Below are 107,500 nucleotides of genomic sequence, written 5' to 3'. Positions count from 1 at the left end.
TTGCTTAGAGTCAAATCAAGAAAACCCACATAGCTTTCTCTTGTGCTAAAACAAGGACCCTCGATTAGTATCCTTTTGGGCTCAGAATGTAAGGACCCACAAGCTTCTTAAAAATTTCTTCAGCTTCTTTTTTAGCTTTTATTAGAATGGCCCTCATGCTTCTTAAAAGGATGTGACAGGTCTTAGTCACCTTTAGTCAATCCCTATGAGAAACTTCAAATCATACAATCACAATCATTCGAATACTTAGGATTCTCTCCTAATCCCTAAGACTGAGTCAGTTCCAAAAAAATAAGAGACATGGAAAGTCTCAAACAATCAATAATTTAAATTATGTATTATAATAATTATTAGTTTAGTTTGAAGAACAAGTGGTGAAAGAAACTTAAAGTTTCATTGTTAGTTAAGTTATGAAAAATATTGAAGATAAAATTTTTCAAACACTACATCTATATTTTAATATGTATTTGATATTTAAAAAAACAACGATACACATTTTTTTTAAATTTTTTTAAAATATCAAATATTTATCTATAATATAAGAAAATTATATGTTGTGCCAAATACCAAAATACCCCTATTGCTCTTCTATTGTACCACATGGATGGTTTCTCCATCTAACTTCTCTTTCTTTCATACATTTTTTTCTTTGTTTCTAATCTACAAATAAATATATTTAATAAATTAAATTTTTGTACCAATCAAATCAATCTTCACATTGTCAATGCATATATCAACTTTTACTATACATTGTCAACTCATTCACCTATGCATATATAATATATTATTAAAATATTTTATATCAATTTTCTCTTCATAAATTTCAAATTCAAATAATATTCCTTTACTCTTAATGAATTAATATATCTTCATATCTTTTATTCTTATTTTTAAATATTATTTTCTTTTTTATATTAATATGATTTTTCTTTAATTTATCTCATACTTTTTTCATTCAATTTTTTTTAGCTTCTATTATTCACATATTTTATAACAAAATTATATTTTTTATTAAAAAATCTTATTGATATAAGTGTTTTTACGGGTACCAGACTTTTTTTATACATTTTCAATTTTTTTTACGGATATCGAAAATTTTTCTATAGATTCAATTATTATTTCTTCACGGGTACCAGATATTTTTCAATATATCTTCCTCTACTCCTAATGAATTAATAAATCTTCCTATCTTTTATTCTTATTTTCTTTTTTATATTAATAAGATTTCTCTTTAATTTTTCTCATACTTTTTTCATTCATAATTTTTTTAGGTTCTATTTTTTATTACATTTTTTTAGCTTCTATTATTCACATATTTTATAACAAAATTATATTTTGTATTAAAAAATCTTATTGATCTAAGTGTTTTTACGGGTACCAGAAACTTTTTTATACATTCAAATTCTTTTACGGGTATCGGAAATTTTTTTATACATTCAATTACTATTTTTTCATGGGTATCAGACATTTTTCAATATATCTTCCTCTACTCCTAATGAATTAATATATCTTCCTGTCTTTTATTCTTATTTTTAAATATTATTTTCTTTTTTATATTAATAAGATTTCTCTTTAACTTTTCTCATATTTTTTTCATTCATAATTTTTTTAGCTTCTATTTTTTATTACATTTTTTAAGTTCTATTATTCACATATTTTATAACAAAATTACATTTTGTATTAAAACAATCTTATTGATCTAAATGTTTTTACGGGTACCAGACATTTTTCTATACATTTAATTATTTTTTTACGGGTACCAGACATTTTTCTATATATTCAATTATTATTTTTTCACGGGTACCAGACATTTTTCTATACATTAAATTATTATTTTTTTACGGGTACCAAACATTTTTCTATATATACATATGAAACAAATGCGCGTCCCGTACCAGAACTCGTGCATAAAAATATTTTTTATCAATTATACATTAAGGTATTATTTTTTCACGAGTACTAAACATTTTTCTATTAAAAAATATACATCTAAAACAAATGCGCGTCCCGTACCAGAACCCGTGCGGGTTTGTTACTAGTTAAAATATAAACATAATCCCTCAAAATCTTTTCCTTTGGAGTAGTGGGTAATTGAGCATGCAATGCATGTGGTTTTTGTTGGAAGAAATAATTGAATTTGAGAAAGTGTAGTTGGTACGAAAAGAAGTGAGTGATTGAGATGAAAAGATGTGATTGGTGTAAGGCAATGGATGAATCGAGCACTATAATAGTTCTTTTAATACTCCCTTTGTCCCATAATGAGTGACCCATTTGGAATAAAATGATGTTCCAAAATGAATGACTCATTTCAATTTTCAATACACTTTTTCCAATTTTACCCTCTAATTAATAAAAGTTTCATCATTCCCAATACATAATAAGGGTAGTATAGTAAAAATATTATTCTCTCTCTTACTTTTAACTACTTTTCTTAATCTGTGTGAAATGGTGGGCTGGGTCACTCATTGTGGGACGGAGAGAGTAATTGTCTAGTGGTCGGGCAAAACCGTGGGCGGGTTTTGTGTCAGAAAGATTATGAACAATGGTTTATAAATTCAACATTTTTTTTATTTTTTATATTCCACACCATCTTCTTTTTCTTCCACCTAATAATTTAACACATATTCAATTTTTACTCGCTACATTGGTTTTGTTTAATAAAATTTAACACCCTACTCCACCACCATTCACAACACATTAAAAATCTAAATATTCACAAAAACCAATAAAAATTTGCAAAATATTTTATGTGGTCCCACTCCCTCCTCATTCAACATGTTGAATGTTTTCAATACCAATTAATTCACCTCACTTTCAACACTCAATTCAACACCTCATTGTAAACATTTAACTATTGAAAAAATTATTCAACACCTTTATTATACATAGCTAAGTGTTTTAAGAGAACTTATGTGGTTTGCATAGATCTAGAATTGTACAGCTTACTACTGTCTTTCAAAATAGAATTCTTATCTCTTTCAAAATAGAATTATTAGTTGAAAGAGGCTCGTACACTGTGATTTCTGTCCAAATTATGAGATGCTAGAATACACGAAAATTTTGTCCCCAAAAAGTAAACATGTGGGTTATCTCTTCTTATAGACTTGACATAATCAATTGCTAACAAAATTACTATTTCATCCTTTTTCTTTTCCCACTTAATATGACACATATTATCTATGAAGGTTAATTTTGAATTGCCTCATTATTACATTATATTAAATTATCAATAGAATATTAGTTAAATATATTATGGGTCTTGCTAAGCAATGGTTAAACATTTCAAAAAAAAATTTTATAAAAAATTTAATATTTTAATTTTTGAGGTATTAAATATGTAGATTATTTATTATTTTTAAAATTTTAATTATTGTCCCGAGGATATTGGTTAATATATATATATATATATATATATATATATATATATATATATATATATATATATATATATATATATGGGGACGACTCAAGTGAGAACACTTGGTTATTATGAGAAATGAGAACAACGAATCACGACCATTAAATTTTGATTTTGTTGATTTTAATGGACTGGATTGGTTTCTCTTTCTATGATCCTTAGTATTTATTTTAAATCAACATAGAAAGAGAAACCAATCCAATCCATTAAAATATCAACAAAATCAAAATTTAATGGTCGTGATTCATTCTTCTCATTTCTCATAATAACCAAGTGTTCTCACTTGAGTCGTCCCCTATATATATATATATAGAGGAAGGATCAAATTACACCCGAAGAGTTACATTACGAGTTACACTCGTTCAATAACCACATCTCGAATTAATATTTTTTAAATTCAACCGTTCGATTGAAACATAATATCATATAGATCATACCTATAAAGTTTGAGCTTAATCTATAATGATTTACTATATCATCAAGATATCCAAAGATTAACGTCAAAATGAACTTTCATATAACGTTAATTTTGATGTAATTCAATGACATAGTAAATCATTATAGATTAAGCTCAAACTTTATAGGTATGATCTATATGATATTATGTTTCAATCCAACGGTTAAATTTAAAAAATAATAATTCGAGATGTAGTTATTGAACGAGTGTAACTCATGGTGTAACTCTTCGGGTGTAATTTGATCCCTCCTCATATATATATATATATATATATATATATATATATATATATATATATATATATATATATATATATAAACATGTGTGGGATTAGGAAGAATGCTTATTCTGTGTATATTTTAAATATTTTATCTAAAAATTATTAAAACTAATAATAATAGTGGTACTTGCATTGCAAGTAGAAATGATTTGATTCATTCATTTAAACTTATCCATTTCATTGAGTATACTTTCCAATAACTCAAAAATCTCCTATGGCAACAATCGGTAATCTTTTATACATTCCAAACCAAATTCCTAGACCAACCTATGTTCGCATATTGGACACCACCCTCCGCGACGGCGAACAATCCCCCGGTGCCGCAATGTCTTGCAAGGAGAAACTCGACATTGCTCGATTACTAGCCAAGCTACGTGTTGATGTCATTGAGGCAGGATTCCCTTCTGCTTCAAATGACGACTTCACCGCCGTTAAAATGATAGCTGAAGATGTTGGCAATTATGTTGATAGTGATGATTATGTTCCTGTTATAGGTGCTCTGTGTAGGTGCAATGAAAAGGACGTTAACATTACATGGGAGGCTGTAAAACATGCAAAAAGACCAAGAATTTGTACTTTTCTAGCAACTAGTCCCATTCACATGGAATACAAACTTAGAAAGACCAAAAATCAGGTACTCAAGATCGCTCGTGATACGGTGAAGTTTGCACGGAGTTTAGGTTGTTGTGATGTCTCATTTACCGCCGAAGATGCTGCCAGGTTACACAACATAACTTGATTATTGTGATTGTTTTTGGGTAATTGGAAACCATAGAATTAGCATATTTTGGTATGTTTATTTTCTTATGAACTCTGTGTTTGTGAAACTGAAACTAGATCGGAGAAGGAATTCCTTTATCAAATTTTGGAAGAAGTTATTAAAGCTGGGGCACAAACATTAGTCATAGCTGACACTGTAGGCATAGCAATGCCATTTGAATATGGAAATCTCATAGCTGATATAAAAGATAATACTCCTGGAATTGAGAATGTTATCATTGCAACTCATTGTCATAATGATCTTGGACTTGCTACTGCCAACACCATTGAGGTAATTTACCATACAAATGTAACTCCTAAAGGTTGATATGTTGGGAATGTTTGGATTTCTTACTTCTTAGTGCACCTTTCAACTCTAAAGTTTGAGTCCTACTCTATAGGAGTGTTTAAATTTACCAGATGTAAATAAAATCCGGTCGTGTCCACACCTTCTAAGGCACTCAACAAAATACAAAACTTTAAAATCTTTGCACTCATTCTGATTTAATTCCCTAATCCAATTAAGCTCCCATCTTTTTTCTCCGTCCTCCCCCACTCTACACTCCGAAGCCTTCGAGTTTTTATCGCAAGATAACAGAAACAAATTGTTGAAGGTATTTTTTAGAATCCCTCTGTCACACCACCAATCAGTCAAAAAATTAGTCTTGTTTATGTATTGGTTTGTCGCTGCAGTGCCAGGTGCTGTTGTTCTTCTGCAGATGGTATCGTTCTGTATAGCGTTGCATGTATTTTTCTATATGCTGGTCAAGTCTTGAAGTTCACTTGTGGTGGATGTTATTCTGTTGTACAGGGAGCTTGCTAGTATTGGAATTTTAAGTTTTTTAAGTTGCTTTGGGGCTGCTTTGTTAGAAGGTGAGTTTTGTAAGTTTTGTGTAGCAGGTTTTTTTACTGCTGTGCAGTTTCTATTTAGCTAGCATTTTTTGTTCTAGTTTCTTTTTCAATTTAATGCACTGTGCATTTTAGCTTTTTCAAAAAAAAAAAAAAACCATAAATCATGAATCATAAAAAAAATCAAAAAACAAAGAAAGGTTGAATTGTTTTTAATGTCTTTGGATCTTCACGAAAACCACTCAATTTGAATCGGATTTATAAGTAATTTTTCAAAACCAATCTAAAAATAAAGAACCGCATTTATATATTCTAACATTTATTTATTTATTATTTGTTATAATTAATTTGTTTTAGTATTATTTATTTTTTATTATTTAAATATTATTGATAGTTTTTATTTTGTAGTAATTTTATTTGTTTAAATATAATTGGTATTTTTTATTTTTTTTAATTTTATTTGTTTAAATATAATTGGTAGTTTTTATTTTTTAATTTAAGTTATTAATATAGCATATGTGTTATATATATATATATATATATATATATATATATATATATATATATATATATATATATATATATATATATATATATATATATATATATATAATTTCAACCTATTATTTTATAGTATTTTTATAATATTAATATTAATAAAAAATTATAATTTATATTTTGAATATCCAAAATTTTATCAAAATTAAATTTGTGAAATTGAATCAAACTGGATTGAATTTTTCTATCTAATTATCCAAAACTAACTCAACAATAAATAATTTAATTTATAGATCAAATACATTTTTCAGTCAAAACCAACCTAATATGTCCAACAAATTAGGGGTGGAAGTGGATAAAAAAAACAAATTAAAGAAATAATCAAAACCAAATCAAATTGAAATAAAAAATGGATTGTTTTTTATTTGGTTCCAAAAGTGAACCCAACTATTGAAAATCAAAGTGGTTTGGTCGGTAATTGGTTTAAATTTTTAAGAACCGTCAAACTGATGAATTATATTCTAAATATTTTATTTCATTATATCATAAAGCCCAATTTTTATATTGGTCCAACTATTCTCCACTTTTGTTTATGTTTCTTTTCTTTTAGCTAAACACATAATTAAAACCAAACTCCAAACATTAAAAGTAGAAACAATAAGTCACAAACACTTTCTCTTGCTAAACTACTGCTCTCTTTGTTGCCACTATTGTTGATCGCTGAACCGTTGTTCTGATATGTTATGATCACCTTTTTCGTGTTCAAGTTCTCTGTGTTAGTTTTCATCTTCTTCTTCAACGAAATTCTTTATAGTCTTGTTACAAAATTTTATTGACATGTGTTTGATAGAGCTGTTCAAAAAAATCCAAGAACTAAACCAAACCACCAAACCAAATCGAACTGAAGTTAAAATAACTGAATCGTTTTGTTTGGATAGTGAACGAAACCATTATGCACAAACAGTTCGAGAACTAAACCGTAACTAAAACTAAATCTGAACCAAACCAAAACTGAAAATGAAAAATATTTAAAACAAGTTAAATTTTTATTAAAAAATGAAATATAGCTTAACGGTTCGGTTCTTTGATAAACGGTACGGTTTGAAAAAAATTGTCCTCTAACGCTTCTGTACAATTTCGAAACGATATACTAAACCAATAATTTTGGTTTAGTTCGGTTCTTAGTAAATTGAAATGGTTTGGTTCAGTTTCAGTAAATTTTTACTTTAGTTTGATTCGGTTCAGTTTAGTTTTTCTCACGAATCATACCATGTACAACCTTAGTATTTGAGGTGTGAAACATGTTAATTTATGTAGATTAAAATATTTTATTTTAATAATTGTGTTTTATTTGATATGCTTTCAAATTTCTTCCTAACTTTGTAATGTCAGTTGCCAACTTTTATATTTAGGATGCAAATAAAAATCATGTCACTAATTCATATGAATTAAAAACAACTTGTAATTTGTTTGAAAAAATAAAGCATTAAATATATTATATAAAAAAAATTATTTAAAAATAAAATAATATAAAATATACCAAAAACACAATAATGGAGAATACATATATAAATATAAATTATATAATGTTTAAATAAAAGCATTATAAACCGTTCAACCAAATCAAACCAAACCGAATCAAGCTATTTAATTTGGTTCGATTTCATTTTTAAAAGATATTAAAAATCAAACCAAACCAAACTGAAAAAGATATCATCAGTACGTTCAAACTTTTTTTAACCAAAAATTAATTCAAAACAATCCGATTAGACCCCTACCTCAAACACTTCTACTCCTTCTATTAGATGCTACTCCCTCCGTCTCACAATAAGTGTCCTCTTTCCTATTTTTATTTGTGTCAAATTATTTGTCCATTTAGAATACCAAAGTAATATTTATTACCACTAACTTACCCTTATTTATTGTATTTTAATTCATTTAAGTACTCCACTATCTATTATTAATAGGGTTATTTTAGTAAATAAAACTCATTTTATTATTGAAATCAACATAATTAATTATTTTCTTAAAAAGTGTGAAAATCTCAAAGACACCTATTGTGAGATTTTTTTTTTTGAAGAAGCTAAAAATTCATTACTAACAAAAGATCCTTCAAGTACAAGACGACCTTAGAAGACTACAACACGGTAAAACTCCAATCTAAAACTAACCCCGAAAAAATAACAGACAACACCGAACAACACAACACCTAAACATAGACTAGCATATATTATTCGAAATACATTGCAATGGATTAAGCATCCAAAGATGATAATCAACCGTAAAACCCATAAAATAAGATTTCAACCACCAGTACGATTGAAGCTTAACCTTTTCAACAATTGTCATCACCTACAAACGCGAAATCTGAAAGATCCGTTGATTACGTGCTTTCCAAATTTCTCACACAACTGCTATCCGAATGACATGCAAGACAATACGATACTCCTTATCCTCCCCCGCCAAAGCCACAGAATAGTCATGATGGTCCCTCCATTGGCCCTGAAAGACCGACACAAAACCAAGCCACCCTGCTAGGATCGGCCAAACAATACTTAAATGCGGACACCGGACAAAAAGATGATCCCTATCCTCAGTCTCTATACAACCATTAGAACAAGTTTGATTCTCCTCCGTTAAAATATTACGCCGCATCAAATTATCCTTTGTCGGTAATCTATTACAAATTAACCGCCAAATAAAAATATTTACCTTTAGGGGCACCACTTTCGACCACCAAACCTGAGAACCACGGAACAGCTGAACATCCCCTGTCATCGTTAACAAGTGATAAACACTGCTAACATTATAACAATGTGAAGAATGAAGCCGCCAGACCCACGAATCCTCCACCGCCTCTCGCAAAACCATTGTCCCCACCTCCCGTATGCAATCCCCCAACAACTCTTCCTCTCAAGAAAACAACCGTCTCCGCCAACTCCTTGCCTGCCCCCATCCCCCACCCTAAATTAAACATTTGAGCTACCGTTGCTTCCTTATATTCCGACAAGTCAAAAAGCCTCCTAAATCTATCCTCCAACACCCCTCCCTCTAACCAAGGATCCCTCCAGAACAAGGTATTCTCACCATTACTAACAACACGCTGAATATTCTCAGCCACCCACCCAGGAACATTCGAACCCAACCCTTGACGAGTTGTGTTTACACTCCGCCACCACACCGATCCCCCCGCTGCCCCTATATTCAACCGCCCCCCATTATCACCATATCGGAATGCTAACACACGATACCACAAAGATGTCTTCTCTACCAACATCCTCCAAATCCATTTCCCTAATAACGTCTCATTAAACTCCCTTAACTTTCTGACGCCTAACCCTCCATTCTTATTACTCGAACAAATAGTATCCCAATCAAATCACGCTATCTTCCTCCTCTCCTCCGATCCTATTGGGAGATGGAGGGAGTAATAATTAATTGTGCTGGATAATCAATTTGGTAAATAATTACCATATAATCATAACTCTCCATTCAATTTGTTCTTAGTAAACATAAAATACCAGAAACTATAATACATATTTTCTCTATTCATTTTCTTCTTTCAGGGTGCACGTGCAGGTGCTCGACAATTAGAAGTAACAATCAATGGGATTGGTGAAAGGGCCGGTAACGCTTCATTAGAAGAGGTGAGTTAAGACAATATGTTTTGGTTTTTTTTTTAATTATTTTTAGAATGTTACATATATTTTAAAATTATTTTTTAAAATAAAATATTAACTTACATAATTATTCTTAAAATTTCATTTTAAATTTTTTATCCTTTTACTATATGTATTTATTCATATTAATTTCATTTTAATTTTTTTGAAAAAAATTATGATTTCGATTGTGATTTAATTTTCAATAATCTATATTTATGTTATAAAATATTAAAATAATATTTTTAATTTATAAACCATAAATTTAATTTATTTAATATTTCAAAAATTCATTTTCTTAAAATATAATAATAATAATAATAATAATAATAATAATAATAATAATAATAATAATAATAATAATAATAATAATAATAATATCTTTACAGAAGTTGTATATATTTTAGTTTTATTTTTAGTAAATTAATTTAAAAAGACAATATTTTGATTAACATACTATAAAAAATTGTATCATGTGTTTAATACAATTTATTATAAGAGATGTTTTTGGATATTTGTTTGGCCATATTAATTTATATAAAAAGGTAACAATTCTTAAATATATTTATTTTTAAAACACCTTTTTACTCTTATTTAAAAAATTTTATTTTTTAATATTAGTGCTTCTATTTAATGTCTCACAATTTTATGTGAGTAAGAGCCTAATCAACACAGTCCAATATCAGATTTTTTGTTGCCACCCGTTGCATGATAATTCAATCCAAACATCCCTACTTTGAAAATAAGAATAAGAGTAAAATATTATTGGTGTTTATCTAGTAAGGATAAAATGAAGGAACAAAGTTGAAATATTTTATAAAAATTGAGAGCGACAGTATTAATTTTTAGAGTTATAATTAATTTTATAAAAAAAATTAATTAATTAAATAACTAACTAAATAGAATAGATTTGTTATTTATTGAATATCTTTAAATTGACATTCTACTACTATAGTTTTATTAATATCACTAATTAATAATCAAAAAGAAAAAAATACAAATATTAAAAGCCTAACCAAATAATAATAAAAAATGTCAACTAATAATATTATTTAAAATTAAACTTGAATATTTAATAGTCTTTTTTTCTTTCTTTATCTTAAATATGTGTACACATCAAAAATACTTAGGGCGATATAGGAGCTCGGAAGACTGAGATAAGTGGTTGTAGCAAGGAATCCGGCTTATAGTATTCATCCGAGTAAGTCTGAGAATCTTCCTTACTCGGTGCATTAACAAAGTCGGAGGGAGCATCAAATCACCACCTCGGTCGTCGGCTATCCCTAGTCGGATGCGACAGTTACGAATACGAATGGACACTTGAACCGTTACACAAAGCGTTATGCTTCTTAAAGAGGACGCCGAAAGTTACGATTGTTAACATTATTGGGGTCTCCAAGAGTTGCTTCATGAAGGCTTAAGTTCAATAGTACATAGGTATAAATAAGGGTTCCCACTAGATGGATAAGAAAAACATTCATTCTTGAGTTCACGCATACCATTCTCATGCAACTTGAATCCCTTAATTCATTCAATCACCCTCTTAGTTTTACTAATACTGTTGCAATCTCATTGGATTAGCTTATACGAGGTAATCCATACGTGTTTTAAAGGAACACATTGTTGTCCAAAGTTCAATTAAGTTCTCCATTTAAGTGTAACTAAAACAGCTAGAACACCTTAGCTAAATTATTATGAAATTGTATTGCAAAGAAACATGGAGGTCTAGGGCTTTAAAACCTCATCAAAATGAATGAGGCGTGTATTGCAAAGATGGTTTGGAAGATAGAAAGAGGTGCTACAGTTTTTTTGTGCGAGGTGTTAAGGATGAAGTATAGCAGGCTAACTAGACGCAAGAATAGTATGGAAAACAAAAATTCTGACGCTAGCTTATGGAAACAGATAGTTAAAACTTGGCCTATGCTTTTTTCAGGTGATAGATTGGTGATGGTAGAAGAATTGACTTTTGGGAAGATTGTTAGATGGAAAATGGCTTAAAGGTTATAAAGGCTTATTAATGTACTTCTGGAAATTCAGAGCACTCGCTTAATTAACCTTGTTTAAATTAATGGAGATTGGAAGTGGAGCTTCATCTAGAAGATGTGCCAGCAGAAGTAGTGGATCATATTCAAGCTTTAGAGCCGCCTGAGAAGGATTGCACAAGGGAAAATATGTGTATTTGGAGAGGAATCACAACTGGGAAATTCACCATTTCTAGTGCATATAGCAACATTACAGAAGAAAGAAATGAGCTGATAGAGAAAGAATGGAGAAGGATTTTGAAGATTAGAAGTCCATAAAGGATTCATGTCCCGGTGTGGATGATGCATCACAAAAACATTAAAACAAATAACTACTTAAGCAAGCTTAAGCTTAGTAATCCTTTTTGTGAAGATTGTACAAGTAAGGAGGAAACTAATCTCCATGTTATGTGAGATTGCAATACGGCAAATCAAACTTGGATTGGGTTGTTGCATCGAGACAAGAGAGCCCTTTTTTTAATGCTACTTTTGAATACTGGATGAATATTAAATGAGAAATAACTTGGGGAAGGAGAACACTCACTAGAAGGTAGTATAGGCAATAGGGTGCTATCTCCTTTGGCAATGGTGTAACATGAGAAATCACAACCAAGAGTTCGTGCTACGTGATCACTTGGCTCGGGAAGTTCTGACAAAAGCTAAGAGTTATAATCATGCCATGTTACTGCGAAATCCCGTGGTGCATCAACCTATACGCAAAGTAAGAATACGATGGAAACCCAATTAAGAAGGATGAATTACGTTAAATACAAATGGAGCCGTGCAAAAGAATGAGACAATTGGGTGTGAAGGTATTGTTCATAATGAGAAAGGTGGCTGGCTAGAAGAGTATGCCAATAATATAGGCATCTGTAATGTTTACAATGGTGAGATGTGGGGTGTTTTGGAAGGTGTCTGTATGGTCCAACAGTGTAGATATGATAAAGTAAAGATCAGAATAAGAACAATAGAAAATGGAAAGGAATAAGCATGTCGAATAAAGTGAAAGAGTGCTTGAAGAACATCTCTGAATGGCGCGTTAAATTCATCGCGAAGCTAACATGTGTGCAGACCATGTTAGGTACTTGGTTTGTGCCTAAGCCCAAAAAATGTGTCAAATAGAGGAATGAATTATATTTTTTTATGTGACTAGTTGGTTAGAGGGGAATGATAGTTATATAAAGGATAGGGATAGTAAGGGAGAGGACATTGAGAGTTATCCAATTAGGAACCGTAATGGTTTGGGAGGAGAGATAATTGTCTCTTCTTTGAGGAGCTTTGCTCTGAGATTGTAGGGGTCTATCTTCTGTAATAGTTAGTGTTTTCCATTAATAATATAATTTATTTTTCTCTTGAATTTGGGTTTCTATCATTGGTAACTCTCAATGTCCTCTCCCTTTTTATCTCTATCATTTATATAACTATCATTATCCTTTAACCAACTAGCCACATCAACAAATATAATTCATTTATCTCTTTGACACGTTTGTTAGGCTTAGGCCCAAACCAAGTACCTAACAGACCGTCTGGAAAAATTCGATGCAACCATGTCGAGTAACATAAGTTTGTTTGTAGAATGCCCAGATTTCATGAATGATGTTATTAGGAGTGACTGTAATGTTGATCAATTGCCTCCTGTAGGCTAGTTTGTTACTTATAATATAAGATCATCATAAATCTTACTAATGACATAAGTAAGCTATACTTTTATTTTTTTAGTTAAGTAGTCTAGTGACTAGAATTCACCTTTTAAAGGTGAAAAAGTGGAATGTCATGGATTTAAATATGCGTCCTTGTATCTGATATTTCTGTACAACTAACAACTAAGCTGACTTAAAAAGACATTCGACTATATTTACTATTCGATGATCTATTAGTGTATTATAGCTTTATGATTAATAAATTTATAAATTATAGACCACTCTTTATTTTTTGTTGTGGTATCCTCTATAAATTATAGTTTATAGATCACAAATAATAAATGTCTCACAAATAAAAGCTGATTAGCCCAACACCACATTAAAATAAATGAATATCAATATTTAATTACCTATCATTTTTAAGTTATTAATCAATTTACTACTTTATCACAATTTTCTTTGTTTTTCTTTGTACATTCAAGGTTGTTATGGCCCTAAAGTGCAGAGGTAATGATATCTTATATGGTCTACATACAGGAATTAATACAAGACAAATATTAAGCGCAAGCAAAAAGGTTACATATTTAAAATTCTTGCGTTTTTTTTATTTTTATTTTCTCTCAATGAATTTCATTTTTTCACTTCAAATTTCATAATAAATGTAATTAGGTGGAAGAGTACTCCGGAATGTTTTTACAGCCCCACAAGGCTCTTGTTGGTGCTAATGCTTTTCTTCATGAGAGTGGCATTCATCAGGTTTGTGATATCAATACTTATAATACTTGTGAAAAAGAACACAAAGTTACTTTTCATATTATGTTTTCAATTAACACCTAAAGACACATATGAAATTTTATGCTTTATAGGATGGGATGTTAAAACATAAAGGCACATATCAAATAATATCTCCTGAAGATATTGGTCTTGAAAGATCAACTGAAACTAGTATTGTACTAGGGAAACTTAGGTATGTCATTTGCTTTTATTTTAATTAAACATTATTTATGTTTATGTGAACTTTGTAAGAATTTAAAATAGTTTAATAGGTTTTAATCTCACAAAAATCAAGACAAAAAATGTGATTAATAAAATCCAACAAAATATATAGCTGAAAAATCAAACAAAATACACGAGCTTATAATATATTCTTTTTTCAAGTCTAAATGTAAAATCTATTATCTAACAGAATACTTGAGCTTTATATATATATATATATATATATATATATATATATATATATATATATATATATATATATATATACACACACACACACACGTGTGTGTGAGAGAGAGAGATAGAGATGAAGATTTTGCTCAAGTGTGTTATCGCGAGAGGGTATTTAAGCTAATTATATGAAAATAGTGAATTTTCTCTCCAAATCTAGGTTGGATATATTTATTGGTGCTTCGGGCCGTTTCTAGAGTAAAGGAAGGAGTTTGTTCCTATTCCAAGGATTCAGCCATAATTCAAGGATTTTGACTGGATTATGTGAGTGAGTCGTGTAGCAACCTGCCCTAAAAATTAAAGATTAGAGTCGCCACCTATTCTACCAAGGCGAATAGGAAACCTACGCAGTTAAGAGATCAGGGTAAGATACTATATTCAGGTCGAGGGAAGGTGTTAGGCACCCTCAACCCTTTCCTAAAGGCTAACATCTCAAAGATAAAGGTCTATGGCAAGGCTTATAAAGAAAGGTGACAGAGAGTAATAAGAGTTAAAGGCTAATTATTTGAACATGATTAGAGTTTGGAAGAGGGGGACTCGCCTTGTTGCCAAGTGCCTACGTACCTCGTTATGGAGGATCAGAGTCTACGTAGTTCGGGAAGGGTTGTACGCCCTTAGAGTTGTAATTTGATTTGAGATGGTTTTGGAGGTATTTTGAGTTACCTATCATAGTTTTGATAATCCGTAGTTTTGAAAAGGTGTCGGGAAGTATTTTAAGGTTTGGGCGTACAACCCTGTTTTTAATTTGTACTATTAACCGCAATGATCGGTAGGTTCGATCACCATAGTTAAAAGATTATTAATTAGATCATTACCAATTTTAATCAATTAATTTGATTATCACTAATAACGAATAATGGTATTTTTTTAGTAATTTTATGAATTAATTTGTATCATTACCCCTCGTAATCAATTGATTCGATTAAAAAGAACAACGAATTAGAATGAGAAAAAAAGAAAGGTTAATCATCGCAACTAATAAGATAGTTGAAACCGTTTAACCAAATAGAAATTAATTATATGATTTGAATTTAATCAATTTAAACAATTCGATTATTACCCACCGCGATCAATTAATTTAATCGAAGCGAATAAAATTCTAAGATTGTTTGGCTAAAAGCTAAGTTGGTTAGAAAACCCTAATCCTAATGCTTGGGCTAAGCGGCCAATGGGATTGGGCAAATCCTAATGCGTTATAAACTCTTCTAGGTTGTTGTGGTTTTTATGACTAAAGATTAAAATAAAATAAATCGAATAATCTAAATAGTCGGGAAAATAATTCTAAATCCTAATTATACTATTAATATAATTTTAAAAGTAAATTATGTATATAATAAAAATGATTAAAAACCAAATATAATTACATAAACAATATAACAAAAATAAATAAAATACCAAAAAAATAGAAAGATAGAACCTGGTGTGATTCTGTGTGATGGTTTATTGAGGGAGCATGGTATGCCTTCAATCCTCTTGCGTCAGATCTGGGCATTGGTGTGATCTGATGGTATGAAGTTGAAGGTGCACTGTGGGGTCGTGAAGGGCATGCCACGCTGGATCTTGAAGAAAACCTTTGTAAAAATTAAGTTGGCACAGCAGGGGTTCGAACCCCCTCTCTCCAATACAAAGCCTTGCTGCACTTGCCATCCGAACCAGAATGATTAGTCATAAATAAATCAACTTAAATAAAATAAATATGAAGATGTATGGATAAATGGAACAGCCAAACAAATCTGGCGCTGGGGCCCACTGCTGACTGAAGGGCGAATGAGGAGAGGAGAGAGATCTATTGAACGTTGACTGTCCAGTAACATTTGGAGAGAGAGAGACGGCTTGCGCAAACTGGCCAATGAATGCATGGTCAACAAGTCCAAAGCCTCGTCATCATCTTCTTCCTCCAGACTTACGAAAATACCTGCGGCTTCTTCCATGGATTTTCCTGCGGATTTATCCGTAGGTTCATCTCCCTCAATTTCGTGATCTTATACCTGTCATGAATGACGTTAAATGAACTTAAATCTTGCCCAGATCCACTGAAAAGGTCCCTCTGAATCCAATGGTGCCCTCGTTCTTTCCTGAAACACACTGTAGAGGCAAATACGACGTGATAGCAAACTCGTGCCCTAACAATGGCACCCTTGTATTCCCTCGCGTAAATTCTACAAAGAAAGCTCAGAATTGTCCTAAACGCTATTATGAACATGTTAGTGAACGTAAATTCGATTCATATTACTTGTATGATGAGTTTGAAAAAGATACTTTTTTACCAAAGAGAGTGTATGTTGGCACGAGCTGATCTGGTGTGCTCTGGTCTTCCTCAAGGATTGAAGATCACTCCTGGTGTCCCTGAGATGATGATGAAACCTTTGGAATTCACGAATGATCACTGCTACCACTAATATTTGTTTGCCCTAGCCACTTGAATTCTTGCATCTTTAAACCCTAGCTTTTTCCTCTAAATTTCGTCCTCCCCTTGTGGCTGCCACATGTTTACTATATATATGAGAGTTATTTAGGGCTACTAAATGGCTTGATTGGCAAGAGAGAAATTTGGAAGAGATTTGATTGATTTCTTCATAAAATATTTCCAAATATGGCCAATTCTATCTTCATGCTATTTTCTCACGTGTAGTGTGGATTCAATGATCAATTTGGGACCAATTTGGATCTAAACAATTAATCATATGATTTTCCAACTTTAAATGATGATTTTATTTATTTATTTTTGTATTTAAATGACTAAATCCAAAATTAAATTAAATTAAATCACAAAATAATTGGAAAATTTTTTATGGGCTTTCAATAAACTTTATATCACGTGGATAACTCAATTTTAGAGGCCCAATACTCAAAGGTGTGCAAATAGTCAATTAGGGTTTCAAACATTTCATGAATTTTACCCAACTTGTGCAGCTTGTATTTTGATCAATTTTTATCATTTTGAGGTGTTCTTGGACTTTTTGGAAAGCTTAAAGAGTCCTCTAAATGACCCTTTTAGTTTCATCTCAATTGGAGCTTCCATACTCAAGTTATGAGCTTTGACCCAAAAGGTGTTTTTGTTGACCTTTTTGGAGGACCTATAATCTTTTGCACCATATCTCCCAAATTAAGCATTTCTGGCCTTGGCATGTGAGAGACAAAATTGTGGAGAATCCAATTTCCTTCAGAATAGGCTTTGGTTGGGAAATTTTTGATACTCCATGTGAAAGTTATGACCAGTCAAAGTTGAGTTGACTTTTCCTATAAAAACCCTAATTTGAACCTTTTGAATTTGTTCATTTCTGAGTTTTTATTAGTGGATCATGATCAACCTTTGATCAAATGATGGATATAACCTCACGTACTTGATGTTGACCATAAATCTTGAAGTTTGACTGTATTTTGACTATAGTTGACTTTTAGATCAACATAGTCGATTATTAATCATCTGAGCCATTGAGTGAGCAATCATTGGAATAGAAGCTTGACTTTTGACATGGAGGGGCTTTTAGACATATGAGATACCTTGAGATCCATTTGAGACCTTAAAAATTCAAATTTATTTGATAAAATGCAGACCCTAGTTTTGAAGATCTTTGATTAGGAGAGAGTGACTTGAATAAGCCTTTGAACCTTGAGCCATTAAAGATGCATAGCAGAGGGTAAATTTTAGGGTATGACAAGTTGAACTAGTCTCCCTTCATCACAAGAGAAGTTGGTGACGACCTCATATAAAGGTTGACTTGTTCTACATAATTAATATAAAAAATACTGTACCTCGCAGTCATAAAGCACTAAGTCAGTCAGTTTGGATATGTTAATCAAGTGACTCCAAGCACAAGACGGGAGGGATGTTGAACTGTGATATTGAAACTTTGTGATTAATTTACAACTTTTTACTTAAAACAACATCTTGTGTTAGTAGAGTTAAAAAAAATGAGATAAAAGCAGCAAAAATGGAAGGATAAAATTTAAAGGAAAGTAATTAAAATAAAGTAGAGAGACAAAGAGAGAGTTTATAGAGATTGCACTAGGATTTATAGATGTTTATATGATCTCTTGGCACACTCCTTGATGGGCTACTTTATATACGTGCAAGTATACATGATCAACTTAGTAGCAAGTGATAAGAAAGAGTATCGATCCCATCGAGATTGTATTAAACATAATGATTTTCATACAAGAAGTTGTAAAGTAATTATGAGCAATAAGAAAAATAATAATGGTGTTGTCAAGTTCAATGTTCAAGTAAAACAGATCTTAGAATAACGCAAAATTGAGAGTGGAAATATATCAAGAGTGATTGAGTTGAACTATGATCCATTATTATTTTAGAAGTGAATATGTGTGATGATGAGCAGTGTCGTGACATGTGAGGTGAGAGTGGTCAAGTGGTGTATCTCTACAACATCAATATAAAGGGAAAGGGAACAAATCTTGAAGCCTCGCTTGTAACGCTAGTATGCGTCTATTTGTATTATAAAATCCTCAATGGTAGCAGCTCCTTATATCTAAGCAAGCTAGGCAAGTGAATATCTCTATCCTAATCATTCAACCATTTTTATTAAGGAAACCGCTTGTTGTAGGACCTCTATTCAAAAACAAGCTGTAATCTACTCCTAAGTTGGCTACACAAAGAAATAGACTTATAACAGGTTAACATATAATAAAACAAGTTACTTAACAACACACCATATCACTTAAAACAAATTAAAATTAATTTCACATTGCTCAACTATAAAAGGTTTAGCTTATAATGAGCAAAATAAGAACAACACAGAGAGATCTTAAGCTAAACATTCCTAAGCAAGAAGATAGAAATGATAAACCTAAGTGTGACACTTCAATCATTTGCAATTTGTTAATTAGCAAGTGACGTCTTCCATCACGCCTCTCCTCTACTGGAACGTTGGCTCCTCCTTAATTTCAGTTATGCAAAACTTTCTAAGTTTTAGAACCTCTTTCTTCATTGCATTGTAACTCTAATTATAAAGGATTTCCAGCTGCATAATGTCTCTCTTTTTTCTTGGGCATTTACAATGATTCATTAACTTAATCCCAAAGAATAAAGCATATTCCTTTGTGTTATTGATTTTCCCTTTTCTCTAAGTCCTTCTTTTTCCTTCAGCTTGTGCTCCTCGTTACAAACGACAATAGTCTTGTGTCAGCTAAACCGAGTTAACCTTAAAACCAGCAAAAACACATTAAAATACCAAAAGGGAGTACCTATTGTGATCAACCTATTGTGATCCAACCTAATTGATATAAAAACATCTTAAATGCAATAAAACAATAAATAAAAAGGCTATTACTACTAAATACTTCAAATGTAAAAGCATGTATTAACTCATAAAATGTGGGTTAACGCACCCCCAAACTTGAATCATTATGTGTCCTTAGGTGATGCGACAAGAAATGACATAGAGAACTTCTTTTTTACAACAACCCTTTTTCTTCAGAACCAACCTTTTCAAATTCAAAAATCTTCTCAAAGGAATTGTCTAAAAAATAGGCATAACTCAGTCCTGAGGCTCAATCTTAATTGTGTGTGTGCTCTTTGGATCACCAACACGCCCTGTCATAAAAGTTATCCAGCCTAAATTCAACTTTGATTATCTCATCCTATGTTCTAAGAGTTCGATTTTCCTGTTTCAGCAAGGGGTGTTTGACTATATGTTTTTGTTACTTTATACTTAGGAGTCACACATGCATTTATTAATAATTAGATTAATTGTAGTTGTTCTACCTTTTAACGTGACAGGATCTCACTTGTAATGAGTCCAATCTGTTACTAATGGTGAAGACAACTATTGTTCCTCCCGTTTCAGGCACAGGAAATTTTCCTCAAGACATGGGCACAAGAACTTATTATTTCTTGATGAAGTGAACTTTAGCTTTATTTCATTTACACGCATTGGTGTGTTTATTAATTAGGCATATGCAGTGTGTCCATTGTACTAAGTCTTAAAACATCAGTGCTAACCTCCCCTCATTAAACCTTTCAATTTGATCTCTTTTTTCATACTAAAAAATAACTCAAACTTGTTAAGAGGCTGCCTACTTTCCAGACTACTAGAGCTAGGACAGGGGTTAACAGTAACAAAAGATTAGTGCAATAGATCCTCCTCAAGACTTTGTTTCCAGAAACTGTTAAAGTCCCAACATAATTCCTTCTAAATCTTCTAAGGTTGTTTGTCCTAAGGGGATGTTAAATCAAGTTATTCATATATTTTATTCTTTTTATTCCATAAAAACAACTACCAAAACATAATTAAACTTAAAAGAAACATGCATGAATTTCATTAATCCAGGGTTCTAAGAAGCCAACAAAAACAAAAGCAAACAAGTTGGAAACAACCAACAGAACAACAAATAATAAACTAACAACTAAAAGCAAACTAGAAACAAGACAGTTAACCTGACGGGTTATGGCACGACAGAACAAGACAATAACTATGAATATAAAATTAAAATTAATCATGAAATGGTTTGTAGGTCAAGTGTGAAATACCTGTCAGGCTACAAGCTGCTGGTTTTCCTCATTCCATATTTTTTGGACTTTTTTCTATTCTTCAACACTTTCTCTACTTTCTTCATCCAACTTTATTCAACCTCAGGAGGCATGAAAGAGGTCACCTCATGGACACCAGCATCCTTTTATTTCAATTTCTTTTTGTTTAGTTTTGGGGAGGACACAAAGGCCTTTCCATAATTATTCCTCAAAACACAGTATACTGAAATCTTTAGAACTGACAAAAGTGGAATCTTTTGTGTAGGTGTCATGTCAGGGGTTATCTCCAGTGTTTCATACTTTTTCAACCAAATTTCATCGGGTGGCTTTGGGTGGAGGACTTCTTATGTCACCATCCTCCTCGAGTTCTTCTTTCTTCATGAACATAATCTTCTCAAACAGTTGACCTTCCATGGTTTTCCTTATCCTTTGAGAGAATGGTGGAGATGGTATTTCTCGAACAAAAATTCTTGATGCCCCATATTCTGGATCGTAAGATGTTGTCTCTACAGCTGCAGGTGACGTGACAAAATACTTCACCTTTTGCATATTTGGATTTGATAAATCAACAATTTGTGTGACAATATGGGTTGAATATTTTAGCTTCTGGAGTGTCCTCATCTGATATATCAAAGGGCTTTAGATCTTCATACTCCCATGAGCTTAGAGTAGTAAAAATTTGAACAATTTGAATCTCTAAATTTTTTATACTCTCACTTTGAGCTTGAAATTGTAACTTTGTTTCTTGCATGAAAGTTATTAAAATAGATTCTAGCTGGTAGGTTCCATTAATTACCACAATTGCATTATGAGCAGAACTAGGGTGATTTATCCATCCTCCACAAGCAAAATCAGCGCCATATGTCATGACAATCAGTGGTGCAGGAACTCTCACGACAGGCGGCATCATAAAGGAATTCAACATGTTGTGTATTTCAGCCAGTTGAACAGCCAGAATAGTGGTTTGAGTGACCTTCATTATGGAGAAATTAACATGTATATAGCACTCTTGCACACCTTTCGTGTCACTAAAAGACATAAAATGTCAAATACTCAAATTTAAATTTAACAAACTTCAATGAAAAATCAAAATCTTAATGAAACAATCCCTGGCAACTCTAATACAATTTAAGGGGTTAGTTTATGTACGTGCAAGTATACACGGTCAAATTAGTAGCAAGTGATAAGAAAGAGTATTGATCCCACAGAGATTGTATTAAGCATGATGATTTTCATACAAGAAGTTGTAAATTAAACATGAGCAAAGAGATAAATACTAATGTTGTTGTCAAGCTCAGTGTTCAAGTAAAACAGATCTTAGAATAATGCAAAGTTGAGAGTGGAAATATATTTAGAGTGATTGAGTTGAACTATGATCCATTATTATTTTAGAAGTGAATATGTGTGATGATGAGAAGTGTCGTGACATGTGAGGTGAGAGTGGTCAAGTGGTGTATCTCTACAACATCAAAACATGCATATAAAGAGCAAGGGAACAAATCTCGAAGCCTCACTTGTAACCCTAATATGGGTTTACTTGTATTCTAAAATCCTCAATGGTAGCAGCTCCTTTTATCTAAGCAAGCTAGGCAAGTGAATATATCTATCCTACCCATTCAACCATTTTTATTAAGGAAACCACATGTTGTATGACCTCTCTTCAACAACAAGATGTAATCTACTCCTACGTTGGCCAAAAAAAGAAATAGACTTGTAACAATTTAAAATATAATAAAACAAGTCACTTAACGACACACCATATCACTTAAAATAACTTAATATTAATTTCACGTTCCTCAACTATAAAAGTTTTAGCTCATAATGAGAAAAATAAGAACAACACAGAGAGATCTTAAGCTAAACATTGCTAAGCAAACAGATAGAAATGATAAATCAAAGTGTGATGCTTTAATCACTTGCAAGTTGTTAATCATCAAGTGACGTCTTCCGTCACGCCTCTCCTCGACTGGAACGCTGGCTCCTCCTTAATTACAATTCTGCTGAATTTTCCAAGTTCCAGAACCTCCTTCTTTATTGCATTGTAGCTCTATTTATAAAGGATTTCCAGCTGCATAATGTCTCTCTTTTATATTGGGCATTTACAATGATCCATTAACTTAAGCCTAGAGAATAAAGCATATTCCTTTGTGTTGTACTATGATAGTACAATGCACATAGGAGACATCATGACACCGTGGCATAATTGCAGCAGCAGTAGTAGTGTGTTAGCAACAACAATAGTGTGACAGCTTCTCATAATTTTGTCTTGTAGTGCTTCCTTCTTATGCTTTGAATATGAATGGTTTTCTCCCTCTTTTTCAGCACAACAAAATTTCTCCTTTTCTCTAAGTCTTTCCTTTTCCTTTAGCTTGTGCTCCTCGTTACAGAAGACAGAAGTCTTGTCTCAGCTCGACCGAATTAACCTTGAAACAAGCAAAAACACATTAAAACACCAAAAGTGAGCACCTATTGTGCTCCAACCTAACTCATCTAAAAACATTTAAAATTCAATAAAAAATAAATAAAAAGGCTATTACTACTAAATACTACAAATGTAAAAGCATGTATTAACTCTCAAAATGTGGGTTAACACTCCTCTCCTTAAGAAATTCTTCTTGAGAATTCTAATAAAAATAATATATTTGATCTTTTACCAGGTTATGTCTAAAAACCTTTGTACAATCAGGTGTGACATTTTAACAGGGTGATCCTTTAAACCATGAGTGTCACACTCTTGATAAAATAATTGAACACCAGTACAACAAAAACCTCATAAGTATATTTCACTCAAACAAGCATTAAGGAAACTTTTAGTGAAAGAGAATAAAATAGAGATAGGTAAGAATAAGAAATTGATGATAAGAATCCGATATCCGGTGTTACTTGAAATGATGGGAAACCCCCTATTTGTTAAAGAAAGTGTGGCTCAAAATGGAAACAATTCATGGGCTTTAAAATGTTCATAATCGATTATGCACATCATATAACCGATTATGCAATTCAAATATGGAAGGTTTTTAAATAGCGCCATAATTAATCAATTATAAGCCATAATAATCTATTATGAGTCATTAAAAAAGAAATTATCGACTAACCTAAATATGATAATTAATTATCTAGTGTAAACTACACTCATAAAGGATTCTTTAAGCTAGTAACCAACTAGATAATTGCGTAAAACATTTTCTGGTGATTTTAACAAAATAAGAGGGTACTCAAAAACATTTGGTAAATGTGTGAGATTTGTCTTAGTATCTTATGAGTTACTCTAACACATTTATAATACTCTGGTCACTTAGACAATATGCTAAGTGCACAATCGAACATGCAAGCTTTCACACTTCCACTCTTTCTCAACTTTGAAGCTTCAAGTTTCTTGGTACATTATGTTTGACTTCAGCACTTCCGTGGGACCCTAAATCTTCTCTCTAATGAGGTTTGATATAACTTCAGGATGGGCGTTATCATCAGAGATAGTGGGAAAAGCAACATGATTCCACCAAACATGAGAGCCATCATATAAACCACCATGACCAAAATATAAGATTTTTATTTGGTATTCGTGAAGGGACCACATTGATCAAGCAACATGATTCCACTAAACATCAAGGTCATCATCAAAACCACCATAATTAAAACATCATATGCAGTCTATTGAAGATGCAAACACATATTTCAGTGAAGGTATAACAATAATATGACTGATAAGGGCAAGAATCCTTGAATGAAGGTCTAACCATAATATACCTTATAAGGTGGCAAGGATCCTTCTGTAAAGGTTTACCAGTAATATGTCTGATAAGGATGCAATGTTACTTTTGTGAAGGTCCGACAATAATATGCTTGATGAGGAGAAAAGGATCATTTAGTGAAGGTCCAACAATAATATGTTTGATAAGGGAACAAGGATCCTTCAATTAAGGTCCAACAATAATATGCTTTATAATATGACAAAGATCCTTTAGTGAAGATTCAACAATAATATGTCTATAAGGCAGTAAAGATCCTTTAGTGAAGGTCCAACAATATTATGCTTGATAAGACAACAAGGGTCCTTCAATGAAGGTCCAACAACAATATTCAAATAAGATGGCAAGGTTTCCTTTGTAAGGGTCCAACAATGTTTCCTCCTAGAGAATGATGATGTTTCCAAATATTCAGGCTTGATTCTTGATGAATTAATTTGACATCTTTTGTTCTTTGTTGATGATGATAAAAGCTACATATAATTTTAATAATAACTCCTCACTAATGCCTTTGATGAGACATATGGTGCTACAATTTGAATGTGGTTCACATAGAAACTAGACTTCCAGTGGTAAAAACTTATTATACAGTTGGATTAAAAACTTTTCTATCAAAATCATTAGCTATAAAATCTATTGTGATGTGAAATACAATATTTATTTGCAAAGAGACGAGTGACGACCATGCATTAGCTGTTCTTCTTTATAAAATAAAAAAAATACTCATGAACAACACTTTTTCTAATCCTTTAATATGAGAAAGAAGCAACAATAACAATAATAAAACGGGTCATGCGGACAACCAACCCCTAAAATATCTTAAATGAGTAAGTTCTGATAATTGCTATCTCCAAATGGATAAACATAATAAAAAAAAGTTATGAGTGGAAACTATATTTTGATTTTTCAACACTTCATTCTCGCTGTGATTGTGGCCAAAATGGTGACCGCTATAACCACAACACAGCAACAAGTTCCATTAACTGTGGATTCCATTAAGCAGCACAGAGATGCGATTGTGGCAACTATAGCAACATACAGATAGAAAAATAAGAGAATCATACTCTACTTATACTCCTCAAACACAGGGCTTTATCAAAGGGTGTGAGGCTTTGGGTTGGATGAGTTAGAGCATGTACTTATACTCTACTTAAACTCGTCTTATGATCCTTTTCATGAGACTTTGGGTTGGATGAGTTAGAGCATGTACTCTTATAGTCCGATATTATTTTTTTTATTTTGCTTATAGTTAAAAAATAGTTTACTTAATTAGTAATTTCTCGCTTAATTTATGACTTATTTTCTCTATTTTATTAACTATTTTACCCTAATTATATCAGTGGACGCCAAGCTTTGAAAAAAAGACTTGAAGAGGTAATCATCATTTCATTGATAAGAAATAAAGATATATTACATATTTGTTACTTATGTTTCATGACTTATTATATGTTATTTCAGCAAGGTTATATACTAAAGGACGATGAACTTGAGATTCTGTTTGCAAAATTCAAATTATTTGCTGGGACAAAAAAGGTAAATAATTAATTATGTTTTTCTTATGAATATAATATAAATATAGTTATAAGAATAAATAATTTTGAAGGAATTTATAAATAATTTATAAAACCCAATTCATTTTAATGAGTTATTTTTAACATTGAAATATTCTTCAAAATAATTTATAAATATCTACTTAATAAAACTTTCAAAGTAACTTACTTATAAGAGTTTAATTAAACTTACCTACATAATTGATTAGTCAACAAACTTAATATAATGCTTGTTGTGTTTATATATGAGTGTAATAAAAATATATTGCATTCACTATGATTATTAGATGGCTTTCTTCTTACTATCTGACTTTATTATTTTATGTTCTTATATAGAGAGTAACAAATGCAGACCTCAAGGTCTTGATGTCAAATGAAGTATACCAAGATGAACTTGTCTACAAAGTTGTGTGATTTCTAGGTAAATTATAATATTATTTGATTAAAACTATATGTTTGGTGCAATGACTCAAGTAAAAATTCAAAACCAATTGTTCACTATATCTAAATGTAGGTGACTTGGTACTTTTGAATCCTAAATGCAAAAATGGAGCAAATACTACTTTGAAAAGAAATAATTCATATTAGTAAGTACTACATTAAAAAAAACTAAGGTATTGTACGAGTTTGATTAGAATGTATTTGAATAATTTTTTTAAGAGATGAATAATTAATTTTTGTTTGTTTAGTTTTATTCAATTTATTTATTTTTAAATAATTTTATATTGTTTGAATATGATTTTTTTTATGCGTTAAATAAGGGTTTTGACATATGTGTAATCGTAAAAGTTTATTTTATTATTTATTTGAGAATTGGAAAAATAAATATTGTCTTTTAAGAAAAATGTACATAATTTTTTACAGATTATATATTCTTTTGGTTTCTATATTCAAGGTTTTTGAATGTTGTTAAAATAAAAGAAGAAGAAATTGTTGCATACGATATCAAAAGAGAAAGTACATATGGTACCAAAAGTGATCTAGAACGCAAACAAACTAAATTATTTTAAAAATTGATTGAATTTTTTGTGGAAAAACAATAATGATTAAAATATTCCTTGTCATTGAAATTAAATTAACCAAAACAATAGAGATGAATGAGAGAAAAACGAGAGAAAGAGAAGAGAGAAAATAATCTTGTATTATCATATTCAAGTCATTTTTAACCATTTTTAACCAAATATTTACCAACTTCAAGTCCACTTTTCAACCAAATTTTCCAAGTCATTTTTAACCAAATTTTTTACCAACTTCAAGTCCACTTTTCATGATGATACAAGATGAATAAATCCAAACCATGAACATGAAAGTTCACTTCAAGTCCACTTTTCATGATGATACAAGAAGAGAGAAAAAATTTCTAAGTCATTTTTAACCAAATTTCTTACCAACTTCAAGTCCACTTTTCATGATGATACAAGATGAATAAATCCAAACCATGAACATGAAAGTTGAAGTACATCATCCAAGTTTTCCAAAAAGTCCTAGAACACTCTTTGATTTTACTTGAGCAAGAAGTTATGAATTTTTGAATAAAGCTTCATAAAATAAGTTTCAAGCATAACTAGTTTCGCATTTCACCAATTTTTCACAAGTTCTTCTTCAATTTAGCACATGTTTATGCATTATCATCAACCGAGATCAAGTAGAATATTTTCGAATCATTTCAAGGGAATACTAAATACATAGTTCACTTGCATGTGAAAAAGTAATCATTACAAAATGAGGATTTTTGTGAAAATGGTAAATCATCAACAAATATCTCCAACTGCCAATTTGATAACTCATAAAAGAATCCAACTTGCAATTGGGTGGATGAGAAGTGTAGCAACCTGCCTAAAAATTATAGCTCAGAGAGTCGCCACCTATTCTGAAGGGCGAATAGGAAACCCTACGCAGTTATGAGATTCAGGGTAAGATACTATATTCAGGTCGAGGGAAGGTGTTAGGCACCCTCAACCCTTTCCTAAACGCTAACATTGCAAAGATGAAGGTTTATGGCTAACATAAAGAAAGATGACAGACAGTTAATAGAGTTGAAAGGCTAATTATATGAACATGATTAGAGTTTGGAAGAGGGGGACTCGCCTTGTTGCCAAGTGCCTACGTATCTCCTTAGGGAGAATCAGAGTCAACGTAGTTCGGGGGCAGGATAATACGCCTTAGAGTTAGAGTTTTGAATGGTTTGAATTTGTTTTGAAATGCGAATGTTCGAAGGTATTTTGAATTACCTTATCGTAGTTGTGAACATCGCAATGTTTGCAGGGATAAAAATCCGTAGCAATGTGGTTTAGTGTATTTTGAGTGTTTTAAGGTTTTGGGCGTACAACCCTGATTTGGCACAATTAACCGCAATGATCAATAGGTTTGATCACCATAGTTAAGAGATTAGGGGTTTCGCACCATTACCAATTCAAACCGATTGATTCGATTATCACTAATAATGACTTAATGTGTTTTATTATGTTTTGTAAATTTTATTTTTGTATTGTTACCCCTCATAATCGATTAACACGATTACAAATAATAACAAATTAAATTTAGAACAAGGCAAGATTAATCATCACAATCAATAAGATGATTGCAACCATTTAATCGAATATAGTTTGGATTTTATCTTAATTAAATAGTATTTTAATTAAAATCATTGTTAACCATAGCGATCAATCGATTTAATCGGCACGAATAACAAATTGAAAATTTTTAATATAATCATTATGTATTTATTTTATTAAAGAAATAATTATAATACAAATAATATATATTAAAAATAAGTATTTTAATTAAAATAAAACAAAATAATTAAAATTTATTTAGTTTTATTAAGGTTATGATTAGGTGTGGTTGTTAGTAAGGTTCATAATATAGACATAGGATCAGGGACGCTAGATCTAAGCTGGGAGGAGATCTAAGGGCTTAGATCTGAAGACACATGATGTTCTGCTGGCATGGTAGTGCACAGGATCAAGATCAGAAATTTAGAAAAATAATAGTAAGGGCCAGGGATCGAACCCTGGACCCTTGGGTCATCCACGCGCGCACTCACCAACTCAACCAACACACAACTCTGTTTAAGGTACACACACCACACAATACATTCAGAACGCAACGACCCCACTGAAACGCGCGCCCAAATTTGAACTCACCAGTGTCGCTGTGACACGTCGTCATCTTCTCCAAACCTACCTGAATTCCTGAACACATTTGCTACGCTTTTGCTACAAAACCATTCGCAGCTAAAGAAACCTGGAAAATAGCGATTTGGACATCCCAACATATAAACATGGCGCGACCTATCATATCTCTCCGTCTCCTTTATACGAACCTAAATCAGCCTCTATTTTATTCTAATTTTACCCCTAATGGAAACCCCCAATTCAAAAACCCTAAAACTCGAAAACGGCCTCTAATGGAGAACCACGATTGAAGCACGCAAACTCAAATAGAATCAACCAGAAATGTTCATAACAATAAGATAAATCAAAATATACAATCAAAACATTATGAGAACGCATGTATTGCCCTACTCGATCCAAGTTTCAGAATGACTTACTTTGATAAACCAGAGACAATTCTGGGGTTGTTGATGCTATGCTAATATCCAGACACGTTCCAAATCACCTGAAGAAGCTTGTGAAACCTTTAATTCTTGTTGACATTCACGAATTCTTCGAAAACGATTTTGAGTTCTTTGGTGTTTTTTTTTGTTCTTGCAAGTGTGCCTCTCTCTGAATTTTCGTCCCCCTAATCCTTTGTTCTGTCTTGCATACTTATAGAGAACCAAATTAGGTCAAAGAACCAAGCCCAAAGCCTTTCAAATCCATTCTTGCAATCTTTGGAAATTTGTTTTGTTTCTTGAATCACAAGTTTCTCTTTTTGGCCAAGATTTGATTTTATTTTTCCTTAATCTAATTACCACGAAATTAATAATATATTTTGTGATTAACATTGATTGGAAATCAACAAAATATATTTTCTAACAAAATATTTAATTTTCTTACTTATTTAAATCATAAAAATCAATTTTTTTATGAAATAAATGTTTAAAAAATTAAATAATATATTTAAATTTCGTGGCACCTTATTTTGGGCATGTTAATAACCTGTGGACCAAGTTTGCATAAGAAAACCATAGGCCCATTTGCAAAATTCCTTAATTTGAACCCTCCTTTTTCACATTTGGTCCTTCAAAATCACCTAACTTTGATCAAGCATATCTCCTTCAATTTTTAAGCTATGAGGGAGTTCTAATACTTTTTAGAAACCTCAGGAGGTCCTCTACAAGCCACTTTGGAACATATTCCTCATTTGAAGCTTTTATCTTGATCATATCCTCTTTGACAAAATATTGCTTTTGGAGGATCCCAGAAAAGGACCTGTAATCTTTTGCACTGTATCTCTCAAATGAATCATTTCTAGCCCTGGCTTGTGAGAGACAAAGTTGTAGGTAATCCAATTTCCTTCAAAATAGGCTTTGAGTGGGGAATTTTTGATGTTCCATGTGAAAGTTATGCCCAGTCAAAGTTGGGTTGACTTTCTCCTAAGAAACCCTAATTTGAACCTTTTTGTATTTGTTCATCTCTGAGTTTCTATTAATGGAATCATGATCAATCTTTGATCAAATGATGGTTATGCTTTACATACTTGATGTTGACCAAAATTGGGAGGCTTTGACTATGCTCTAATTATGGTTGACTTTTAGGTCAAACCAGTTGACTGTGGATCTTGGGGATTGTTTGAGCAAAGCTTTGGCATTGAATCTTGAACCTTGAATCATTGTGAATGGAACATGAAGGGCAAATTTTGGGGTATGACAGCTGCCCCTGTTCAATCTTCTTGAACCTGAAGAGGTAGAAGATGATTGGACACTGAAATGCCCGGAAATTTGCTTGGGTAGGGAAGGAGTTCCGCAGGAGATGGGCTTATAGATGCCACCCATTCGCCTGGTAAGGTACTTGTCTAAAGCATATGCTTTTCAGCCCTGGATTATTTGATTGTATCTTGAGGAGAGAAGAAGTAACGTCTTACATAAGACTACCTGAAGAGGTTTCTGGGATGGATATGAAAATTTGTCTTCAAGAAGACCACCTGGCAAGGTTTTTTTTGGAAATGACACTATGCCAAAGAGCAGCTTTTACAGCGCTTTTTTGGGGCTTTAACAGCGCTTTAAAGCGCTGCCAAAGCCAGCGCTGGCATAGGCTACGAAAGCGCTTTTAAAAGCGCTCTGGTAGGCCCCCCTATAAGAGCGCTTTTCTGGAAAAAGCGCTCTTGTAGGCCCCCCTTTAAGAGCGCTTTTCAGGAAAAAGCGCTCTGGTAGGCCCCCCTTTAAGTGCGCTTTTTCCAGAAAAGCGCTGTGATAGGCCCCCCTGTGAGAGTAAAAAATAAAAAAAAACGCAACATACTAAAGCGCTTTTGTAAAAGCGCTCTTATAGGGTGGGCTTTAAGAGCGCTTTTTCCAGAAAAAGCGCTCTGATAGCCCCCCCTATAAGAGCGCTTTTACAAAAGCGCTTTAGTATGTTGCTTTTTTTTTTTTTTTGCTTTTTTATTAATCTTTGGCAGCGCTTTTAAAAAGAAGCGCTTTAGTATGTGGGCCTTTAAGAGCGCTTTTTAAAAAGCGCTTTAGTAGCTAAATGAGGTATTTTAATGTGCAGCCTGTAATTTAATCCTCCCAGTCGACCTGTAATATTTTCGACCTGTAATATGTTTTCAGCCTGTAATATTTTCGACCTGTAATTTATTTTCGACGATATTATTTCAGCCATCAGTAAGACAATATATATATATATACTAATATAATACCATTATAATATCCAAAATTATATATATACATCATTACAACATCAATAATATTATAGTACTTCAATTCGACACAAATCCTACATGAAAAAGCGCTTAATATAAAAATGACACAAATCCTCTTTTATTTCTTCCAACTTAAGTTTCGGGTATCCAGCGGTACGGAATTCGTCAAGGTACTACAAAACAAAAACAAAATATGAATGATACATTTAGTTAAATGTAATAAATTATATGAAATTATCTTAAGTTATAAATTCATACCGTGAGCGGAATCTCTAATTGATTTGCCTGAAGGATTTCTTTCATAAACCTCAATACAAAGTATCCGCAATCGTAACTGTTTCGCTGTTGCGGACACTACATAGAAAAACAAATAAGATTCTATAGTTGTGCATTGTTTTATCAAGTAGCATAAATATATTATAAGCAACATTGTGAAAAATAATGTACCTGCACTTGGATCCAAGTAATGTTGCTAGATTTAGTTCGGGATACCTGTGCGTCCCGTTGACTTCGGAACACTTGTATTGATCTAATTAACAAATATATAAAAGCATATGTTTAGATCAATCCCACAAATAAGTAAATATATATATAAATATACACGAATATATATTTAGAACGATCCCACTTACAAATCAACGATGTCCTTCATGGCCGGATAATTGGTCCATTCACCATTTACCGAATTCAGATAATACACGACTTCCCTTATAGGGTTGATAGCAAGCAGCAACCAGTGTGCTCTATAAATAAAAACAATAGGTTATATGAAAATTTTGCTATACACAAAAGAAACAGAGATTAGATGAATAAAGAATGAGAAACTAACCCTACTGGTCGGGTATTATACGCCCAAAGATGCAGACATTCTGTATTGCCGGTGGACATGAATCTATCGACTAATCGCTGTCTAACTGATTCCCGTTCCGAAGTAATTGTCATTCCGCTGCAGTGGGCGGAAGACACGAAACGGAATCTGTTAGACAACGGAGTCCCGCGCAACACTCTGTCATACAACAACCTTAAATAAAAACATAATAAACATTAGATTATTTTCATTGAAATGTGTAAATAAATTATATTGTGGGACTAATTAAATAATATATCGGATGAGGGAATATTACCGGATGTATGAGTGCATGTTATTGACGCCTAGTTAATCATGCTTAAAAATCTCCTCCAAGTCATCAAGTGTAATAAGTGACTTGAATTCAATACCGAAGACACTCTCATCCATAACGATTTCACGTAAAGCACCATCCTTCAAATCGGACATATCAACCATTGTTGCGAGCGTCGACCGGTACCGAGGCACAAAAGCACCGCCTTTTTTTCCCGCTGGCTTCGGAGGACCAGTGGGTGGTACGATACGAACTTGCTGCGTCACTTGTTGTGACTCTCGAGCGGATGCCTAAAAATCATATAAGTTAGGTAAAATATAAAATCATGCAGATTTAGATTCAGATTAATTATTAACACTTTAAATGTACCTCTTTTAGTGATGCAACGGACTCCTCCTCCTGTAAAATCCCTTTACCCTTAACTGTGGGTTTTATAGGAGCAGTCTAAAATTAAAATGTAAAAAATAATTAATAAACGGTTTAGAATTGACATTCGAAAACTAAATGATTCATAATCGTTTTCAATATACCTCATCACTAATGGTAATGAGCTCCGAGGGCCATGCAACAAATGATCCTATTGCATCTCGCAGCAATGTCGTCTCTGAGACCATGTCAGGTACCGGTAGCATCGCATCATGATCTACTACAACATCCACCGATACTTTCAGGTGTCCATCCGGGAGCGGTCTATGGTGAAGTAAATCTCCCAAAGTGTTGTGCACTTTTCCCTTGCCAACTAGTCGATAACTCGGTTCCGATAAGTATAGTTGGCAAGATGAAATGCCCTAAACCAATAGTAAATATAAAGTCATTATCATTAATAAAATAGAACAATTTAAAAGGAAAAAAAATTATAATTACCTCGGGAAATTTCCTTTGATAGTTGATACTAGCCTTATCACTAGTTTCTTTCACCGATGAAGTGTTGCACTTTTCTCTCATATACGCCTCTTTATCTCTTTGCAATTCAGAGACTTGTGCTTACAATTCCGCCAACTTTTGCAACACTTCTTCATTTGAAGGATTTCTTCTCCTAGGACTCTTGTAAAAAGAGGTTGGAGTCACACCATGACCCTTACCCCTCACCCGACCGGGATACTCAGGAGCATCTAGTGCTCTACTAAGTACGCTCCCCTCACCGGTGGATGCCGATTGCGACAAGGTCTCCTGTAATTCATTTACATTAAAAAATCATTTATATATTAAAAAACATTTGATTTAATTAAAGACACAGTATTATACTTACACATTCAGTAAAAACTCTCTGAACTTCGGGATCGACAGCATGATCCTTGCCCACACGAGCTTCCCTCCACAACACATGTTCAGGAAGTGAGGTTTCCTCACTTTTAGTCTCCTCTAACTATGCATTGACACAAATGATAAAATCGTCAAATAAAACACATTTAGACAATTAATTAAAACGCATTTCTATTTACTTACAATTTTATCCTCCAAGCGTGCATATCCCAAACGCCCTTTTTTGTATGGATATGCGGGTTTGGATGCACTCGCACTATTCTTGGCACTCCTTTTACGAAAATCTTCATCTCTTTGCTCTACAAACTTAGCCCAATCTTCTTCACCAATGAAGATCTCATACTTTTTTGGTCGTCCCGGTGCCTCTTCAAGAAAGTTTCCATCTTTATCCTTAAGATAAGTGTTTGTCAAAAAAGCTTTCCACCCTCTATATCTTTTGCCGGCCAAACCAAGTATGTAGCGTCTACGATCATCTGGTATCTCAAAAGTCCTCTGCAAAAAAACATACTCATAGTGTGTTAGTATAAGTAATTTAAACAATTTATCGTCAAGATAATAACAACAATTAACCATATATGATATATACCTGAAGCTCGTCCCAAATCGCTTTTTTTTTCGCATCCAAGTCTTCGCTTTTCAGATTCCATTTAGCTACGGAGACCGGAATATGCATACGAACAAGTGTATCAATATAACTTGTCAACTTTGCAGAATTAGGACCAATTGCTTGTTTATCAGAATTCCATTCCAATCGGTATACTAATCCTTGGTCTCTATGTCGAACGATTCCCTTCATGATAGTGATGCCTCGTGCAACTTCTTTTGCTTCAGTATCAGGTGGAGCATTTGTATCCGTGGCATCTCTTTCTTGAGCATCTCTTTCTTGTGAGTTTTCAGGTGGAGCATCTCTATCCGGAGCCATTTAATCTGTATCAAACAAACTAAAGCACATTAGTACACTATTAATAAGCTAACAATCTATACAAGTAAAATGGAAGTCAAACCATGCATGTACAAGTAAATCGGAAACGAAATCGGTACAAATCAAAATAAGCGTCAAAAAATAAAGTTGTCGGAATTGAACGAAATTTACATGGCTATGGTAAAACGTCCCCACGGACTCAAAAATAAAGTCGGTTTTCCGAAATTCAGACCCTAAGCCCGACTTTTGATTACGGGCAGAAGCAAAACCGATAAAAAAACAGTCCCGAAATGAACATATAAGTGCATGAGCAGCTCCGGAATCGTCAAAATAGTATAGTTACATGTAAAGAAGTCGACAAACGGATACATGGTTCAAAAGTTATGTACAAAACGAGAATATGCACCAAAATTGAATAAGTACTATACTATTGATTAAAACAATCGGTACAAATTGAATAAAACAAATTAGTCGGAATATGTATACTATTACCTTTATCACTAACGTCTCTTTCTTTTCTTGGTAGGATTGTGTTCTACGCGTCTCTTAACAACGCGGACGGTTGGATTGATCCAAATACCCTCATTATGATCATTTCTAGTACAAGATTCATTCTCATTTTGATCGTTTCTTGTACAAGATTCAATGCCAACACCAATATCACCTTGATCTTCAATGTTTTCATCTACTATTTTGTTAGATAAAAGCACTATAGACCATTTCGTACTTGTCGGATCATTGACATAGAACACTTGTTTAGCTTGAGAGGCTAAAATGAAAGGCTCATCTTTGTACCCTATCCTATTGAGATCCACTTGCAAAAATCCTGACTTATCCATTCGTATGCCACTATTATTTTCAACCCACTTGCAACCAAATACAGGAATCTGAAACTTCGCGTAATCAAACACCAAAATGCGCTCGATAACCCCAAAATATGACAAATTTGCAAATTTCGGATTTAAGTCATTCGCACTTGATATGTGCATTGCTTCAGCTACCAAGGTAACACCACTATTTTGCATAGTACTTTTATCATCCTGTTCTTTGGTATAAAATGTGTATCCATTAATAGCGTATGCGCTATAAGAAAGCACAATTACAGTTGGACCATAGGCTAAACATCTCAACCTTTCTGTTACTGAAGCAGGATCTGAACGATACTTTGAATAAATATGATCCCTAAACCACGGTATGAAACTTCGATTGTGCTCTCGTACTATCCAGTTCTCATTTCTATTTGGATTTAAATCTCGGAGAACAACCTTGTGCATTTCAACATACGGCTCAACCTCAATCTCATTGTGCAGAACATACAAGTGCGCTTGATCCCGTTCGACCATTGATACTGTCACAACTTTATTTCCAATTAGCCTTTTTCCTTCTTTTTTTTCGACAATATGAGATTTGGGGAGTCCAATTGATTGAACATTTGACAGATATTCAGTACAAAACTCAACCGCTTCTTCAACAACGTATCGTTCGGCAATACAACCCTCCGGTCGACTTCTGTTTTTCACGTACCCTTTTAATATTTTCATATAACGTTCAGCAGGGTACATCCATCTCATATAAGCTGGTCCGCACAATTGTGTCTCTTTCACAAGATGAACGACTAGATGAACCATTATGTCAAAAAACGAGGGAGGAAAATACATTTCAAGATCACATAAAGTAACAACTATCTCTTTTTGCAATGTTGGTAAGATCGCGGGATCGACCACCTTACTGCAAATTGACCTGAAGAAGAAACACAGCTTAGTTATTGCGCTTCTTACTTTTTCTGGCAGAATAGAACGTATACCTATTGGTAAAAAATGTTCCATTATAACATGACAATCATGCGTCTTCAAACTCTTTAACTTGAGGTCTTTCATGGACACAAGTCTTCTAATATCTGAAGAGTAGCCTTCTGGAACTTTAACTTCACTGAGGAACTTACACAATGTTTTCTTTTCCTTTCTAGATAGAGTGTAAACAGCAGGTGGCAGATATGTTCGTCTTCCTTTCGTCACGGGTCTCAATTCAGTTCTCATCTCCATGTTTACCATGTCATTCCTTATGTTAACGCCATCCTTAGACTTTCCTGGTATATTGAGTAACGTACCTATAACGCTGTCAAATACATTTTTTTCAATATGCATAACATCCAGGAAATGTCTTACGTACAACGACTTCCAATATGGAAGTTCAAAAAAAATGGACTTCTTCTTCCACCCACCCTTGACAAGTGAATGTGCAAAAGGCTTGCCAAACTGAGTGCTCACATCTTTCACCTTTTCAAAAATTTGATCACCTGACAAAAAAGGCGGGGCTGTACCATGTTCGGCCTTTCCGTTGAATGCTTTTCTCCACCCACGGTAGTGATGATTAGAATTTAAGAATCTACGATGACCGAGAAAGACATTCTTCTGACAAAGATCCAATCGTGTCGTATCGGTTTCATCTTCACAAACGGGACACGCCTTTTGACCTTTATTGCTGTACCCGGATAGATTTCCGTATGCTGGAAAATCATTAATTGTTCCAAACAACATCGCCCTCAAGTTGAAACTTTCCTTCCTATACCCATCGTAAACCTCCACACCGTTGTCCCACAAAAACTTTAAATCTTCGATTAACGGTGCCAAGTATACGTCTATGTCATTCCCTGGTTGTTTAGGCCCAGAAATTAGCATTGATAACATCATGTACTTACGCTTCATACATAGCCACGGAGGTAGGTGATAGATCATAAGAATCACAGGCCATGTGCTATGCGAGATACTTTGAATACCATGCGGGTTCATTCCATCAGTAGACAATGACAACCGAAGGTTTCTTGCTTCTTTTCCAAATTCAAGATAATCAGTATCAACTTTCATCCATTGTGGTGAGTCTGCCGGATGTCGCAACTTTCCATCAATAATTCTTTCATCTGCATGCCAAGTCAAGTGTCTTGAATCGGTCTCACTACGATACATGCGTCTAAATCTCAGAATTATAGGAAAATACCATAAGACTTTAGCAGGAGACAACTTTTTCTTATATCGAGGGGCACCACATTTAGGACACTCATTCAACGCTGCATACTCGTTTCGAAACAAAACGCAATCGTTTGGACATGCATGTATCTTATCATAGCTCATGCCAATAGAGGACAACATCTTTTTGGCTTCATACGTTCGATTGGGAAGAACATTATCCTCTGGTAGCATATTTTTCATAAGGGCTAATAACTCTGTGAAACTTTTATCCGACCATCCATTGTCCGCCTTTAAGTTGTACAACTTTAACACCGCAGACAATCTTGTGAATTTTGAACAACCATCATACAACGGTTTCTCTGCATCGCTTACCAACCTCTCAAACATTTTGGGACAATCCGCAAGATCTTCTTCAAGCGCTTCTGCAATCTCTTCGACTCGATCGCAATCGTATGTGTCTGTGCAATCATCGTTTGAAGCATACTTCCTATTACACCTCGACTCAGCATTCCCGTTACTTTTCTCACCATGCATTGTCCAACATGTATAACTTCTATCAATTCCAAACCGTAGTAAATGGGATCCCAACTGTTTCCCGTCAACCTTACCCCCATAACAGCAACCCAAGCAAGGACACGGCATTCGAAGCGGGTCTTCGGAGTGCTTAACCGCAAACTCAACGAATTCCCATACCCCTTTCTCGTACTGTTTCGACAATCGGTTTGAATTCATCCATGTCTTATCCATGTCTTAATTAAGCTAAACAAAAGCGGTCAAACTTTCACTCTTCACAAGTAACCCCTATGGCGAATTCAATTCACAAAGTTAGTAAGTACATCACTTAACGATTAACGAAATTGACATCATGTCGGAATAATGAGTATTACTTAATATAATCTAAAAGTTACAAAGTTAGTAAGTTCATCACTTCAAAATCAGAGAATATTCCACATGTCGGAATAATGAGTATTACACTCATGTCTTAATTAATTAAGCTAAACAAAAAAAACTAATTATTAAGGAACAGAACGGTATAATGCGTTTCTGTCAATAAAACGCAATGAATCAGAAGCAATAAAACGCAACATATTACGGAATGAATCAGAAGCAATAAAACGCAACATATTACTTTGGCGAGAGAGAACAATATATTACCTGTATAGTAGTAAGCAACTTGTAGACCCACACAATGTAAGATTCTTGAATGAGATCAAACTTTCACTCTTCACAAGTAACCCCTATGTAGCAAAGATATTCCTAAAAAATATAAAATAAAAAACTTAATTGAAGAGTATAAAAATGAGGTCATAATCCATAGCTTAAAAAAATCAGCATTGTATCATTATGTCAAATGCATTCAAAATCAAATAACATCAATACAAAATATGACTTAATTCCACTTCAAAACATGAGATTAATTCCAACCACCTTTGAATCAATTAACTTAGAAACCGGGAAGCCACTACACCAAAAAGAACCACCAATAGTTATACTCAAACCCGACATATAATACTTGCAACGGAACCACAATAATACTTGCAATGGAAAATAAGTTGCACAAAATCTAGTTTCATGTTTGGTTTATTAGCCAATATAAGTAAGAACAACCTGACAATTTAATTTGTACTTATAATGTGATATATTACAAAATATTTTACAGGGTAATCCACAACATCTAGTAACATCATATAAATGAAAAGGAAATGGCATTCCAAATCGTATGACATTCCTCCTTCTGGTCTTGTACATGAATTATAAATAAATAGGTTGGAAAACTATAATATTCAGTATCCAGTATTCACTATACAAAACAGAGTCAAAGCATCGCATTTGTTCTGCTACTAGACATCTCAAGCTTCATTAATAGATGGGAAAAGAAAGTGATCATTAATCACCATAGGAAGCAAACATTGTCATTTTATTAAAAACAATAACTCGCATGTTTTCAGATTCAAATTTCAGGACATTTGATGTCATTCATTTCTACCTGGTATAACAAGCTTCCAGTACTGACAGCTACAAGATTGTGTGCAACAGTGAACTCCAAGTCGTAGCTGAACATGAACAATGCAAGAAAAAACACTTCAAGCTCACACAGTACATAGTAAATACAGAAGTTTCAACTAATTTGCAAATAGGAACTTATCATTAACAATAACCAGAAGTTTGTACAATGAACATGAACAATAACCAAACCAGAAGTTTCATTTGCAATTCTTATCATTAATGTAAAAAAACACATGGTTTACAAGTTCTACTAAATAGTGGGAAGATTTTACCTGAACAGAAGTGTTGATTTTGACCAAGAAAACCCTAAAATCCCACAGAACGGCGGCGGCAGCGGCGGCGGCGGCGGCGGTGGCGTGACAGTAAGACGAAGACGGAGGGACGGGGAGTGGTTGAGAACGGCGGAGGGAGTGAGAGGAGGAGTAGTTGAGAACTTGCGAGGAAGAAGAAGACTGTTTCTGAAAAAATAGCGTGTTTCTGGAAAAAATTAGCGTGTCTGTGTTTTATGAAAAATTTAATCAGGGCTACAAGAGCGCTTTTCAGAAGCGCTTTCATACCCAGCCCTACAAGAGCGCTTTTCAGAAGCGCTGTCACACCCCCCCCCTATAAGAGCGCTTTTAGAAAGCGCTTTCATACCCACCCCCTATAAGAGCGCTTTTAAAAAGCGCTTTCATTCCCCCCCTATAAGAGCGCTTTTGAAAAGCGCTTTCATTACCCCCCCTATAAGAGCGCTTTTCTAGCGTGATTTTTTATTTTGTTTTTAGACAAACCTACCAAAGCGCTTTTGGCCATAAGCGCTGTCGTAGGTGTGCTGTTAAAAGCCAATTTTGGCGTAGTGTGACGATGCTTGTCTCAGAAAAGACTACCTGGAAAGGTCCTCAGAAAAAGAATGTCTTGAAGAAGACTACCTGAAGAGGTTTTTTGGAAAAAGAATGTCTTAAAGAAGACTACCTGAAGAGGTCTTTAGAGAGGATTTGAAAGCGTTTTAAACAAAACTGCCTAGAAAGGTTCCTATAGAGGATGCGAGATATTTTAAACAAAACTGCCTAGAAAGGTTCCTATAAAGGATATGAAATGTTTTAAACAAAACTACCTATAAAGATTCCTATAAAGGATACGATACGTTTTAAACAAAACTATCTAGAAAGATTCCTATAGAGGGCGTGGAATGTTTTAAACAAAACTACCTAGAAAGGCTCCTATAAAGGATATGATATGTTTTAAACAAAACTACCTAGAAAGATTCCTATAAAGGGAGCAATATGTTTTAAACAAAACTACCTATAAAGGTTTCTATAAAGGATATGGCATGTTTTGAACAAAACTACCTATAAAGGTTCCTGTAAAGGACATGTAACGTTTTAAACAAAACTAACTAGAAAATGTTCCTATAAAGGACACGAAGGGTCTCAGAGAAGACTGCTTGGAAAGGTTGATATGATTGTCTTGGACAAGACTACCTGGAGAGGTAAGGAATTCTTTGATTGCTTCTGGATTGTCTTTGAAGAAAGACTTGGAGTGAGGTATTGGAATTGTATCTGTTAAGATTGAATCGTTGATACGATCGTACTTGTACTGTAATTTGGATGATAACATCCTTTTGATTATGAAGTGACCTGAAAAGGTAGTGTTAGTTTTATGCAATGTCATGATGCATGTGTCATGTAATGAGATTCTCAATGAGAATGAGAATTATGCATGTATGCCTATCCCACACTGCGGGATGTGAATAGTACAGGCGTGAGAAGATCAAATATGCAACAATGCTCTTTATATGATGCTAGTGTGACTTCCCGAATATCAGAAATTTTGAGAGATGTGCCCCTTGACTTGAAGGAGGGACCTTTCGAGGGAACTCGAATTTCACCATGTCTTGCCTGATATGCATTGCCCCAGTGTTTGAATTCTTGAGAGATATGCCCCTAGTCAATAAGATTCTTGATTGTATGCCCCTGTTTTAGGAAAACCCTCTGAACGTGGTTTCCCCATTCAAGGGTCTTTATCAGGAATGATCGTCTTTGATTAGACCAATTTCGAGGTCTCCTTGATGCTAAGTGTTGATTTGAACGCGAAGCAGATGCTTTTCAGAATGAGTTGTGCGTGACGGACACTGATTTGCTGAGTACTCAGGATGAAATGATGTCTTTTATAAGATTACCTGAAGAGGTCCTTGGAAAGAATGGGGAATTGTCTTAAACAAGATTGTGCTTTAAATAAAGCTCAAAGGGATGTGTTTGTGCAGAGGGTCAAAAGTATTCCTATAGAGGATAAAGACTGTTTTAAGGAATGTGGGGTTTTAAACAAAACTTAAGAAAAATCATCTTGAAGAAGATCACCCTAGAAAGGATAGTGAACTGTCTTAGAGAAGACTCCGTACTTTAAACAAAGTTTGACACGGTTCTTGAAAGCGTAAGAGAAGTTTGAATATGTCTTAAAAGACTAACTGAAAAAAGTTAAGAGATGTCTTACAGAAGACTACCTAGAACAGGTTCTTGGAAAGGAATATGTCTTAGAGAAGACCGTTTGAAAGGGTTTGAAAATAGAAAGGATAAGAAGGTGGGTCTTTAAAAGACTGTCTGAAAAAGGCTCCTAGAAAGGGTAAAAAGTATTTGAAACATGTCTTAAAGAAGACTATATGGACAGATTGAGAAATATCCTATAAAGGTTCCCGGAAAGGATGTGAGAGTGGTATTGACACCATCTGATACTGAGTGACCTTTGCAATATGCCCCCAGGTAATGGACTTGCCCCGTGGGCTATTCAGCGTCCTTGAGAGATTCCAATGGATCTTGATTAGATTGCCCCATGTAAATGGGATAATGACGAGTTATGCCATGTGTACACATTAGCCATCCCAGTCATGAGTAAGGGATGTTTCTTCTTTTGACGAGTTTTTAAAGCTACTTCGTCAGTCAGTAGGATTTTTAGCCATTAGCCATGCCCCATGCAACTTCTCCCTGATGTTTAAACATCTGAATCCACATAGACAAATGTACTTTGTAATGAAATTCATAAGATGCGAATGCATATGTCTGTCTTGAAAGTTTAAAAACATTTTTTGAATAAAACGAAGTTTTTTTTTGTAAGAAAGTGATATCAACTCAAGAGTTATAGTAGACCTTAAGGAGTCGGGATACCTTTGGTAACGATATGCTTTCGAACTAACCATGCTTCAGTTAGGACTTTTAAGGGTTGTAACGTGGCCTGGTTCACAGTTTAAAGAAACAAAAGATAGAGGCTCAAAGTTTATTTGTACCCATCCCCATCTTCGTGATGTTCTCCAGTCCTATGCTCAGTTAACTATGCATTTAGTCTCCAAAAGAATTTGGGAATTATGACGTTGACATTTATGATGGTTCAAAAAACAGAAGTTTACTTTGCAAAGGCAGTCATCCTCCTTTCTTTTCGTTTGTGAGGGTATGTAGTGACCTCTTTTCAACTTTGCCTGAACTGTTCGTTTTAAAACTACAGTCAGCGGGTTGCCCCAATTTTGCCTAAGTATCCTTAATAGGTTTTGACTTAGCAGGCCCTTGTATTGCTTTCTTTTTCTTTGCGGACATTGACTGCCGAACTTAATGATGACGGGGAACCATCGGTGATTATGTTCAAAGGAACAATTTGGAATGATTAAGTTAACCGAGCAGCTACCCTACCCCAGGTTATATATGAAGGGTTTTATTTTATATGAAGGAAAACTCCTACTTCTTTAGGCTCAAAAAGGGGTTGACGAGGGATTAACATCCTTATATCTCCATTATTTAGGAATTGAACAAATGCTTGTACATCGTCAACACGGTCTGTTCGAAAGCGTAGTGTGTGAAATTGTGGTATCGTTTTCGTCATTCTCCCACAAAAGGTGTATGACTTTAATCGAGAGTTGAATATCACAAAGAAGAAAACCAAGTAAAAACACAGTTTTAAATATAGTGAGAACACTAGGAATGAATCAAGACAAACGTAAGCAATGCATTAATGATTGTTGTAAAGTACATAGCATATGTCATAAGACTAATGTTTAAACAAACGGAAAGAAATTGCGAATGAAAACAAAACTAATGATCTAAGAAATCCTCCTTCTAGCCACCTATGGCACTGGACTTGCGAGGATCTTCGAACTCAATGAGCCCTTCTTCAATCAAATCTTGGATCTTGTGCTTCAACGGCCCACAATCCTCTGTATCATGACCAGGACTATCTGAATGATAAGCGCACCTAGCATGATGCTTGTACCCGGGAGCGGGGTTAGCTGGAGCTGAGTATGGAGGCAGCAGTGTTACCAGGTTCTGACTGAGCAGATGTTGCAGAGCTTGAGACAGCGGCATGTGCAATGGGGTAAATGATCGTTTTGGCTTGGACCTCCAGGGGCGCTGGCCACCCTGTTGTTTTTGCTGATCCTTCTGTTGTAGTGTTGGTGTCTGATTAACCAGGATCGCTCCAACAGTGTTGGGTTCCTTTTTTCCGTCATATGACTTCTTTGTGTGATAGGAACCTGAAGGTGCCCCTTGTATCTTCCCATTTTTTATTCCATCTTCAATTCTCTCACCAATGACTACCAAGTCCGAGAACCCTGAAGATATGCTCCCGACCATCTTGTCGTAGTATGGTCCTTGCAAGGTGCTCATAAATATGTCCACCAGTTCTTTTTCCATCAGGGGAGGTTGGACTCGAAAAGCCATCTCCCTCCACCTTTGGGCATACTCCTTGAATGATTCATCCTTCTTCTGTGACATATTTTGTAATTGCATCCGGTTGGGTTCCATGTCCAGGTTGTACTTGTAATGCTTTAAGTAGGTGTTGGCCAGATCATTCCAGCTTCGGACAGAAGACTTCTCTAATTGCATGTACCAGTCAATAGACGCTCTGCTTAAGCTTTCTTGAAAGAAATGTATCATTAGCTTTGGATCGTGGGCGTAGGCAGCCATTTTTCGCACATACATGCGCAAGTGATTCCTCGGACATGTGAGTCCTTTGTATTTCTCGAAGTCGGGAATCTTGAATTTGCGAGGGATAGTCAAGTCTGAGACCAAGCTCATTTCGAAGGTATCCACGTCGAAGACATCGTATCCTTCTACCACTTTTAGTCTCTCTTCTAGCGCCTTGATTTGCTCACTGTCCTTGGAGTCTTCCCCAGAGTTAGGAATAGACTGTTGTGTTTGAGGTGCTTGGTCTGTATTGTCCACCTCTTGCACTCCGTACTGTAAATCCAGGTACTCTTCATCCCTAGGGACATTGCTAGCAGGAATGCGAACTGTGCGGGTTGTCCCTTTCGTTTGTGGAGTGGGGACAAATCCTTCTTGGGAGGTCTCTCCTTTCTCTTGGAACTGGATAGCTCTCCTGACAGATCGGGCCTGAGATTTGTCCTTAGCTGGGCCAAAGCCTGAAACAAACCCTAGCAGCGGGTTTTCATCATTAGGGATCTCATCCTGAACCAGGGTATCCCCAGACTAAACCTCTTTTGCTTTGTCTTGTTTGTCTAGGAGGGCCTTCATGAATTCTAGCATCTGAGCCATACCTCCTTTAACCTCTTCCACGCTAACCTTTAGTTGATCCACTTCCTCACGAAGGGCGGCTTGATTCTGTTCAAGTTGATCCATTGACTTCTGCTGCTGAAACCGTGTTTGATAATATGGGCGGGATGTTAGATTATCCTTCCCAATGGTTCCTTGCTCTGGAGATAGAAGAGAAATCTTCTCTTAATGCCATGAAAATGATGTGCATGCCATGCATGATACGTATGATATTTTTTCTTTCCCTTTTTTTTTGAATAAAATATGATGCAAGAATGCACATGATAAATGATGAATGAAAAAGAAATAATAAAAATAATGATCAACACATATATATACATATAGCACAGAATCACATAAGTTCATAGGTTCGACGTAGCGGCTCTTGGGAGCCAACCTTTTTATATGGGGTTCTAGAAGGTCTCATGGGGTCGTTCGTAGCCTCCGAGACTTTTTCGTCTCTTCGGATTTTGGAACAACTCATTTTATCCATGAGGTTCGAATTTTTGGGGTAGGTTCCCGGAGAGATCAGCCAAGTATCCAGTCCAGCCCTCCACAAAGTCAAGCTTCGTTTCGGACCTTTCCAAATACCTAACCCACTCCGAGTGGAGTTATCAGTGAGACTCGTAAGGCGATTCATGTCCCCTTTTGGTCTCAAAGTTAACCCCCACACTTAAGGTTTAACCGACATAAAAATAGAGCAAATATATAATAATAAAGGCAAATATTCTCAGGCAGATAAACAAACATAAAACAGATAAATAATTAAATGATTTAATGTTATTAAAAGATGAACCTCCCCCAAACCCTAAATGTGGCAAATTTGCCAACCCTAAAATGCGCCACAAACCCTAAACCACAAACCACAAACCACAAACCTAAACCCACTCAAGCCTTAGGAGCATAATAATTAACCTAATAGTGTTGTCCCCAGCAGAGTCGCCAGCTGTAGCAACCTGCCTAAAAATTATAGCTCAGAGAGTCGCCACCTATTCTGAAGGGCGAATAGGAAACCCTACGCAGTTATGAGATTCAGGGTAAGATACTATATTCAGGTCGAGGGAAGGTGTTAGGCACCCTCAACCCTTTCCTAAAGGCTAACATTGCAAAGATGAAGGTTTATGGCTAACATAAAGAAAGATGACAGACAGTTAATAGAGTTGAAAGGCTAATTATATGAACATGATTAGAGTTTGGAAGAGGGGGACTCGCCTTGTTGCCAAGTGCCTACGTATCTCCTTAGGGAGAATCAGAGTCAACGTAGTTCGGGGGCAGGATTGTACGCCTTAGAGTTAGAGTTTTGAATGGTTTGAATTTGTTTTGAAATGCGAATGTTCGAAGGTATTTTGAATTACCTTATCGTAGTTGTGAACATCGCAATGTTTGCAGGGATAAAAATCCGTAGCAATGTGGTTTAGTGTATTTTGAGTGTTTTAAGGTTTTGGGCGTACAACCCTGATTTGGCACAATTAACCGCAATGATCAATAGGTTTGATCACCATAGTTAAGAGATTAGGGGTTTCGCACCATTACCAATTCAAACCGATTGATTCGATTATCACTAATAATGACTTAATGTGTTTTATTATGTTTTGTAAATTTTATTTTTGTATTGTTACCCCTCATAATCGATTAACACGATTACAAATAATAACAAATTAAATTTAGAACAAGGAAAGATTAATCATCACAATCAATAAGATGATTGCAACCATTTAATCGAATATAGTTTGGATTTTATCTTAATTAAATAGTATTTTAATTAAAATCATTGTTAACCATAGCGATCAATCGATTTAATCGGCACGAATAACAAATTGAAAATTTTTAATATAATCATTATGTATTTATTTTATTAAAGAAATAATTATAATACAAATAATATATATTAAAAATAAGTATTTTAATTAAAATAAAACAAAATAATTAAAATTTATTTAGTTTTATTAAGGTTATGATTAGGTGTGGTTGTTAGTAAGGTTCATAATATAGACATAGGATCAGGGACGTTAGATCTAAGCTGGGAGGAGATCTAAGGGCTTAGATCTGAAGACACATGATGTTCTGCTGGCATGGTAGTGCACAGGATCAAGATCAGAAATTTAGAAAAATAATAGTAAGGGCCAGGGATCGAACCCTGGACCCTTGGGTCATCCACGCGCGCACTCACCAACTCAACCAACACACAACTCTGTTTAAGGTACACACACCACACAATACATTCAGAACGCAACGACCCCACTGAAACGCGCGCCCAAATTTGAACTCACCAGTGTCGCTGTGACACGTCGTCATCTTCTCCAAACCTACCTGAATTCCTGAACACATTTGCTACGCTTTTGCTACAAAACCATTCGCAGCTAAAGAAACCTGGAAAATAGCGATTTGGACATCCCAACATATAAACATGGCGCGACCTATCAGATCTCTCCGTCTCCTTTATACGAACCTAAATCAGCCTCTATTTTATTCTAATTTTACCCCTAATGGAAACCCCCAATTCAAAAACCCTAAAACTCGAAAACGGCCTCTAATGGAGAACCACGATTGAAGCACGCAAACTCAAATAGAATCAACCAGAAATGTTCATAACACTAAGATAAATCAAAATATACAATCAAAACATTATGAGAACGCATGTATTGCCCTACTCGATCCAAGTTTCAGAATGACTTACTTTGATAAATCGGAGACAATTCTGGGGTTGTTGATGCTATGCTAATATCCAGACACGTTCCAAATCACCTGAAGAAGCTTGTGAAACCTTTAATTCTTGTTGACATTCACGAATTCTTCGAAAACGATTTTGAGTTCTTTGGTGTTTTTTTTTTGTTCTTGCAAGTGTGCCTCTCTCTGAATTTTCGTCCCCCTAATCCTTTGTTCTGTCTTGCATACTTATAGAGAACCAAATTAGGTCAAAGAACCAAGCCCAAAGCCTTTCAAATCCATTCTTGCAATCTTTGGAAATTTGTTTTGTTTCTTGAATCACAAGTTTCTCTTTTTGGCCAAGATTTGATTTTATTTTTCCTTAATCTAATTACCACGAAATTAATAATATATTTTGTGATTAACATTGATTGGAAATCAACAAAATATATTTTCTAACAAAATATTTAATTTTCTTACTTATTTAAATCATAAAAATCATTTTTTTATGAAATAAATGTTTAAAAAATTAAATAATATATTTAAATTTCGTGGCACCTTATTTTGGGCATGTTAATAACCTGTGGACCAAGTTTGCATAAGAAAACCATAGGCCCATTTGCAAAATTCCTTAATTTGAACCCTCCTTTTTCACATTTGGTCCTTCAAAATCACCTAACTTTGATCAAGCATATCTCCTTCAATTTTTAAGCTATGAGGGAGTTCTAATACTTTTTAGAAACCTCAGGAGGTCCTCTACAAGCCACTTTGGAACATATTCCTCATTTGAAGCTTTTATCTTGATCATATCCTCTTTGACAAAATATTGCTTTTGGAGGATCCCTGAAAAGGACCTGTAATCTTTTGCACTGTATCTCTCAAATGAATCATTTCTAGCCCTGGCTTGTGAGAGACAAAGTTGTAGGGAATCCAATTTCCTTCAAAATAGGCTTTGAGTGGGGAATTTTTGATGTTCCATGTGAAAGTTATGCCCAGTCAAAGTTGGGTTGACTTTCTCCTAAGAAACCCTAATTTGAACCTTTTTGTATTTGTTCATCTCTGAGTTTCTATTAATGGAATCATGATCAATCTTTGATCAAATGATGGTTATGCTTTACATACTTGATGTTGACCAAAATTGGGAGGCTTTGACTATGCTCTGATTATGGTTGACTTTTAGGTCAAACCAGTTGACTGTGGATCTTGGGGATTGTTTGAGCAAAGCTTTGGCATTGAATCTTGAACCTTGAATCATTGTGAATGGAACATGAAGGGCAAATTTTGGGGTATGACAAGAAGTTAGAGGATTGAATCCTAACTAAGCCAAAAACTCATCATTGCAAAAATGGAATATTCTCCATAACTTACTCACTAAGTTATTCAATCTACAAATTCATTTGCATTCAAGAATATCTCATGAGCTTGGCCTATAAATAGAGAGCTCTCCATTATTCAGAATCACACCAAAACAACTTCAATACTTGTTTTCTCAAAATTCTCTCTTTTCTCAAAGTTTCAAAAGCTTCATGGAGTGAAGAAGTGAATTTTTCAAACATGAGCTTCTTCTTCCAAACCAGGCATCCAAACACTTCACATACAACATGTAGAAGTGGTCCAAGTCCTCTTTGTAGCTTTGTAACATCAAAATCATCATTTCCACATTTAACTTGGAGCTTATACAGTTGGGATCAGACAGAGGAATCCAGGAGGTTTCAATCCAAATTGAGCATTCAAACACCTTCTAATATCACCATAGGAGATTCCCAGATCATCATCTTGCAATTGGAACATCCATATCAAGATTTCGATTTTCAACTTTGAAGGTTAGTGTCCCTTTTTGAACTCTATGATTCATGCACCATAACTGTTCAAACAAGTTTCCATCATCTTTCTGCATGTATATAGATCATTAATCCTCAATCAATTGAACAAAATCATGCATATCTAGAATTTCATGTTGAATTTTTGTTTTAGGGTTCTTGATAGTTCATACGATAAATTTTGAATTACACTTAAAATAAATGAAATTAAAGATCACCATCAGATTCTTTGTTGAAAAACGAGCAAGATTCATGTTTGGATCACCTCATTTGGTTGAGAAACGAAGAAGTTGGAAATTCAAATTTGGGAAAGCTTGAGGTTGAAGATGGACATGGTGGCGGAGACATTTTTAAAACTTAAAACGTGTTTTAATATATTATGATTTGTTTGCGTGTTATTACTTGAAATCATCATTTGCCCTAGTGGCCAAAGCGAGCGTCCAAACTCCCCTCTTGCCCCCAAGGTCTGGGGTTCGATTCCCCCCTCAAACCTTTTGTTCATTTTATTTTTTTAAAACACACATAACACTTGTTTTAAAATATATTGAATTGAAGTCATTTGTTTAACAAGACTGGCGCGTTGGCCCAATGATAAGAGTTTTGAGTGGTGACCATAAGGGCGTGGGTTCAACTCCTTTGAGGGCCAAATCTATTTTTTTAGCACTATTTTCTTCTTTTTTCTTTTACAACTTCACTCAATTAATTAACATAGCAAAATTAATTATTTTCAAATGATTTTTCGCACACTCTTCATTTATCACACATATCTCATGATTATACAAAAAATCACAAAAAATAATATTTATTTGATATATTTTTATTAGGTTTAAAGTAATGTTTTTTATAGTATTTTTAATACTTTAAAAAATGAATTTTACTTTTGATTTTCTTAACCTAATCAACTTCAAATATTCATGTGAATAAAACACCATCTTTTAAGTCTTTATTAATGTACATAACATGTTTTATATTGACTTAATTGTTTTTGTTAATTAATTTGGTTTTGTCAAACTATCAATTAACCAAACGATTAGGGTTTTATTTCTTTAAAAACCTTCCCAAACTCAATAAAATCAAACCTTTTTTAAAAACACGTTTTGGGCCTGTGTTAGAGTGTAAGTCCCAACCCCTTTTGTACATAAATAAAATCATCTTCAATCTTTTGTTCAAATAAATTTCATGGGTTTCTCCTTGAGTTGTAAGTCCCAACATTTTCATTTGTTATTCATAAATAAATACCTTTTGGGTCTCTCCTTGAGTTATAAGACCCATCCCTTTCTTGTCTCTTTCAATTCAATTCATTGGGCCTATATCAGAGTGTAAGTCCCAACACCTTTTCTTTTCAAATACCTTTTGAACTTCTCCCTGAGTTGTAAGTCCCAACATTTTCATCAGTTTTAAATAAATTTCATGGGCCTCTATCAGAGTGTAAGACCCAACACATTTTCTTTTCAAATACCTTTTGGACTTTTTTGTGAATGCAAGGTGTGTTTTAAGTGATGACAAAACTTTCTATTAAAGGTTGGATGAGTCTCAAGTCAACCATGCAAGATGGGAAACTTCAAATAGACTCAAAGCAAGCAAATTTGAAATTTCCAGGTTCACAGGTCGACCTAAACAAGGTGTGAGTCGACTCACACAGTGAAAGAGTCAGTTTCCTAACATTTTGAGGTCCTCAGGTCGACCTCCAAAATTCACAGGTCGACGCATGAAGTTTTGGGTGAACCTCAGATTTGATCAGGTCGACCCTCAGGTCGACGCATTCTGGGTTGCATGTTGGGACAACATACTTCGACGCATAGCCCTGTTTGGGTCGACGCATGGAGAATTGAGGAAACCTCGGGTTTGAATAGGTCGACCCTTAGGTCGACGCATGCAAGTAATAGGTCGATGCATCACAAGCACAGGTCGACGCATGCATACGTTTTTGACAAACTGAAGGAACCACGTGTTTGAACAGGTCGAGTCCCCCCATTCCTCAGGTCGACCTGTCGCCCCAAAACTCAGAATTTTTGCTGTCTGTTTTGTTGTTGCTTCTCTTTGTATAAAACAAAATCATTTTGGTTTGGTAAGATTTCAAGAAAAGTGAAAGATAGACACAAGGCTCTTATCATCTTCAACCTCTCTCTCATCAAATTGACAACTACACATAACAATTTTTGTGAATCATGGTGAGGAGTGTGGGTTGATAACGTTCGACGGTAGATTTAGTTCTTGTTCGAGTTAAGAGATTATGGGTTTTTCTTGAATAAAACCTTAGGGTTTTGTCCTCCAAGATCAAGTGCGATTTGGGGTTTTTTGACGATCGCTTTGCTTCACAAGTATCTGATTGTGCTTAAGGGTTTGAGGGATTCGCAATTTGCTCTACAAGCTAGCATCAACTGGAGAATAAAGAAGAAAGGATCGGGGTCGAGATTCATCAGGATCGTCGATAATCACTTGGTTCTACTTGAATCAAGGGAAGAGAAATGTTTAGATTCAATTTTACTGTTCTATTAAAATTGGTAATCGGTAAACCTTCTCTTGTTAAGACCATTTGCATTTAATACATACTATCCTAATTCCAATTGGAGTTAGGGGCAGACGTACCCTACGCGAGGACGACAAGGGGAACTGCCTAAACAAATATCGTGTTCTCTATTGTCTTTTGCTTTATCTTTTCGTATTTGTCTGCGGTAAAATCCATATTTGATCAATAGTTGAAACTTGGTGAAAAGCGCTCACCAAGTGTTTGATAAAATTTCACATTCAACTTTTGCTTAATTTTTTGTGAAACAGTTCATTGTGAGAAATCTCTTATAGTCTGTAGATTAACAAATTGGTAATCCAGTTGAAATACGTAATTTCATTTCATTATTTTCATCCGGTTTTGTTCACACATATCTGGCATTCAATAACTAGATCGTTCTAGACGATAAGTTTGATTCTGAGGCATTACGTTTTTCAAACACTAATATTTCATAAAAATTGAAAAAAGTGGTCTATTCACCCCCCTCTAGACCATTCATATCGTCTAACATTTTCCTTGAGTTGTAAGTCCCAACATTTTCATCTATTTTAAATAAATTTCTTGGGCCTCTATCAGAGTGTAAGGTCCAACACCTTTTCATCGTCAATATTCTTGAGTTTCTCCCTGAGTTATAAATCTCAACATCTTTTCTCCTTTCACTCACAGACTTATTCAAAATCACAATTAAACATCAAAACTCATTTCTTTTCACTCATTCATATTTAAATTACTGTTCACCTGAGTTTACTGTATACTTGTTATAATCATCATATGCATGTTATATCTTTTATACTTGTTATACACCTGTCAAATATAAACTATATATATATATATATATATATATATATATATATATATATATATATATATATATATATATATATATATATATATATATATATATATATATATATATATATATATATATATATATATACACACTGATTAGATCTTCTCCCTGAGATAATCCTAAGACAAACACACACACACACACACAGATATATTATAGGAATATAACCAAATTACATTCCCGTGAAGTCTCTCCTACTTAGACAATCATAGCATTTCTTCTCTAAAAGATGAATTATTCTCGATGAAACCTCTTAAACCCCTTAGATCAACCAATGGGGCATATCCACTTAAAGATGATTATTTTCCGGTGAAACCTCTTACCATTTTGCTTAGAGCCAAATAAAAAAAAAATCACATAGCTTTCTCTTGTGGTAAGAAAAGACCCTCATTGATCATCGATTAACCTTCTCTTAAACTCAGAATGTAAAGACACACTGGCTTCTAATACTGAATCAATTCCCAAAAAATCAGAGACATGAAAATTCTCAAACAATCTATAATTGATTGAAATAATATATTATAACTATTATTATTTTAGTTTGAAAAACAAGTGGTGAAAGAAACTTAAAGTTTCATTGTTAGTAGGTTTATGAAAAATATTGAAGATAAAATTTTTCAAACATTACTTCTATATTTTAATATGTATTTGATATTTAAAAATTCAATGATATACATATTTTTTAAAATTTTTTAAAATATCAAATGTTTATTAAAATATAAACATAATCCCTCAAAATCTTTCCCTTTGGAGTGGTGGGTAATTGGGCATGCAATGCATGTGGTTTTTGTTGGAAGAAATAATTGAATTTGATAAAGTATAGTTGGTACGAAGGAGTAAAGATCTACTTCATTTTTTATACTTTATTTTTTTTCATTACTATAATTTTTGTGTATATTACACGTATTTCTAAGACATGTGACACATATTAATTATTTATTTAACTTTATACACATAAAACTATAGTAATGAAAAAGAAATAGAATGTAAGAAATGAAGTGGATCCTTATTCGAAAAGATGTGAGTGATTGAGATGAAAAGATGTGATTGGTGTAAGGCAATGGATGAATCGAGCACAGTAATAGTTCTTATAATAATTGTCTAGTGGTCTGGCAAAACCGTGGGTGGGTTTTGTGTTAGTAAGTGGTTTTAAGGGAACTTATGTGGTTTGCATAGATCTAGAATTGTACAGTTTACTACTGTCTTTCAAAATAGAATTCTTATCTCTTTCAAAATAACATTTTTAGTTGAAAGAGGCTCGTACACTGTGATTTCTGTCCAAACTAGATGCTAGAATACACGAAAATTTTGTCCCCAAAAAGTAAACATGTGAGTTATCTCTTCTTATAGACTTGACATAATCAATCGCTATCAAAATTACTATTTCATCCTTTTTCTTTTCCCACTTGATATGACACATATTATCTATGAAGGTTAATTTTGAATTGTCTCACTATTACATTATATTATATTAAATTATCAATAGAATATATTTCACTATGTCAAATTAATTAAATATATTATGGATCTTGTTAATCAATGTCCTCGGGGCAATAAGTTAAGCATTCAAAAAATAATAATTTTATAAAAAAAATTAATATTTCAATTTTTCGATATATTAAATACGTAGATTATCGAGATTATTTACTATTTTTAAAATCTTAACCATTATCATGAGAACACTGGTTAATATTTCATATATATATATATATATATATATATATATATATATATATATATATATATATATATATATATGACATAATGTTTTTTTTATATAAGAATATGAGAATGAATTTGAACTATTGAATTTTAAAATAAATGGTGAAGATTATGTGTGATTCTTTTTTTCTCTCTCCTTCATTATTAAAATAAATGAGGTAGGAGAGGAAAAAAAATCCCACATAATCTCCACTATTTATTTTAAAATCTAATGATTTAGATTCGTTTTCACATTCTCATATAAATATAGCATTCTCATATGATATATGATATATATATATATATATATATGAACATGTGTGGGAATAGGAAGAATACTTATTCTGTGTATATTTTAAATATTTTATCTAAAAATTATTAAAACTAATAATAATAATAAAAAAAATGTACTGACAGTATAAAGTATTTTTACATTGTCAACCAATGAGAGACATGTGTCAGAATAAATCTTATTTTTAATTTTAAAAACTGAAATTACATGATAAATTAAAGTATTTTGATTGGTCGTATGTATAAATCATTTCTATTTGCAAGTAGAAATGATTTGATTCATTCATTTAAACTTGTCCATTTCATTGAGTATACTTTTTGATAACTCAAAAATCTCCTATGGCAACAATCGGTAATCTTTTATACATTCCAAACCAAATTCCCAGACCAACCTATGTTCGCATATTGGACACCACCCTCCGCGACGGTGAACAATCCCCTGGTGCCGCAATGTCTTGTAAGGAGAAACTAGATATCGCGCGCCTACTAGTAAAGTTACGGGTTGACATCATTGAAGCAGGGTTTCCTTCTGCTTCCAATGATGACTTCACCGCGGTTAAAATGATTGCAGAAGATGTTAGCAATGATGTTGATAGTGATGGTTATGTTCCGGTTATAGGTGGTGTGTGTAGATGCAATGAGAAGGAAGTTGCCATTACATGGGAGGCTGTAAAACATGCAAAGAGGCCAAGAATTTGTACTTTTATAGCCACTAGTCCCATTCACATGGAATACAAACTTAGAAAGACCAAAGATCAGGTACTCAAGATCGCTCGTGATACGGTGAAGTTTGCACGGAGTTTAGGTTGTTGTGATATCTCATTTGCCGCTGAAGATGCTGCCAGGTTACAACTTACACGACATAACTTAATTATTTTCTTATGAATTTTGTGTTTAAGCTTATATGCAATGTGAAACTAGATCGGAGAAGGAATTCCTTTATCAAATATTGGGAGAAGTTATCAAAGCTGGGGCAACAACAGTAGTCATACCTGACACTGTAGGCATAGCAATGCCATTTGAATATGGAAATCTCATTGCTGATATAAAAGAGAATACTCCTGGAATTGAGAATGTTATCATTGCAACTCATTGCCATAATGATCTTGGACTTGCTACTGCCAACACCATTGAGGTAATTACCATAAAACCATAGTTCTACCATTCAATTTGTTCTTAATAAACATAAAATATCAGACATTAAAATAGAGACTTTATCTATTCTATTTTTTTTCTCCGTCCTCCCCCACTCTACACTCCGAAGCCTTTGAGTTTTTATTACAAGATAACAGAAACAAATTGTGGTGGATGTTATTCTGTTGTACAGGGAGCTTGCTAGTATTGGTATTTTAAGTTTTTTGAGTTGCTTTGGGGCTGCTTTGTTAGAAGGTGAGTTCTGTAAGTTTTGTTTAGGTGACTCTTTTCAATAAGTGCCTCTAGTTTGGGTGAATGAGTAGCAGATTTTTTTTTTCTGCTATGTACTTTCTATTTAGCTAGCATTTCCTGTTTTAGTTTCTTTTTCAATTTAATGCATTGTGCTTTGCTTTGTAAAAAAAAAAAAAAAACATAAATCATCAAAAAAAAAAAAAAAAAAAACAACGAAAAGTTGAATTGCTTTTAATGTCTTTAGATCTTGATGAAAACCACTCAAATTGGATCGGATTTAGAAGTGATCTTTCAAAACCAATATAAAATTAAAGAACCGCATTTATATATTTTAACATTTATCTATTAATTATTTGTTATATTTAATTTGTTTTAGTATTATTTATTTAATTTTAATATTTTATTTATTTAAATATTACTGATAGTTTTTAATTTGTAATTTTATTTGTTTAAATATAATTGGTAGTTTTTATTTTTTAATTTAAGTTTTCAATCTATTATTTCATTTATAATATTAATATTAATAAAAAATTATAATTTATATTTTGAATATTCAAAATTTTATCAAAATTAAATTGTGTGAAATTGGATCGAAATAGATTAAATTTTTCTATCTAATTATCCAAAACTAACTAATAATTTAATTTTTATATCACATAAATTTTTCAGTCAAAACCAACCTAATCTGTCCAACAAATTATGGGTGGAAGTGGATAAAAAAAAAGAACAAATTAAAGAGATAATCAAAACCAAACCAAACCAAATTGAAAAAAAAGTTGATTGTTTTTTATTTGGTTCCAAAACTGAACCCAACAAATGAAAATTGAAGTAGTTTCGTTCGGTAATCGGTTTAAGTGTTAGAATCACCAACTGATGAATTAAATTTTAAATTTTTTTATTTTATTATATCATTAAGTCTATATTGGTCCAACTATTTTCCACTTTTGTTTATGCTTCTTTTATTTTAGCTAAACACACAGTTAAAATCAAACTCCAAACATTGAAAGTAGAAATAATAAGTCAAAAAAACTTGCTCTTGCTGAACTAGTGTTCTCTTTGCTTGTCACTGTTGTTGATCGCTCTACCGTTATTCTAATATGTTATGGTCGTTTTCTTCGTTCTCAAGTTCTCTTAGTTAATTTTCATTTTCTTCTTCAACAAAATTCCTTATAGTCTTGTTACAAAATATTCTTGACATGTGTTTGATAGGGTTATTAAAAAAAATCCAAGAACTGAATCGAACCGCCAAACCGAACCAAACTGAAGTTAAAATAACCGAATCGTTATGTTTGGATTGTGAACCAAACCATTATGCTCAAACATTTCGAGAACTGAACCGTAACTGAAATCGAACCGGACTGAAACTAAATTCGAACCAAATCTAAACTAAAAAAGGCTTAAAACAAGTTAAAAAAAAATTTAAAATTTGAAAAATAGGTACACTTCGGAAAAAAAAAATTGTCCCTAATGATTCGGTTTGAAATTTCAAAACGGTATACTAAACCAATAATTTTGGTTCCGTTCGGTTCTTAGTAAATTGAAATGGTTAGGTTCAGTTTGAGTGAATTTTTACTATAGTTTGATTCGGTTCGATTCAAATTTTCTCACGAATTGTACCATGAACATCCCTAATGTTTGAGATGTGAAACATGTTAATTTATGGAGATTAATACATTTTGTTTTTATAGTTGTGTTTTATTTGTTATGCTTTCAAATTCCTTCTCAACCTTGTAATGTCAACTGTCAACTTTTATGTTTGATAGTAAACTTTATTTTAGGATGCGAATAAAAATCATGTAACTATTTTGTACGAATTAAGAACAACTTGTAACTTATTTGAAAAAATAAAACATTAAATATAACATATAAAATAAATTATTTGAGAAAACAATAGTATAAAATACACCAAACACACAATAGTATATAAATATAAATTATATAATTTTTAAATAAAAGCATTACAAAACATTCAACCAAATCAAACCAAATCGAATCAACTAAACTAAATTAAACCGAATCAAACGGTTTAGTTTGATTCAGTTTCATTTTAAAAAAATATTAAAAATCAAACCAAACCAAATCGATTTGAAAAATTTTTTAACTAAAAATTAATTCAAAACAATCCGACTACACCCCTATCTCAAACACTTCTACTCCTTCTATTAGATGCTAATAATTAATTGTGCTAGATAATCACTTTGCTAAATAATTACTATATAACCATAACTCTGCATTCAATTTGTTCTTAGTAAACATAAAATATCAGAAACTATATATAATACATATTTTCTCTATTCATTTTCTTCTTTCAGGGTGCACGTGCAGGTGCTCGACAATTAGAAGTAACAATCAACGGGATTGGTGAAAGGGCCGGTAACGCTTCATTAGAAGAGGTGAGTTACGACCTTAGGTTTTGGGTTATTTTTCTTTTAAAAATTATTTTTAGACTGTTATCGATTTTTAAAATAAAACATTAATTTAAATAGTTATTCTTAAAATTGTATTTTAAATGAGCAATTCTTGCATGGACACGACCCTAAATCCACATTTTTAAGCACAGCCAATAAGAAAGAGTCTTTTTTTTAATTTATGTTAATTTTAATTTTGTTTTTAATTGGATTCATGGGATGGTTGAGATTATGAAGGAGAGAGAAAAATCAGTATTTATTTTTTAGTTAATTAAAATTATGTGATTGGTTGTGTGTAAAACAATTTCTTAGGTATGTGTCCACCTAAGAATTTTCCATTTTAAATATGTTATCCTTTGACAATAACTTTTCATAAATTATTTTGAGATAAGTTTAAGGAAATAATTGTGATTTTGATTGTAATTTAGGGTGTGTTTGGTTCGAGGTAAACGGAGGGGAGGGGAGGGGAGGGGAGGGAATGTTTATAATAAAATGTGTTTGGTTCAATTTTTAGGAGGGGAGAGGAGGGGAGGGGAGGGGAGCAAAATCCCTCCAAATCATACATTTTGCGTTCCCCCGAATCGGGGGGATTCGGAGGGGAGGGGAGGGAATGTGACTGTTGACATTTAATAAATTAATATATTTACTAAAATACCCTCAATTTTATTTTATTATTTCAAAAATAATTATTTTCTTTCGTCTGCTTTTTTTCTTTCTCTATTGCTTATATCAATTTATTATAATTATTTTTTACTTTTAAATTTTTATTTTTATTTAATAAAATTTATAATAACTATAATTTTTAATTTTTTATTATAATTTTTATGTTTATTTATATTAATTTTTTTTCTAATTTCGTTATATATTCTATTTTATATATATATATATATATATATATATATATATATATATATATATATATATATATATATATATATATAAAATAATAAAAATAATAATATTTTAAACCATTCAATTATTTTGTTTATTTTATATATTATATATATCGATAAATTATTTTATGTATTCAAAAGTTGTTATCAATATATAGATAATTTTGCGCCGAAAGTTATAATACATATAAAGTGTATTCAATTTTTTTAATATTATGTGGTAAGTTATAAATTTTTAATCATTAAATATTACGAATATTATTTTCAAAAAATTATTTATGAAATTTTCAACTTTGAATACCATATCAGTTATATAAAATCATAAGGATAAAAACGTAAACTATTAATAAAACCCCTCCCCTCCCCTCGTGAACCAAACGTATTTTTAACCAAATTCCCTCCCCTCCCCTCCCCTCCCCTTGTTTGAACCAAACATATATATAATTAATAAAATTCCCTCCCCTTCCCTCCCCTCCCCTTCCCTTCATTAAAATTCCTCCCCTCCCCTCCCCCTCATTTGAACCAAACAGACCCTTAATTTTAATAATATATATTTAAATTATAAAATGTTAAAATTAGTCTTTTAATTGTTATAAAATTAAATTAAAATTTTTTAATGTTTCAAAAACTATTTTTATAAAATTCATTTTTGTTAATATAAAAAAATTTATTTTTTTAAATGTAAAACATACCGACCCTCTTCTTCTTTGATGATGATGATGATCATCATCATTATCATCTCGACAGAAGTTATAACAAATTTATTTTTATTTTTAAAAAATTAATTTAAAAAGACAGTATTTTGATTAACATACTATAAAAATTTGTATCATGTGTTTAATACAATTTATTATAAGAGATGTTTTTGGATATTTGTTTGGCCATATTAATTTATATAAAAAGGTAACAATTCTTAAATATATTTATTTTTAGAACACCTTTTTACTCTTATTTAAAACATTTTAATTTTTAATATTAGTGCTTCTATTTAATGTCTCACAATTTTATGTGAGTAAGAGCCTAATAACAGAGTCCAATATCAGAATTTTTTTTGCCACCCGTTGCATCTTGTGTGATTGGATAATTCAATCCAAACATCCCTACTTTGAAAATAAGAATAAGAGTAAAATGTTATTGGTGTTTATCTAGTAAGGATAAAATGAGGGAACAAAGTTGAAGTATTTTATAAAAATTGAGAGCTAGAGTATTAATTTATAGAGAGTTATAATTAATTTTATAAAAATAAAGAAATAAGTTAAATAAGTAACTAAATAAAATAGATTTGTTATTCATTGAATATCTTTAAATTGACATTCTACTAATATAGTAATATTAAAAGCCTAACCAAATAATAATAAAAAATGTCAACTAATAATATTATTTAAAATTAAACTTGAATATTTGAATAGTTTTTTTTATTTCTTTATCATAAATATGCATTGTGTACACACCAAAAATACTTAGGGTGATATAGGAGCTCAGAAGACTGAGATAAGTGGTTGTAACAAGGAAGTAGGCTTGTAGTATTCATCCGAGTAAGTCTGAGCATCTTCCTTACTCGGTGCATTAACCAAGTCGGAGGGAGCATCAAATCACCACCTCGGTCGTCAACTATCCCTAATCGAATGCGACAGTTACGAATACGAAGGGATGTCTGAACCGTTACACAGAGCGTTATGCTTCTTAAAGAGGACGTCATAAGTTACAATTGTTGCCATTGTTGAGGGACTTCAAGAGTCGCTTCATGAAGGCTTCAGTTCAATAGTACAGAGGTATAAATAAGGGCTCCCACTTGAGGGATAAGAAAAACATTCATTCTTGAGTTCACACATATCATTCTCGTGCAACTCAAATCCCTTAATTCATTCAATCATCCTTTCAGTTTTACTCAATACAGTTGCAACCTCATTGGATTAGCTTTTGAGAGGTGATCCATATGTGTTTTAGAGGAATACATTGTTATGAAAAGTTCAATTAAGTTCTCCATTTAAGTGTAACTAAAATAGTTATAACACCTCGGGTAAATTATTATAAAATTCTATTACAAAGAAAAATGGAGGTCTGGGGCTTTAAAACCTCATCAAAATGAATGAGACGTGTATTGCGAAGATGGCTTGGAAGATAGAAAGAGGTGTTACGGTTTTGTCGTGCGAGGTGTTAAGGAAGAAGTATAGCAGACTAACTAGACGCGTGAATAGTATGGAAGCCAAAAAAACTGACTTTAGCTTATGGAAACAAATAGTTAAAACTTGGCCTATGCTGGATATTTTTTTCAGATGGGAGATTGGTGATGGCAGAAGAATTGACTTTTGGGAAGATTGTTGAATGGAAAATGGCTTAAAGCTCAGAAAGGTTTATTAATTTACTTCTAGAAATTCAGAGCACTCACTTAATTAACCTTGTTGAAACTAATGAAGATTGGAAGTGGAGCTTCATCTAGGAGATGTGCCAGCAGAAGTAGTGGATCGTATTTGAGCTTTAGATCCGCATGTGAAGGATTGCACAAGGGAATATATGTGTATTTGAAGAGGAAGCACAACAGGGGAATTCACCATTGCTAGTACTTATAGCAACATTACAGAAGAAAGAAATGAGTTGATGGAGAAAGAATGGAGAATGATTTTGAAGATTAGAAGTCCATAAAGGATTTGTTAGATTAGAAGTCCATAAAAGATTAGAAGTCCATAAAGAATGGAGAATGATTCTGAGATTGCAGGAGTCTATCTTCTGTAATAGTTACTGTTTTTCCATTAATAATATAATTTATTTTCCTCTTGAATTTGGGTTTCTATCATTGGTAACTCTCAATGTCCTCTCCCTTTCTATCTCTATCCTTTATATAACTATCATTCTCCTTTAACCAACTAGCCACATCAACAAATATAATTCATTTATCTCTTTGACACGTTTGTTAGGCTGAGGCCCAAACCAAGTACCTAACAGACCGTCTAGAAAAATTCGATGCAACCATGTCAAGTAACATAAGTTTGTTTGTAGAATGCCCAGATTTCATGAATGATGTTATTAGGAGTGACTGTAATGTTGATCAATTGCCTCCTGTAGGCTAGTTTGTTACTTATAATATAAGATCATCATAAATCTTACTAATGACATAAGTAAGCTATACTTTTATTTTTTTAGTTAAGTAGTCTAGTTACTAGAATTCACCTTTTAAAGGTGAAAAAGTGGAATGTCATGGATTTAAATGTGCGCCCCTGTATCTGATATTTCTGTACAACTAACAACTAAGCTGACTTAAAAAGACATTCGACTATAATTACTATCAGATGATCTATTAGTGTATTATAGCTTTATGATTAATAAATTTATAAATTATAGACCACTCTTTATTTTTTGTTGTGGTATCCTCTATAAATTATAGTTTATAGATCACAAATAATAAATGTCTCACAAATAAAAGCTGATTAGCCCAACACCACATTAAAATAAATGAATATCAATATTTAATTACCTATCATTTTTAAGTTATTAATCAATTTACTACTTTATCACAATTTTCTTTGTTTTTCTTTGTACATTCAAGGTTGTTATGGCCCTAAAGTGCAGAGGTAATGATATCTTATATGGTCTACATACAGGAATTAATACAAGACAAATATTAAGCGCAAGCAAAAAGGTTACATATTTAAAATTCTTGCGGTTTTTTTATTTTAAATTTTCTCTCATTGAATTTCATTTAAATTTCATAATAAATGTAATTAGGTGGAAGAGTACTCCGGAATGTTTTTACAGCCCCACAAGGCTCTTGTTGGTGCTAATGCTTTTCTTCATGAGAGTGGCATTCATCAGGTTTGTGATATCAATACTTATAATACTTGTGAAAAAGAACACAGTTACTTTTCATATTATGTTTTCAATTAACACCTAAAGACACATATGAAATTTTATGCTTTATAGGATGGGATGTTAAAACATAAAGGCACATATCAAATAATATCTCCTGAAGATATTGGTCTTGAAAGATCAACTGAAACTAGTATTGTACTAGGGAAACTTAGGTATGTCATTTGCTTTTATTTTAATTAAACATTATTTATGTTTATGTGAACTTTGTAAGAATTTAAAATAGTTTAATAGGTTTTAATCTCACAAAAATCAAGACAAAAATGTGATTAATAAAATCCAACAAAATATATATCTGAAAAATCAAACAAAATACACGAGCTTATAATATATTATTTTTTTCAAGTCTAAATGTAAAATCTATTATCTAACAGAATACTTGAGCTTTATATATATATATATATATATATATATATATATATATATATATATATATATATATATATATATATATATATATATATATATATATATATATATATGGACACACACGTGTGTGTGAGAGAGAGAGAGATAGAGATGAAGATTTTGCTCAAGTGTGTTATCGCGATAGGGTATTTAAGCTAATTATACGAAAATAGTGAATTTTCTCTCCAAATCTAGGTTGGATATATTTATAGGTGCTTCGGGCCGTTTCGAGAATAAAGGAAGGAGTTTGTTCCTATTCTAAGGATTCAGCCATAATTTAAGGATTTTGACCGGATTATGTGAGTGAGTCGAACTGGCCTCCCTTCATCACAAGAGAAGTTGGTGGCGACCTCATATAAAGGTTGACTTGTTCTACATAATCAATATAAAAAGTATTGTACCTCGCAGTCATAAAGCACTACGTCAGTCAGTTTGGATATGTTGAGCAAGTGACTCTAAGCACAAGAAGGGAGGGATGTTGAACTGTGATATTGAAACTTTGTGATTAATTTACAACTTTTTACTTAAAACAACATCTTGTGTCAGTAGAGTTAAAAAAATGAGATAAAAGCAGCAAAAATGGAAGGATAAAATTTAAAGGAAAGTAAATAAAATAAAGTAGAGAGACAAAGAGAGAGTTTATAGAGATTGCACTAGGATTTATAGATGTTTATATAATCTCTTGGCACACTCCTTGATGGGCTAATTTATATACGTGCAAGTTTACACGATCAAATTAGTAGCAAGTGATAAGAAAGAGTATCGATCCCATCGAGATTGTATTAAACATAATGATTTTCATACAAGAAGTTGTAAAGTAATTATGAGCAATAAGATAAATAATAATGGTGTTGTCAAAGTCAGTGTTCAAGTAAAACAGATCTTAGAATAACGCAAAATTGAGAGTGGAAATATATCAAGAGTGATTGAGTTGAACTATGATCCATTATAATTTTAGAAGTGAATATGTGTGATGATGAGCAGTGTCGTGACATGTGAGGTGAGAGTGATCAAGTGGTGTATCTCTACAACATCAAAAAATGCATATAGAGGGAAAGGGAACAAATCTCGAAGCCTCGCTTGTAACGCTAGTATGCGTCTATTTGTATTATAAAATCCTCAATGGTAGCAGCTCCTTATATCTAAGCAAGCTAGGCAAGTGAATATCTCTATCCTAATCATTCAACCATTTTTATTAAGGAAACCGCTTGTTGTAGGACCTCTATTCAAAAACAAGCTGTAATCTACTCCTAAGTTGGCCAGACAAAGAAATAGACTTATAAAAGGTTAACATATAATAAAACAAGTTACTTAACGACACACCATATCACTTAAAACAAATTAAAATTAATTTCACATTGCTCAACTATAAAAGTTTTAGCTTATAATGAGCAAAATAAGAACAGTACAGAGAGATCTTAAGCTAAACATTCCTAAGCAAGAAGATAGAAATGATAAACCTAAGTGTGACACTTTAATCACTTGCATTTTGTTAATCAGCAAGTGACGTCTTCCATCACGTCTCTCCTCGACTGGAACGTTGGCTCCTCCTTAATTTCAGTTATGCAAAACTTTCTAAGTTTCAGAACCTCCTTCTTCATTGCATTGCAACTCTAATTATAAAGGATTTCCATCTGCATAATGTCTCTCTTTTTTCTTGGGTATTTACAATGATTCATTAACTTAAGCCCAAAGAATAAAGCATATTCCTTTGTGTTATTGATTTTCCCATTTCTCTAAGTCCTTCTTTTTCCTTCAGCTTGTGCTCCTCGTTACAAACGACAGCAGTCTTGTGTCAGCTCACCCGAGTTAACCTTAAAACCAGCAAAAACACATTAAAATACCAAAAGGGAGTACCTATTGTGCTCCAACCTAATTGATATAAAAACATCTTAAATGCAATAAAACAATAAATAAAAAGGCTATTACTACTAAATACTTCAAATGTAAAAGCATGTATTAACTCATAAAATGTAGGTTAACGCACCCCCAAACTTGAATCATTATGTGTCCTCAGGTGATGCGACAGGAAATGACATAGAGAACTTCTTTTTTACAACAACCCTTTTTCTTCAGAACCAACCTTTTCAAATTCAAAAATCTTCTCAAAGGAATTGTTTAAAAAATAGGCATAACTCAGTCCTGAGGCTCAATCTTAATTGTGTGTGCTCTTTGGATCACCAACACGCCCTGTCATGAAAGTTATCCAGCCTAAATTCAACTTTGATTATCTCATCCTATGTTCTAAGAGTTCGATTTTCCTGTTTCAGCAAGGGGTGTTTGACTATATGTTTTTGTTACTTTATACTTAGGAGTCACACATGCATTTATTGATAATTAGATTAATTGTAGTTGTTCCACCTTTTCACGTGACAGGATCTCACTTGTAATGAGTCCAATCTGTTACTAATGGTGAAGACAACTATTGTTCCTCCAGTTTCAGGCACAGGAAATGTTCCTCAAGACATGGGCACAAGAACTTATTATTTATTGATGAAGTGAACTTTAGCTTTAATTTATTTACACGCATTGGTGTGTTTATTAATTAGGCATATACAATGTGTCCACTGTACTAAGTCTTAAAACATCAGCGCTAACCTCCCCTCATTAAACCTTTCAATTTGATCTCTTTTTTCATACTAAAAAATAATTCAAACTTGTTAAGAGGCTGCCTACTTTCCAGACTACTAGAGCTATGACAGGGGTTAACAGTAACAAAAGATTAGTGCAATAGATCCTCCTCAAGACTTTGTTTCCAGAAACTGTTAAAGTCCCAACATAATTTCTTCTAAATCTTCTAAGGTTGTTTGTCCTAAGGGGATGTTAAATCAAGTTATTCATATATTTTATTCTTTTTTTCCCATAAAAACAACTACCAAAACATAATTAAATTTAAAAGAAACATGCATGAATTTCATTTATCCAGGGCTCTAGGAAGCCAACAAAAACAAAAGCAAACAAGTTGTAAACAACCAACAGAACAACAAACAATAAACTAACAACTAAAAGCAAACTAGAAACAAGACAGTTAACCTGACGGGTTATGGCACGACAGAACAAGACAATAACTATGAATATAAAATTAAAATTAATCATGAAATGGTTTGTAGGTCAAGTGTGAAATACCTGTCAGGCTACAAGCTGCTGGTTTTCCTCATTACATATTTTTTGGACTTTTTTCTATTCTTCAACACTTTCTCTACTTTCTTCATCCAACTTTGTTCAACCTCAGGAGGCATGAAAAAGGTCACCTCATGGACACCAGCATCCTTTGATTTCAATTTCTTTTTCTTTAGTTTTGGGGAAGACACAAAGGCCTTTCCATAATTATTCCTCAAAACACAGTATACTGAAATCTTTAGAAGTGACAAAAGTGGAATCTTTTGTGTAGGTGTCATGTCAGGGGTTATCTCCAGTGTTTCATACTTTTTCAACCAAATTTCATCAGGTGGTTTTTGGTGGAGGCCTTCTTATGTCACCATCCTCCTTGAGTTCTTCTTTTTTTATGAACATAATCTTCCCAAACAGTTGACCTTCCTTGGTTTTCCTTATCCTTTGAGAGAATGGTGTAGATGGTATTTCTCGAACAAAAATTCTTGATGCCCCATATTCTGGAACGTTAGATGTTGTCTGTACAGCTGCAGGTGATGTGACAAAATACTTCACCTTCTGCATATTTGGATTTGACAAATCAGCAATTTGTGTGACAATATGGGTTGACTATTTTAGCTTCTAGAGTGTCCTCATCTGATATATCAGAGGGCTTTGGATCTTCATACTCCCATGAGCTTAGATTAGTAGAAATTCGAACAATTTGAATCTCTAAATTTTTTATACTCTCACTTTGAGCTTGAAATTGTAACTTTGTTTCTTGCATGAAAGTTATTAAAATAGATTCTAGCTGGTAGGTTCCATTAATTACCACAATTGCATTATGAGCAGAACTAGGGTGATTTATCCATCCTCCACAAGCAAAATCAGAGCCATATGTCATGACATTCAGTGGTGCAAGAACTGTCACGACAGGCGGCATCATAAAGGACTTTAACATGTTCTGTATTTCAGCCAGTTGAACAGCCAGAACAGTGGTTTGACTGACCTTCATTATGGAGAAATTAACCTGTATATAGCATTGTTGCACACCTGTCGTGTCACTAAAAGACATAAAATGTCAAATACTCAAACATAAATTTAACAAACTTCAATGAAAAATCAAAATCTTAATGAAACAATCCCTGGCAACTCTAATAAAATTTAAGGGGTTAGTTTATGTACGTGCAAGTATACACGGTCAAATTAGTAGCAAGTGATAAGAAAGAGTATTGATCCCACAGAGATTGTATTAAGCATGATGATTTTCATACAAGAAGTTGTAAATTAAACATGAGCAAAGAGATAAATACTAATGTTGTTGTCAAGCTCAGTGTTCAAGTAATCTACTCCTACGTAGGACCTCTCTTCAACAACAAGATGTAATCTACTCCTACGTTGGCCAAAAAAAAAATAGACTTATAACAGGTAAACATATAATAAAACAAGTCACTTAACGACACACCATATCACTTAAAATAACTTAATATTAATTTCACGTTCCTCAACTATAAAAGGTTTAGCTCATAATGAGCAAAATAAGAACAACACAGAGAGATCTTAAGCTAAACATTGCTAAGCAAACAGATAGAAATGATAAATCAAAGTGTGATGCTTTAATCCCTTGCAAGTTGTTAATCATCAAGTGACGTCTTCCATCACGCCTCTCCTCGACTGGAACGCTGGCTTCTCATTAATTACAATTCTGCAGAAATTTCCTAGTTTCAGAACCTCCTTCTTTATTGCATTGTAGCTTTATTTATAAAGGATTTCCAGTTGCATAATGTCTCTCTTTTTTATTAGGCATTTACAATAATCCATTAACTTAAGCCTAGAGAATAAAGCATATTCCTTTGTGTTGTACTATGATAGTACAATGCACATAGGATACATCATGACACCGTGGCATAATTGCAGCAGCAATAGCAGTGTGTTAGCAACAACAATAGTGTGACAACTTCTCATAATTTTGTCTTGTAGTGCTTCCTTCTTATGCTTTGAATATGAATGGTTTTCTCCCTCTTTTTCAGCACAACAAAATTTCTCCTTTTCTCTAAGTCTTTCCTTTTCCTTTAGCTTGTGCTCCTCGTTACAGAAGACAAAAGTCTTGTCTCAGCTCGACCGAATTAACCTTGAAACAAGCAAAAACACATTAAAACACCAAAAGTGAGCACCTATTGTGCTCCAACCTAACTCATCTAAAAACATTTAAAATTCAATAAAAAATACATAAAAAGGCTATTCCTACTAAATACTACAAATGTAAAAGCATGTATTAACTCTCAAAATGTGGGTTAACACTCCTCTCCTCAAGAAATTCTTCTTGAGAATTCTTATAAAAATAATATATTTGATCTTTTACCAGGTTATGTCTAAAAACCTTTGTACAATCAGGTGTTACATTTTAACATGGTGATCCCTTAAACCATGAGTATCACACTCTTGATAAAATAGTTGAACACCAGTACAATAAAAACCTCATAAGTATATTTCACTCACACACGCATTAAGGAAACTTTTAGTGAAAGAGAATAAAATAGAGATAGGTAAGAATAAGAAATTGATGATTAGAATCCGATATCCGGCGTTACTTCAAATGATGGGAAACCCCCTATTTGTTAAAGAAAGTGTGGCTCAAAAATGGAAACAATTCATGGGCTTTAAAATGTTCATAATCGATAATACATATCATATAACCGATTATGCAATTCAAATATGGAAGGTTTTTAAATAGCGCCATAATTAATCAATTATAAGTCATAATAATCGATTATGAGTCATTAAAAAAGAAATTATCGACTAACCTAAATATGATAATCAATAATCTAGTGTAAACTACACTCATAAAGGATTCTTTAAGCTAGTAACCAACTAGATAATTGCGTAAAACATTATCTGGTGATTTTAACAAAATAAGAGGGTACTCAAAAACATTTGGTAAATGTGTGACATTTGTCTTAGTATCTTATGAGTTACTCTAACACATTTATAATACTCTGGTCACTTAGACAATTTGCTAAGTGCACAATCGAACATGCAGGCTTTCACACTTCCACTCTTTCTCAACTTTGAAGCTTCAAGTTTCTTGGTACATTATGTTTGACTTCAGCACTTCCGTGGGACCCTAAATCTTCTCTCTAATGAGGTTTGATCTAACTTCAGGATGGGCGTTATCATCAGAGATAGTTGGAAAAGCAACATGATTCCACCAAACATGAGAGCCATCATATAAACCACCATGACCAAAATATAAGATTTTCATTTGGTATTCGTGAAGGGACCACATTCATCAAGCAACATGATTCCACTAAACATCAAGGTCATCATCAAAACCACCATGATCAAAACATCATATGCAGTCTATTGAAGATGCAAACACATATTTTAGTGAAGGTATAACAATAATATGCCAGATAAGGGCAAGAATCCTTGAATGAAGGTCTAACCATAATATACCTTATAAGGTGGCAAGGATCCTTCTGTAAAGGTTTACCAGTAATATGTCTGATAAGGAGGCAATGTTACTTTTGTGAAGGTCCAACAATAATATGCTTTATGAGGCGAAAAGGATCATTTAGTGAAGGTCCAACAATAATATGTTTGATAAGGGAACAAGGATCCTTCAATGAAGGTCCAACAATAATATGCTTGATAATATGACAAGGATCCTTTAGTGAAGATTCAACAATAATATTTCTATAAGGTATTAAAGATCTTTCAGTGAAGGTCCAACATTAATATTCAAATATGATGGCAAGGTTTCCTTTGTAAGGGTCCAACAATGTTACCCCCTAGGAAATGACGATGTTTCCAAATATTTAGGCTTGATTCTTAATGAGTTAATTTGACATCTTTCGTTCTTTGTTGGTGATCCGACAAAGCTACATATAATTTTAATAATAACTCCTCACTAATATCTTTGATGAGACATATGGTGCTACAATTTGAATGTGGTTCACATAGAATCTAGATTTCCAATGGTAAAAAATTATTATACAGTTGGATTCAAAACTTTTCTATCAAAATCATCAGCTATAAAATCTATTATGGTGTGAAATACAATATTTATTTGCAAAGTGACGAGTGACGAGCATGCATTAGCTATTCTTCTTTATAAAATAAAAAACATACACATGAAAAAGACTTTTTTTAATCCTTTAATATGAGAAAGAAGAAACAATAACAATAATAAAGTGGGTCATGCAGACAGCCAACCCCCAAAATATCATTATGGTGAGGCGGTGGTAGCTTAGCTGCTTTGTTGAATTTTAGTGAAACAATATAGGAATTTATGGCCCTACACTTATTAGAGGATAAAACATAAGAATACAAAAGATAAAACACATTTTCATACAATCGATCAAAGTTTATTGTTAGATAGTAATATTTATTTTTAGAAAAACCCTTGTTAACTTTAAATATCAATAAAACATTGCTAAAATAAGTTGCACAATAATTCTCTTCCAATAAAAGTAGAAATGCATTGAAGTGTGACAAATTAGAAACATAAAGTACAACCGAACATGTGTAATTAACTAATAGTTATTATGAAATAAAATATAGAAACATTAAAAAAAAAAAAAAATCACTTCCAATAAGGGTGAAATTTTGAGAGGAGCAACAGTCTTTTCCTGGGGGGTTCCTCCTCATCATCTTCTTCAACCTCATTGCCAATCACAATTAGGAGTAGAAATATTGTTGTAGTAATCAGTAATCGAGTCTAATTAATTGAAATTAAAGCTAGGTCAGTTTTACCAGATCCTAGAGTGAATGCCAATTGTATTTGCAAAGTTTATAATAGAGATGATGACACTACTCACATGTTTGATTGCGAGAGGGTGTTTACGATTATGTGAAAATAGAGAATTCCCTCTCCAACCCTAGAGGTAGAGTTATTTATAGGCGCATTGGATCGTTGCTAGTGTTAAGCAAGAGTGAGTTCCTATATTATGAGGCTTTGGGTTGGATGAGTTAGAGCATGTACTCTTATAGTCCGATATTATTTTTTATATTTTGCTTATAGTTAAAAAATTAAAAAATAGTTTATTTAATTAGTAATTTCTCGCTTAATTTATGACTTATTTTCTCTATTTCATTAACTATTTTACCCTAATTATAACAGTGGACGCCAAGCTTTTAAAAAAAGACTTGAAGAAGTAATCATCATTTCATTGATAAGAAATAAAGACATATTACATGTTTGTTGTCTATGTTTCATGACTTATTATGTGTTATTTCAGCAAGGTTATATACTAAAGGATGATGAATCTGAGATCATGTTCGCGAAATTCAAATTATTTGCTGGGACAAAAAAGGTAAATAACTAATTATGTTTTTATTATAAATATAATATAAATATAGTTATAAGAATAAATAGTTTTGTAGGAGTTTAGAAATAATAAATAATAATTCATTTTAATGAGTTATTTTTTACATTGAAAGATTCTTCCAATGTATAAATATCTAGTTAATTAAATTTCAATGTAACTTACATATAACATATAAGAGTTTAATTAAACTTACCTAAATAATTAATTTGGAAACAAACTTAATATAATGCTAGTTGTGTTTATATATGAGTGTAATAAAAATGTATTGCATTCACTATGATTAGAGTTTAATTAAACTTACCTAAATAATTGATTCGGCAACAAATTTAATATAATGCTAGTTGTGTTTATATGAGTGTAACAAAAATATATTGCATTCACTATGATTATTCAAGATGGCTTTGTCTTCACTATCTGAGTTTATTATTTTATGTTCTTATATAGAGAGTAACAAATGCAGACCTCAAGGTCTTGATGTCAAATGAAGTATACCAAGATGAACTTGTCGACAAAGTTGTGTGATTTCTAGGTAAATTATAATATTATTTGATTAAAACTAAATGTTTGGTGCAATGACTCAAGTAAAAATTCAAAACCAATTGTTCACTATATCTAAATGTAGGTGACTTGGTACTTTTGAATCCTTCAATGTAAAAATGAAGCAAATATTACTTCGAAAAGAAATAATTCATATTAGTAAATACTACATAAAAAAACTAATGTGTTTACGAGTTTGATTAGAATGTATTTGATTAATTTTTCTGAGAGATGAATAATTAATTTTTGTTTGTTTAGTTTTACTCAATTTATTTATTTTTAAATAATTTTATATTGTTTGAATATGATTTTTTTTGAGTTAAGTAAGAGTTTCGACATATTTCTATCTTAAAATTTTATTCTATTATTTATTTGAGAAGTTGAAAAATAAATATTGTCTTTTAAGCAAAATGTACATAATTTTTTAAAGATTAAATATTCTTTTGGTTTCTATAAAAGAAATTGTTGCATACGATATCAAAAGAGAAAGTACATATGGTGCCAAAAGTGATTTAAAACGCATGCAAACTAAAATATTTTAAAAATTGATTGAATTTTTTGTGGAAAAACAATAATGATTAAAATATTCCTTGTCTTTGAAATTAAAAAACCAAACATTTAAAATGAACTTTCTGTTAAAAACAATATAGAGATGAAGGAGAGATAAACGAGAGAAGAGAAGAGAGAAAGTAATCTTGTATTATCATATTCAAGTTCACTTAGCATTGCAACATTGACCATATTTATAATACATGACCAATAAGTAACCATTAACTTAAGGAATACATAAAGGTTCGAAAATTAACTTATATGAGTTAAAGAATATAGAAAGTTGGATAAATAAACATCTACATATATTTATTATTATTCATAACACTCCCCCTTGGATGTTCATTGAGGATATGCCTCATTAAAACCTTACTAGAAAAAACCCAATGGGAAAAATTCTAGTGAAGAGAAAAAGTACAATATCCTTTGAATGTGAGTTGCCTTGTCAAAAATCTTACTAAGAAAATCCAGTAGGACAAAATCACGGTGAACGAAAAAGGAGTGCAAAACAAGTTTATTTCCCCCCCCCCCCCCCCTCATGCTTAAAAGTTCTTCGTGGAAGTGACTTCATATAGTGCATGATTTGATGAATTTGTTGCTATGAGTTGTTTCATAGATCCCATGAAATGGTTGTACCTCCACAAGTAAACAAGTGACACATTTGTGATCTAACATTATAAAGATATGATAAGTAACTTACAACTCGGTAATAAAGTATTTATCTGAATTTATTTCAATTTGTTTGTGTAGGTGAAGAAATATATCTTGCTAATAGATTAACAGAAATTGATATATCATGGAAAGTATATTAAGCAGGGTATGTCGGTGCTTGAATTACACTGAGATATGGTACTTCTGGATCAAGTAGGTCTAAAATAATCTTATCCAAATCCACTAATCTAACATCATCGGGTTAGACAAAAATTGAGACTTGCCCATATAGAAATACATTATCACCTAAAATGGAGTTATTTGTATATCTCTCCCTTAAAAATATTCACTGAGCCGATTATAACACTTGCGTCTAGATTGTTTGAGTCCATAGATAGACTCGCTCAATTTGATGGAGTAGCTTTCTTGAAATTCATAATTATGTGCATATGGTATATTGAACCCTTTAGGGAGTTTCAAGTAAATTTCACTATATAGTGAGCCATAGAAATAAATAAGTTTTTACAACATCCATCATGTGAAAATTAAGTCTTTCATGTGCTACAAGATTGATTAAATGTCAAAAAGTGTTTGCATCTATTACAGGTGAATATGTATCATCAAAATCAATCTCAGGTCTTTGTGAAAATCATTGAGCGACAAGTCAAGCTTTGTATCTCACAATTTCATTATTTTCATTTTGTTTTTGCGAGAAAACTCATTTGTATTCAACTGGTTTCACACCTTGAGGTGTTTGAGTTACAGGTCCAAACACTTGTCTTTGGTGAAGTGAGATTAATTATGCTTCAATTGCATATTTCCATTTAGGTCAATCCTCACTCAGTGTAAAAACTTTAATACACGTTTTTTCATGATTCTTTTTGTCATTTATCACATAATATCATTAATGTCTACTTCATGTCGGTTCCATTGTATTCTGTTATGGACATAATTTATCGAGATCTCTTTATTTTTATAAGTTTCAAGTACCTGATCAATCTCTTCTGGAGATAAAATGCTTATTATGTCTGAAGATTATTTTAGATTTTTTATGTCCTCAGTTGGGGCATCTTTATTCTTAGCTCCCTTTCTTGTTCGATGGTTTTTTATCTTTGGAACCGATTAATCTGCCACGCTTTTGGATTAGTGAAGAATTTGGTCAACAATATAGAGATGAAGGAGAGATAAACGAGAGAAAGAATAATTAGTATGCTAATATGAGATTAAATATTAATGAATTATCTTAATTCTTACTAATTAGTAAGAGAGAACAATTTGATAATTTTAATGACTAGTATTTTGGAGAATATGAGGATTTGGCGAGGGTAGAATGGTAAATCATAAGTAAGCCACTAAATGACAAATAACTTTTATACATATCATTCCAACTCCTCTTTTCTTCATGAAATTTTTATTTGTTAGTAAGAAAAGAGAAGAGAGGAATAAGATAAAGAGGAAGAAGATGAGAAGTGTTTAGAGCAAAGAAAGTGGAAGAATCATTATCAAAATCTTCATCTCATCTCAAATTAACATATTCTTCTTAATTAAGGTGGGTTCTAGTTTTGTTGTAGCTTTGAGAGAATTTTGCATAAAATTGAGAATTAGGTTTTTTGTGAATCTTTTTTATATTTATGAAATTGATAATTGAAACATGATTCTTGCTATGTCTTGTGTTATTGTTGCTAATCTATGTTGTTATGTTTTATTAATGTTGTATGTTGAATTTATGAGGTTGTGTTGTTGTAGTTAGAAGTTGTGTTTGTGGAATCATTAGAGTTTCATTACAGTTAGGTTGCTATGTATGTTAACTTAGCACTTTCTAATCTTATTTGTACCAATTCCTTAAAGTTTCTCTATTCTTGATGCATTGAAACCATGTGTGATTGTATTGTTGTGTGCTTTGATATGATATGTATGTTATATCAATTTCTCATGTTATATTGTGTGAATGTGGATACTGCATTATATTACTTTATGTACTTTTCTTTTGTGTATGTAATCTCTATAATGTAATTTTATAATCTAGTTTTTATTATGTGTATTAAATATGGGTATTGTGTTGCTATCATACAATGTGTGTTATATTATAGTAATTGTATTATGTTATGCATATCTATACTGTCAATTATGCTTAGTAGTATGCGATTTTATGCTATCGTTGTTGTGTTTGTTATTGTGCATGTATTTGCATTATATTTATGTGATGTGTAATTGTGATAATTGCTTCGAACTCTAGTAAGTCGAAGAGTAGCTTCCTATTTTGACAGAGGATGTGTTAAAGACCTATATACTATAGTTGAAGTTTGTTCTAGTATATGGGTGTCGAAATGATAGGGTTGGTATTATTTCAAATTGGACCTGTTTGTTATGTCCAATTGTTTAAGTTAGCTTGTACCCTAAGTTGACTTGTAATGGGTATTTGTGAAAAAGCCCATTAGTTTAGTATGTTAGGTTTATTATAAATAGCATACTAGTCTCTCATCATTGTATACGGTAAATCCTAATTTAGGGTGGGAGGGTTATTTGGTATTCTTGTAACACGTGTAATCTTTATTTAAAGAGAAAGTAAAGAATAACAGTTATAGCCAATTTCTTGTTGTTCTTCTTGCTTCCTATTTTGTTCCCCATTATACTCTGTTCTTGGCATCGTTTTGACAATAAATTGGTGCGGTGAGTATGGAGAAGATGCCTTCAACAAAGTATGAGATTGAAAAGTTTACTAGAGTGAACGATTTCGGTCGGTGGCGCTTGAAGATGAAATCCTTACCAGTTTAGCAAGGTTGTTTGGAAGCGTTGAAAGGATCGGCGGCCATGGACGCTGTGTTAATGGGGAAAAAAATACGGCCATGGTAGGGAAAGCCCACAACACAATTTTGTTGAGCCTTGGTGATAAGGTTCTTAGACAAGTATCAAGGGAGACAACGACATCAGGGTTATATGTGAAACTTGAAAGTTTGTATATGACCAAGTCGCTGGTAAATCGACTCTACCTGAAGCAAGCTTTATTTCATTCAAGATGATTGAAGATAAAGTGTTGGCTGAAAAGTTGGATATATTCAATAAGCTGATTCTTGATCTTGAAAATATTGATGTGAAGATTGATGATGAAGATCAAGCTCTATTGTTGTTGTGCGCCTTGCCTAGGTCACATGCTCACTTCAAAGAAACTCTCTTGTATGGAGGGGAGTCCCTGTCTTTCGAAGAAGTTCAATCATCCTTGCACTACAACATTTTTGGCCTACAGTCACGCTAAATTTTTCCATAACTCAAAAACTGTGGCCACATACAAGCTTTGGCCAGGATTTTCAAATCGTAGACATATGTCTTGAAACATTGAATCCGGGGTGTGAAACTGTGGTCTTTTCTTCATTTTTCCACGGTTAACAAACTGTAGATATTTTAAGCCGCAAAGAAAAACCGCGACATTATAATTTTCACTTCAAACTGTGGCCCAAACCCAAAAATATATACCCCGCGAAAAAAGAAGAGGCCAGTCCAGCTGATGGCACAAATGAAGAAATTGATGAGGATGGCTCTGAATATGAAGACTAGAGCAACTGTTAAGGGTGATTTTTTTGGATTTTAATGAATTTTGTTTTTTTTATAATGGCCTGTAACTATTTGAATATCAAGGTTGCTTTGGCAACTATTTCTGGAAAAAAGGGGGAGTAATGTGTGGTGTCACCCCAGAACAAGTGATGTGTGTTTCAACTAGTATTCCTAATGAAGTAGTTGAATGAAGTTTCTTTTTGCAGATGGAAGTGTAGTTCTGTGTGGTAGCAGTATGTTTGTGTGGTGCAGTAGTATAGCTGTTTTGTGTAGCTGGTTGTGTAGTTATGTATGTTGTCTAGTAGTAGTAGTATAATGGTAGCTATGCTTGATGATTGCTTGTAGTAGTGTAGATGTATTAGCTATTCCATGCTTGCGTGGTTGTGTGCTGTGTGTTTTTCTGCTGCAAAGAATCTCTGATATGGTGACATATTATTTTAGCCAAAACTTTGCCAAAGGGGGAGTTTATAGATGTTTTCATATTGGCTGCATTTTATGGTAAAACACTCCTATGTGTTATGATGTCTTGACTAATGTCATGACATGCTATATGTAGTATTCTGTAGGTTTTGTATGTTTGAGCTAATACAGGAGATAGTTGGATGTCATGCTCGATGTCATGACATCAGTAAGTGACAAGTGACAGCAGTGGCTGTTATGTTTCCTTATTTATCTCAGGCTACATTTTAGGAAACTATATATTTATTGTTGTATGGTTTACTCTAGAAGATCTCATCTACAACATATGTGTTAACACCCTGATGATGTGGAAATTAGGTTAACTTGGTTAAACCTAATTTATGTTTGGAAGGCTCAAGGCCCAAGTGCTGCATATAAGAAGATTTCTAATACTATTTTCAGAAGAAGGGATTTTGATTATGAAGAACGTGCTTGCTGCGACCTGTGCGTTCTGTGTTATTTGTTCTTAGTTTTTCTTGTGAGCCAAGAAATTATCACCTTGATGATTGCATTGGACTAGGGGGGGTTTTTGAGTTGTAATTTGATTATGTCACTCGAAGATTTTAAGCACGAGTGTTGTGTCTCTTGATTGAAGCTTTTAAGCAAGATCAAGATTTATTTGAAGTGTGTCTTCATTCTATTTTTATTTCCATCTATTTGTTATCACTGCTGTGATTGAGGGGGAGTGAGTAGGAACTCAGGTCTAGCACTAGACTGAAATTGCATTGGGTAGGTCTTAAGTGAAGAGGGTAAACATGTTGTTTAACTCTGAATTAATAACTGCTTATAGTGGATTTCCTCCCTGGCTTGGTAGCCCCTAGAGTAGGTGTTGTTATACACCAAACTGGGTAAACAATCATCTGTGTTCTTTACTGCTATTGTTTACATTTGCAAAGTTTTTAATATCTGTGTCTCAGTGGATGTCATAACATCCGATAAGACATTGACTGACTGGTACTAGGATTTTCACACCAGAATGAGTATATATTGGCATGTCGCATTTGTCTACTTCAATGGCGCGAATGCGTCACTTAAATTTAGGATCACTGAGTACATCTCTCTTGTAGATCTGAAATCTATACTAGAAAATATCCTAGAATACTCTGATAATCAAAAAGTTCTGAAACTCGAGTACCGTACTCTCTCGATTGACAATGAAGGAAAGATTATGTTCAATAAGTTTGAGCTGAAGACGGATGAAGATTTAAGAGTTATGTGGAACACATTTCACCGTTACGAAACAAAAGCTCTAATCAAGCTAGATGCGAAGATTGCAAGATCTATCGAAGAAATTCTAAATATGTTGAAACGTCCTACTCGATGATGACGTATTATTTGATTTATGTTGATGATCATCTATGTAATGTTTCGTTGTTTATGTATGTCATAACCATTATCAATGTTAATTTATCTTCGTTTCTACATCTATTTTGTTTCTGCATTTGTTTCTGATTCATTAGAATTTGGAAATACATTTCTGTAAGGTATACGGAGATGTATTTCTGGATTAAATTTAATCATAGATTTTAGACGCGACTCTTTAACGAATAAATTATGTGTGAATGAGGTGCGTCCGAAAATTCATTTTCGAACTCTATTTTTTATTTTATTTTTCACTAGGGTAGAGAAACAGAGTTCGGATCCGCTCCAGTTTTTATTTTCTCTAGTTTTCAAGTATGTTGAATAGATGCGTGACATGTGGCATCGATAAAAAACAACCGCTCAGATTAAAAATTAAGTGTTTCGTGTTTTTTTCTCTTTCTCTCAATGTAGCAAACATTTTCTTCTCTCTATTTTGAATCCGTCTCTCACTCTTGCATCACCCACCACTTTTTTGCTTTAACTTACCACTGCATGATGTCTTCCTCTTTCTCTATTTCTCACGTTGGCATCGGTGACTTGCTTCTTCTCGCTTTCCTGCCGCCGTTGTGTGTCTCCTCCTATGTGTCGCAATTTTATTTAAAGTATGAAATTAAAGATTGTTATTTGAAGTCTGGAATTTTCCTCCATTTGTATTTTCCCAACCAATGTTAGTTTTAACTTATTATATTTATATCTATCATATAAGAAAAGTAATGTTTTTTCCTAACCCACAGGCTGCCACATCAATTGCTGTCTCACAAATATTCCACATCAGCAACCTCAACCTTTTGTTCTTCCATCCATAACTTTCAACCCTTCTGCCTTCCAAACCTTTCCCATTACTTTCTTTTAATATGTACCTTACAATATGCAGTTACCAATGTCTGTTCCCACAAACTTTGTATTCCATATTCTGCAACGGTTCCACCGTCCACTATCCCTCTACTTAAATCTACGGAAGTCCGACCATTTTATAGTGATGGGCAGTTTGAAAGTGGTAGAGCTATGATCGAAGAAGAACATGAAATCAAAAAGGGGAATAAGGCTACGATCTATACGTGCCTATAATATTTCATAGGTAAATTATTATTGATCAAATTTTACTTTTGTTAATGTTGTTGCTCTGTCTGTCCTGTATTATTGTCTAATGTTTGGCTAAAACATATAATAGCAGCAAATGGTCAAAATGTGAATCTTGCAAGTTTAAAATGAACAAAATAAGTATAAGCAAGATGTTAGATGGAATGTCATGACATCAACTCATGACATCGCGCCTGCAGAATTGGAAGGAAGATTCAGTTTGTATTTAACAGATACAGAATATTCTATTTGAATATTATGTAATCCTATGTGGTGCATATTTAAAGGTCAAAAGAATAATTGAAGAATCAGATCAGAAGATTGAAGATTCAGGAAAAATCAGATCAGAAGATTGAAGATTCAACATTTTCTAATTTAGGAGATAAATTAGGAAACTCATGATTGAAAGACCTTATTTGTAGCAGAATATTTTCTGCATATTTGTAACAGCAAGGAGTTCTGCGATTTGTAATCCCAAATCCAATTTGGGATCAGGTTATAAATAGAAACCTTTGTAACCTAGTTTTAGGGCTGATAGCCAGAGCTAGGAAGATGTAGTCTCTAGGGTTAGCCGTGTATGTGAATCACCCGGTGTGTGGGATGGTCAATGATTTGTGCCTCAAAACCTGTAGGTGAGAGGTTTATTATAATCACTCAGAAGCTGTGAAGCAATGAGTGAAGTTTTTGTTCTTGGAGGAAGCTTGTAAGTAACTTCAAGTTAACGTTGTGTTTATTTGTGTTTAAAGTGTTGGGAATTAGGCTGTCGATGCAGTAGCTGAGTTGTTGACTGCTAGACATCATTGATATGATTGGGAGTGGAATGGAGATATTCCATATCTAAGGAGAACCTAAGTAGAGATTGCATTGGGTAGGGTTTAAGTGAGAAGTTGTAAATGGCGGAGTTTTGCTTCAAATTAAGACTACTGATAGTGGATTTCCTTCTTGGCTTGTTTGCCCCCAGAGTAGGTTAGTTAGAACCGAACTGGGTGAACAAATCTCTGTGTTGTTTATCTTCTGCATTGTTTGTTCAGTTATGAATGTTATGACTTTGTTTATAACATCAGGTTCAGAAGTGTTAGCTGTTCCTGAACAGAACCATGAAAAATTATAATCTGGTTATGTCTACTGAACATGAGTGATCCCAGATCTCATTGACTCTTTTCTAAGAGTAATCAAATAATGGGGGATCCATATATTCTGCTTGTGCTACACTAATAACAGATCAGATGTCTTGACATAGTGATTGACATCCGAGTTTGTCATACCAGAATTTTCAGTTAAGAACTGATTCATACTAACTTTCTGTAATTTTTAATAGATTGGCCAGAGGATCACAATTTTTTATTCTTCGATGGGCGGTTTGAAAGTGGTAGATATGTGATCGAAGAAGAACATGAACTCAAAAAGGGGAATAAGGCTACGATCTATACGGGCCTACAATATTTCATTGGTAAATTATTATTGATCAAATTTTACTTTTGTTAAGAACTGATTCATACTAACGTTCTGTAATGTTTAATAGATTGACCAGAGGATCATAATTTTTGGTTCTTCGATGGGCGGTTTGAAAGATTTTGATATGTGATCGAACAAGAACATGAAATCAAAAAAGGGAATAGGGCTACGGTTTATACGTTCCTGTAATATTTCATTGGTAAATCCTTTGTTTAATTATTGATCCAATTTTACTTTTGTTAAGAACTTATTCATACTGACTTTCTGTAATGTTTAATAGATTGGCCATAGGATCACAATTTTCAGTTCTTCAAATTGGAAATTGAGAAAATATTATTGATTGATTGGTTTAGTGGTCCAAACCTATCACTCTGTAACGGTACTTACATCCTAAAATGTAAGTAACAATGATATGATATAAAAATTAACCAAATTATATGGATTTGATTATTTTTTGTTTGGAAAAATACCATTTTCTTCCTTTAACTTTGCCTCGGGGTCCAGTCTGGTCCCTTAACTTTTAAAAAGTTCAAATCAATCATTTAAGTCTTAAAAACGGAGCACGTTTATCCTTTCGTTTGTCTCTGTTAATGAGGGTTCAAATTAAGTGCATATGTGGCATGTTTAATGTCTTACGTGGCATTTAAATGTTATATTCTTAACATGTGGGAACAAAGCCCTCATTCTTAACAGTTATCAGAACTTACCTTTTGTGAAGAAAAAACTCGTGCAGTGAAGAACGTTGAAGGCGAACATCATCGTGTAGTGAGGAACGTTGAAGGCCAACCTCGAAGCATTTGCAAAAAGGTTAGAAACTTCATGATGTGTATCAGTTCTGATTTTGGTAGAAGTTAGGGTTTTTGCATGATTTCAGTCTTAGAATTTAGGGGTTTTTGCTAAATCCGTCAAATCCATGTTTTTGCTTCTGATAAATTAGGGTTTTATTGTAAATCGTTTGTTTGCATGTATTAAATATGAGTAATTAGGGTTTTGCGTATTTATGATGTTAGGTGAAATGGACGATTATATCGTACTCACAGTTCACCATAGTGGTGAATTTGTTGATGGTGATCTTAGGGTTATGAAGGAGGGGAAGTTTCTAAGTTGAAAATAGATGTTGAAACAGGGAGTTACATTGAGCTGACAGGTTCACTCAAGTGTTTAGGGTATACGGATTTTGAGAAAATCTATTACAGAGACCCTACATTTGGGATGCAACAACTGATTGATAGTGCAGGAGCATTAGAAATAGCTGATCTTTATAATGTTCACTTAGGTGTAAAAATTCTTATTAAACACACAATTGGGCAGCCTGAGTTTGTAGATGCAGCAGGGTTAGAAAATGTTGACAATATCAATGAGGAGCATGGTGTCAATGAGGAGCATGGTGTCAATGAGGAGCATGTAAGAAATGAGGAGGATGATGTAGTTGAAGAAATGCTTTCTAAGTTGCATGAAGAAACAATCAATGAAAAGGGTAAGTCTAATGAAGCTGATTTGGAGGCTGAGAAGTTTGTGTTGGAGGCTGAGAAGGTTGTGTTGGAGGCTGAACATGATGAACATGTTGTTTTGGAGGCTGTTTTGGAGGCTGAGAAAGATTGCATGGAAAATGAGAAAGATGACAGTGCTGATAGTGGTGAGGTGGATGATTCCATAAGTAGTGATGATAGTGAATACAAATATGGAAGTGCTCTTGACGTTGATTTTAATGATTCTTCTGATGGTTATGAAGATATAGATGAAGATGAATTGGACAATCTAGTTGAAAAACATGAAGAAAGAGATGAGGGTGAAAAAATGGGAGTGATAGTGAAAGTGAAGGTCTGGTGAATGGGTGTGATAGCGATGACAGTCATGGTGTGCAAAAAAAACATATCCCTATGTTTAAGATTCAAAAGAATATGGCTGATTTCAAATGGGAGGTGGGTTCGTACTTTAGTTCAGAGGATGATTTCAAAGAGGCAATCACATCATATGCTGTCCAGAGTGGTAGAAACCTTAAGTTCACCAAAAATGATAAGGTAAGGGTGAGGTTAAAGTGTAAGGATGGATATGATTGGGAAGCCTATTGTGCCAAATCCTCAAGGGAAGCAACTTGGAAATTAAGGAAGGTGAATGATGTACATAGCTGTAGTAGGGATTATAATGTGAAAATGATGACTACCAAGTGGTTGAGCAAGAGGTTACAAAACTCCTCAAAAACCAATCCTAGGATAAAAATCAAACATATCAAGGCAAAGGCACAAAAGAAATGGAATGTAGGTGTGAACAAAACCAATGCAATTAGGGCAAGGTTTAAAGCTCGAGACATGGTTGATGGATCATTACTAGGGATTACACCATAATCTATGATTATTGTCATGAGTTGTTAAGAACAAATCCATGTTCCACAGTGAAGGTTGGTGTTGAACCATCTCAAGAAGGTTCAGAAAATTATATGCCATACTTCAAAAGGTTATATATATGCCTTGCAGCATATAAGAAAAGTTTTAAGTTTTCTAGGCATGTAATAGGGTTGGATGGTTGTTTTCTAAAGGGGCCAACAAAGTTGGGTGTTAGAAGGCCAACAACACCTTTTGTTCCCCCTGGACCAACTACAAGACTAAGTGCTACCAAGAATATGATTGGCCCTACTACAAGGAGGACAACTATAACACCCTTCTAAGCCCCGCGGAATATTAATTAAATTAAGAGTAAAACATGTACAAGGGCATTACAACTCCAAAATAATTAAAACCTTCAATCATGTCATGCTTTTTGAGGAACATAAATAACGTTATTCAGTAACATGTTTAACACAGCGGAATAGTTTCAAAATTTGAATAACTCCAACGATCAATATTCATCACCAAAGAGTCATCAAATCGTAATCCAATCAGAATAAACCAAACAAATAAAAACAAGAGTTTATGAAAATAACTCTAAAACAAACATTCCCCAGTGTTACAAGACCAGAGCATAACACCGACACGACGTAACTAAAAGAACTACTCTATGAGCTATCCTCACCAAAGCACAAAAGCCGCTACTCTTTAATCTGAAAAATGTTAACAGTAAAGGTGAGTCTCATTCACAATTAACAAATGTTATGAGTCCATAAACAATAAAACATCATAAGCATATTATTCACCCAATTGTAATATATTCAGATTTACAACAGCATTCATCAGCCACACCAAATAAAATCAATGGCATCACATCATAACATTGGACATCTTCCATTCATGTTATAATAATGCATACATACTAATGCAATGAAACTACATGCATGTGGTACCAATTCATGAGATTAACCCATCTCACAGATCCAAACACCACAAAGATACGGCTACTGCCAACTCACTAATTCCACTCAAAGGGAATTAGGTACCGCTGATCCAAACACCGTCAGGATACAACTCCAAATGAATATGAATGCATGCACCACCTATAGCATGCTAATCATCAACACCGAATAATGCAATCATATTTTAACACCGTGCAACAATCATATTATGCATACATCGCACTAACACAATATCAACAGAGCAAATATATTGCCACAACACCACCGCATAAACACATTTATCATTTAGCATATAAGGTATAAATCACCACCATAAAATATCGAGTTTTTAAATAAAATCGAGTTACCGTCCGACACCCCATTTATGCATCATTTACGGAAGCGACGACTATGAATGGAAAATAATATCAGGATTAACACAACTAATATACATTTAGTGATACTATTATTAATATTATTATCATTATTATTTATGTATTTTTAAATGATTAGATTTGAGAAAATTATCTGATTTTGTAAGATATAAAAGCCTTTTTAACAACCCATACGTTAAAATCATTATGTTAAGAATAATTTAATTGATATAGAATCAATACATTAAAATCATATCAATCTCAATTTAAGTTACTTACCAATATCTTAATTGGTATAAAATAAATACGTTACAAATATATTTAGTACTCTAATGATATAGATGTTGTATCACCTAAAATTGAGTGAATCAACTTAAAATTAACAATTAATAAGAATAATTTATACTACAAGAAAAACACTCCCTAGCCACGTGAAGTTGTGACGTGATTATCATGTGGGTAAAAAAAAACCAGTTGCGACGTGATAATCACGTCACTAATTTTTTTTATATTAAAATAATATTCATAACGTAAACATTGTGGGTGTCAGGACTTTATTTTTTTTTTTAAAAAAATTGCGGCGTGGGAATCACTTCGCAACCATAAAATTAAAATTAAAAATTAAAAAGGCATTGACGTTCATATGGGGGAGTTTGAAAATTTTCAAAATTTTAGTTGTGACGTGGGATTCACGCTAAAATTTTAGAGGAAAATGGTGTGACTTGAGCAGGTGAGAGAAACATGCTTTTGTAGATAAGAGAATATGAATTATGACTGTTGGGATGGTTCTGACGTGAATATCATGTGGCAAGGTTGCGACGTGTCCCATTTCTTTCCCTTTTCTCTTCTTCTCTTCCAATCTTATACCCACCATATCTATACATTCAAATCAAAAAATTTTCCAACAAATTTCTTCCAATCTTATATCAAAGGTAAATTACATCAATTAATTTTTATAATTTCGTTTTTATAATTGCATCCATTAATATTTCTGTTTGTTAATTTAGATGTTCTTTTTAAGGTTTTGAAGAGATGAAGATTGAAGAAAAAGAGAGTTGAAGGAGAAGAAGGTTGAAGGAGATTGAAGGTTGAAGGAGATTGAAGAAGAGGTATTTTCGAAATTTTTTATATATTATGTTTTTTTAAATATTATGTTTTGTTTGAGTATTATGTTTTGTTTTGTTATAAATTAATTTTAAACGAAATTATATATATTTTTTGTTATATATTTTGTTATAGATTAAGCTTTTAATTTATATTTTGTAAAAAAAATGAAAAATAAAACAGAATATGGTAAAGAGAAAAAATGGTATAAAAATGTTATATAAGATAAATATATTTAATAAAACTATATATATTATTTTATAAATAAAATATATATTTTGTAAAAACAGAATATATTATAAAAAAATAGAATTTGATTTTGATATTCTTTTTATTTACTAAGTGAGAATAAAATTTGATACCCTTTTTAAAAAAAAGAGTGAAGACCCATTTTAGTCCCTCACAAATATTACACGAGTCAAATTAGTCCTTCACAATAAAATTGACTCAATTTAATCCCTTATAAAATTTAACCGGATCATATAAGTCCTTCTGTTAATATTTTTTTTTAAATCGGTTTTTTCCTAGTTTTAAACCGTGACTGGATTGTCACGTTGGATTTTATTTTTTTTTAATTTTTTTAATTTTTTTAATTTTTTTAATTTTTTTAATTTTTTTAATTTTTATTTTTAATTTCATTTTTAAACAATTATAAATTAATAATATAAAAAAGTCAAAATTGTTTCTTATAAGGAGTTGAACTCAGACCCATGTGGTTAATCTTAAATAATTCTAAATTTAAAATAAAAAATACAAAATTTGTATCAATATGGTCTCAAACCTAAGTCTCTTCAGATTAAATGACACTCAATTTAATAAAATAGAAATTGATTTGTCTATTTGTAAATGATAGTCACTTTCCTAACAATAGAAATTGATTTGTTTAGTTGTTATTGATAGTCACTTTACTAACCGTAGAAATTGATTTGTCTAGTTGTAAATAATAATCACTTTATTAACAATAGAAATTGATTTATCTAGTTGTAAATGATAGTCACTTTACTAACAATAGAAATTGATTTGTCTTGTTGTAAATAATAGTCACTTTACTAACAATAGAAATTAATTTTTCTAGCTGTAAATGATAGTCACTTTATTAACGATAGAAATTGATTTGTCTAGTTGTAAAGTGAAAATTATTTAACTTGAAGGGACTTGGATTTGAGACTTCATAGATAAAAATTTATGTATAAAATTTGTTAATATTAGTAGAAATCATGAAAATTACTTATTTAAAAATTACTTTATAAGAAATAATTTTGGCTTTTTTGATATTATTCATTGATAACTATTTAAAAAAGAAATTAAAACTAAAAATTAATTTAGTATTTAAAAAATAAAAAAAATAAAAAATCCAACGTGTCAGTCCAGTCATGGTTTAAAAGTATGAAAAGAACCGGATTAGAAGTAGAAAAAAACGGATTTGAGAAAAATATTGGCAGAAGGACTAATTCCGGTTAAATTTTGTAAGAGATTAAGTTGGGTCAATTATTTTGTGAGGGACTAATTTGACTCGTGTAATATTTGTGAGGGATCAAAATGGATCTTCACTCTTAAAAAAATTTGATTTTGAAAAATGTGGTCTTATTATTATTTACTACATAAAAATAAAATTTGATACTCTTTTAAAAAAAATAGAATTTGATTTTCTGAGAATATATATTCCATATGAATCATAATTTAATATATTACCAAACAACTGCATTAACTCTTGAGCCACAAAAGTTATTAATACTTAGTATGTGATCATGACATTAAATAATATAAAAAAAATATTTTACCAATAAAAGGACATTTATATTTATATATTTTTTGGAATAAAGCACATTTATACTTTATTTAACAATAAAAGCATATTTAAATTTGAATTTGATTGTATAATTTTTAAAAAATAAAAAATAATTTAAATTTAATCTGCAAGAACTAACTTTGTTGAAATATTTAAATTATTTGTTTATATATATTTGATTTTAATTTTATTATATTTTAGTTTATTAATTTATATATTTAAGTATATTTAGTTTATTATTTCATTTATTAATTTAATTTATTAATTTAATTTATATATTTTAGTATATTTAGTTTAATAATTTAATTTATATATATAATTTATTAATTGGCTTTCAAAAATTATTTTTTTAAAAAAAGAATAAGTGATGTGATTTACATGTCATTGATTAGTGACATGGAAATCACGTCGCAACTTATCAATTATTACAGGTATAGAATTCAAAACTATAATTATTAGTAACATGAAAATCAGGTGACACTTTTTTTCAGAACCTCATCTACTACGCATGCACTTGCTCAGACTTAAACGTGGGGAATCTTTGTGCAAATATTTGCGACGTGATTTTCATGTCACTAATTAGTGAAGTGAAAATCACGTCACAACTTAGTTGTCACCCGCTCTCCAACGGCGTAATTAGTCACGTCGCAAAAATCAAATTGTGAAGTGATTTTGCTTGTTGTGGCGTGAAATTCAAGTCATTAATAAGCGTTTTTTTTTGTAGTTATCTCACTTTTCTTCAAAGTTATTTAATGGAAATTTTCCAAAATAATGAATTTATCAACATAATTTTGAAACCAAATTTTATACAGTTAGAAGACTTCTAACCTCTCATTTAACAAAAGGATACATATTATTAAATACATATTTTAATAAAGTGTTTTAGGCATATTATTGCTTTTATATATTGTATGGATTTTCTTGATAAAAAATACATAATTTTTATTGCGAAAATAAAGTGTTTTAGGCATATCATTGCCTTTATATATTGTATGAATTTTCTTCCTAAAAAATACATAATTACTATTATGAAAACAATTATCACATTATTGGTATTGATATTAAATTACATAAAAAAATATGTTTTTACTGATATTAAATTACATAAATAATATATTTTTATTTTCTCTTTTGTTGTAAGTTGTTGTTTTAAGAAATCATATTACCGTGAAGAATAATTCTGGTGTATAAATAATATGTTTTTACTTTTCTTTTGTTGTTAGTTGTTGTTTTAAGAATTCATATCACGGTGAAGAATAATTCTGGGGTAAAATTCGAAGTAAGGAGGTTCCACCAAACAAACAATATATTCTTTGTAATCTAATTGTAGTGAATTTTACAAAATAATTAACAATATTTTATATAAAATAATAACTAACATTAATTGAAATTTAAATAATTATAAAATTACAAAATAAATAATTACAAATTTCAAAAAAAATATCATGCTTTTTTAATATTTTAATATATATATATATATATATATATATATATATATATATATATATATATATATATATATATATATATATATATATATATATATATATATATTATATGATATATTGATTGTAATTATGTAGATTGTCCATGGTTAATTTATTTATATAATATTTGGTTCTTATGTACATTATATTAAATATTTAGTAAAATTAAAAATATTTCATATATAATAATTTTCTATTTTTAGTTAATAAGTATATTTTTAAAATATTTAAATTACAACATGTGCATTCGTCATTCTCTGTATAAAAAAAACTAACTACTATTTTCTATTTTCACCTTAATGAGATTTCTTACTAATACTACTAAATTAATTGAAATATAAAATAAGAAAGTTATATATATATATATATATATATATATATATATATATATATATATATATATATATATATATATATATATATATATATATATATATATATATATATATATATTAATGAATTTTTTTAAAGATCATTAAATAAAATAAATATATTAAATCTATTGCCTACTTTTCTTAAAAACATATTTAAAAATAACTATGAGTGTTAATAAGCATAACTAATCGAATAAATACTAATAGAATGAAACATAGGTAATGTATGAATAAATAGTAATAGAATGAAACATAAGTAATGTATGAATAAATAGTATCAAAATTGTATGATATTTTTTATTAATCATACAATTTGTTTGTCATTTATAAAATTTAAAATTTTAACGGGACAAGTTCATCAATGATCAACATATATTTATCTATATATAATATAATTGAAATATTAAAATTAAAACTTTAATGGGGTCAATTCCATTCAAATAAAAAATAATATATTACGGATACACATGGATAATTATATGGTACGCGCATATGGTAGTGATATTAGCATATTTAATTAAATATTGAATAATAACGAGAATGAGTTTACTATGGATTTAAATATTTTTATAAATAATTCCAAAATACAAATATTTATATATAGGAATATTTAACTGTTGATTCAAATATTTTTATATATATAATAATATATTTGATTTGTAAATTGATTTTAATCAATTATATTAAATAGTTATTACTAATTAAATTATATAATTTGATTGAATATTTCTTCATTATAATTTTTCAATTTAAGATTTTTGTTATTATAAAATATTTTAATTATCATCAAATATTCTTAAACAATGTTAAAATTAATTTATTTTTATTTTGAAAATATCTCTTTCTTTTAAAAATATGATCAAAATATTGAATATTAACGCAAACCTGAAGTTACTGATAAAAAAATTGAATATTAACGGAAACTTGTAGTTATTAATCAAAATAATGAATATTAATAGTTTTTTTAAATATTAATGGGTACACGAAGTTATTAGTCAAAATATTGAATATTAAAGGTAATATTAAATTACTGATCAAAATATTAAATGTATTGAATATTAACGGAAATATGAAGTTATTGACAAAAATAATTGAATATTAACGAGAACATAAAGTTACTGATCAAAATATTGAATATTAACAGGAACATGAAGTTATTGATCAAACTATTGAATATTAACGGGAACACGAAGTTATTGATCAAATTATATTGACTATTAACGGGAACATGAAGTTATTAATCAAAATATTGGATATTAACGAGAACATAAAGTTAGTAATCAAAATATTGAAAATTAACGTGAATATTAAATTACATACCAAAATATATAATATTAACGGGAACATGGAGTTACTGATAAAAATATTGAATAATAACGGAAACATGGCGTTATTGTTCAAACTATTGAATATTAACGGGAACATGCAGTTAGTGATCAAAATACTGAATATTAACGGAAACCTAAATTTATTGATCAAAATATTAAATATTGACAGGAACACGAAGTTATTGATCAATTGATCAAATATTTAATATTAACGAAAACATGAAGTTACTGGTCAAGGTATTTTTCTATTAATTATGTATTTAATGGACTTTACATTTCAATAACCATGAAATATAATGACATTACAGTATACCACAACAATACCCGTGCGAACGCACAGGTAAATTTTGGCATCAATCCAACTCAATTATTATTTTGCTACTACAAGATATATATATATATATATATATATATTCTATTCTTTATCAATTTCATTTTTATCATGTTTTATTTAATTTTTATATTCTCTTAATATTAGCGTGCCAGAATGGGTACCCCTGTGAACGCTTATAATTTTGCTACTACAACACACACACACACACACACACACACACACACACACACACACACACACACACACACACATATATATATATATATATATATATATATTATTCTTTATCAATTTCATTTTTAATTTTATTATGTAGCTTTACTGAACAAAATGCGTCATAATAATAATCACATAAATTTCTCTTTTCTATAAAAAAATATAATATTAAACAAAATAAACCTGCCAGAACGGGTACCCATGCGAACGCACGGGTATCATCCTAGTTACTTATAATATATATTGAAAATCAATGGCAAGTATTGAAATTCCGGCGTTTAGAAATATTCCCTCATCACTTTTAGGATCCATTTTCCTCCTATGATCACGATTAGCCAGAATATAGCATTTACTCCCAAACACATGAAAATATTTCACAATTGGCTTCTTCCCTATCTACAGTTCATAGAGAGTAGTTGAAGTTCCAAATCTGATAGTCACTCTACTGTGGATATAACATGAAGTGTTCATGGCTTCACCCTAGAAATAATATGGGAGTTTCTTAGCATGAAGCATGACCCTTGCACACTCTTAGATAGTCCTATTTTTGCGTTCCACCACCCCATTTTGCAGAGGAGTGATAAGTGATGAGAACTTTTGACTTATCCCTTCAGTAGAACAGAATTCTTCAAATTTAATGTTCTCAAATTCCTTCCCATGGTCACTTCGGATTTTGACCACATTGCACACTTTCTTTCTTTGGAGCCTTTGATACAGTTCTTTGAAGACTTCAAAAACATCAGACTTTTCTTTGATAAAACTTATCCAGGTGATTCTAGAGTAGTCATCCACAACCATATAGACATACTTATTTTCTTTAAGACTTTCAACCTGCATAGGTCCCATTAAGTCCATGTGAAGTAACTCAAGAACCTTAGAAGTGGTAGTCAGATGTTGATGCTTTTTATGGGACATCGTTGTTTGTTTCCCAATTTGACATTCACCACATATCTTTTCTTCATCAATCTTGAATCTGGGAATGCCTCTGATAACTTCAGTGGATATGAACTTCTTCATACCTTTCGAGTAGAGATGTCCAAGCTTGTGATGCCATACCTTAGCTTCATCCTCATTTGACATCAAACAAGTTGAAAAACATTCAGTTTCTTGAGGATTCAATAGATAGCAGTTATCTTTGGATCTGGTTCCCTTCATGATAAGTGTTAGAACAAGATTGAGAATCTATGTTCAGAATCTGGTTTTGATGATAACAAGCATATATTTTGTGAGTAACAATTTTATTACTACTGGTTTCATTTAGTGTGCAGATATTATGCTATAAGTCTTATACAAGATTCATCAGAAAAAGAGTACAACGACTATATCAGAAACTGGCTCAAATATGAAAGAATACATGAAGAACCAAACATTCAGAAGATTAACTAAAGCCAAGACATCAGTCATCATATGTTCTGATCCAGAACACATCAACTGCCAAAGACAGGAGAACAAGAAGAAAACAAGCTTATTCAGAAAGAGCATGCAACATCAGAAGATCACGCAAGAAGAAAGATCAGAAGTTGTGAAGACACAAGGTAGTGACAATCAAAATGCAAACAACAAAAGAGTCACTTGTGAACAAATGAAGAATCTACAGCTCAACATACATATCAATTAAATAAAATACAAGAGCTTAGAATCAAAGGAAGAGTCGTTAGAAACATCATCACATGCAAAACAGTTGCAACATTAAATGGAACAACTTCCAAGGTTGAAAGAAGAAGCAACCCACATGTAGCGCATTGGAAAGACAAAGCCTAACTAAAGAAGCACGCCATCAACTGCAATCATCATGTTAAAAATAAGGTTCTTCCAAGAACAACACTTGTCACAAAAAGCTCAATCTAGACGAAGCATTCAAAGCAATATTCAAACAAATCTCAACGGCTAGATTCCAACGGTAACATACCAAGCTTTATAAATAGATCAAACTTCATACTTGAAGGTATGCGTCCATGTATGCATCTGAGTATGCATCCAGAGTGGGCATCAGAGTATGTATCCTGGATACATCTACGGAGTGAAGAACAAGAAATATCTTAGGAGAAAATCTGTAGTGTGAAACTGAGCATAAATGAAGAAATATGACACCATGCATCAGAAGTTCCACAAGAGGAAACACATACTTAGTATGTGATAATCCACTGTATTGTGATACACAAACCATATGCCTAATATAAATAAAGAAGAAATCTTTGCTGTTAAGCAGTATTATCCACCGAAGTTATCAGAAGTTCACCAACACTTGATCAACAATGAAGAAGCAATCAACATATGAGCTATTGCTCCATATCTTCTTATGAAGATGAGAAGAAGATAGTCTTACAAGAAGGAATCAATTTCAAGAGCTGAAGCTCTAATCTCCTTACTCAGACAAGAGAAGACCAGGCCACAAGAAGCAATCAACATAGAGTTGTTGCTCTAAATCTGCTTGGAAAAGAAGATTAAGATCAATGAAGAAGAAGCAATTCATACAAGAGTTGTTGCTCTTAATCTGCTTATAGAAGAAGAAGATCTCATCCAGAAGTTGAAGAAAAGAAGACTGCAAGATATTTTATTCTTGTATTTAAAGTGTAAAATACATAAAGTTGTTGCTCGTAGTGTGTTATATCTTGGAAACTTCAGATTGATTGTTTAGGCACCAGAAGTGACTGTTAGTCAGTGTGTCATAAACATCCGTATTGAGAATAGGAGACCATCTTCTTAATTAAGAAGCACACCTGTAATCTCCAAAAGATAGATGAACGTTATATCTCGCTGAGATCACTGAACGGTTCATCATCAGAAGTTAGTCACAAGCAGTTGGCTTGTGCGGGGTGAGTCACAACAGGATGGTTGTGCGGGAGTTAGTCACAGCAGTTGGCTGTGCAAGTTACTAGATTGATGAATGTTATTTCTCGGTGAGCTCACTGAATGGTTCAGTCATCTAGGGGTTAGTCACTCGCGGGTAGCTTGTGCAGGGTTAGTCACAACAGTTGGCTGTGTAGATTGTTAGTCACGACAGAGGATCGTGCATATGTAATCAAGTTTGGTTATAGTGGATTAAGACCTCTGTTGAGAGGCAAATCACCTGAGGAAGGTGGACTGGAGGTATCCTTATTCAGAAGGTGAACCAGGATAAAAATGAATGTGTCTTTTACTTTCTGTACTATTCTTTTAACTTAGAACATTCAAGCAAAAGCTCTTCAGAACTGTACTAAGATCAGTCAGAAGTTCTGATGACACACAGAAGTTAAAATGAACATCTCATTGGTTATGTATATGTGCTTTCATATGCTTCCGCAACACCAAAAACATAATCCAATAGATGATAAAACGAGATAAAGAAAAGACGGTAAAAAGAAAGGGAATTTTAATTGATAAAAAACACAATTCAATCCCCCCCCTTTCTTGTGTTTTTCTCCACCTTCAATAACTTCACCTCCCTCATTTGATACAAGACATTCAGACTGGTTAAAGTTAACTTTGAGACCCTGGTCACATAGTTAACCAATGCAAATTAAGTTTGCAGTTAGACCTTTAACACGGAAAACATTGTCAAGACTTGGTTGTTCTGCATTGTCCAGCTTACCAACACCTTTTATTTCACCTTTTGATCCATCTCCAAAAGTGACATAACTGGTAGAACGAGGCTTGACATCTACCAAGAAATTCTGCATACTGGTCATGTGTTTAGAACACCCACAATCAAAATACTAGTCTTCTCTAGTAGAGGCTCTGAGAGATGTGTAAGCTATGAGAGCAGTCACAACCTTTTTAGGAGTCCACTTCTTCTCTAGTTTACCACCAGTTCGTTCCTTTTTGGGCTACAAAAATATCTTGGGATATCCATGCAACCTGTTGCAGACGGATTTTATGTGACCTAACTTTCCACATTAGTAACATATTTGATTTTTCTTCATATGTTTTCTAAGGATCTTGAGGCCTTTGATCTGACATCTTCAGTTTTCCTTTAGCAGAATAAACTTTACTTCTTCTACTTTAATTTTAGCCTTTCCTTGATGAGTATAGCCAATCCCTTTGTTGTTACCAACATTATTCCCAATTTGAATAATCTTATCTAGCACATTTGAGCCACTGTTAAGCATTCTAACAGACTGGGTCCTATTTTCCAATTTAGAGTTGAGCAATATATCCTCTCTTTTCATCTTAGAGATAATAGACAGTTGCTTCACCTTCTCATTCTGGAGCTGAGCAATAATCCTCTTCTGATCTTCAACATGTTGATTGTTTTTAATACTTTAGAGGCATAATACCTTGTATGCTTTGGAAAGATCCTCAAAAGTCATCTTTTCACCATCCGATTCTTCATCGCAGACTCCAGATAGGGCAATGACATGCTTGGCAGTTTTAGTGTCACTTTCATACTCATCTTCTGACCATGACACAGCCAGGCCCTTTCTTTGCCTCTTGAGATATGTAGGACATTAAACTTTTATGTGACCATATCCTTTACACTCATGGCACTAGACTCCTTTTCCTTGATAGAACTGCTCTTCAGCCTTGGACTTTTTATCAGCGTCTTGATTTTTGTTGATGTCAAGAGACTTGTTCTTGACATTTGGTATCGACTTCTAGCCTATCTTCTTAAACACATCGCTGAATTGTCTACCGAGTAGAACAGGATATTCTGATAGATCTTCACCTTTGTCTTTGAACTCTCAGCATTGGACACAAATGCTAAGCTTCTTCTTTTCAGACTCTTCACCAAGTCCCATCTTAAAGGTTTGAAGCGATCCCATAAGATCATCAACCTTCATGGTGTTTATATCTTAGGCTTCCTCAATAGAAGTCACCTTCATGTCAAACCTCTTAGGTAGAGATCTGAGAATTTTTTTGACCAGTTTGGCATCAGATATCTTCTCTCCAAGTGTACCAGAGGCATTCGCAACATTCACAATATTCATGTGAAAGTCATGAATACTCTCATCTTCTTTCATTCAAGTTCTCAAACTTAGTGGTTAGAAGTTGAAGTCTTGAAATCTTTACTTTAGAGGTTCCTTCATGTGCAATCTTTAGGGTTTCCCAAGCATCTTTGGCAATAGTACAACCAGTGATCAGTTTGAAGATGTTCTTGTCCACTCTATTGAATAGGGCATTCAATGCTTTAGAGTTTCCCAAGATTTTGTATCATCTTTATCATCCCAATCTGCCTCCTCCTTGATAGTAACATTGTCGTCCTTGTCTGTTACAGCAGGAAGACTCCAACCCTAAACAAGTGCTCTCCAGGCCTTGCCATCTATGGACTTAATGAAAGCCACCATGTGAGCTTTCCAATAGTCATAGTTGGTTCCATCAAGAATAGGTGGTGTGTTCAAGAACCCTCCTCCTTCCTTGTCCATTGTACCAGAAAGTATCTTCCGTGAACCTCACCCATGCCTGCTCTGATACCAATTGAAATTCTGGCGTTCAGATTACAGATGTCCTAAAGGATGTCGAGACAATATTTTCCAAACACACACAATGACAAGGTATAAAAGTGCAGTGAAAAAACTATAAAGAACACAAGTAATTGTTCACCCAGTTCGGTATCAATAATACCTACTGTGGGGGCTACCAAGCAAGGGATAAGTCCATTATGATAGTATCAATTTAAAATACTATGCAAACAACCTCCGGTTCACACGTAAACAACCTCCAATTTACTGACATCTCAATTATTCACTACGCGTGCTAACTTCTACCTAAGACTCACCTAGGTATGAGGCCCACCTCAAATCCCCCTCAAAACAATTACAAATATTAGAAGACACACTTCTAAAATACAATCATTCAATGCTTAAAAGCTTAAGAATGAACACAAAACATACAACTCGATGGAAACACCAAACTCTTCTATCAATGTGATATTAGAGTGGTTCACAATTGACAAGACTGCACAAACCCTAACACAAATTACAATGTAAGTTCACACAAAATTATAGGTTTGATGCTTGCTATTTATATCAATCTTTTGGACTGAACTTGGGTTTCAAATCGCTGTAGGGCACTCTAGAAAATTTTCCACATTCTTCTCCATTAAGATAGGGCTCCAAATATTAAATTCCTAAATATTCTCCATATTTAGTAACTAATTAAATATATTGAAAACAGAGACAATCTCTTATCCCTTAAATCAAGATCCAAATAGGATTGCATAATATTCCAAAATACTCTGCACCTGTACATCAACTAACTTCAACAAATCCAGTTGTACCATAACAGACGCGATGTCGAATGAAACCTGCATGTGGACCTCCGATTTTTTTTAATACCGGGCCATACCTCTTATCTGTAGAGATACGTGAACTGACTCTTTTTTGTCGCTTAATGCTTTCGCATTTTTGAAAATATCACAGAGTCGCCACCGACCTTTTATTTTATCCAATTAAGGAAAGGTTTATAAAAGAAACAGAAAAAAGACCTTTAAGAAATTCTGGGTAAGGGGGTAGGTTATACAAAGGGAAGGTGTTAGCACCCTTTGTATCCATGGTTATCCATGGGCTCTTAAGTTTGCTTAGCTCACTTGTTTTTCGATCGCTTTTCAATTGCTCTGAAATTGCTCATATGTGGTTTCAAATACCTTTGTAATTTGAATTTTGTAGTGATCCGTGTGTGGATGTATACAAAATGCTTGTTTATCTTTCGAAAGATGTTTTGAAAAGAACGTTAACTTTGTAATAACCCGTGTTTGGATGTATACAAAGTATTGTCTTTTTGAAAGTTTTGAAAAATCAACAGTGTATGAGAATTTTGTTTGTTTTGATTTGAGCAAGCAAACTAGGAGGTCTACCCTGAGTTGTAAGGTCTTTATCCTATTTCCTTTAAAAATCTATCCTTTCACCGGATATAAAAGCAAGGTTCGATTTTGTACTCAAAACAGTTGAATTTGACTTTGATTTTGAAAGATTGTAAAAGGGATTACCTGAAGAGGTGCAAGTGTGATTGTGATTGGATTCAGATATTTTATCTTTGAAGTTAGTGATCTAACGGTTCAATTTTATCTTTGACATACACGCAGTTTATATTTGCTGGAAATTAAAATGCGGAAATGTAAAGTGCGGAAAGTAAATCTACGCTATTACATCGATTGTGCAGGAAATGTAAACTAGCCTATTTACATCAATTTGACATCCTATACATTTATCTAGGAATTTAAATTGCAAGAAAAATAAAAGGCATGTTTTTGGAATTTTTATGATTGGTTTTAATTATAATTAATGCATGATTAATTAAATTAAAATGAAGAAAAAAGATGAAAATAGATTTAAACCTAGAAATTAAGTTTAAAATATGTACAAAATATTTGTCAATTAATTTCAAAACAAAACTAATTTTTTTGGGATTTTTGAAATTGATTTAAGTTAATTAAAACATAATTATGTAAATAATTATACAAATAATTAAAACTTAAAGATAAAATTATTCAAAATATGTACAAAATTAGTTTATAATATATAAACAATATTTAACATAAAGAACAATTTTTTTTTATGATTTTTTGATTGGTTAGAATAATTAAGAAGCAAATATATAAATATATACTAATTAATTATACAAAACATTGAAATTTTGAAGAAAAATAAAATATTTTTATTTCAGAAAATAGTATATTATTTTAGAAGTCTAAAAATATTTTTTGTGTATTTTTTGGATTTTTAAAACTATTTTTAATTAATTTAACAAAGAAATTAAATAAAATAGAAAATAAAATAGAAAATAAAAGGATACTGATCCTGTGTGGTAATCAGTGAGGGCGCATGGTGGGGAAGAGTGATCTGGCGCGTTGAATCATTCATTAAATGAGATCAGATGGTCCAGAAATTGAGGCACGTGGTGATCAGTACACCTGCAAAGCACAGAATCAGAGATAAATTTAAAAAACACGCGCGTGCTTCTGGACCAATGAGGGGGAGACACCTCATCGTCTTCAACCTTCAGACAAGGCCTTTTACAGCGCTTTTGTAAAAAAGCGCTATTGTAAGTGAACCCTAAATCTGCAAAATAACGAATAGGGTCAAACAAGCATAAAAATCAGGCGCGATGGTACCATTGGATTCGTCTTGTTCCACTGAATGTAACCCTGCCCTTAATTTGTTTTAATTTTGGCCCTAATGAAGAACCCTAATTTTGAGCTAAGTAAACCCTAAAATGGTATATGCTACAAACATCCATTAAAATCCAATTGAAGCTCCAGAAACGACCAGAGCTTCAAACCAAACACAATTATGCATCTACATCTTGTTAAATGTGCGTGAGTTATGAGATATAAGTTGGTTTTAGTTTGAACAAACCGTGGCTTTATATAGCTCGATTCAGTGAAGTTTATGAGTTGGAAATGATTGGAATTGATTCAGTGTAGCTCAGAGATGATGTTTGAATGTTTATTTTATATTGAAATGGACTGAAACTTAAAATTCGAATTTCAAGTTTCTTTGAAAATTACAAGTGGTTACAAGTATGCTATATGCTTAGGGATGCTTCTGAACTCGTCTCCCTTTGTTTGCTGAACTATGATAGCTTATTTATAAGCTATGTGTGCTTAGAATTGAAGCTAACTTGCAGCTAGTTGCCTTTGTTGAAAACTTGGTTTTTAAATATTAAAAACCTTGAATTTTTGACCAAGTCTTGACTCCATTCAATGCTCTTGCCTTGTGCACCAATCCTCTGCAGAAAATTGAAGGTTCCTTGGGTGAGTCATGCTTGATTTGTAAGCTACCATTTATCCATGCATTTTCCTTTTAATTTTAATCTTAAAGTAAGATAAAATCATGCAAAAATGGATAAAAAAAGGTATGGGCTTAGTCTTGGTCGTGGGAGGCCCATAGTAACATGGAAATGATGTTTGAATGCTGAAAACTTGGCCCCATTTGGAAAAAATGCAATTTTGAACAATGTTGATTTCATGCATTTTCCCAAAATTTAGCCAACTTCAACAAGGTGTAAATCCTTCAATTTTTGTCATATGAAGGAGATCTTGCACTTTTTAGAAACCTCAAAGAGTCCTCTAACCAATGTCTTTGGTCTCATGTCAAAATGATTTTTGAAGCTCCTTGTGTGTCCTTTTGAAAAAAGTGTCTTTTTGTTGACTTTGAAAATGACCTGTAATGTCTTTGATCATATTTTTCAAATGGTGAATCCAATGACCATGGGATCAATGGCATTTGAAAGATAATTGAAATTCCTTCAAAACAAGCTTTGGTTTGAATTTTTTGGATGAAGGATGAGAGAGTTATGATCAGTCAAAGTTGAGTTGACTTTTCAGGCAAAAACCCTAATTTTGAATCTTAGGGTTTTGTTGATTTTTGATCTTTCCTTGATGAATTATGATCATCCAATGATCAAATGATGAATCCTTTGACAAAATATGGACTTTGACAAAAAATTTCATTTTTGACTGTCTGTTGACTTTTTTGGTCAAACGGGTCGTCTGTTGGCTGTTTGAGCTGCTGACGGTGCGTCTGAGTGAATTGAAGTTTGAAAATTTGTATGATGGTACTTTGAGATATATGGATGTGTATGAAATCCATTTGAGCTCTCAAAAACTTGTTGCTCCTGTAAAACAAGAAAAACCCTGATTAGGGACTGTTTGTGTAGGAGACAGTTAAACGTACCTGATTTTTGTGCAGTGTTGAGTCTCTGCTAATCGCGTGATATTCAGAAGACTTCTAGCACAAAGATCTTGGAATTTTGAATTGTGAAAGATTGATTTGATTGATGGTACAAAACACTGAGAATTGTACTGCCAGCAGTTTGGCTGTCGACTGACTGTTCAGGTATTGACGTAGCAGTTAGAGTGAAAAATCAACAGTCAAAGTTAATTTTCTTTTTTTGTTGTTTTTTGTTTTTGTTTTATGTGAAAAATGAAAGTTTATTTACATGACTTGTTAGAAAAACACAGACATAATAAATAACTAATATTTACGGTATGCGGGCAAAATTACCGATAATAACCCTGAAAATCATTTAATGCACAGAAATAGGAATATTTGACTGGCAGAAAACACACAAAATATTATCTTAGTAACTAAGCAATATTATGACAAATAGTACAACATTTAATACTGACAGTACAAATATCACATACTATATTGAACAGTACGACGAATAAACGGTACATTTAAGAAATAAGAAATACAGCAAATTTTAAGAATGACGATTGATAACCCATGCTATGAACAATAACATGTAGATGATTGGGAGCATAACCATTGCAGGTCCACACTCCTCAGGACTATGCAGGCAGAAGAAAGTCATGATCACCGTAGCAATGGTGATGACTGTAAGAAACAGTGTCTCTATCCACTTTGCCATTCTTGTCAGGGAAGAAGAGAAAGGATGGATTATGAAGTAGAAATTTGAGAGAGGAATTGGAATTTGATGTGAGATTTTATGAAAGAAATGAAAGGTATTTATAGAATGGAAAGAAGGAAAGAGACGTTGGGGAATGATGTGATTCCGTACAAAAGGAAAATTTGAGTGGAAGTAAGATTTGAAAGAAAGTGTATGATAGTGTTGGAAAAAGGAGAGATTTGATTTTTGAAAAAAGAGATTTGAAAAGATTTTTGCAAATAATGGAATATAGTACAAAAATTAGTGGGAAACAAAAGATAATAATAATCTACTTGTTACCAGTACGGTCTGAGTTTCCTGATTCTGCGCCTGCAAAAAGATTTAACTCTGTACCAATTGTGTCAGTACCATTTATCTGTAAATAAATAAATAGCATGTGTGAAGTAATAAACAGTATTTGGTGTTTGCGTAAGAATAAATTCAACTGCAAGCCAAATCACTGTATAAGAAAAATTCTAAAAACTAAGTATTTCATATGTCAGGATATTTGTTGAAATAAAAATCCATGATTATATGAGACTCTTAATTTTCAGATTGGAGTTTTCTTGAAAAATATGTGGGCAAATTTTGGGGTATAACAGTTGCCCCTATTCAATCTTCTTAAACCTGAAGAGATTGCCTGAAATCTGAAGGTAGAAGATGATTGAATATTTAGATGCCCTGAAAATTTGCACTTACCTTGATCAGAAGAGATGTTGGAAGTTGCATTTGAATGTCGTCTGCGAAATGTTGTTGGCAGATTGAAACATTACCTGAGATGGGCTTTCAGATGCCACTTGGTAAATGGGTTGAGGGTTTGTTCATCAGAATGAATCCATTGATTATATCTTGATGAAGGATTTGAAAGTCTTTGTGTTGACTGTTTCGGAACCGTCCAAGGTTACCGCTTTAAGTCTTGGAAGATAATCGTTACGGAACTTGTCCAAAGTTTTTCCGATTTAGATTTTGGAAGTTGATCATTGTGGAACCGTCTGAGGTATCGCTTTAGATCTGCAATGTTAGATCGTTTTGGAACCGTCTGAGGTATCGCTTTAGATCTGCAATGTTAGATCGTTCTGGAACCGTCTGAGGTATCGCTTTAGATCTGCAATGTTAGATCGTTCTGGAACCGTCTGAGGTATCGCTTTAGATCTGCAACGTTAGATCGTTTTGGAACCGTCTGAGGTATCAACTTTAGATCTGTGATGCTAGATCGTTCTGGAACCGTCTGAGGTATCAACTTTAGATCTGTGATGTTAGATCGTTCTGGAACCGTCTGAGGTATCAACTTTAGATCTGTGATGTCTGTTTTTGAGTTAGTGAGTGATCAGAATGAATCTTCGGCTTGATTATATCTGAGAGAACCGTTCATGGAATTCAGGTGAACACGGCATGTGATTGAGAACATCTTTGTTGAAGATATCTGCCTACCTGAAAAATCAAGTTAGTGATATGCAATGTTTATGATGCATGTAAATGTGAGATATTCCCGGAGAAATATGCATGTGATGTTGTGTATGAATATGCGCATGATGCATGATGTATGATGTATGATGTATGAATATGTGCATGTATGAATGTATGAATGTATGAATGTGAATGTGAATGTGATGCGTGTCAAGCTTCTAGTTGGAAAAATAAATTCCCACTAGTCATCTGGACATGAATGTATTGTGATCGTTGATGATCTTTTGTCTTGCTTGAGTACCCTCGGCTGGGGAAATTCTTTGCGAACCCGGGTATCCCGTTGAAGGATCTTTGACTACCGCTTGGGGAACCAAAGGTAACTGGAAGTTCTGATGCCCTTTCAAATGGGAATGAGGAAGATGCATAATCCTCCGATGCACTATCTGTCCAAGTCCGGGTGTGGGGATCACACCTTCTGAAGATAGTAATTTGGAACAACCCTGCTGGGGAATAAGACTTCTTTTGAAGAGAAAATCTTTTTGAGGAATTTGCTGAGAAATGCGCTTCCCTTGGGGATTTTCTTCTGATGGAATGATGTCCAGCTGGCTGGGACATTTCCTGAATGCTATTCCTGTTTTTCCTGGTAAACATCAATCATATTCAAATGCAATATGTTCATTCAAAATTATCATTGGGACGCTTACGTATTTAAACAGAAAAAGTGAAAATAGTGATTTTTGAAAGAGCTGCATTGAAAAGAGCCATGATAGGCGGGTTAGCACAGGGAGACAACAATCCTAGAAGTAGGAAATTGTCAGAAAGTTTTGGAAAATATTTATGAAGATAAATAGCTATGTGAAAATGATCCAGTCAAGTTTCAACTCTGCTATTGCCAATCTGTCTTCGAGCATCTCATCCCTCACTTGCTGGAAGAAAGTGATTAGACTGATCGGTGTCTTTGAGGTGTTGAATCTTGATGGTGAGTAGGCAGCTGAACGGAACATAGTTGTATGCTTCATTCCCTAACTTTTGCCTAGGCCGCCCTTTCAGGTTTTCAGCCTACCGGGATAGTATTTGTTTAGTCTCTAATTTTTGCCTGGACCGCCCTTTCGGGTTTTCAATCCACCGAGACGCTCATTTTTTTTTTTGCCTAAGTTGCCCTTTCAGGTTTTCAACTTAGCGAGCTGTTGTTTTTTTTTCTTTTTAAGAGAAGTATTTTTTGACTATGTCAGCGTTCACAGGATGTGGGAAATCCTCGCCATCCATGGTGGTAAGCAACATGGCGCCGCCGGAGAATATTTTCTTGATTATGAATGGTCCCTCGTAGGTGGGGGTCCATTTGCCTCTGGGATCACCTTGTGGTAAGATGATGCGTTTGACAACCAAGCCACCAGTTTGGTATGCTTGACTTTTGACTTTTTTGTTGAAGGCTTTGATCATACGCTTTTGGTATAGCTGACCATGACAAATAGCTGCGAGCCTTTTCTCATCAATCAAGTTTATCTGGTCCAACCGTGTTTGAATCCAATCGTCTTCGTCTAGATTGGCTTCTTTCATAATCCTTAGGGAAGGAATCTGAATTTCAATTGGAAGAACTGCCTCCATACCATAGACTAAGGAGAATGGAGTTGCCCCTGTTGAAGTACGCGCAGATGTGCGATAACCATGAAGAGCAAAAGGTAACATCTCATGCCAGTCTTTGTAGGTTACTGTCATTTTTTGTATGATTTTCTTGATGTTCTTGTTGGCAGCTTCCACCGCGCCGTTCATCTTTGGTCGATATGGAGAGGAATTATGATGTTTGATCTTGAACTGTGTGCAAAGTTCAGTAATCATTCTGTTGTTTAGATTTGTGCCATTGTCCGTGATAATCCGTTCAGGGATGCCATACCGACAAATGAGATTGTTTTTGATGAACCGGGCTACCACATTTTTGGTGACAGAAGCAAATGAAGCTGCTTCTACCCACTTTGTGAAGTAGTCAATAGCGACCAGGGAGCCGTAGGTTTGATTTCTCCAATCATATCAATACCCCACATTGCAAAAGGCCAAGGAGCCGTCAGGACGCTTAATGGAACTGGAGGTACATGTACTTTGTCAGCGTATTTCTGGCATTTGTGACATGTTCGGGAGTGATGATGGCAGTCTGTTTCCATGGTAGACCAGTAATAACCTGCTCTCAGGATCTTTTTAGCCATTGTATGTCCACTGGAATGAGTACCGAAGGCACCATTGTGTATTTCTTCCATGATCTGTTCTGCTTCCTTCTTGTTTACACAGCGAAGTAAAGTCGAGTCATGGTTGCGTTTGTATAGGGTTCCATTGCTTAGAAAGAATTTGGCAGCAAATCTCCTTAGGAACTTTCTGTCATTAATGGATGCCCCTTCAGGGTACTCCTGAGTTTCGAGATATCTTTTTACCTCATGGAACCATGGTTTTTCCTCGGTTCCTTCGGTATTGATCCCATTGCAATAGGATGGTTCATCTTGCC

The 107,500-nt window shown here is 32.8% G+C and overlaps 2 protein-coding genes and 1 long non-coding RNA gene across 5 annotated transcripts; 2 read left to right on the top strand and 1 right to left on the bottom strand.

The window, feature by feature from the left end:
• The first annotated feature begins 4,321 nt into the window (after window positions 1–4,321).
• LOC131640664 (probable 2-isopropylmalate synthase) lies at window positions 4,322–27,226 on the top strand. 3 transcript variants are annotated; one of them, XM_058911046.1, is made up of 10 exons: window positions 4,322–4,875; window positions 4,993–5,206; window positions 9,828–9,908; window positions 14,064–14,156; window positions 14,251–14,337; window positions 14,448–14,548; window positions 26,385–26,418; window positions 26,503–26,577; window positions 26,931–27,015; window positions 27,109–27,226. In XM_058911046.1, exons 1-9 carry the CDS (start codon window positions 4,370–4,372, stop codon window positions 27,006–27,008), a joined length of 1,269 nt encoding a protein of 422 aa, XP_058767029.1. In that variant the 5' UTR covers window positions 4,322–4,369; the 3' UTR covers window positions 27,009–27,015; window positions 27,109–27,226. The 3 variants fall into 3 exon arrangements, with proteins under 3 accessions (XP_058767029.1, XP_058767028.1, XP_058767030.1); XM_058911045.1 differs by having other exon boundaries at window positions 26,931–27,176; XM_058911047.1 differs by lacking the exons at window positions 26,385–26,418; window positions 26,503–26,577; window positions 26,931–27,015; window positions 27,109–27,226 and adding an exon at window positions 20,549–21,355.
• A 5,201-nt stretch (window positions 27,227–32,427) lies between these two features.
• LOC131640666 (uncharacterized) lies at window positions 32,428–32,925 on the bottom strand. Its single transcript, XR_009295306.1, has 3 exons — window positions 32,844–32,925; window positions 32,655–32,750; window positions 32,428–32,569 (listed from the first exon to the last, which is right to left on the bottom strand). It is a non-coding gene; the product is annotated as an uncharacterized LOC131640666 (long non-coding RNA).
• Window positions 32,926–56,319: 23,394 nt separating this feature from the next.
• Window positions 56,320–67,459, top strand: LOC131640665 (probable 2-isopropylmalate synthase). Its single transcript, XM_058911048.1, has 7 exons — window positions 56,320–56,844; window positions 56,921–57,134; window positions 59,698–59,778; window positions 64,231–64,323; window positions 64,410–64,496; window positions 64,605–64,705; window positions 67,335–67,459. The coding sequence occupies exons 1-7, from the start codon at window positions 56,339–56,341 to the stop codon at window positions 67,366–67,368; spliced, it is 1,116 nt and encodes a 371-aa protein (XP_058767031.1). The 5' UTR covers window positions 56,320–56,338; the 3' UTR covers window positions 67,369–67,459.
• The last annotated feature ends 40,041 nt before the right edge of the window (window positions 67,460–107,500 follow it).

This window comes from Vicia villosa, unplaced genomic scaffold, assembly GCF_029867415.1.
Source record: "Vicia villosa cultivar HV-30 ecotype Madison, WI unplaced genomic scaffold, Vvil1.0 ctg.003259F_1_1, whole genome shotgun sequence".
NCBI classification, from domain to species: domain Eukaryota; kingdom Viridiplantae; phylum Streptophyta; class Magnoliopsida; order Fabales; family Fabaceae; genus Vicia; species Vicia villosa.
Note: the sequence above shows the minus strand (reverse complement) of the source record. Positions and strands in the feature narration are given on the sequence as shown.

Coding starts and splice junctions, on each gene's coding strand:
- LOC131640664 (XM_058911046.1), top strand. CDS start 4,370: ATGGCAACAATCGGTAATCTTTTATACATTCCAAACCAAATTCCTAGA. Junction 4,876..4,992: donor ACCGCCGAAGATGCTGCCAG/GTTACACAACAT, acceptor AACTGAAACTAG/ATCGGAGAAGGAATTCCTTT. Junction 5,207..9,827: donor CTACTGCCAACACCATTGAG/GTAATTTACCAT, acceptor TTCTTCTTTCAG/GGTGCACGTGCAGGTGCTCG.
- LOC131640665 (XM_058911048.1), top strand. CDS start 56,339: ATGGCAACAATCGGTAATCTTTTATACATTCCAAACCAAATTCCCAGA. Junction 59,779..64,230: donor GTAACGCTTCATTAGAAGAG/GTGAGTTACGAC, acceptor TGTACATTCAAG/GTTGTTATGGCCCTAAAGTG. Junction 64,706..67,334: donor ATTGTACTAGGGAAACTTAG/GTATGTCATTTG, acceptor TTCACGTGACAG/GATCTCACTTGTAATGAGTC.